Source organism: Fundulus heteroclitus, chromosome 14, assembly GCF_011125445.2.
Source record: "Fundulus heteroclitus isolate FHET01 chromosome 14, MU-UCD_Fhet_4.1, whole genome shotgun sequence".
Classification (NCBI taxonomy): domain Eukaryota; kingdom Metazoa; phylum Chordata; class Actinopteri; order Cyprinodontiformes; family Fundulidae; genus Fundulus; species Fundulus heteroclitus.
Window position 1 is genome coordinate 21,617,466 of NC_046374.1, and position 144,179 is coordinate 21,761,644.

General features: G+C 41.4%; 1 protein-coding gene across 6 annotated transcripts; it reads right to left on the reverse strand.

Annotated features, from left to right (window-relative positions):
* Positions 1-14,978: 14,978 nt before the first annotated feature.
* ppargc1a (peroxisome proliferator-activated receptor gamma, coactivator 1 alpha) lies at positions 14,979-71,136 on the reverse strand. 6 transcript variants are annotated; one of them, XM_012864938.3, is made up of 13 exons: positions 70,894-71,136; positions 68,463-68,642; positions 46,876-47,067; positions 45,448-45,573; positions 40,709-42,044; positions 39,748-39,793; positions 39,471-39,544; positions 33,454-34,669; positions 27,823-27,915; positions 26,459-26,579; positions 23,471-23,592; positions 22,965-23,116; positions 14,979-18,026 (listed from the first exon to the last, which is right to left on the reverse strand). In XM_012864938.3, the coding sequence occupies exons 1-13, from the start codon at positions 70,939-70,941 to the stop codon at positions 17,923-17,925; spliced, it is 3,810 nt and encodes a 1,269-aa protein (XP_012720392.2). In that variant the 5' UTR covers positions 70,942-71,136; the 3' UTR covers positions 14,979-17,922. The 6 variants fall into 6 exon arrangements, with proteins under 6 accessions (XP_012720392.2, XP_012720391.2, XP_012720394.2 ...); XM_012864937.3 differs by having other exon boundaries at positions 46,876-47,070; XM_012864940.3 differs by having other exon boundaries at positions 41,687-42,044; positions 70,894-71,135.
* Positions 71,137-144,179: the final 73,043 nt, after the last annotated feature.

Consider the following 144,179-nt stretch of genomic DNA (forward strand, 5'->3'; position numbering starts at 1 on the left):
AACTGCTGAAACTAGAATGCTGAATGGGGAGATTGTGATTTTAATAGCATTGTCATTATCTTTCTCCATAAGGTGGCATATGATAGAGGGCTTGTGGAATAGCAAGAAAGAATGCTGCTTACAAAGAAAGCAGATTCAGTCATTCAGAGCCAAGAAAACATCATATGGTCAGATCCATCGAAGACCAGTTTTAGGAACAATAAGGACAATACTGTGCAGTTTTATTCAAGACGGTTGGTCCAGAAAGTACGGCAGGAAATGTGTATTTTCCCTGAAGATCAAATTAAAGCAGGAATTTCACAAGACTACAAAAGGAAAGGAAGCACCACAGGCTGTGTGACTTAACCAATCGTCCCTAACAGGTACATGCAGCGTGCCTGCGGCTATTGCTGTAGCGTCTTCATCCAGTCTCTAAAAAACCTCGGCGATGCTGCTCTCTTGATAATTTATATCTGCCTGGCAACAGATAAATAGAACTCTGTAAATTTTCATAAAACAACAACACAAATAGTACGAGAGAGAGTTACAGAAAGAAAGAGATCATTGAAGGGAAACTAGGGGTGAGAAATTCCCGCCATCAGTTCGTTGGTGTCTTTTTTCTTTTATCATTACTAAAAGCACTATTATCCAATGTCTTTGCCACTATTTAATCTCATGATTACGCGCTCTCTCAACCTTTTAGTCAGACATATGCTGTGTCAGCTAGCTTTAATTATTGTCATGGGAACACTGATTAATTTTGATTCAGTGTCAGCTTCTGTCTTTTTCCATACACACAGAATATTAGAATTAGGTTAGTATGTTTTATAGTAAGCTGAGGTTTAAAGGTGATCGCCTGCGTAATTTAATCATTTTTGCCAGAACATAAATAAATAATGCACTAAAGGCATATTTGGCTAATTTTATGGTTAGGGTAGGTTTGTGTGAGGGTTAGACTCAGAAGGGTTCCCCTTTTCCCTGAAAGAGCACTGTGAGATCTTCAGACACTAAGCAGCAACTCCTCCTGATTTAGCAATATCACTTAGTGGGTGACAGTGGGAGATATACTCCCCTCAAGTACTCAAAAGCCAGGATTTTCACCATTAAAACTATAACAAATTATCCCCTAGTCACTACATTGTCTAACTTATGCAAGTTCAAGTTTAAGTTGAAGTTTATTAGTATAGCACAATTCAGCAGCAAAGTTCTTTACATCATGAAATCATAAAATCATCAAATACATCAAAACGGTCATAGGTTGTGAGACCAGTTACAAACATTAAATAGTATCAAGTGAAAACATCATACACATCAAAAATGTTGGTTGATGTTCCTGTTATAATGGGCCGAAAGCAACTTTAAGGCGGGGTTCAATCTTGATTCAAAGGAACTCAGTGTTTCGGCTGTTTTTGCAGTTTTCTGGAAATTTGTTCCAGATTTGTGGCACATAGAAGCTAAATGCTGTTTCTCCATATTTGGTTCTGGTTCTGGGTATGCAGAGAAGACCGAACCAAAAGATCTGAGTGGTCTGGATGGTTGATATAGAAACAACGGGTCTGTAATGTATTTTGGTGCTCAGCCATTCAGTGATTTATAAACTAACATAAGTATTTTAAAGTCTATTCTCTGAGCTACAGGGAGCCAGTGTAAGGACTTTAGAACTTGGCGGATGTGCTCTAACTTATTGGTTTTAGTGAGAACACGAACAGCAGCATTATGGATCAGCTGCAGTTGTCAGATTTTTTTGGGTAGACCTGTGAAGACACCATTGCAGTAATCGATGCGACTAAGGATGAATGCATGGATGAGTTTCTCTAGATCTTTTTGGGACATCAGTTCTTTAATCCTGGAAATGTTCTTCAGGTGACAGAATTCTGACTTTGTAACTGTCTTTATGTGTTCTTGAAGGTTCAAGTCTGAGTCCATCACTATACCCAGATTTCAAGCCTGATCGCTACTTTGTAGTTGTAATAACTGAAGCTGCATGATGACTCTAGTTCGTCTTTCTTTAGGTCCAAATATGATAACTTCAGTTTTATTATCGTTCAGCTGGAGAAAGTTTTGACACATTCATACACTGATTTGTTCTAAGCATCCATTCAGTGCATGGATGGTTCAGAATCACCTGGTGACATTGTAATGTAGAGCTGTGTATCATCTGCATAAGTATGATAACTAATCTTGTTTCTTGTTATAACCTCAGCTTGTGATATAGATATTAAATAGAGGGGGTCCAGGATTGAACCTTGAGGGACCCCACATGTGACTTTTGTCCGCTCTGATGAGAAGTTACCTACTGACACAAAAAAGTCCCTGTTCTTTTGGTAGGATTTGAACCAATTGAGTGCTGCAGCAGAGAGTCCGACCCAGCTCTCCAGTCACTATAATAATAAATCAGGTCAACAGTGTCAAATGCTGCGCTTAGGTCAAGAGAACTAGCACTTTGGCTTTTCTACAGTTTGTATTTATAGCCCCGTTTACACTACCCTTGTTAAACCGATCCGAGCCGAGACCAGTCTGAGCTTGGATCAGTTAACCAAGCCGAGCCTCATTCTGACGACCGATTACACATCACGCTATCCCGGTTCCATGGTTGCTCCTCGCCTCCTAGTGACGATCTGCGGTACTGCTGCTCTCTGGGATCGAAGGCGGGACAAAGCAAATCAAAATGGCGGCACCCGTAACATTCAGGAAGTTATGGTTGGACAGAGTCGGCTTTTGGGACGTGAATAATACCAAAACGTCTAATCAGGATTTACAGACGCAGGAAACAACAACAGACGCTGAGGTTCATCACACTGCTAAGCAGAATAATCACTGGAAGTCGTGCGGCATGTATTATTATGAATGTCTGAAATTTGTCTGAATGGAGTGTGAATCGGGACGTGCAGCCAGACACGCCGGAAAAACCGCGGACAGTCAGCTGACTATAAGCGGATGACGCGGTCTGCTCATGCGCTCTTCGTTATCAGATAACCGGGACAGAAAAAAACCAGGCCGAGACCACATCTGGAACTGGCCTGCATTTAGCGCGGTCTGGTTATGTCCAGCTCGGTTCAGTTCAGTCTGCTTACCGTTTACACTCAAGAGTTATCTCGGTTATCTCTCGGACTGGTCGGTTAAAAAAGGGTAGTGTAAACGGGGTAAATGTGAATGTCATTGAACCGAGTTGTCTTGTCTAGTTTGTATGCAAAACAAACAAAAACAGGAAGATAAAAAGAGAGATAAAATGTAAGCAAAGGAGGACATCCTTGTAATAACTAAAAACAACCCTAAAAACCGTTTTGCTTTGAAGTAACTCTAAACTGCTTAGGCACTAACCCCCAGGCTATGTACAGACAGCATTATTGGTTCCAATTTCTAGTTTTCCACAGAAGCCATCAGGTTAGCCGCAGCTGTGCGCTGAATAAAATAGAGATGCAAAACTCCGTAGTAACATCTCGGTGTTTCTCCCACAGAGAGCCCATCCCCGTCAACCCTTATCATCTCCAAAACTACTGCTCACTTCCAACTGGAGAAGGGATGGCTGCTTATCTGCTTGTTAATAACAACAAAGACACACAACAGATAAAGGGAGCTTCCCTATCATGATGGAAGGAGAGGGGGGAAAAAAGGCCGATGGGGAGCACAGAGATTTCCAGAGACAGTTTCATTCTGTGGAAAGGGCAAGCAGGGAGACCTCCCGCTGTAATGCGGCAGCCGAGCCAAAATGAAAGCCAGCCGCTCTCTTCTCTGGGGCTAAACAGCGCCCTTAATAAAAAACACAATCAGACCCCCAACCTTAAAGTTTAATGCACACTCTTCCCATATTTTGCTTTGCACCTGTAGAGAAAGGACACAGTGGAAGCTCCAGATGCGATCCCAGCTTCCAGGCTGAAATAGGTGTGTGTGGGTGTGTGTGTGTGTGTGTGTGTGTGTGTGTGTGTGTGTGTGTGTGTGTGTGTGTGTGTGTGTGTGTGTGTGTGTACGAGCTGTTAAAGTCATAATGAAGCCCCACTGAATATCAAGCACACCATCAAGTTTCTATAGCTCTCTTCACTGTGGTAATGAAATTGTTCCCCCCAAGTTTTTAATTAACTTGCATAGTCATGATGTTGAGTCGAGTCACAAAGACTTAACTGTAGGGTTCTTACCTGACAAGATGAAAGAATCGTTGGTGAAATTCAAAGAGGTCAAATGTAAGATTCCCCTCTTTAGAAAATAAATTCACCATTCAGTTGAGATTTTGTCATTACTTTTTGTCAGCCAGCCTTCATTTAATTCTTTGAGCCAGAAGGAACCCAGGATGAAGGGAAGATACATTTAGTGTATTTGCAGACAATCCTGTTTCATAGCTTTTACATTTCCAGTTTAATAAATGTTCACTTGGATTTAAAATCTTTCAGTATTTTATAAAAGGAAGGCAGTCATTTACAAATGCATGCAGATTACTTAATTCCTATATAAAACTTTGAACCCAATATATAGTCTTTAGATGCAGAAAAAGTGTTTGATAGAGTTTACAGGAAATTTCTGTTTGCAACTCCACATAAATTTGGTTTTGAATGATGCAGTTTTTTTTAGATTTGTTCAGTCTTACTTTAGATTCTGAACCAGTGATGATTATTTGCAGTCCAGATTTTTTAAAAACTTTACAAAAGCCCTTTTAGTTTAGCTCCAATAGGAAATTAAGTCAGTATCATCTGGCTACTCGTCTGGAAGTCTTCTTCCAGAGATTAAAAAACGTTCATATTTTGCCTTTCACTCTGTCAATATATCTTTTTTTCTGCCAAGATCCTGAAATGCACCAACACACACACAATGTAAAAGTGGCGCAGTGTCCTGCAATACTTTTGTAACCGGATGTTGTTCAGTATACGCTGGGGCTACAACTCAAGAACTACTTTGTCCATTATTTCAAAATAAGAGCTTCAAATATAGATACAAGGTGTCAACCTTAGAGCACTCTCCTGATACAAAAGATAGATTCGAGCAATCCGAAATGACAAATTATTCAAAAAGGTATCCAAGCAAATGGGTGCTAACTTCTCTTGGCACCAAACAATACCAGGAGAAGCTTAAAAAGTTGAAAAGAGATTACCAGACCATCAAGTACCACAACAGCTGGAGCAGTTCAAACGGGAAAATTAGTGGTTTGATGATACTGACCCGATCTGTGGGAACAGACCTGCAGCAATGGGAGTGAGCAATGGGAGTGACAATAGTCTCAACTCAGCCACAGTGGCACTGGAGTGTTTTGTGACTTTAATTTATTTATTAGCTTTATTATATTTTATGCAGGGAATATTTCATGGTAAATGGACACTGTAACAAGAAGAGGGGGAAAAAGGTGAAAGAGAAAGAGGAGAGAAAAGGGAGCGAGCGATACAACATGCTCAGTGTGCTTATTCACCTGCAAAGGGAGATATAAAAAAGAACAGCACAACCAGACGATAAAGTATTATAGGTACAAACAACCAATGCCTTGATATTATCACTGAAGAATATACAGTTTTAATTAATACGATATGTGTAAAGTGACAGCTGAAGATAATAATAGGGGTTTCTGTATAGAAGTGAGTCTGTAAGTACCTGGATCCGAGCACCTGTAGCTGTTTGTGAGAGTGCGCTTATGTATGTAAGGTTTATCCATGAAAAAAATGCTCAATAGTGGTTGTGAGGAGCCAAAGACCCATACCTTAGAGTACCGAGGCAGACACCAGGGGAACCAAAACCCCAGATGTCCAAAGGGACCTTCAGAGCAAAGGTGCCCAAGAGGGGCCAACACAGGGAATCTGCCTCCCCCACCCAAGGGAAGAGAAGAGACGGCCCCTAGGAAACCCCCCCAACAGCCGCAATGCCAAAGTGTTTTGTGACTTTAAACATCTTTTATGCTACTCCTCCCACTGGCGGTGATCTTACTTTATACAAACTAATATAATCAACTGCCGTTGTCTCCACCAAAACCAAACTACATCTTATAAAAATCATGTTAGTCCAAAGGTACTCTTTCAGGAGTGTACAGTTGTCTGCTGGCTATACAGCGCACAGCTCACAGGGATGCTGCTGAGGCTATGCACACACCAAATAGCCGGCCATGGTCCCCACTCAATGGACATTTTACAGGGAATAAGTTAAATTGGAATTATGTCAGAAAGGCCAAAGATGTTGCTGCTCAGGAAGAAAGAGCAGAGTCTTTAAAGGTAGAATGGGTGGCAGATCTTTTAGTCATCAGGCTCCTCGCCTGTGGAGCCAACTCCCAGTTTTGTTCCATGAGGCAGACACCTTGTCTACTTTATAGACTAAGCTTAAAACTTTCCTTTTTTTTTTTTTACAAAGCTTATAGTTAGAGTGGCTAAGTTTTATACTGAGCTATCTCTATAGTTATGCTGCTATAGGCTTAGGCTGCTGGAGGGAATTAAGATCTATTTTTCTCACTCTGCTGAGTTCTCCTGCTGTTCTCTATTTGCATTGTTGTTATTTGAACTTTTACCTTCATGTGCTCTTTGTCTTTTTTCTCTTCATACTAGGTACACCTGGCCTGGCATTCTTTTAGCTGTGACACCATCCAGGGGGTCAGATCATCTGCCATTACCATACAATATAGAAAGGATTCCTAGAAAAATGTGTGCTTCTGTGCTTTTTTTTGTCTCTGCTGTATCTTCTCTAACCCTCAGTCAGTCGAGGCAGACGGCCATTCACACTGAGCCTGGTTCTGCTGGAGGTTTTCCTTCCTGTTAAAGCCGGGCATATACTATATGATATTTTCAATCGTTGTACTCAGATACAGCTCAAACTGAACGACGAAACCGTAGGGTTTAAAAGTTCACAGTTCACTATATCTGTTCTTACACTGTACGGCCTGATACTCTGATGCGACCTGACCACTCACACTGTACGTCCAAAAACCACACATCAGCCTCATCCCCGTAGAGAGATGGCGATTGTTGGAGTCGTCTACCCGGAAGCCAAACGTAACCAGTAGAAGAAGAAAAAGACAGAAGTGTTGATGCTCGCTGTTAATAATGAGACTTACTTGAACTAAAAGCGCTGCCCTGGCAATTCTACGAGTTGCTCCTCCATAGTTTGACACCATGTCACACGTACCGCCGCTATACTTCTATCCACTCGTGTGTTTTCGTCTGAGAAGAATAATAATTTCCTTGAAATGGGCTCGTAGACGCTCACAGCTCTGCTTCAACGACAGTATGCACTCACGATCACTCACGAGGGCCGACTGAATTTCAACAACTGAAGAATGGCCCCAAAAAGGACAAAAACTCGTACAGTGTATGCCCAGCTTAAAGGGAAGTTTTCCTCTCTACTGTTGCTTCATGTGTGCTCAGTATGAGGGATTGTTGCAAAGCCATTGACAATGCAGACGACTGTCCTGTGGCTCTATTTTCTTTCAGGAGGAGTGCATGCTACTTGATGCAATCTGCTTGATTTCCTTAGATAGGAAACTTTTTGACCAATCTGTCTATGTGATTTGATAGAATTTGACTTTGTAAAGTGTCGTGAGATGATGTGTTGTGAATTGGCGCTATATTAATAGAATTGAATTGAATAGAAATACATTTATTGTGCCACAATGGTGAAATTCGGACATGACAGTGGCAAAAGAAAAACCCATATATATGGGCAGAGTTACACACTAGATTAGTACAATGAATAACAAGCCATTTTAAAGTTGTGTACTAAAGAAACAGAGAATGAACTTGTCAGAAAGGGGCAAAAGACAATTTTCTTGCACGCTTATCGCTCATGGGGTCGCAAGGGGTGCTGGTGCCTGGTAAAAGACAATATCTCGCAATTACTAACAATAAGGCATATTCAGATACAAATGCAATCTTCAAGCTACACAGAGAGAGGACAGCAGCCAATTTACAGAATGATGTGAGAAAAACTATACAACATGGATAGTGATTGTACAAGCCATCACCCCAGAGTAGCTAAAGCATGTGTTTTAATTGCTTTGAATTTTATAGTATTTATTGTTGATCGCTATTGCCTTCATAATTTTTGTTGATATATAATTGTGAAATAAAGTGAACTAGGGTTGAAATTGAACTGTGCCACCGTTCATCAATGCGGTTTTTATTGTTTTGGATTTTGATACATGCCTTACCTACCCAGGTGTGCTGCAGAATAATGCTACATGATTTGTAGCACACCCTAATTTTGTCCAGAGAGCCAAAATGGCTAGTGCCGGCTCTGGCATCTCAGCTCTTTTCTTGGATGAACTTATGCAGAAAAAAAAAAAAAAAAACTCTTTAGTGATAGCACTGCTATATTAAGAAATCCTGTACCAACATGTGTTTCCTGATACTGGGCTGGTGTTTAAGAAAATTTCATTTGTTTTAACGGACTACCTCATGGTTTATCCTGAAGTTCTGCAGCTACTGCAATAAAATCCCACCACTGGGAGGCTCGGTTAAACGCCCAGGCTGAAGGTCTGCAATGACAAATTTGAAACAGGACAGCCGACTGAAACACAGCAGACATTTTACAAAAACGAGTGTCTTCAATAGAGAAGTCATTGTACGCTGGGCTTTTTGTGTACATGACCACCATAGAAAGCTAGCTTTAGGGACCGTTAGCTTACCCTCGTATGTCGTCTAGCTTGTACCGTTGGGTTTGGTACCGCTCTACAGCTTCCCACTGTCTCCTGTACTTACTCAGTGTTTCGGCTTGCACTGCCTTTTTGGCTCTCGTCTTTGACTTTGTGTCCGTCAAAAAGTCACAGGCTGAGTAGCAGCTTTTTTTGTCTCTCCTTCATTATTGCGCTATGTTAGTAACACATAAAATCAACTTTATTCACCAAGTATGTGGGCACAAACAAGCAATTCAATCTGAAAAACTCACACAGAAAGAAAAGGCAATTAGAAGAATTTTATTGATACAATATTTTAAGAGTTTGGCGCTCAGACCTCGGCAGGAAAAATTCACGCTGAATTATACTTGAATATGCATTAGCAGGCGTATGAGAATAGGGATATTTCCCCCCGGGTCTGAAACTGGTGGTGGAGTGGAGATAAGCAAAGTTTGTTCAGTCCATATGATGATCTGTTTGAGCTTGATGTCCAACTTGATAAACACAGGTTTGCATGAACTGTCCATGATGAGCAAGCATGAAGCGACTGTGGAGAGAAAAAACTCCCCCTTGGGAAGAAACCTCTGGCAGAACCAGGCTCAGCATGGCGGTCTTCTGCCGGACCGTTTTAATGAGTGGCTGGGAATTCCATGAGAGTCCAGCAGGAATTACACTCTGATAGGAACGAGGTTGAAGGAGCACCGTAGGAAAGCCAGGCGGAGCTTGCTACGATGGTGGAGAAGGGGATGGAGGTGGGTTGAAACCGGTCGACAGAGTCCAAACCGGACACGCGCAGCCACTGCTTGCTCGCTGAGGACAAGGCCGAGATGAGGATGTGGAGTTCTTTTTAAGATGAACCCAGGATGCTGATTGGCTTTGAGGAGGAGCAGTTCAAAGCTGATTGGCTTGCGTCAGAGGCAGATGAGTCCCTGATTGATGGAGGTAGGCAATAGTGTTTCTTCAGTTTGAATTTTCGCTAAAGCTGCATTTCAATCTGAAAAACTCACACAGAAAGAAAAGGCAATTAGAAGAATTTTATTGATACAATATTTTAAGAGTTTGGCGCTCAGACCTCGGCAGGAAAAATTCACGCTGAATTATACTTGAATATGCATTAGCAGGCGTATGAGAATAGGGATATTTCCCCCCAAAAATTGCCGAGGTCGAGGCCGATGCGTCTGCATGGTTGAAAGACAATGAGACTTGGATTAAACTAAAAACAGAGACAAGTAGGATGAGCTATAGAGGAAAAGTGCTGCGAAGGCTTACCAAACAGGGCCGGTTGCCGCGAAGGCCTACCAAAGTTGAGTGAGATGAATGGGAAGATGAGGTGTATGGTAAGGTGCATGAATAGAGATGGTCGGTCACGGGATGATACTTGGAACTGAAAGGCTTGCAAAGGGGAATGTCTGAAGCGAAATACGATATTAGTGCAATGGTTCTTGCGCTTGCCAAAAGCAGGCTGAGAGATGATTTGGAGTTGCTGTTTAAGGTGAACACTGGATGATTGGGCTTCGAGGAGGTGTGGCTTGAAGCAAATGCTCCATCGGAGGCGGACAAGCCTCTGATTGAATGGAAGTAAGCAAGAGTTCTTCGGTTGTATTTCCGCTTTAGCATCATTTCAAACTAAAGACTCACAAAGAGAGAAAAGCGATAGGAATTTATTGATACAATAGTTTAAACTTTGGCGCTCGGACCTCGGCAGGAACATAAACGGTGATTTATACTTTAACGTAGATAAGCAGATGTATGAGAATAGGGAAATTACCCCCCAAAAATGCCGAGGTCCAGGCCAGAGCGTCAGCAAGTTCAGAAGGCAGAGAGAAGGATGAGTAAAGAAGGAGAAAATATGTGAAAGCTTAGCAAAGAGGGCCATTGCTGCAAAGGCTTACCAGGATTAAACAAGATGAATGGAAAGATGAGGTGAGGTTGATGGAGAGGTGGAAAGTGATTTTAATGGTCAGTTTTGGGCTGATGCACGTGATGAATGAATAATCATGGCAGGGAGCAAGGCGGGCAGCATGCAGGGGACATGGCAGGGAACACACAGGAGCATGGCCGGAAATATGGCAGGGAACACACAGGAGCATGGCAGAGAACGCAGGTGGTATGGCAGAGAACGCAGGTGGTATGGCAGAGAACGCAGGTGGTATGTCAGAGAACGCAGGGAACTTGGCAGAGAACGCAGGGAGTATGGCAGAGAACGCATGGCAGAGAACGCAGGGAGTATGGCAGAGAACGCATGGCAGAGAACGCAGGGAGTATGGCAGAGAACGCATGGCAGAGAACGCAGGGAGTATGGCAGAGAACGCATGGCAGAGAACGCAGGGAGTATGGCAGAGAACGCATGGCTGAGAACGCATGGCTGAGAACGCATGGCTGAGAACGCATGGCTGAGAACGCATGGCAGAGAACGCAGGGAGTATGGCAGAGAACGCATGGCAGAGAACGCAGGGAGTATGGCAGAGAACGCATGGCAGAGAACGCAGGGAGTATGGCAGAGAACGCATGGCAGAGAACGCAGGGAGTATGGCAGAGAACGCATGGCAGAGAACGCAGGGAGTATGGCAGAGAACGCATGGCAGAGAACGCAGGGAGTATGGCAGAGAACGCATGGCAGAGAACGCAGGGAGTATGGCAGAGAACGCATGGCAGAGAACGCATGGCTGAGAACGCAGGGAACACGCAAGGAGCATGGCAGAGAACGTAGGGAGCATAGAAGGAAACATGGCAAGGAGCATAGAAGGAAACATGGCAAGGAGCATAGAAGGAAACATGGCAGGGAGCATAGAAGGAAACACGGCAAGAAGCATAGAAGGAAACACATGCAAGGAGCATGGAACGAAACACATGGCAGGGCAGGCCGCATGGAACGAAACACACATGGCAGGGCAGGCCGCATGGCAGGGAGGAGGGCGTTGCAGGGAGCGTAGAAGGAAACATGGCAAGGAGCATAGAAGGAAACACGGCAAGGAGCATGGAAGGAAACACATGGCAGGGCAGGCCGCGTTGCAGGGAGCGTAGAAGGAAACACGGCAAGGAGCATAGAAGGAAACACATGGCTAGGAGCATAGAAGGAAACACATGGCTAGGAGCATAGAAGGAAACACATGGCTAGGAGCATTGAAGGAAACACATGGCTAGGAGCATTGAAGGAAACACATGGCTAGGAGCATTGAAGGAAACACATGGCAAGGAGCATTGAAGGAAACACATGGCTAGGAGCATTGAAGGAAACACATGGCAAGGAGCATTGAAGGAAACACATGGCAAGGAGCATTGAAGGAAACACATGGCAAGGAGCATTGAAGGAAACACATGGCAGGGCAGGCCGCGTTGCAGGGAGCGTAGAAGGAAACACGGCAAGGAGCATAGAAGGAAACACGGCAAGGAGCATAGAAGGAAACACGGCAAGGAGCGTAGAAGGAAACACGGCAGGGAGCGTAGAAGGAAACATGGCAGAGTATGGCAGGGAAGGCCGCATGGCAGGGAGCATGGCAGGGAACACACAGGGAGCACACTGGGAGCATGCAGGAAGCATGCAAGGAGTATGCAAGGAACGTAGTGGGGAACATGGCAGGGAACATGAATAAATGAATGACCATGAAAGAATGAACAGAACAACAGGATGCCTGCATGGCGGGACGCCTGGATGACAGAATCAGAGGAGGCTTAGGGATGATGCACATAAATGAATGAGTGACCAAGAGGGAATGAACAGGACAGGACGCGGGCTTAATGAGACTTGAATGAGATTGAATCCACCACCAGTATTCGTAGTTAGATTACCTTTAAGATGAGCATTAGGCGGCTAAGATGAAAAGTAAGAGCAGATATGTGAGGCATGCTGATGATAGCCATCACCTACGATTGGGCTCCACAAGCGTCTGCTGTTGCGCAGCTCACATCCTGAATGCTGAAATAACTCTAGATGAAAGGTCACAAGATTAACGATTTCTTTGACAATTTCACGAATCTGCAAACCAACTGTTTTTAGAATCCTCCAAAACTTACGGATGCACATCCGTAAAATTTAACGCATCTACAGACAAAATACATTATAGAAAGTGTGTTCCAAATCCGGACGGGAAGCATGCCAGACCAGAAGGAAAGTTCAGAACAGCAACTCTTAACCAGAGTATCCTGTTCTAGGAGGGAAGGAAACGGAATTAGTGAGCTCAAGCTGCCTGGAAATAAAAACGTGACTCTTGAAATGATGCACCTGCGAGATTGAGGTGACCGAGCGAGGAGAGCAGCTGACGCTCAGAAATAACTGATATGAGAATGAAACTGATATCCAGAATTCGAGAGCTTGTCTGCAGGCAAAAGCCATCATGGAACTAGGTTAAGATCAATACGTAGAACTCAATGCAGGCTGACAGGTTTAGTTTGAGAAAATAACTGGGAATAGTGAAAAGAATATCTATAAGAAGAAAACATCCAGAAAATGAAGGACCATTAAACACGGTTAACACTTCTTAAGACATAATCGATAATGTTTGCTTAGCTCATAAATACGTAGAGTGCTAAACGCATACCAAATGCTGTTATGAATCGATTAGCTATTTAGCTTATTCCATGTCATTTGGATGAATTTAATAATTTAATTCAGATTCTGCACTGCATCCTGCTGACTGATGATCTCGTTGCTTAGTAGCTTTAGTTAGCCTCACAACTGCAGAGAGGATCCGTAATTGAAAATAGTATCAACCAGACAACAGCACCTTCAGTGATGCTCTCCGGTTATTCATCTTGAATGAATCCTTGAACCTAAAAGAAGAAATAGACAATCCCTAAATACATGAGCAAGTTGCTGTTAAAGATCGCCCAATACTCAAACCATCCCCCACAGCCATCCGTACGTAGGGTCCCAGCTGACATTCAGATAATACCTACTAACTAAACCTTAAATAACTTTAACATGTATCATTTCACAACACCTGAATAATTGATTGGCAAAACATTGAAATGACAAGAGTGACAGAAGTGGCCTGGTCAGCATAAATGAGAAGTCTGAACCCAATACAGACCAGTCCAAGCGGATGCCAAATTGCACCAGAGTTGCAGCGGTTTAATAACGATTGGTATCAATTGCTGAATTTTAAAATGCACTTCATACTCCAACCAGTAGGTGGCAGCAATGCCACCACAAGCCCGGTGGCTACCGGCAACACCAGAAGAAGAAGAAAACGAAAACAAACATGGGTGAATACATATTACCTGAGCTGGCTCCGAACGCATTAGCGAGTGAATGAGAGAGTAGATCCGGCTGAAAAGATGCGGCCGGGACGAGCGGCAAGGTGGCGCCGCAAAGCCGATGAGAACCAGAGAAGGTCCCGGATGAGTCGGCGGATCCGCGAACCAAGAGCCTGCCCCACGGGATCAGTTTGAGAAAGATCCCGGCGCGCTATGAAGCGAAGCTGACCGGAACTTAGGCAGAGTTGCGACGCGTCTGCGTTGCTTGCGAGTTCTTTGCGCCAGGAACCGGAGCTGACGAAAACAGAGGTTGGAAAGGAAGATGTGCAGCTAGACGGTATTCCTATGGCAGGAGGATTTCAGGATAAGTTATTGTCTCTTGAAACCGGTCGACAGAGTCCAAACCGGACACGCGCAGCCACTGCTTGCTCGCTGAGGACAAGGCCGAGATGAGGATGTGGAGTTCTTTTTAAGATGAACCCAGGATGCTGATTGGCTTTGAGGAGGAGCAGTTCAAAGCTGATTGGCTTGCGTCAGAGGCAGATGAGTCCCTGATTGATGGAGGTAGGCAATAGTGTTTCTTCAGTTTGAATTTTCGCTAAAGCTGCATTTTAACTTTGGATTCCACTCACATTGTGTAAAGAAAGCCAGACAAGCAGCACAGTAAAACCACAATCTATGACAGGAAAAAAATATTTTACAGGAGAAAGGTAAGAACAGGGGTAGTATGTGCATTAGCTGTTTTTTTTATCTGCAGGGTAGCTGGGCACGCTAGCTGTAAGGTGTTCTTTAGAGACTGGGAATAGAAAGTGACTCTGTGTCGATTCATTTTAGCCATCATCGCTCTGTAGCGCCTACCTGATGGTAAATGTCTGAATAACTTTTGCTCCGGGCATGTTGGGTTAACAGCTATCAGTTAGCTGCCTTTTTAATCTAAACTTAATAAAATAATCATTTGAAAACTTATTTTTTGTGTTATTTCGTTATATCTTTCACCTTTTAAATGTGAACAGCAGTATTACAGCGTTATAAATGACATGACCTCCTTGCTTTTTTTGTTTTATTTTCCTTATTGAACTTTACGGCAAGTGTTCTATATAGGAACATTTCAGTATGTAGAAAACTCATCCAGTTCAAAAACAAAACGGGTAAGGACTTGATCGACACGTTTCCAATAAAACCTAACGAACAAAGACATTACAAAATAAACGGAATAAAGCCAACATGAATAGACAGTTTTTCAAACACATTTTTCCCTTTATTGGCATAGTGAGGCTGATGAGAATTGCACATAAAAAATAAAAGTCACAAGAAAGTCATACAATAGGTAGAACCACAAAGGCATTGGTAAGGACTTGGCAGAAGGCAACGTGAATAGGACACAAACAGGTAGCGACAAACCCCTAACCCTTTCCCAAAATACACACACAAACGTACATGCATGCATACCTCCAGTCACCATTTTACACGCGCACACACACTCACACACAGACACACTCCCGCGCACACACACACTTACCAATGAACATTATCGTCCTTCCAAAAGAAAGATGATTACAAAACAAATGTTTAAGCAGTGGCAGCAAACTCAACGGCTCCTATTATTAAAAAGCCCACCAGAGTTGAAATTTGAACCGGGGGGGGGGGGTGTTATAATATATTGCTACTCTAAGCAATTTACAAAGCCTTTTTTTTTTTACTTTTATTCATTACAATGATTAAAACCACATCTATGAAATGGGACACGACACCATTACCCAAACGCTATACATACAGCAAAAAAGAAAAGGAAAAAAAAAAAAAGTTAAACATTATCATAAAAAGGTAAAGGGATTTTTTTATTATTTTTTTACATCCTTCAACCAATTTTGGCCTTCTTGCATCATGAAAATGAGCCGTTTCTTGTCTCCGCAGTCAAACTCCATGAAAGGGAGCCTGTGATCAACTAAGCTTTTATAGTTGGTTCTCTCATTACTTGGCTCGTGCTAAAAACAGGATATTAATTGAACCAGAAACCGCAAGGTTACCTTTCATGTCACGTTGACAGCGCTGTGATATCTGGACTTGGGAGAGGGGGGGGTTGGGTTGAGTAGCAGCATGTTAAAGAGAGTTTCTTTTGGCTTTTAAAACGACATTTAAAAAAAAAAAAAAATCTGCCAGTTCAGACAGCTGACGGGAACGTATTTAAAGACTTTTAGGCTTTAAACCAGCCGCTGTCCTGAAATAGCCATGCAACACACAACAATCAGCTTTGACTGGGCACGTTTTTACACACACACGGGGTGGAGTTAAAGAGTCGGTCACGTTTGCACAGATGTCACAAGGTAATGCGTGTGTCACAATCACAGAGACTCAGCTACGTCTTGAAGAGAAGGGGTGGAGGGGTGGAGGAGTCCTAACTACACCAGCGACTGGGTAATGGGTCAAAGTCCTAAAAATCGCACAACATCAGGAGCTAAAATACAACTCTGAAAAATAATTTATTGCTTTTTTTTATATAGCTTTTTTTTTCTTACATTTTTTTTAATCATAATTGCCACTATCATTTATCATCTTTTAATTAGTGTGAATAATATCAGTGGTATACATGTTTTACATCAAATACAAGATCTTTATAAAATTCAGGAAAAGGAAAGTTGTAAACTTTAGTTTGGCATTCACATAATCAAGCATGAGCGGAGTGGTGATGGCAAAATGGGACGTTTTTGCAACGGAATTCCTGCAAAAATAATTTTATTGCTTTATGATATCTGAAACCGATTGAGGACAAGCAGACAAAAAAAACAAAAAGTTGACGCCGTAGAAGAATGAGGGGGCCTGACTGCCGGACTTGATCAGCTTGATTGTTTCGGAAGGCATAGAAGGTAAAAACATCCCCACCAAAGCGTTATTTATTGTACACCCTGTCTAGTGATTGCAAGTTAAATAACACAAATCAATTCACATGAGACATAAATAGGAAAAAAAAAAAAAAAGAAATTAACGATGTACGCCATTTTAAAATGGAGCCCATAAATATACTTTGATTCAAATATTAAAATAAATACATAAATATATCTGTGCTGATTGACTGTTTTCTCTCTTATCGATGGTAATCACAGAGCCTTTAAAAAACAAACAAAAAAAAATAAATCAAATATATTACGTAAATATGATAAGTGATGATTTAAAATGGGGAACAATCATGAAAAAAAAACACCTTTCAATGCATTTTAAACCGGTTGTTTTAGGCAAAAAAACACTGATTGACAAACGTTATAAACACATAAAACTATACATGGTTCGCAGTTTTTTCTCCCCCCGAAACAAAAGAACTTAAAAAAGGAACATTTGATCAAATGCTCTCGCAAAATGAGCAATTGGACATGTCTTTTTAAATCTTTTTCTTTGTGTTTTTTTTTTTTTTTACAATCATGTCATGTCATCTAAACATCATGTAGGTGTACAATATGTTTTACAGTATTGTAATTACTACAGATCAACATTCTGAATTAAGAAATTTTCTCTTCTTTTTTAAAAAAAGGCTGCGTTTTACAGTGCATAGCTGTAACAAATAAAGAACTCTGATATGTACATAAAATAAAAATAGTCCTTTTTTATAGCATTTGTAAATACACAGCTACATTTCTCCTTTAAAATGTAGACGACAACGTTACTTTCTCAATTTCACCTTCAAGAGATCCATTTTCCCTCACACTCCAGTTTGTAATGTAACACCAGATCCACAACATCAGTTTTAAAAGAGTAAAAACGAAAGAAAAAAAGAAAAAAAATAAGAAAACAAATCTGGCTTAACAAACTGCATGTTTATGCTTCTTTAGAAAAGAAGAATTGTGGGTATTGTAGTGTTTGGAGATAAGGAAATCAAAAAGTGTTTTTTTTTCTTCTTCTTCTTTCAACTGGTTTTACAGCAGTAGAGTGCATCCAAGTGTGAGAGTTCACTGGCATTTCCCAGGATGAAATGTTTCTTCCCAGCTCTTCAGCAGCTATGTTCATGTAAACTTTTATTTTTCATATATTCATTTATATCGATATAGGTCTATAGACTTATTCTCAGGTGCTCTTAGACAGAGCATAAAACTTCTGGTGGTCTCGTCGTCGAACGGGGCGAGAAACAACGTTGAGGTATAAGAAGTTCCTCCTTGTTACACAGACATCGGGCGCCGCTGAGCTGGTTACCTTCGCAGGCTGCACTGGGCCTCTCGCAGCAAGCTGTCAAAATCCATGGAGTCATACTTGCTCTTCGTGGAAGTGGGATCAAAGTCGTCCGAATGGGAGTCTGGAGAGGAAGAAAGGTTGTGGTTAATGTTGAGCAGAACAGTGAAACTAAGAATTCGCCTCTCTGGCTCTAAGTCTTCGCCTGACAAAGTTCTTATAATGTAACGCTAGAATCTCGTTTGTCTCCCCCTTCCCGTCTTTGACATTAAAGGAACGGCAGCGGTGCCAACCTTCCACAAAATCATAAAGAGTTAAAATGAAAACTTTACTAAAGTGCAAGTTAATGAGCAACCTACTATATACTACGTCTGGCCTCAGGGTTCAGACCAGCGGCTGGAAAGAGGTGGAAAAAAAGATTGTCAATGAGTAACTCTTAGTTATAACTTCAGATACTAAAACTTGTTTCCAACACCCTCTAAAGTTTGCAAAATCAACATGTGTTTTTTTTTTTTTTTTTTTAGAAATTATTAGAAATTGCACACTGAGGATAACTTGTAATGGTTTACTTAAAGATTTCCTGTGAAGGGTATGCTTAACCCTAGTATGCCCAAAAAGGTGATTCCCAAAGATCTGTTAGCTGAAAACCTGAAAAACAGATGATTGAAGAAAATAAATATTGTTTAAACTATAAGACACTGTTTATCTGTTGTACGTAGTTTCTTAGCCCTGCAATTTCAGTGTTGCCCCTTCCTAATTACATGTCATACCCACGAACAAACCAGTTTCTACCCATGTGCTTAACCTTTCCACATTAGTTTATTTCTCTTGGTACTTTGGTATTCCAATTATTTATGGAGCCAAATAATCTTAAAAAAAGGTGTTCAAATCGTATGTATAAATAATCTTAGCTGTGTGTGTGATTTTCTGAAGGTTTTATATTAATCCTTTTTTCAACCGACTAGGAATTTGATCCCCATGTTTGCCAGCTAATTTATAAAATGTGGCAGATTTTTTTAACCCCCTCATCCAAATTAAATACCTATGAATGCCCTCCTGCTTTTTGTATATATTAACTGGATTATCGTATCCCAATTCTTAGAGGGGACCATGAGTATAGTATAATATAGGAAATTACTACAAAAATCTCTTGTCAGAGGGTGGACAAACTGAACCATTGCACGGGGTGAAAAGGCGAAACAACCGGCACATTTTTGCCATGTGATGGCTTCATGTTTTGATGATATTTTGAAGTATTCTGAAGAATTATGGGGATAAATAATCGTAAAGGTTTTCTGATCTCATTTATTAAGATTAGATTAGACTAGATAGCTTTTGTGTGCAGAGGGAATTTGTCTTGATCACAAACACCGGCTGCTGCATAAATCCACAAACATCACCTAACATTCACACTTAAATCCCCTTTCTTTTCACCTGTGCATTCTGCAATCACACTTTAGTATTTTTTGTTACTAGCTAAGAGTGGAACGGTTCAATCTGCATGCAGTAACTCTGAGGCACCGACCTGAGGGGAAAAGCTGATACTCTGAATGAAGGATGTGAGTGTGACCACCTGAGATTATTTATTCCTTGCTCTTAAACATATAATTCCAGTATAAGAGACACTGATCACACCAAAAGTCCAGATTAAATCATAAAAAAAACACACACAACTAACAGCAGCAGAGCATGTAACCGGATTGCCACCAAGGCAACTCTTCCCCCTATAAATACCTATTAACTTAATTTATTTTTATATTACTTACTACCAGACCTTGTAGCCCCAACTGTGGTTCTGATTTACATTTAGATCAGTCGATTTATAACATGCTACAGAATACGACCCCTGATCTCTTCAAAATAACTCTGAGCAACCTCCTATCGGTAGGCGAATAACTACTTTTTGTCCCCAGTGTGGGTCGGAATCGACACGTGGCAGACGACGCCTTACTGCTGCAGTCATATACAAAAACTGGTCTAAAAATGGGTAAAAAAAAAGATGAAATACTCAATTTTAAAAAGTTGAAACGGTCCAGGAACAAAACAAACACAAGAAAAGACAATAAAATGAGCGAGTAAATTAAGACAGGTCGGTTAATATGTGCTGAGGTAGCAAAATGCGTCTCTATTTACTGTTTTTTATCTGAAAACTCACTTGTCACAGTTAGTTAACGCGTAAGTATGTGGAACGAAAGCACATCTTTGGAGCTTTGAACAGAGGCAACAGTATTAAACAGCGTCCCTACCTCTGCCGGTCTCTCCTGTATGTCCTGTTTATCTTGATCGACCTGATAATATATAAAGAGTACCTAATCTGACCCAACAGACAGCTTCACAAATGGGGCCCCTACAGGGCCCAGCAGCACACTCGGCGGGCTTTGAGAAATGGGAACGACCGTGGCAGCTACGAGACGCCAGACTTGATCTAATGCGTCGGCCGAGGGCTGAATTGTGTCTCGCCGCACACCTTGAGGGATGAAAAATATCCAGGTGCTCTACTAAAAACTAATGGACACTGTCGCAAAGACAAAAAAAAAAAAAAAAAATGAATGAGAAGAAGTTTGGATACCACGGTATTAGAAAACGCTCCCCTCAATCTTTTTAACATGTGCCATCAATATGGGCAGACGAAAATAGACCAGTCTTGACAATGAGGCAGCTGAATGAAGGCCTTTCCAATTCAGTAGACTGATTAGTCAATTTCAGCATAATGCCTGTCGTCAAGGCTCTGGGATAAGCAGCTGTTTCTGTTTGTCATGTTCTCTTTAAAAAAAGCTTAATAGCTTGAAATGTTTGGGAATTGCACCATTTCATTTAGACAAACGCTCCGTTTTTCTTTAGTGAACCATTGACTCTCTTGAATCGGGGCAATATGGACCTCTGTCCTCGTGTGTTGCTGCTAAAATGTCAATACCCATCTTAGATTTCATCGCCAAATAGAAAAAGATGGTCTTTTGTGGCCGTGTAAACACCAAAAGTAGCAGGTAATGTTTCACACAAGGTTGAAACCAGATCTGTAAGTACGCTGTATGAAAAGACACATAACCATGTGCTCTCTGTCTCACACCAAAACAGACTAAACACTTCCTGTTTGCCTGTAACAATCGCTAAAATGATCTACTACTCTCTTTGAAGTTAAAAGTTTGCATACACTATGATTACCATGTCTTTAAAGTAAATAGGAAAGCCCATATGAAGTAAAACACTGCTTTCTAGCCTCTGATAGATTCATTTAAAACACATTAATCAAATCAGAATCAGAATCAGAATGAAGTTTAATCGCCAAGTAGGTTTGCACTTACAAGGAATTTGACTTGTTGATGGTGCAGACAAAAAATAATAATACAATGATAATACAATATCATTGTATAACCATTGTATTATTACAATGTATTATCATTGTAATAATACAATAATAATACAAAATAATAAATGACGGCACATCTGTGGATGGGTTTTAGGGCAACACCTCAAGCGTAATGCTTCCTTGTGTGACATTGTGAGGAAACTCTAAAGGAATCAGCTAAGACATAAGAAAGAGGTCTATGGACCTCCATGTGTTTGGTTCATCTTTGGGTACAATTTCCAGAGGCCAAACGACGTCAAATTACTCAGTTCACTCAATTTTACAGTATGAACAGCATGGCAACGTGTCAGTCATCATAGCCCAGTGATGAACCTTTTATAGTGTGAAATGTACGTATAAATTCCTGAAAAAAAAAGAAAGAGAACACGTAAAAGACGTTGGTCGAAGTCATAAATCCTGAACCCGCATGCTCTGAAAGGCTACTCAGAGAGGAAGAAGCCGTCAGTCCAAAAGCAAATGCTCTCTGTCGCCCCGACCATATTTGGAGCCATGCCCTGTGCTCTGATAAATCTAAAATGTAATCATTCGGCTGTGTTGACAACCATTACATTGAAAGGACAAAGCTGGAGGCTTTAAAGACCGATAGCACCCTCCCAGCCGTGAGGTACGGGACGGCCGCATCACGTTGTAGCGCCGTTAGCTGCGAGGGCTGGTGCACTTCACAAAACAGATGGTCTCACAATAAAAAAAAAACTTTATGTGGAAATATTATGTGGAAATATAGAAGCAGAGTCTCAGTACATTGGCCAAAGAGTGAAAGCCAGCCTTTGATTTAATGTGAGACCAAAAGGATATGCGTCCCTCCATACAGTGCAAGTAAATATGTGGTTTCAACAGCATCAGGCCCCCTTCAGTCACTACAGAACCATCAGAGAAACAACTTGACTGTTTTCATGTGTAAAAAGTAGGGCAACATGTGAGAGCGGTGGGGGGAAAGAAAAGCCTTGATTTCACTGATTGCTTGCATTATTTATTAAATGCGTCATCAAATGGATCAGCCAACCTTGCGCTATATCCATTCCGGTTACATCCATGTTAGAGTGTTTGTGTATGTTTACCCCAGGGACTTAGACGAATATTGCTGTGCTCTGGTCCGCCACGGGTCCCACGCAGCCAGTAAAGGCGGCGGGGTGCGCGTAGGCAGCAGTAGCTCGCTGCTCGAGTGGTCGCTTAAAACGAACCACCCCTGCGTGCCGTACCAAGGCTCTCACAATCCAGCGGTTGGAAAAACAGATGGACTTGAAAACTGCTGAGACCTCCTCTAACGTCCATCCTTCTTACCTCAGCTCTTTCCTGCTCTTTTACTTTGATACTTTCCGCCTAATTTGCCTCCTAGAAACCCTTAACGGGAGTCCCGCGTTCGCGCATCTATCGGCGCATGAAGCCGCCGACGCTTTTAAGGTGCCGCTCCGTAACGTCTAAAAAGCAAGGAGCATGCATCCCGTGCCTGATTGAGTGATGGAGGATGACTAATTTTCTTTGATACACCCCAGCCACAAGCAGGGAGTACCCCAGGCAGACCTTTGCCCTCGCTTCGCAATCTTATGCCTAGAAACTCCTTGTGGAGAGATTCAAAGCTTCACGAGGCGTTGAATGCCAAGATCTGGAAGCGTCAACTAAATCGTATTTACGTTGTTTCTTTGTTTCACTGACAAACATTCTGCACACATAGCTGGCCGAAATAGCTCCACTCACCCAAGTCTGTGTATTGGGATTTGCAGAGCTGCTTTTGTCCGTCGAAACACAACTCGAACTGAGGCTCGTTCGACCTGCGCAGGGCGTGTCCGTTCTCAAGGGCGGCAAAGGCGTCACAGGTGTAGCGGTACATGATGAAGCCAAAATTGTCCCTGGTCAAAAAAAAAGAGAGAAAAAAAAAGGAGAAAGGCGACGTCAGATGTTGCCGTAGGGTAGGAAAGACTCAACAGACGGCCTTGTTTTAGATGACGATCATGCAATTTATATGCAAAAGAGAATCAATAAAGGTGTTTCTTCGGTACAAAGATGAGTCAGGAGAAACTCCGGTATTGCAGAGCTCTGTCTTTGTCCCTTGCAATTAAGTTTAGCAATGCAAGGCAGCGATTAAGTTTTTTTTTTTTTCAGGACCTCTAAAATTATTGCCACCCATTCAGCCAAACCTAATGCCAGACCACTGTTAAGATGCAAACCCATATTACGGAGAAAAAAAAATCCCGGAGCCTTACCCATCATCCCTCAGGTTCACTGCACATTCTTCAATTTCCCCAAAGACTTCAAAGCGGCGCTTCAGCTCCGATCGGCTGCAGTCGGACCTCAGTCGCCCCACGTACACCACCCGTCTCTCCTCCTGCTCGTTAAAACAGAAAGACAGAGCCGCCGCAAAGAGATTAAAAGATGGTGGTGGTGGTGCTGGAGGGATGCTGGAGGGAGGGGAACTGTTTTTTTTTTCCCATTTCCCCTTCTCTTTCTTCACCGGCCTTAAATGAATTGGTCTTGATCACTCCTGTGGATACTGCCGCTGACTCTGGGCCCCTGTTTTCATTCCCCCCTCTCCGTCTGTCTGTTTGCTTCCTTATCTGATGGGAGTAGCAATTCGGAGGCGCCTTCAATCTACCTTGACACCACAATTCCTCTTTTCTCTCCGCAACTCATCAACCCGAGGCAGAATGATTTTTATCAAATGATGCCACGTCTTAAGTTTTGGGCTTGGTTCCTCTTTTAGTGAGTCTAAAAATAAAGGCCACAGGGTGACTGAGTCATGCGTCAGAAAAGCCAGCTATAGTGGCAACACAGGAATTCTGTTTTTTTTCAAACGGGAAGACTTTTATTATTATAAAAATATTGGCAGGTGAAGAACTGAATCTTCCTTTTTGTGGGCCAATACATATCTGTGTTCCTCTAAAAAGGGACAATTCATGCAAAATCCGTTTTTTTTAGCCCTTAAATACATTTTGTTGTGTACTTGGAGTCTGTAGGAGTGCAGAAAAGTTGAATGTAGTGTTTGCATGAGCTGCATAGCTGTCTTTATGTTCTTTTTTGGGTCATATTTTCCATATTTTCTGTTTTTTATTGCAAATTTTGAACAATTGCGTAACAGTTTTTGCTCCAGAGCTGCTAAAAAAGGCCATGGACTTAAGGGGCTTACCAGTCTCGGGAATCAGACTGTTTTTATTTTTATTTTATTTTTTTGTAGTTCAAGCTGAAGGATGTCAAAGTTATAGGTGGATAAGCCAAAAATGTTTGGTTGTTCTTTACACCGTACTACAAAAATGGCCAACCCGGAAGTGCCTCCTTGAGATTTAAAGAGACAGCACCAAAACGAGCTGCTCTCAGAACAGTGGTAAAAAGGGGGAACGTGGGGGTAAATTAACAAAGTATTCAGACCAAAGTATTGCAGTTAAACTTTATATAGACCACAACTGAATGATTTCATTGTAAAAAGGAAGGATTTAAAAGCATGATGTGTACTCTTCTGACCTTCTCATTAGGATTTTTGGCCAAGTGCAAACAAGGAGTAGTTGTGAATCCATTATAAAAAGAACAAAATTATTACCATTTAAACATCAAAGAATATGACTCTACCATTTATGTATTTTTTTTTTCTAAACTGAACTCAAAAATGCATCAAAGTACTTGCTGTTGGGTTAGAGCTAACAAGAATTGAGCAGGTCAGGTAGTAACTTTACTACGGAAAACATTTTTAAAACAGGAATGTTACTTCATGGGAGTGTTATGGCCGTCACTGATTGTTATACGAGCTCGGAGGTTCTACACTCTTTTTCCAAACTCTGAGACATCGATCTCCATGACACGAGTCCAACATTTAGCACTGAATTACAGAAATAAATGAACTTTTTGATGATATTCTAATGCATGATATGTGGCAGCGGACTGCAAGCAAGGGAGGATTTTAACTCTTGAGGCATTTACTGAAAAGAAAAACCATGATCGATCAGAGCCCATAAATGGAAAAATGGCGACAGACTGGTGCGATCGGGGATTTCCCTGAGCTTCAGAGCTCGCGGACGGACGGGATCATACCAGAATAATTTGGGAACAAAGTACAACAGGCAGCAGTTTTTTTTTTCTTTGATTAGTTTTAATTGTATACTCTAATCGGTTTGTTCCTCAGGCTACAGTCCATCAGTGGTATTATTTATTTATTCCACTGAGGCCTGTTAAAATTTTAAACACACAAACATATATGTAAATCATCACATTAAAGCCAGAGTTGACCTTTGCGTCCGTGTCTTTCAGCTGAGAAAGACACAATTTAACAACAGCTTACTGTTCCGTTTTCTCCGCTCTGTTTTATGCTTAGATTGAGACAAAAGAAAATGAGTATTTGCTGAATTAGGGGGGTTTGTTGCTGACAGCTGATAAATAGGTGGTCTTTCTGTGCCGGCGCCCCGAGGGCTGCTTGTGTTGTATTTACAATATGTATATGAATATATGTATAGATGTGTATACGTGTGTATGTTTCTAAGAGGCGAAAGCGGAATGATTTGGACCGACTCTGAAAGTCTCTGACAGCTTGAGCTTGACGGCTTCGTGACTATTTGTCTCTCCGGCTCCGGAAAAAAAACAACAACAACACAAAACGCGGAGCACGCTGAGCCCGAGCTCACGTTACTGTATCATTTTAATGTGTGCTTTATCAATGGGTGGTAGCTGTGTCAGCCAACAGGAAAGCTGAATAATTCCCCACTGAGACAAGGAGAGAGGGGTAGATAAGGGAGAAACGTGACGCTCGCTGAATCGTGATGAATCGTGAAATAGATATACAGACAAAGGCGAAAGATCTTAAGTAATCAGTGGTTCTATATTTTTCTTGTTTTTTTTTTTTAACAATTTCTCCTCTTTTTCTTGCTGCTATTTTCACATTGTACCCTGCGGTGTGATAAATAGGAGTGGACAGTGTTTCCAGACGACAGAGATGTTAAAAACACGCAAGCCAGAGATAAAGAGGAAGGGCCTGTCGCCTGAATCATTCAGAAACTCTTTTCTGGGGAGAGATGCTCTGGCACATAGCGCAGAGCTGGAGGCTGCCTCATCCTCAGTAATATGTGTCTGTGGGAGGTTTCTGTGGGCTGTGCCACAGTACTGATTACATGTGCTCTTTTATCAGTGTTGTTGCAGGAAGATGAAGTCAAGTCAAGCTTAAAAAAAAAAAAAAACAGGATCTGTGACTTTAAATGTGTCAGCTGACTCACTATTGCTTTTTGCCTTTGCTTCTCCCTCTGCTCGGCCCTTTCAAACTCCCGCTTCTCGTAGTCCAGGCGGTACTCCTCCCTCTTAAGCCTCTCGTGCTGGTACTCCTCGTAGCTGTCGTACCTGCGGCGGGAGAGAAAACGATATGCGTGACATCGATCACTGTCCTCCCCCTCGTCCCCTTCCTCCGCATTAACGGCGACGCTCCCGTCCGCGCTTATGAGCAACAATCGCCCGGCGTATGCCAAGGACACATCTGCACGACGTCGGAGAAGTTTTTCCCAAGGTGATGGAGATGGACGTGTTATTAAGATGTCTTTTTTTTTTTTACCGCCGACGAGAAGCCGGAGCCTCCACAGGATGGGCCCGCAGGAGCGCCGGGCGAGCGGCGCAGTGGGGGACCTGGGCAGCTGCAGCTGTCAGCACAACTTCACATGTCATTACTTTCTGCTTAGTTAGGGCTTCATCAGGAGGGAACGCGCTGCGTTCTCCCAAACAACCCCAGACTAGTACAAGATGGGTCCACTGAGTTTCCCCACTGATAAGCGGCTCTCGGACTTGTCGGGTGTCATTAGGGACGTGGGTGCCAAATCAGCGCAGAGCGCTGAGACGGGGGTCAGTCTTTGCCAGCACTGCTCTGGATAGGAAATCATAACCCTCTGCAGTAGTTCTCGGAAAACTAGAAATGCACTTAGTGTCAGCAAAAACCTGGGAGGATCTACTAATGAGTGGGCACCAATCTGATTTGGAAATATTATGCCACGGTGCATTTGTGTTCAAACCCCCATGAGTCAACGCTTTGTCGGAGGATTGTGGGCTGCAGTTACAGCTTTTGGTCTTTTAGCGTATTTCTCCACCAGCTTTGCATTTCTAAGGCCATTCTTCTTTGCAAAATAGCGTATGTCCATTGAGATAAGATGGAGAGCATTTGTGAAGATAAATGTTCAAGTCCCACCAACAATTTTTAGTTAGATTTAAACCTGGACTTTGACTAGGCCGTTAAAGACTTAAAAGCTCTAATAGGCTTTAAAGTACACTGAGCTCCAGGCATCCTCCCATCATCTTTGACCAGCTTCCCTCTCCCTGCTGAAGAAAAGCATCCCTACAGTATGATGCTTCAATTATCTTGCTTTATTGCAGCGTGTGCACTCTAAATGTACAGAAAAAAAAAATACACGAGTTGCTGGCAGGGAACTAATTATACGCTGTTCTGTTTGAATTTTTCTCATACCATCATAAAACCCAGCAATCTTTCCAGGACAATTGCACACATTTAACATTTGTTCCTACCCGAAGCATGCAACTAAGCTAAGGTTAAAAATGTATATTGAACAAGAGGCCTAAATAATTCATGTTAAACAATTACCTGGGCCTGCGGCTGAGCAGAGATCGAGGCTGAGGGTGGGGGCTCTTATGGATTCTGGAGCGGGCAGCATTCAGATCGGAGCTATGATGAGACCTGAAGGGAAAACCAAGGAAAAACCAGTAAGCGCTGCATTTCTTTCACTAAAATACATTACTCTCTATGAAAATAAAATCTGCTGACGTCTTTAAAGCTTTGACACCTGGGTTGAGTCAATTATGCCAACCTCTGAATCATACATTTGCTTTTAGCTCCGTTTTAAAGCACCGCCTAGTCTTGACGTAACTCAGGACGAGCGTGAATGTCCGTCATTTATTGCTGATTTTGTTGCTTTCACACAGCCGAGCTGGCTCAGACATGTGCCAGCTATCTATGTTGTATGAAGACGTGGTCAATAGTTTAGACCCTGGTGGCCTGACTGTGGAGTTTGTTCGCCTCCACTCCTTGAGCTCCTGGTGCTCAATTATTGAAGTGTTCCTGAAGGAGGAACACCTAAATAATAGAAAGGGAGAAGTTTGGGAAGCAAAGGTAGGCTTCAGAGAGAAGGTTAGTTGAAACGCGCTACAGCACCCTCTATTTTCACCGGCTCCTCTGCTTTCAAGCTGCTTTCAAGTAAATTCATGTTTTATTGTCATTGTGCGACCTGGCACAAAAAAAAAAAAAAAAGAAGATCCAATTTAATTTGAGTGTACATTTATTCTGTGTGGGGGGGTATAAACACAAATTAAGAAAGAACCCAATTACTGGCCCCCTGTATACTTACTATTAAATGAACATAACAAAAGCTCTTTTATAATTCATATTGAGATGATCAGTGTCGAGAAACACATTTTCAGTTTGTATACTAACTGAAAATGTGTTTCTCAACGCATCACGATTTAATGTTTCCCAAAGCTCGCAGAGGCTCATAAAATCCATTTGATTATGGTTTCAAATGTCATATCTTTATATATGTTCTTATCACCCCAAATTCTGTTTTATCCATTTTTATTCTGTTTTTTAGCTAAACACATTCCTTTACCTGAAAGCGTTCTATACTCATGTGGTTAATGAATACAGCTTCAATAGTTCAACAGAAAAATAACCCAAATGTATTACAATTCAATTAAAGCTGTGTTTTTTTAAAGCCAGTTTGGAATACATGTTGTTATTAAATGCCAGAAAACAAATTTTACATTCATTCATATTACAATGCAGCATGATGTTCAATTTTATGTTCTCCCCAGAATTATAGGACAGTCTTCTCTGCTCTGACACCCTTTTAACATGTTTTTAAAAAGACGCAATAATGTTTTACCAAACCTCCAACTCTAACATACATCATTTTCATTTCTATTCTAATGGGCGGTCTGATCGGCACATACAGCCAAAACTTCTTCAGAAAGGGGGCATCTCCCTTTTGCTGAAGATCTTTCCTAAATAATTATTTTGTGGAAAGTTTCAGTGTAAAGCTGCCTCCGGTCTGTTTAGACGAGCCATGTTGATAATTCAGCCGATAACATGTTTTCTCTGTGGTTCCAAAACGTACAGAAAACAGTTTTTCCTCCTGCTCCATAAACTAAGTGCTTTGCATTTAATGGCATTAATTATGATTCCTAGTAGCATAGCAGTGTGCTGGACTGTGCTTAAATCTCCTCTACGCGGCTCTCGGTGCAAAGAGTAGAGATGGGCCCCGTCCGAGTGGGTCACGCCAAACAGTGAAAATGAGACAGGAAGAAACAGTGACGTATGCAGCATCCCTTCTACAGCTATTTTAGTGTTAACCTTAAAGCAAGGGTGCAATGAATGTGGGAAACCCCCGGAATTGTGTGGTCTAGCACAGAAATTGCCAAATACTGTGATATTCCAGGTTTTAGAGTGGCTTTCATTTCCTTTTCCTCTCTGTTTTGCACATTAGATAAGGCGCAATTTACATGGTTTCACAGCAGTATGAACACACGTCATTTAAGTAAGATGTCAATTGACCTTCTAAGGTGAGTAACTGGCATCAAGAAAGCAGCTGCCCATTTAAATCAGCCCATATCAGATTTAGACGGGCAGCTGAAATAATGAAAAAGTTTGAGCCCTGAGATCCAGTCATCGTCCGGCATTGTCCCAAGAGTTGGAGCGCCCAATGCTGGACGATGACTGGTTCTTAAAGCTCTGAGAAATGCAGCTTTTTGCCAATCTGAAGAAAAATAAATAAACAAATCGAATGACTTTTTAGCTTTGATCATCAATAAAGCTGGACTACACGGTAAAGCAATAAACACTGATGCAAGAGCACTGTTTTCCCCCTGCTGTTATCTGCCTTTTTTTTTTTTTTTTTTTTTTAAATAAACTCCAACCCTTTCTGTGTCAGATTTTGATCAAATGCCTCAAGGCTATTACAGTATAATTTACAAGCAAGTTGGTGTAGAATGAAGAGCAAGGGCCCGAGCGAGATAAAGTGATTCTAATGGCTCTGCGGAGTAAACTGACCTTTCGGTAATCATGCAAACAAAGTGAGTCACTGCAGCACAGTACGACACTGTGAGCCACTCAGTGAAGCACTGCTGACAAACTCAATTTATTTATTATTCATATAATTCTCAGTCACAAGTTCTGTTTTTCTACCAACCCGCCCCCCTTAAAAAAAAAAAAACTAAAAAAATCCCTCGGTGCGGATCAAAGAGAAACATGGGTAACGTAGTTCTCACAGAGGGTTATGATGATAGGGCTCTCTTCTGAGACAGAGATTTGAGACTAGATTCCCCCAGACTGGATTTGGCTTTTATTTCCGGGGATGTAAAAGAGGAAGGTTTTGCCATGCAGTAAAAACAACAGCTGCCTCTTAAAACAATAGACCTGGCATCTGACGGAAAAGAGAGAGAGAGAGAGAGAGAAAAAAACGTAGATAAATAAATTCATGAAAAATGGGAGCAGGGGAGTCGGTGTGTAAGGAGGAGCGTGTACAGGAGACAATCAAATAAAACTCCCTGCCTAGAGATGAAAACTCATTCTGCTCAAAAGTCCAGAGCACCTTTCATGTTAAGTTATTTTATTCATTTTTTGTTCATCTTGCATTTGTGACTGTACCTTTGAGACGGTTCTTTTTTTTTAACCCACATTGTCAGATCAGATGTAAGAGGAGCATGAGATAAGGGATTAAGCTGGTTATTGTGACACCAGCAGACAAGACGTTAGGATCAGTTTAAGGATAAAAACAGGAGGGAGCCACTAGTGGCTCATTTCGATGGGATGGGGGAATAAGATCAAGTTTTTTTCCTTCTAAGATGAACAAAAGTTTAAAAAAAAAATAACACGAGGTTAAGGTTTTTCGTGATGCTATACAGATAGACCTTTGTACCCTCCAAAATCCTGTTTCAGTCTTTAAGATCTATCTTCCCTAACATCAGCTTGGACAGCAGACAGGGACTGTGCTACACCGCTAAGCAGGACCACTTGCTCTCAGCAAAGCACTATTTGAATGGCACATCTGACGGGTAGGTAAAATATGTGTGTGTTTGTTTCTCTGTGTTTTTGGAGTTCCCCAATTGACAACATCTGAATACTGGGGGACTCCTAGACTTTCAACAGCTTTCCGGGCACCAATATTTCATCAAATTAAACCACAAGCTGATTGTAAAAAAAATTGTTTTTAAATGGTTTTAAATAATGGCTCAAGAGTTAAAGAATTTATTAAATACAAAAAAGCTTAAGTAAAAACAAAACTGACATGATCAGTATGTCAGTATTGTGGTCCTTTGTTAGTGCATACCATATTTTGGCTAACTTTACTCAGTAGAAATGAACCAGTATGAGATTCTCCATAACCTTAAACAAAAATACAATGGTTTCAGCATATCTGTATTTCTATGAAAACAAAAACAAAGTCTGCAATATACTTAAGAGACAAATTTGTTTCCTAATTTCATAAACAAGTTTAAATAAGCCAGTGTCACAAAAAGCATTTTTTTTTTACCAGTCCAGCTTTAAATTCTTTAGACAGGATTTGTTTACAACCCATGAACTCCAAAAGATGGAAAAAAGTTAAAAATAAAAAAAGTCCTAAATAAGGGTAATTTAAAAAATAATAATAATATGGAAGTATGGATTATTTAATTCCCTTTCAAGATTAGAAGTAATAGCAATGTTGCACTATTTAACGCTTAAGCACCTGCTGATACCCTGGGCTTGTTTAGATTGGCTTATACAACACCAAAACCAGAAACAACATGCCATGTTCGAGTAAAACAACATAAAATGTCAGTGTCAGCAGATTTTTGTATTCAGATATTGGACTGACAACCAGAATATCCTGGATCTTGGCTCTGGAGTAAGAAAGCTGTCAAAAAGATGTGTGCATGATTGTTCATAACTATTCATATTCATATTTGTATGTCATTACACTGTACACAAAATTCTGCTGTGAGTACATAGTCTTGTGAATACAACTCTGGCTTCTGTGACAACAGAGTCTTCAGTGCTGTGGACACAGATTCAAGTTTGTGGGAACGAGTAGACAAGTGTTGAAATGACGTCACAGGAGGGCGTGATCAAATGAGAAAGGGTTCTCTGCAGTGAGTTTCTTGTGGTATGGGAGGAGGTAGTGTAAAACATGATTGGTTGGACTGACAATTTTGTCCTGTGCTCCCCAGGAGCTGCAGCATAGCCGCTAACTAGCGTCAGCTAACATGTTACATAAGGCTGATACTTGATTGGTCTATTATATTGATTTTATTAGGATACGCTACTCAATTCGACTCTGCTGCCATCACACAGTGTGGCGATAAGCGTCTAGATTTAAAACAAATTGTAGTCACAAGCACCAACAGCTCACCAATTTATTCTGTTCACTTGCCTAGCAATTAGTCATCACGCTAAATCCAGTTCCTGTTTATGAATAGTTTGCTCAAAGCTCTGTGAGGCAAGGCAAGGCAAGTTTATTTATATAGCACTTTTCAGTAACAAGGCGATTCAAAGTGCTGATCATACCAATTTATAACCAGTCTGTAAAATTTTATAACATCAGTTTGTCCACAAACGTCAACCAGGCTACCTTAGTTATACAAGTAATGTCAAAGTAAAATCCCAGTGATCCTTCCCAATCCCTTGGCTTCCCAGTCAGTTAGCATCATGGACCGGACTGACGTTCAAGCACTGCAGATAATTCCTTCTTGTTCAATTACACCCATGTGACATTATTTCAATGTTTGTCTAGTCGGAATCACAAACCTGAATTCATGTCCACTGCAGTGAAGTCTTTTTAGTCATAGAAATTAAAGTTGTATTCACAAGACTTTGGAATCACAGCTTTTAGATTCATACCCACGTAAAAAATAAAATCCTCACCCAATCAATTTCTCAAACTCACATATGACAGCAGAATTGTGTGTACAGTATTCTTATTGACATACAAATAGGAATGCATAGAATCACGCACACACTTTTTTGACAGCTGTCTTGCTTCACACTTGCCAGTTCTACTTTGTACTGTTGTATTTTTTCATCAACCCGGTTGGTTAACCTGCAGAGCTATTCCATGGAAACATTCCTGGATGAGTTCACGTTCAAAATGAGCACCCTTCCTTCATCAAATTATATATAAAAGTCTTTCACATATTAGTATTTATTTTACAAATATCACCTACAAGAAAGTGGGAAATTACTTACCAAGACGAGGGACGTCTGTCTGGTGAGCTGGACAGAGAGCGCCTGCGGTGTCGTGATGAAGAGCTGCGGGAGCCGGAGTGGGACCGAGAGCGGGAACGGGACCCGCTGCCTGTCCAACAGAACGGTCGGCCAGGTGACAGGAGAAGGGAAGACGGAGGGGAGACGGAACCTCGTGAAGGGGAGCAAGTGGATGGTGGGGAACAAGAGGGGGAATGGGGAGAGCAGTCAAAGAGTAGGTCCAGGGGGGTGCCTTCCCAAGGAAAGACGAAGCGACTCTCACGGCCCTCGTCCAGCTCCAGCTCGTCATGAAAGGACAGTAACCCTGGGTGCAGGTAGCTGGATCCCAGCCTCTGGGAGTAAAAGTCAATCTCTCCCCCCTCGGGCGACCGGGGGGTTGTAGGCTTGTTTGGTTTACTGCTTTCATCTCTCTCCTGCTCACCCTGAGTATAGAGGGCTTGTAGGGGAGGGCCAAAGTGCTTGTTGAGTTCTGCTCTGATTTCCTGGTCGCACAGGGGCTTCCGGCTGGTGGCAGAAAGTTGCAGTTGGTCCCTAACAGCAGTGGTGCCCTGTGTGAGGATCTGAGTGGTTTGTGGAAGGGTACGCTCCCCTAAGCCTCTGACACGGCAAGGGTCTCCATCCACGGGGGCAAAATTCTGCTCTTTAGTTAAATGACTAAGCGAGGATGATGATGTAGAACAAGATGATGATAAAAACGATGTTGACATGGCTGAGTCCATACATTCAACGTGCCTGTTATCCACCTTGCCAGTGGAAGTGGCACCTGGGGCGAATGTCATTTCCACAGATGCAGCCATGGAAACAGCGGCTGTGCCCCCATTCTTCTTACCAGCAGCCAATGCTTGGCAATAGTCATGGTCGCTGTGGCCATCCCGCCCAGCGGCCCTCTTAGTGTTGCCAGTGCTGAACATCCCCTCAAGGCCGCCCACCAGCGCACGTTGAGCAATGGCGTAAGGGAGGGCGGTGGATGCTTTGCTTAGCTGCGCATAGAGCTCAGTCTGTTCAGGACCCTTCCTGGCGGGGCCCCCGGCTGAGGCACCTGGGGCCGGGGCCAAAGCACCGGCGCCCAACTCACTCAGCCTGGCTCTTTTGCACGTCAAGGCCGAGGAGCAACACGAGGACAACTTGGTTTTCAGAGATGCTTTGAAAGGATTCTCTTGACTGGCTTTGTGTGGAGGCGTGGTAGGTGGTGTCAGACCTGAGGGGGCAAGGAAGATAAACAGAGTGGTTGGGTGGGTGTAATGAAATGCAAATCATATTGTAATCCTCACCAGGCACCAGGAATCCCCCCCACCCCCCCACCTTCCTCCCTTTATCCTTCACTCATCTATAAACTCCCAGGTCAGTTTATGGACAGTGGACACAGATCCATGTCTGATTAAAATATTCACTTTCACTTGGTCTAATCCTATTTTATTGCAATCTTGACAGATTAATGTAATGCTCGGTGTAACTTAATATTGATGTCTTGCCATTCTCCTTGTCTCCGACCTTGAAAAGATCCATTTTCATGAAAGAAACAATCCTGCCCAGAAGACATTTAATGCATCTAATGGAAAATATAAAAAAAGAAAAAAAAACCCCATACAAGATGTCATAGAAGTCAAAAAGATCCCTCAGTAAAATGATGTTACACATGTTTCAAGATTATCCTTCAACATAGTTTGGAGGACAATGAATGTCTCTTTTATGCACATTTTGGCATTCTTGGAGATGTCCAAATGGCAAGATGCTATGCCGTTGCGGCAATAGAAGAAGTGATGGTTGGGTTGACATTCTTTTCTACTGCTCATACCCAACATCCCCCCATTGCTCCCCTTTTCCTCCTACAGATTTACAACCAGACAGATGGCAGTTATACGAGAAGTCCTGAGATGAGCCCACTTTATAGCTTTCTTACTGCGCTCGCACAAACAGACACCGCCATTACTTTCATTCCCCTCATTCCCGCCTCCTTTTTCAGTCTCCTTCGTTCTTTAGTTCAGCCTTTTCTGCTTTCCTTGTGTCTGCCATCTTCCGCTAGATCAATCTCCATTTCCCTCCCTTCTCTGTCATTCTTCATCTTCCCCTGTTTCTGTCTCGCAGAGAACAAATGTGCCCACACACACAGGCGCACTTGTCACTAACAGTCTCTCGCTGGAGTCAAACTCGGGCACTTTGAAACACCTACACTCTCTCCACCCCTCCTTGTTTGCCATTCCTATAATGCACGTCATTCTTCCCCTGCCAGTGAATTCCTATCAAATGACAGCTATTAGTATCAAATCCAGTGTTAGAATATGCACCAGTCAGATGTCTGACTGGTGCATAGGGGATAAGGAAGGGGATAGAGACAAAAAACGAGGGAGTTTCTCGAGTAACATGCTGTGTTTGGGGTACATGAGCCAAGTAACTATTAACATGCTCCGTGTCTATATATGATTTGGGACTGCAAACACCCTTGCCCTCCAATGGCTTTTTCTCCCATCACTCTGCATTTTCCAATTTAGATTGTATTTATACATGACAATCTACAGTACAGACTGAGACTTTTGCCCAGTCTTCATTGCAAAAAGCTCAAGCTCAATCAGACGGCAGCATCTGTAAATCATGGCTTTAAACTTCTCCAATGTTTTATTCATGAGCTGTATGTTTTGCTTCTTGGTCTTTATAATGCCGTGTATTCAATAGTATTATGTAACAAACCTCTGAAGGCCCTTATAGAAAAGCTCATACTGAGAATAAATTACACTCATGAACTGTTTAATTGGGTGACTTCTGAAACTACACTTTATTTAGGCGTATCAGTGTAAAGGGGTAGATTGGTTATGCAATAGTTTAAAATTTATGCATCTGTTTTCTTCTACTTCCCAATTATGCACTACTTTGTATTTTTCATCACTTTAAAATGCTGCAAAGCTTGAGGATTTTATGCTACAAAATATGAAACAGCTTAATGATTCTGAATACTTTTGCAAGGCACCGTGGGGAAACAGAGAGAGGGCGTTGAAGAATGCCTGAAAAACTTCGGGTTCTCCAAAGAAGCCCCATCTGTCCAAACCAATTTCTGCCGGAATCATAAACTAGGAGCCATTAGCAATAAGGTGTCAGAAATAAATCAGAGTTAGACAAATATGTGCCTCTCAGTCAAACCTGCTACTGATGGATGATCTGTGGGACACAAACACCTATCATGCAGAGAGTGGCGAGGAAATTATGGAATAAGTGAGCGAGACTGGCAAGAAAGCTGTAAATCGCGAGAGACTCCAGAGCCAACACAAACCCTGGGCTTAAACGTTTGATCCTGAAGTAAGCTATGCAAATAGCAACACAGTGTTTCATGTGATACAGTAATTATTGGGAACACCACAGTATGGACTAAACTTAACTCACTTGGACGAGATAAAACTGAAAAGCTAAGCTCCAAGGGGGACACACACTGCAAATGCTTTCATTTGACTTACTGACTAAACATAACTATTTTATTCCTTGAAAGTAATGCATAAAGTTCTTTAGTAGTTCTCTAAATACGTCATCACTGCACAGTTGTCCCGCTGTGAAAGTGGAAGCATCCACTCCTCCAACCACCATCTGATTATCTATAACGGCACCATTATCTCCATTGTGGTGGAATGCTACTCTAAATCTGCACAGCACATGTAAGGGCTTACACTTGTGCTTCACTGGGATCTACATCCATCTGTCTCATACACCAGCTAATCTCTAACTGCGAAATGGGTCTCAGTAACCCTGAGCTTTCCGGACTAATGACTTTTCCTGCTAATATTCAATCTCGAAATTTGCACGGGACTTAAAAAGAGTCAGGTGAAGGGCTTTATTTTAATTGTGGCCGTAAAAAAAGTGGATGTGTGGAACACGATGGCCGTACGGATTTGGCCGCGGTTCAACAGACTTGCCCACGTGCTATAAAACGAGGAAATATTAACTGGGCTTGATTGCTGCCAGAGCTTAAGGACCGCTGCCCTTTCCCTCCCTTTAGGTCTCCATGGGTATCACATTTGACCCTGAGAGCTTATCTACACAAAAGGGTTAAACAACTCTTTGACCAAAGCCAGAGACACAAACCTCTTGGGGGGTTTGAATTACTGCCCCCCACAAGTGAAAGGTCCAATGGACACACATGAAGTAAATACAAGGATCACTTCCCCTGCTGGTAAATGAATACCCAAGAGAGCCAGTTTTAGAGGTTAAAGGGCAATCCTTTTTATGTTTACTGACCTTGGTTAATTAATCTCAAATAATTGTGTGGTGGGTACTTAAATACTTTTAATAACCAGATAAAGAAATGAATGACTCTCAGTTTGGCAGCGCTACTTTGATTTCATCACAGCTGAACGATGCCAAAGAACGCTGCCAGCAATGAAACATAAATGTCCTCTAAAAGTACAACGAAACCCCTAGACGCTGGAAATGACTCCAAAATCAGCCCTTTTAACAGGCTTGCTTGTTGAAAAACACTGTGATTATGAGGCTTAATATATACCACATCCATTTTAATTTACAGCTCGGTATAAAGTATTGCAAACGTATTTACACCTCTTGAACGTTTTTGCCATGTTAAAGCCACAAACCTCAATGTATTTACTGGGCTCTCATGTTACATACAAACACAACACAGTAGCACATAATTGGGAGGTGAAAGGAAACTGATTTTTGCTCTTTTCTACTAATAAAACATGTTTAAACCTTCGCATGGACCCTTCTGAAACACACTTTGTTTCAATTACTTTTGCAAGTTCTTTGAGGTATAACTCTGCCAGCTTTGCAACACTAGAGACTGAAAATGTTGCTTTTCTTTTTGTCTTTTAAAAATAATTCAAGTTTTAGACACATTGGATGAATAGTATCTGCGAACATATGCCACAAGTTTTCAATTTGTGGCTAGATTTTGATTTTGATTGGGCCACTCTAACACACAAAACACACACATAAAAAATACAATGTGTGTGTCATCTGATCAGATTCTTCTAAGCTTAATGCATCCCCTGCTTATGTTTGTGTCAAACTGCAAACAGGACTTTGTTCGGCTATCTTTCAGCTATTGTTTTCTTCCTTAAATCAGCACTATGAATAGTCTTGTTGCTGAAAAGTGCCTTCTCTCCACTTTTCCCCAACTAATATTTGTCCTGTTGACAGATTCTCCCACCTGTACTGTGGATCTCTCCATCTTATCCCGAGTTATCACGGTCCTTCTCAGGTGAGTGCTCTTCTTGCCTGGCCTATCATGTCTCGGTAGGTTTGCAGTTGCAGTATTCTCCCCGTTCTGAGGAGAGAGGTTGAACAGTGCTCTTTGACACTGCTTCAAACCTCCTCGCAACTTTCTCCCTCACCTGTCTGCTGTGTTTCCTGGTTTCCATGATGTTTTTGTCCACCAATGTTCTCTAATTCTCGAGATTGACTTAAACATTAGATAAATCTGCATTGGATATTATTTTGGTTTGCCAGAGTAAAGTCGGCTGAACACAAATTTATGTCATAGAGTCCATATTTAGTCCATATCTACAAAAAATAAAAGAAAATCATTTATCATTCTCTTCCCAATTATACTCTACTTTGTGTTGTTCTTTCACATGAAATCCAAATAAAATAGATTAAAGTTTATGGGTGTAATTTTACAGCATCTGAAACTTTTATGGGCTTGGAATGCTTTCGCATGGCATTTTAGACAAGGACTGCTGTGTTTATAAAGTAATGTTCGAATCTGATAATGAAACAGCTTATAAACCCATGACATGGAGAAAAAAAAAATGGGAACAGGAGATTTTAGCTAATAAATCATGCTGAGATTTGACAGCCAATCAATACTTGTACCTATAAAAAGACCTGCTTTGTCTTTCACCTTGAACTTTAAACTGTTTCGGAGCTATCAAAGACACAGAGGAAAAAAAAAGCTGCCATTAACCCTTACCTATCTACAAGATACACATGAAGAATTAGTGGTATGAGTGGTTTTATTGAACAGTTATGTTTATTTTAGGTAGGCAGAAACGCATGCTCACCTGGGGTTCCAGCAATCTCCACGCTTAATGTGCGTTCAATGGTTTTGTTCTCAAAGGGTGATCCTTTGTGGTCACTGGAAGACAAAACAAATACAATAACTTAACACGACAAATAAAAGACGTTAAAGCTTTTTGTGGTCTAAGAAAATGGAAATGAGTCACAAAAATGCCTCAGCTTGATTTCTAATATCTATAATTTCTTTTGGCTCTGTCTTTGTGCTTTAGTTGGTTGCTGCTTTTTAGCCTAGAATAATGTGGAAGAACTTCACACACTTACTTTGGAGACTCTGGGGTCAAAGGAAGTGGCAAGGTGGTTGGTTTGGCTGCAGAACACAAAGGAGCATGGGTAATTATTGATCTAGGTATGACAATCATGGCAGAAGAGACAAGGTCCATATTCTGCAACATTTAATCTCAAATTGGTGCAACAATGACAATTATCACTAAAAAGAACACCCATCTCTGCTTCTATTGGCATTATACTTTTTTTTTTAAATTGACCCCATTTTAACAATTTACTCTCTTTGGTTGTATGTCTACATATTTTAATTATTTATTTATTTATTTTTTTTACTCTTTGAGGCAGGATGGAGTGATGGCATATACATACAAATAGACCGTGTTCAACGACAAACAGATCATAATGGAGTAACAAAAACAAACAAAGACAATGCTACAAACAAAAACACATGACAGTGGGTGAGCCCCTCCCTGGACATGAAAAATAAAACTCATGATTGCATGCACCAACAGCAGAAGAGGGGTGAAAAAAAAGGAAAGAAAGGAGAGTCAAGGAAGCTTGTGCAGTTGCCCGAGGCTTTGGCCGAGTTGTGCTCCCGCTAAGAGAATGTGGCTTTGGCGGCACAATGCTAAACAGCTGCGCCTGGGTATTTGAGTCAAAATGGATATATTCAGCACGCTCCGCTCAATCAGCCAAAGGTAGTTCAACAAAGGACTTTGTAAAAATAGGATGTACAGCAGCATGGCAAGGCTCACCCCTTCTCCCATTTTTTTCTCCCTAAAGGGTCTCGGGGACTAGCAAAAAGCATTGGCGAGCAGGCTGTTTTGTGGTCATTGGTGTGTATGTCCTCTGTTAGATTCAAGTTAGACAACAGGTTAGTTGTGAAATCAAACTTGGAAGTGGTTAGAGCAGCAGAAGGAGAAGAAAGAGCAAGAGATCATAAGGCCAGCGGTGGGGTAAGGAGAGGAGGAGGGGGGGGGGATGCAGTCATGATTACCTAACAACAGGCTGATCTGGTCATCGGGGTGCTCGCTGAGTGCCTGCCTGTGTGGGGGCCCTTGCCCTTGTATGATGCAGGGAGGGGAGAGCTCTGCAATGCTAGTATCTGGGAGGAGAGGGCTTGTTGGGCCCTGAGAAAGCACCACAGCAGGGGTGCCTATGACATGGTTATCATCATGGTTATCATCATCATCAACAACACCATCATCATCGTGGTCGGCATCCTCCCCAAAGCCTTCCTGATTCGGCCACTCCAGCTCTTGTCCAAAGCCCAGATCTAGCCCTGGATCTGGCTGACTAACCCAGCTCTGTAGGTCTAAGGTGATGGGTGACAGCGGGCGTCTTGAAACAGACTCTTTAGCCTGGTTTATATCAGCGGAGATACCTCGGACATCCTTCTGTTGTGCGTCAAACAATTTTTTTGGTGGGCTCTTAGACCTCTTAGCTGCTGATTGGCTTCTACAACTACCTGAAGGGGTGATCGAGAGTTGTTGCAGTTGGGACAAAAATTGAGTGGGTCTACGTTTGGAGGTAAGCAGCTGGCTAAGTAAAGGGTGTCCCGGCTTCACGTCTCTTTTCTTAATTGTTACCGTGATGCGGCTATGAGGCGCACTGCTGGCAGTGCCACTGCTACTACGGCCTTGTCTGCCAAAGCGTTGCCTCGCCAGAGTGGCGCCTGCAGCCTCTCGGCAATGCTCACAGCTGTGACTCACCTCTCGGGGAGGGAGGGAATAAGAATGCATATACCTAATGAACTTAGCGGCGGCCAGGCGGCCAACATCGCCTGGCGGCCTTCCTTCTTCATTGGGCGGCCCGTGCTCCTGTTTGGGGCGGGCGTGGCCGCAGGTGTAGGTTCTGCGACCAACGGGGACAGAGGCACCCTTCGAATCCTCAACCCCGTCATCGTGCGAGCAACGCTGCCATTTCCCAGCCCCATGACCAGCCACAATACACTCGCCTGCAGCCCGGCTCTCACCTCGCTGGTGATGCTGCTGCGGCGACTGCTGCTGCTGCTGCTGCTGTTGAGATGGCACAGCTGACTTCTTCTTGGAGGTGGTCGACGAAGAGGTGGAAGAAGTGGAAGACAGGGAGGAAAACGAGGAGGTGGATGAAGCGGATGGCGACGAGGACGAGGATGAGGCACCGAGACCCAGGCTACTCTTTTCCCTGCTACTGGGACCCCCCCAGGCGCTCTTGGCATCGCTGGCTTTGGTGTGGAGCAGGATGTCATCAGTGGCTGTTAGGTATTTGAGCAGCTCAGTGCAAGGCCGCCTCACCGGGCGATTTTGTTGGCCGGAGCCCCCTCTTGCTTTGCCATTCCAGGGGCTCTCCGTCTGAGCAAAACAGGAAGAGAGAAATACAGTTACTAAGTTTGTCAATTTTTTGTTCTTTCACAGATTGCTGACTAACTTTTTACAGTGCCTTGCAAAAGTATTCACATCCCTTGAACTTGTGGACGATTTTTTCTGGAAATGTAGGTAAGAAACGCCCAGATCCCTTGTTTAATAGCTGCACGCATGAGCAAGACCATCTTACCTTGAGGATTGCGTGAAAAAAAAAAAAATCTCCCAAATACAACCTGGTTTTAATTCTTTCTTCTGAGACCTTTCTCTTCTCCTCATATACTTTTAAGACAGTATGCTTCTTTTGACTCTCATTCATTTTTAAAGTATCCAGCGAGAACAGTGTCTCTACAATGAATGGCTAACACCAAAGCTGACTGGATACATAAAACCCACAAGTGCGAATGCGCATCCAGCCAGCGGAAACTAAGGAGTGTGCACGAACACTGCCGTTGCGTGAACGCGTCACAATGATTGGCATGTAGGACAACAAATAGATATGGAGATCCCCAGGAACTCAAAGCCCAAAAAGATGGTCCACTATAACTTTATGAACATCTCAAAACTCAAACTACTGTTGTCAAAAGCTGAACTTGAGATGATTATCCAGGCTTTTATCTCTTCTTGTTTAGATTATTGCTACAGTCTTTTAAGTGGTTTAAGTAAATTAGGTTTAAATGATCTTCAGACCGCGCAAAATGCTGCAGCCAAAGATTTAACTGGCACCAATAGAAGATCTCACAAAACACCACTCTTGGCTTCTCTTCATTGTTTACCCATAAAAGCTTTAGAATTAACTTTAAGATTTCAGTCTCAACCTTTATGGCCCTGCATGGTCAAGCTAATCAGTATATAGCACTGATCTGCTGAAACCCTATTCTTCTTCCCGCGTGCAAAGGTCAACGTTTGCCCGTAGTCTCACGGGGGTCAGGCCTTTCAGGCAGTGCCACTAAAACTGAGGAATTCTCTCCTGCTGTCCTTGCACTGTACTGACACCACTGGCTCTTTTTAAAAAGCAACTGAAGCCTTGTCTGTACAGAAAGGCTTTTAACTAATTAACTTGGTGTTTTAAAGTCTTTTATTGCATTTTATCTAAGTACCTCTGTGTTTTATTGTGTTTTATCTGTGAAGCACTTTGTGATGTTTTTATCTGTGAAAAGTGCTAAATGAATAAGATTTACTGACTTACATTTGACAGACCGGAACAAAGAAGCACATAGCTGTGCAATGGAAAAAAACATGCTATGAATTTGCACCTGAGTCATTGCTCTATTGAACCTACTTTTGCTGCAGTTACAAGTACAAGTCATGGTGGCGAAAAAAAATCCTGCCCCATATTCATTGCAAAATAGCTCCTGCTTGGTCTAATCCAGTCCTTTAGTGTTTCTATTTCAACACACCTGATTCAAATATTAGCTCCTTAGCAGAGCTCTGAAGAGCTTGACTGTATGCTAGTGAGGCACTTAAGCCATTTGATTCAGTAGGGGAAGGAACACATCTAAATGTTGCAGGACACTGGCCCTCGAGGATTTGACTTTGAGACCCCTGGTCTAACTGGATGAATAGCTTCTGTGAAAATCCCCTTTCAAATTGCGCCACAGAGTCTGAATCAGGTGCAGGTCTGGACTTTGAGTAGAACATTCTAATACATGCGTATGCATTGATGAAAAACAAGAAGCGTCCTAGTCCAGTACTGTAGGGCTACTATCCGGCAACTTTTAGATGCATGCCTCAATCAACACGTCCGAATCAAACGAAGGGCTCGGCACCAGGCTTCTGCAGAGATGATTGACATGCTTAGGAGGGAAGTCAGTCATTTCATTCAGGTGTGTTGGAGCAGGGCTACATCTCAAAGTTGCAGGACATTACTTCTCAAGGACTGGAATTAGGCACCCTGCATTGTACCTCTGGTTGTATTTTGGGTTTGTTAATTTAGCCTCTAACTTGATTGCCTGTATTGAGCTCTATCGGTTTTATACAAGCTTTGACAAGCTTCCCTAAACCTGAACATGAATAACATCCCCTGAGCATGATCCTTGCTACCCAATGACAGAGATGGTGCATTGAGGGTAATGTAACATACTAGTTTTACACCACTCAAAGCATTTTACTTGTAGGCTAACAAATTCGGTTTTGGTCTAATCTGATCAGAAACACCTTCTTCAGTATGCTTGCTGTGTCCCCTACATTGTGTGTGGAAAACTGTAAATTGGACTTCTTATAAATTTCTTCAAAAAATTGCTTTCTTTTTTTCTTTGTCTTGGTCTATCATACAATTGCAATAATAGAAAACTTGAAGTCTGAGGGAGTAACATGTCAAAATGTGAAAACTTCAACAGTGTATGAACACTTCTGGAAGGTACCATATCATTAGCACTGTATTTGGCTAAATAAATAAATAAATAAAATCAAAACAGAGATGGGGAAGCCCAAGGCTGACAAGGGACTCAAACAACCATAGGGCAACAGTAGCCCAGAAGTCTCTGAGGTGATGGGGGGGGGGCTTTCTGCCCATCATCCTAATTGGTGGACCCCCCCAAAGCATCACCAACGCCACTCTACATGCACACCATGTCCTCCGGGAGTCCTCATCCACTCTGCCCCAGAAACAGATGACTGAAAGGCAAGGTATGAAAATAGACTCAAATAATGAACGTTGACTCACTCGACGTGCAAATACAGCCCACAGATCACACTCAAATCACTTTGCAATTTGTTTACCGCACATTATAAACCAGTGCACATGTTTGTTTTTGCTCTTTTGCACATTTTAGGCATAAAAAAAATGAGATTTTATAAATTCTTTAACAATTGAGAGCAAACAGATGCTAACCGTTTTTGATTTGTTGGACATTTTTTGTGTCATTCTCATCCAGAACCCTGTAATAATCTGGCTAATTAAAATAATGTCAAAATGAGCTCCAACGTCATAGACAACAAATAATAATAAAGTCCTTTAAGACCGTCTAATGAGTTCAAGACATCAGTCTTACAAAAGTGCCTGTAGTTTTTTTTTTGTGTGTGTGTTTTTTTTTTTTTAAAACAGGCACTATACCAAGGCGCATAAGTGTTTGGAGCTAATGAGTCAACAGTGCTGACGCCTCGCTTGGAAAGCCCAACAGCAATCAGCCTGTTTTCATTACGCGCCCGACCTCCTGGGATAGCAGGCTGCTAAACCGGTAGCCTAACATCTTCTAAAGCGGCCAAGGAAACAGAAAATACAGCATGTGAAAGGGTCAGAGAGGGGGCTGAATCGGAGACAGAAACAAATATGTTGTGTGCAAGTCTGAAAGTGAAAAACAGCAGCAAGCCAATACATGAATTTGATGTGTTAGTGTGTGCATAAATGTGTGTGTTTGGGTGTGTGTGTGTGTGTGTGTATGTGTGTCCCCACCTTGACGACGGCAGGTGGTGGTCTGATCCGGTGGTTGCTGCTGGCTGCATGGTTCTTTGCCTTGCCACCTGTGTATTGATTATAGCTGAGCTGGGAGTTTGCGGGCGCCAGAAGGAGCTTCTTCAGCTGCAAATGGACCCAAACGGAACCGGAAAGGAGGGAGAAGAAGGAGCGAGAGAGAGAGAGAGAGAGAGAGGCAGAAAGAGCAGGTTAAGCAAATGACCATTTTCCTTTCAATTACACACCCTGGGTCCAATAAATGTGCAATCACTGGATTGATGTTACGTTGAAGAAATAAAAAAGATAATGTTTATGACACATTTAAAAGCCCAGATAGTTGTAAGGAGTTTATAGTATGTGACATAACAAGAACAGAGTACTTCTCCCCCCCCCCCCCCTCTCGTGCAGGTGTTTTGGTGTACGCATAACCAGCTTGCTCTAATGTGATTGAATAAACACACCCAGGCATTTAGCTAAAGGTCATCTGGAAGGGGACCAGCATGGAATAAGATGAACTACAACATAAAATAACATAACGATTTAGGTCAAATGCAAAAAAAATAAATAAATAAATAAATACACAGCTTAGATGTGTGCAAATAACAGACAGATGTCCTTTCTTCATATTGAGAAGATGGGTTTGTTTTCCCCAGACAGATGCATGTAACAATATGCAACTAAGTTCTGCTTTCACTTACTTTCCCCATCTTACTGCTTCCCCTCTGGGCCTGGAGCAGCGTCTCAGCCGCAGAGTTCATATTGAACAGCCCACACAATAACATTATTATGTAATTAGCACTAATTATCAAACATTTTTACAGATATTTTTATCACTAATGAAACTGTGAACAGTGAATACAATCAGTGCCTCTTGAACGGCTTGCTAAGAGACAAATTACCATGACACCTTCAACATGTTCTCCAGACACGTTGAAGGCTCATACCTGGCGTCGGCAGTGCACTAACAAAAGGGAAATAATTTGCTATTTATGTTCCAATACATTTTCCAAGTCAGAAGACCCCACGATTCCAGGCTCAAATAACAAAAAAAAAATATTCAATTTTTTATCCCTGAGTCATAAATCCAAAGGTCTACTGAATTTTTGACACAGAGCAGAACCTGCAGGCTGTGAGTAAGGAAGGATGGAGCGATAGATGGACGGATGGATGGGCGAATGGATGGATTGTTGGATGGAGTGGAACAGGGAGTTAAGTCTGGAAATACAAAAATGTGTCCTTAGTCTATTTCATAATATTATATTTCAGATACTCATCTTGACCTGAAAACCGATTCAATCAAAACTCAAACATTCCCGGACCATTTCAAGGCTGTGTAGGAAACCTGGAATTCCAAATAAATATATAAGGAGAAATATGCTCTCCGGGATGAAAAAAAAAGGAAAAAAAAAAAGCTGGAGATGGTTTTACCAAAGAAGGTTCCTCAGGCTCTGGGGTGTCAGGTGAGGCGTCTGGGGAGGAGGGACAGCTCCGGTCACTGGCATTGGTCACGTCCCCATCTGCCAGGGCCTCAAACGAAGGCAGTCCGTCCTCATCCACCGGGATGCTGTCCAGGGTCTCTGTAAGCACTGCCAGTAAGTTGGCCTCATTTTCTTCATCTATCTTCTTAGAAAAGGGGAAAAGGGAGAAGGCAGGGACAAAACACAGAAAGACAAGAAATATAGGGCACATTAGTCAAGAGAAGTTGCATCTATTTTTTTTTTCTTCTTTAGACTGGGGTAAAGGCAGCGGTAGCATGCACTTAGGCTTTCACTGTTAATATCTTTTGCAACAGCTGCTTTATTCTGGCAGGATTCAGAGCAACTAAATCTCCCTGCCTGCATGTGATTCAAGTGTGTCCTCATATTTTAAGCATACGGCTTACTGGACCAAAATAATATGTCCAAGAGAAAAACCTTTACTGGGACTGACAGAAAGAAGGCAGGGTGTTGGTTCTGCTATAGCAAGTTTTAATGCAGCAAAGGAAACAATGAGCAAAACTTCTCTGTACTCTTCCAAGAAAAAAACAGAATTGGATTACCACCAAGACGTTTGGGAGCAATCCCCCAATGCCAAACAGACAAGAGATGTTTTAAAGATTTTGACAGGTGATAATGGAGGAATTACTGTCAATGATTTTTGAAAAATAAATCTTGTTTTTCACACTCTGATCTACTTCAACCAGGGGTGCTTCCAGAATTGTCTTAATAGGTTTGGCCAGTTAGGTAACACTTATAGGGACACCAAAACTGAAAACCAATAGAATTTTAGGCGTTTAATCATGCTAAATTTATGAATGGGGGGTCTAGAAGATATCGTTTGATAAGCGCTGCCTTATAAAAAAAAAAGAAGCAAGTCTGAGACTGCTGGTCATTTTGCTCCTTTGCCAGTTTCTTTCTCTGAAGTTTTGGTTGTTTTACCAGGCTCTTTCTGGCATGAAAAGGAGCAGTGTGCCAAAGTACACCAATTTGTATCCACATTAGGGTGTTTGGTTGAATTAACACCAAACACACTTTAGTAACACATCAATGTGAACTGCTACCTGTCTTTGAGTTAAGGTTAACGGGCAAAGCCAAGGTTCTCAAACCTTCTCAAGTACCACTGTTAGTATTTGGATACTAGCCTTTAGTAGTACCCAGAAGATTTTAAAAGCTAAGCAAAAACCTAAAGATAAACTACTTAAGCACATTGATGTTAACATGTAACAGAAAGTCTGAAAAGGAGGCACTTAGTGGAGAATACTTGAGAAATTATTGTGCATATTGAAGCAGACAACATGTACCAAGCAGAAGTGACGGTGGCTATTTGGTAATGCAGAGATGGATCTGTAAATGAAACCAAATCCCAACTAATGCTCCACCTTGAAGTTGGGAAAACCAGTAGAATTTCTAATATTTTGTGCTCTTTTGTGCTCAGTGATGAGTTAACTACGATTAGCAAGATTAGCCAATAGCAGTGTGTTATTTTGCATTTTGCCTATTTAAACACCTAAAAAAGGTGTTCCTCTGCAGATGCACAGTCGAATGTGTGTGAATGATTTCATAAGCTACAAACCATCAGAAGTGCAAACACGCTGTTCATGACTGCTGTTATTTCTACATTTTACACATCAAGCGCTCTCAAAATAGCCAGAACAGATTTTGAAATTGGTGTTGGAGAGAAACACAAACTGAAAAAAAGTCCTGTTGTATTACTCCTTTACAATGCCTATCAGTTTGGTGGAAGACCTTTTTATAAAAGGTTTGAAAACCTCCGGGAATGTACCCAAAGACTGATATCTTCAGTAACTAGTGCTAATACCTAATACAATATCAACTCCAAATCTTTTAAATCAGTTAATCTGAGGTCCTGTGCACACGACGACGATGGATTTTTCCACTTCTGTAAACACACCTACATGATAACCCTTTAACTGTGATCTTTCTGCACAAAATGTTAGAAGAAACACTGGAAATGGTGATGTTTTCCTGCGATGCCACTAGTAAGGGGGCGTGTTCAGGCACATGTGGGCAAACAGTCCCTGCTTTAAAGGTACCAACCACTAAATAAACTTTCAGAAGGGCCGGGAATCAAATGTTTATATAAAAACACGGCGAGGTTCAACTGTTGCTTCAGGTGTCTTAAAACTGCAAAACCACCGCTGTGTTTTTTTCAGTTGGTCACCATTCATTATTCTGCACATTCATTTCTACTAATGGCGGTCACACTGCACATGTGCCAAGGCTTCTTCATACAGACAGGTTATGTTTTTACAATCAACAGACACAGGTATGTTTTTATACACACACACACACACACACACACACACACACACACACACACACACACACACCTGACTTTAACATGTAGCATCAGTTTCATTCTTACAGGATGATGATTAGGTAACTGAATGAGAAACTGACTCTTGTCCAGGTGGATGGAGAGTTTAAAGAGAAGAGAAAGTGCAGTTTCCTACGCTGTGCATACATTGCCCAGTTCTGTTTACAACCAGTGCAAGTTCCAGGGCCACAAAAGCCCAGGAGGGGGGGGGGGACTTCAAGAGGGTGGAAAGATAAACAGCATTTTTGCCCTGGGACATTCTGTTGTCAGCCGTACAGGAACAAATCCCTTTATGCAGGATTATCGTCACTCGTGACGGTGTGTGGCCATCGTTACGCCAAGGGGAAAGGTGGGGCAGCACCTTCATAGGAACAAAATATCAATACGACAAAGCTGCAATAACACAAAGTTAGTTAGTTTCACCAAAAAAAGAAGGCAGTCCAAATTAGACACACGTCTTCACTTCTCTGCACTACTTAAGGTTGTTATTCGGAAGGTCATGAGCAAATCTTCTCCTAACATAAATAGTCAGTTATTATTAAAAAATGATAGAGAGGACATATTTCACAGAGATAACACGGTGTACCGGGGCCATGCTGCATTGGCAGGCTAATGCCTTGCAGGAAATTGCTCTGTATGAGGTGGCATGCTGTTTAATTACTTGCAAGAAGCTTTAAAATCCACTGTGCTGGAACAGAGTGCTACCGAAGCCCTCGCCGTTTCTCCCGCTTCCCAAATCATTACCTGAGCACTAAGCGAGCTGCTATTACCTGCTGATAAGGCTCAGGCCTCAGCTTAGTCCAAACAGACATCCTAGCGCGAGAAATAAAAAAAAAAAAATTAGGATCATTTTAGATGATCACAAATGGGTCTTTGATGAGCCAGCCATCTGTTTAGCCCATGCTCATCAACCATCCAATCAACTGCGTATTTAGGTGCAGCTTTATCCACCTCTTTCATCCTTCTTAAACCTATAAATCCGCGTCCTACAAAAAAAAAAAAAAAAAAAAAAAAAAGACCCGATAGTTCCATTAAAAGCTGAGCTGCGTATGCTTCAGTATGTCACGCCTTACGAAGGAGCTGGGCAATTTCTTGAGGCTGCGGCTGGCTCAAATGTTTTTTTTTTTTTTTTTTAGCTCAATCCTGTTTGAAAAACCTCCACCAAATTCGCAGGCTCCCACAGGTGCCATGTATCCCCGAAAGATAAGTCAGAAAGGACTCTCATATAATGAGAGAGACACTTGTAAAAAACCCTGAGTTGTGATGATCGGGCGGCAACCCACTCGCTGCCTCCGTCGCGGAGGCACTCGCGTTGCCGACTGGGGATTTGAGAAACTGGGGTAAGAAGCAAGCCACAGTGATAGTTTCCACCCAAGAGAGGAAATGATCTAATAAATACGTCCAGGAGGGCACGCTTTTCCAAACCAGCTTAGGTACCCACAACATACCGCTTCAAAAAAAAAAAAAAAAAAAAAAAAAAAAGCTCCGTCTGCTACCAGTGACTAATCTGCCTCTTTTGCATTAGTTAAAACGTCTTTTCCAAAGCTTTATGTGGGTGACCCTCTGTAAAATTACAGAATGAGCTGCCAACCGGCGGAGATCATTCACATTGATCACTACAGCGAGGAAAGGACAAACAAAGACCGTCTCTGCGGAAGCATTTTCTTGGCCATCTCGGCTTAATGGACCTCACAGAATTAAAGAGATCTTAACAATCCCGGGCTAATTGTGGGATCACTATATATTAACCCCGATCCAATTCTAAAGGGTGCCATTTTGAGGTAGTTTTACTTCAAATGCCTCAATTAGCCATAAAACACATTGGCAAGAGCTGGCAAAAAAAAAAAAAAAAACTCATCCCCTCCACCACCATCATCCAATCTTCCCCCACATCAGAGAGAAGAGAAAGCCAACCCCAGTTTGTTCATTATTAGGTGAGGCCCTTTTGTTATCTGGCAGGCTGTCTTTGAGATTGTCCTTGTCTTTTACTCTTTTATTGGGTCCTCCAGCGCAGCATTGTGTTCTAGGAGATACTATTCATAGGGCTGATAACGGAAGGTGAAGGTGGTGTTTTTTTTAACGCATAATCACTTTCTGAACACTGAGATAAATAGCAAAATTAGATTACGTTTCATTTTTGGGTTATCTATCTATCTATCTATCTATCTATCTATCTATCTATCTATCTATCTATCTATCTATCTATCTATCTATCTATCTATCTATCTATCTATCTATCTATCTATCTATCATTTATGCATTTGAATCTCCCTGATGGTTATTTACCATCATTTCTCTAGTTGTATATTGCCTTGGCCAAATTTTCATACCTCCATTCCACATTTTGTCATGTTACAGTTACAAACCTCAGTGTATTTTATTGGGAATTTTTATTTGAAATTTTGTGTAACAGATTCAAACAAAGTAACCACGTGGTCGCCGTGGAAGAGCTGTAGAGATCCACAGCTAATGTGGGAGAATCTGTTCACACGACAACCATAAGCCATGCGTTTCACAAACTTTAGCCTTCATGGAAGAGGGGAAAGAAGAAGTGTTGTTGAAAGACAACCACAAGTAATCTTGTAATGTATTTAGATGCTAAGCCAGTGATGTATAAACTAACAAAAATATTAAAAAATATATTCTCTAAGATACAGGGAACCGGTGTAAGGACTTTAGAACTGGGGTGATGTGCTCTACTTTCTGAGTTTTAGTGAGGACGCTAGTAGCAGCGTTCTGGATCAGCTGCAGATGTCTGATCGACTTTTTAGGCAGACCTGTGAAGACACTTCAGGGACAGGAAAGCTAGTCAGAGTTGAAGGTATATGGATGTAACTGAAATGGGGCAATACTAAAAGAAAACAATCCAATCCGACTGAGCTTGAGCAATTTTGCAATGAAGAATGGCCAAATAGTTGAGCCTCTACATGCAAACTTTTTACAGTTGCTCTACCACAAAAAACTGATTAATCCATTAATTTATTTAATAAAAAAAGAAAAGAAATCAACGTTTGTGATTTCAAAATTACATTATTACATAAGTTCATTTTCCAGGACGCTGCACATTTGCTTCATTGGCCACAAAGCTTTGCACCGGGCATAAATCCGTGCCCTGCAAACGACTTTGCTTTGCATCCTTCAAAATTACCATTTCTGGTGTTCCTTGCTACTTCCGACTTCCAAGAATAAAAGGTTAAACAACAAGCCAGACCTTCTAATGAGGCTACAATCATAAGTCATACGTGTATATGTGGCAAGTGGGGTACAAGTATCAAGTCATCACATCTTTACTCCGCCAAGAAAAGCAGCCTTGGATTTGATAAACAAATAATGTCATTCTGTGTTATTACCCTCGGCCCCCTGATTTCAGAGGAAATAAATCAACGTCAGCCGTGCTGTTAAGGCGTTAGTCAGGCCTGACACGTCGGCCGGTCACACAGGCACAACATATGGTAGCAAGGAAGGAGGGAGGAGATGGAAGGGCGGAGGGAGGGGGTGAGGTATGGCAGGTTGCGTGGCGGAGAGAAAAATCATGGCAGTCACCAGAGACGTCTGGTCATTTAGCGTGAGCTCACGGAGATAGAGAGAGGGTGATCATGGCCTGTACAGAGCGATGAAACCATAGATAACCGTATTAATTCTTCTCTGAGTGTTTTTGTGTGTGTAGAGGGATGGGAAGGGGAGGGGGGGTCTCACAAGGTGTTGTCGTGAGTACTGTAAAGCCAATACCGCATCTCAATATTTTCAATTTATTCTCTAAGTAAATGATCCTGTGAATGGGTTGAGCATGTTCTCAGCACACCAATCACAGCATCGGTGAGCAAAAAGGTAAATTTGCATTGACAGAATAGACAGCCTTCGTAAAAAAGTAATCACTGGCTTTCAAACGACTGTGTTTAGCTCGATATCTTTCCAAGATGAAGCCATTGATACAACTATTGCTGCCTTGCTGGAGTCTATTTGTTTTGTTTTTTCACATAAAAGGTACTGCTAGCTCAGCACTTCTGTGTTTAACCGTGTCTCTTTTCTGGCCATTTGACATCTATTGAAATTTAACTATCTTTCCCATTAACATTGGGTTGCAGAAGGTTTCTTCCCACTGAAAGAAAGGAGTTTATTTTAGCTGTTGAGACACTGCTGATGATAGACTGATTCAAAGTCAACAATTCAATGTGATCAACTGGGCTTCCTGTCATTAATGTTCTACCTCTCAATTTGAATAGGACTGGATTGTATTTGAATGAATTAGACGAATCTGAATCTACTTTGCACTCAGTTGGATTCTATATAACTAGATATGAAGGAAGTACTTTGATATTACACTTGTGGCGAAACAGCACTCAATAAATCTAAATACATCACATTTAATTTCGAGTTTTGACAGTTTCGTGTCGGTTTTGTGCATTTTCAAAAGTCACCGCTGTTTAGAAGTCGACGCAGGTGATAAATCAACGGTTTGATGACTAGAACCGTCAACGAGGACTGGGACATGTGGGTGCAGAGATCTCCTGTGGGAACCTTTTGGGATTGTTACAGCATGGTGAGATGAGCTGACGGGGGTGGGGGTGGGGGGGAAAGAGGGAGGAAAATGATGCGAAAGTGAGCCAAGGGGAGAAGGAGAACTGTTGTTGCGCTTGCTGACACAAGCGAGATCCAATTGAGACGCCTACTCAAGGGATGTTGGCAATGCTGTTCGCTCTAGTCTTCATTTAACCAGTGACAAACCCCCTGAACTCAACCACCAAACTGCTGAGATCTGGAGAGACTATCAAGTAAGCCTTTTCTGTCTGACAAAATTGCTCAATTTTTTTTTTTTTTTGTGGCTTTTCACAGACAGAACCAAAGAGATTAGAATCTATGGAAGTAGATTAAGGGTGCATGTATAGATCTATAAAACAACGATCTAACTTCTGCCCAAACTCAGAATACAGGGCCTGCAGTTGTCTCCGTAGGAACACATGTTATCAGACAGCTTATCCAAATAACTGATAAGCTCGCAGGTTGTTGTTGTGTGTGCGTCCCGGTAAAACCTCCCTATCTACGCTCCCTACCCAAGATGCTGTTGTTTTCTTCCTCCAGCCGTTTAACAGATGGTCCAAGCAACCGTTTGCTAACACCGACCAAATCACACAGCATCATAATGACTGGACACGTACTCCTTTGTTTTGGCAGCCACTTCCCCAATCGGCTTGGCATGAGGAAACCCTGATTGCTGTGATTGCTCCGACTGTGCCTTGCTCTGACGGCCACAGCGGGAGGAGGGAGAAAAAAACAGAGATTTGGAAGCTCGAATAAAGAATATTCAGCTAGATGCAGAGTTGGGATGAGAAATGGTGCTTCCCTCTGCACCCCCCCCCCCTTCTAATAGCATGCAAATAGCTATTTGCTTAAGTCGGCAGCTATGAATGTGCACTTCTAAGCAAGGGGCCTTTGAACCGACTGTTACACTGCTGATAATGTGTCGGAAGAACACAGGGAGGGAGATAGATTAAACTAAGAGAGGAACAGAGGAAAAAAAAAAAAGGAAAGAGCACAGAGACCGCTCCTGCTGTCCATCTTTTTGCCACATTTTCTGGCCGGAATGCCAGTCTGTCATTAGCAGCTAAGTGTAGCTATCCATAAAACAATTACACACGGACACACACCGAGAAAGGCTGGTCATTTTGATCCTGACATTTACATAGATCTCCTACAGGAATAAAATGGACCAGAATTCCTTGTGATTATCTGCTGCTGACACCACTTCCACACACACACACGCACACACGCACACACGTGTACAGATACCTGCACAATGCGGCTCCTGACCTTTCAGGCCCTGCCAAGCTCATTGAGGGTTTGCTGTGTTTCATTTGTCAAAGTAATGTCTTTCTCGGAGCAATGCCAAGGCGAGGAAAACCCGGATGAAGTGGACAAGATATAGCGGTCGATAGTGATTCAGACAACAGACACATAACGGACTCTTCCTGCACTAATATTTCCATAAACACTTTCGGCAGCTCTTTCCATTTGACCCTGGAACAGACCACACAAATTCAAGCTAATTTGATTCCTTTATATTCAATTTGTTCGCATAGAATTTTTATTTTTTATTTTTCCCTTTTTCGCTTCTGGATTCAGACGGGAGACAGACATGGCGCCTTTTCTCGCACATCTTCAAATGCCATCTGTTTCCTGGATGTTCTTGGCTGAACAAAGGGAGGACTTCACAAGAACTTTGTGCGAAAGGGAAGGCACACATTGTTACGAGCAGGATAAAAAAACATCAAAGGAACTGTAGACATAAGTCAATGCAATCCCCGCTCAACTACATGAGGCAGAGGTACTATGAGAACAGATGGAGGAGTCTTTCTCTGTACCAGCAATTCTGAACGGTGGGAGCTGAATTCTGTCATAATCTGGGATCTATTTGGATATTTTTTTTCCTTTAGGAGGAAAAGGTTTGCATTTTTTTTTTACAGCTCCCAGCTTGCAGAGCATACAAACCACACCTGCACACCCTACAGGACTCTGCAATGTCAGGAAATGTAGAGTGATCAGTGACTGTCGACCACTTGATGACAAGCATCAAACACTCTAAATCCCTTCCACTCTGAGCACTGAGTTATTATTGAACAAAGCCCGCTGGACTGAAAGTGGTCTTCTGGAAGGAGATAATCAACAAGAGATTTCCTGAGTTGAACGGCACTGACGGGGGTTTTATGGACGCAGCTGTTTTATTCGATGGCAACTAGGAACCAAAAAGCACAGGGGTTTATAAAAGACATAGTTTCACAATAATTCAATATTTTGATGCTAGAGGAACTGCCGGTGTCTTCTTTGGCTGTAGAGGGAAGGACCCCCCCCACCCCCACCCGTTGCTGTGTATCAGCTGTTTGATTCCTTTATCCTCAATTTGCTCTTCTTCTCATTATAAGTACTCGAACCTAAAGACGCACCATCTGCTGGTTTTTGTAGGGTAACTCTGTTTAAAAAGAAGAGTTGCTAAGCTAAAATCAGCTTTGCGAGCTGTTTCTAAATAAATGCAATTAGATCCTGTAAGCCCAGTTTTCTTTTAAATCCTTGTGTTAATGTGAAACCAGGGTATATTTATGTCACGTCGAGAGAATCTGATGACTAGTTTAAGATATTTTATGACCTTACAAAAACCATTTATCTACAGCCTCCTGGGGGCTACTGCACCAAAGCTGCTCCGTCCGTTTACACGGACCAGAAGTGAGTTTCCTTGGGTAGCCCGCTTTGTTTAGGCAGGAGTAAAATTTCACCTGAACTCTAGAAAAGACCACACAACTGAATGCTGGTTCACTTTAGAAAAAAAAAAAAAAGAAGCAAGTCTTGGTTAACTTGCAAGTGAACACTAGCGTGGTTTGCTTTCAGTGAGGAATGCAAATGGTCAGTCCAGTGAACCAAAGAGAAGAAGAGAACTTCTTGTGTTTGTGTCGTTGACAGAGCAACACTGAGTTCACATGAAAATGAGGTCGGGACCCTAAAGTAAAATACAAATCCCAGGTCAGAATTCATTTCTTGTAGTGTGGGGCCATTGTTTTCATTGTGAACACTTTACTGTTGCACTGAATCTACTTTGCACTCAGTTGGATTCTATATAACTAGACATGAAGGAAGTACTTTGATATTACATTTGTGGCGAAACAGCACTAAATAAATCTAAATACATCACATTTAATTTTGAGTTTTGACAGTTCCATGTCGGTTTTGTGCATTTTCAAAAGTCACCGCTGTTTAGAAGTCGATGCAGGTGATAAATCAACGGTTTTAAAAATGATTTAAAAACGATGCTGTTACACTTCTCGCTTTAGTAGTATTGAGATAAGATTGCAGTTTTTGTCTGCTAGACCCTGCAGTTCCAGAGCAACAAGTGGCTCACTTAATATATTAAACAATGAAATATTGCCTTTTTTTTTCTTTTCATTCATTTTGTTCTGTAGCCCCATGAAAAAAAAAAAAAAAAACACTGGCACCACTCTGACTCTGTTAAATTAGGTTTAGAAACACCCCTGGGTTCACTCTATAGTCACATTGGAGAAACATTTTGATAAGCCAGTTTATCTGACATGTAAGACGTAACTTCCCCCTAGTGCATTCTTCCAGAATCTAAAACAGTATAGTAAAAATCATAAACAAATATCTATATTTTTAAGAGCAAACTTGTTTCCTCGTCTTTAGGGCTCGTATTACATCGACAACCCTTCCCCTACTGTTATATTATGTATAACAATGTGTTCATTAATTAATACTTTCTGTTTCAAAGTAAAAGTGCTGTTTTCTCTCGCCGGTGTGAGAAAATGTCCATGAAAGCTTTCACTTTAGACTTCAGGAGCTACTGATTAGGGGCGAGTGAGTCATCCAGGCATCAACTCACTCATGCAGCAGCAGAGCCTAAGAGAGCCTCTTGAACTATTTGAGGCCGGTGCAGACTTAAATGCTTCAGGAGAGGGGAGTGAGGGGATAAGCCGGAGATAGAGGCATACAGTGCAAATCATGAAGCTTAGCTTGAATAAGACGTTTTTTTTTTTTTTGTTTGTTTGGGGTTTTTTTTAACAGGGAAAATTTGTCCTATGTGTCCACAGACCTGTAAATCAATGAGCATAAACCAAATAAGTGCATCCTGCCGTGATTGCCAAATTTCTTTCATTAAGGTAGCGCATCTTTTTTATTCTACTCTTACATATAACTTTAGTGTGATAATGACATCTGATATTTATAATGCTGTTATGGTTGATCACTGGTATTTACTGCCATTGTATACATTTCCCTACCCTTTCATGAGAGTGAAAAAAGTCACCGCTGCCATCGCTTGTCTCGTTGTGTTAAACACCCCATAATCCCGTGCTGCCTCACTATCACTGTCACATGCCCAAACAAATACCACATGGCCAACACCCTCTTCTCCTCTCTCTCCCACGCAACAAGATGGAAATAACCACCGGTTATTAATATCCGCCCGGCTTCACTGAGGAGGCCGATACCGACACGTGAGACGATTACCAACATCGTCCGATGCCGTAACTCAGGGATCCATAATCAGAATAATTCTTGTCAAATTGTCAGTTTCTTAAAGGGCTGTCCAGTTGCTGTTGACGTGGGACTTCATCTGATGAAGTGTGAGATGTTATTGTGGGCCTGACATACATCTGAAGATTAGTGCTTGACACCCTGTACCTATTTGAGACTTTTATTTTGAAGGAAGAACAGAACATTTCTTTAGTAGCCCTGCTTGGATGACAGAGTAGCTAACGTTTTTTTTTTCTTGTCCAGCAGGGTGGCAACGCTCAGTTACAAAGCATGGAAGAAGCCTCCTGATCTTTGTTTAAATGTTGCATACAATTTAATTTAATAGAATATAGTTTTACTAAGACTTCATATTTGACCCTTTTTTCCATTGATTGAGTGATAAAAAATTTAGTTTTGAAAATTATTTTAAATTGCCGATTGTTAAAGCAGGTAGAAATTGCACCCAAGTGTGTCCACATATAGTTACAAGACAGATTGTCAATATGAAACCTTTATCATACAACACATAAAAAAAAAAAAGTTATTACAGTACAGCTTCTTCAGGAAAGTTGTGCTCCATAACCAAAAGTCTGTTTAATAGTTTCAAAGTAGCCGCCTTATCACCCGAAAAAGCCTGAAAAACACCAAAATTGCAAAATTACTAATTCCAAGTACATTTGGTATTCAGCGACTGGCTAACCACTAGCCGCTTACGATGCTAAAGTTAGCCTCTGCTTCAAAATGTCGTATTGAAGCTAAACTAAAGGGATATATCACTCCTTTTTAAGAATCTGGTCATTATATTACTACTTATGGTTGAATATCTAAAATGATTAGACTGATCTAATCTGAACTTGGTTAGGTATAATCAGAGATTATTTAAAACACAAGTTCTATTTGTGAAAACACAAAATTGGAACACCATCTATTAAGGTAAGCACAAAAATAAATAAATAGTGAAACCTTGACTGGTATATTTAACGTTGATTACTGATTGTTTAAAATACATTCTGTAAATGGCAAATTTTGTGTATTTGTAACAACAAGAAAAGGAAGATTTATAATTCCCCCCCCCAAAAAAAAAATTGCTATAATCGGTTCTGGATTTATGATCGAAAATATAATTAATCATCTCGCCTCTACACTATTATAATAAAAGGTTTCTAGAAAACGTGTTTAAAATTCTGGCAAAGTACTAGAAAAGAAACCCCAGACACTGTTGCTTAATTGCTTGCACTGAGTACACACACGAGTGGGATTGATTTGTGTTTTACTGAAAAAAAAAAGAAAAAAAAAAGAGTGTGTATCACCATGAAAAACTGAACTCTAAAACCTCCACTTAACCCTCTCCCTGCCTCGCTGCACTTCACTGTGACTGTTTTCAAAAAGACCAATTAGCGCTTTCCCTTTTTACATCTCTCTGCAACTTTTCTCTTTATCTGCGCATTTCATCTTTCCGCTGACTCCGCCCATCTTTTCATCGCGCAGAGCACCCTACACGACAGCGTTCTAGGAATTGTGTTTTTAACCGTCCTCCTACTCTGAAGTATAAACTATTAAATAATTCATGGGAGGTTGGTGTTACCGCACGGCGTGGTGGCAACGTGCGTGTGTGTGTGTTTGTGTGTGTGTGCTGAGCATTAGTTGTGCTGCGGTGGTGGTAGTGGCGAGGAAGGGGGGATTATTGGCTTAGTGTTTTGGCCAGGTTAAATTGAAACAGGCCTGAAAGGCTCTTAGTGGAGATTACCCTAGGTACTAAAAATAATAATTTTGGCCTAACACCCGCCCACACACACACATAGAAGCAAATGCGTCTAGCCAGAGAAGCATCTGATCTTTGTATCAGTTACGTAAAGACACACGCGATAACGCAGAAGTTGGCGGCTCCGGCGCGATGACAGGGAATGGTATTCACCGACGGGGGGCATGGGATCAGCTGGGGGCAGCAACACCAAACATGCATCAATCAGCAGCCGAGGCCCGCTGGGATCAAGTGTGTGAGGGAACAAGACAGGCAGCCAAACAGAAACCATCAGACCCAGAGATGTTTCCCTGCTCTTTTTTCCAAACATTCCCCAGGGGGGGGGGCTTTTTTTTTTTTTTTTTGGCCACATCCAACTCTCTGTTTACTATCTTCTTGTTTTTTTTCTCCCCCCGATGCTTCCTTCTTCCTTCCAGCCGTTCTTTCCAGAAGCGACATTTGTGGGCCAGAATATATTTGTTTAGCCACTGCTGCTCCAAACTTCCCATCAGCCAAGAACAAATGCTTTGCCTCGGGAGTGGGAAGACAGAGAGAACGCAGGGAGAAGGAAGCCCACAGCGGGTTGGGAGCCCTTGTTGTGAAGTGGATCTGACAGACGCTCCGAGATGACACGGGCTTGGACAGCCCACGTCTTGCATCCCTCTCTACTATACATCTGCGCCCATTTGTCTACACTTCCCTCTCATTTGTGCATCCCAAAGCAGCATGGCTGCTCGTCTGAAAGCCGGGCCTGACAGTGATGGAAGATTTCTTCCATCAGACAGTGCAAACAATGCATCAGTGCAGTAAAAAACTGCAGGGAACCTGAGATCAGGAAAGCATGGTGTATTCTAATAAGGCTCACTTGAGAAAATCATATTATACAGTAGAATATGATAATTCATACACCCTTTTTCTGGAGCGGTGAACTGGTGCGGGTGGCGCACTCTCAAATGTCAGCATAAATTTGCAAAATGAACGCGAGCGGCGTGCAGCAGGGGAGTAGAAGCGGGGACAGAAAGGGGTTTCTGCCAGTTGCATGTGTGTTTTTTTTAGGAGTGTGTGTGTATTTCAGCTCACGGGAGTATATCGGCAAAAGAGTGTTGGAGCTAATCTACGTCTGCAAGAGAGGCCGGGATGCTTGAGGAAAAAAAAAAAAAAAAACGTTCATTCCAGCATGTTCTAACAACGCCGGCAAACTCAGCTAATCAATCCGTCCTGTTTTTACTCACTGGAAGAGTTTGATTGAAAGTACCGGGACCTGCAGTCAAAAACGTTCATTTTGGATAGATCCAGAGTAGTCAGGCCCAGAAGGGAAAGCTAATGCTCAGTATTTATATATACTTGATTTTATTTACCTTTAAATTGTCGTTTTTTTTCTGCGTTGGACAGTTATTTACATGACTGATGATCATTGATCTGGGTATTGGCGGTCGGGTCGGAGGCGGTGTGCCATCTATGATCTCCTTGAGTAAAACATGTCAAGCATTTCCAGTCGGAGTAACTGCTTTGCCGCAGATTTCTCGACTGGATTTATGTCCGGTCTTTCACTCAGTTAGTCCATCGTGTAATTTTGCTTTGATTTATGCCATTCTGTGTTAATTCTGGCAGTGTGTTTAGGACCATATTCCTCCTGAAACAGTACACTTCCTCAGTAACAAGTCTCTGCAACCTGTAACAGTTTCTTTTTTCCCCCCCGTGTCGCCCCTATTTAGCTTCATAGAGATGGTGTTCAGTAATGGTTTAGATATGCAGTGCTAGGTTTCTGACGCACAGTGTTTACCAAGCAAACTTCAGAGTTTGGTCTCATGTGACTGGAGCTCATTCTTCCACATGCTCCCTATGTCCTCTAGATGTCTTGTGGCAAACCAAAACTGAAAGTTCTTGTGCCTTTTGTCTCACCACTCCTCCATACGGCCCAGGTTGTTGCACGATTAATAATTGTTCTATCAAGAGATTCTCCCACCTGAGCTGTGGATATCTGCAGCTCCTCAAGAGTTACCATGGGCCTTTTGGCTGCTTCCCTAAATACATTCTCCTCCCATGCCACATGTGACTTTCTGTACATCTTGGTGGATCTGCAGTTGTACGGTCAACAGGACATGCCCTGTGAGACTGTTAATGGTTGGGGCGTTCTTTACTAAACTAAAGTTGTTTTACACTTCTTTCACACAACTCTATGCCTCAACTGTTTGCATCTCTACCATCGTTGACCATTAAGAGACTGTATTTTTTTACTTTTCTTAATTGCATGATAGCTCAGGCTCAGTCTGCTTAGATGGAGCGCATCTCTGCACATCAGTTTTAGAGTCTTGTGGCAGATTCTCTATTGGATTTAGGTCTGAGCAATTCTACCATGAGAACCCAGTTTAATCTAAACCGTGACACTATAGCTTTGGTTAGGACCATTAATCTGCTATGAGGTGAATCTCTCTCTTGAAGTCTTTTGAAGTCCCTACAAGGTTTTCTTCCAGGGCCATCTTGTGTTTAGCTCCATCCATCTACCCATGAACTATGATTGTCTTCTCCTGTCCCAGCTGGATAAACACATCCACTGCATGATGCTCCCACCGCCATGTCTTAATGGAACTGTTTTTTCTTACTGTCTTTTAAAAAAATGGTCCTTCTTCTTCAATTCTTTCAACAGAGGACATATTGGCGACATGCACGACTAACGGTTGTCCAGCTGTCGATCTCATTAGCTCCTGCAGAGTTGACGGCATCCTCCTGGCTACTTTTCTTATTAATTCCCCTCGGAATGCCCATTGCAGTTCATGCAAAAAGCTATTTTATGAACCAGATCATATATTTACACAGAAACACATAATAACTGTCCATAAAAGAGCAGGTGGCGGTGTTTTTAGTTCTTGCTCCTGATGGACTAGGTATTAGCTTTAACTTCCGGGTGCAACTAACCTGGAGTTGTACAAAAGGACGACGCCCTGAGAGCTGTCCAATGCAAGTAAGATGTAAACTGCTTATAACCTGTGAACAGAACCGCACTTTGAAAATGCCGTACTATCCCTTTAAGCACTTGAGCATCTGGGCAATAAGGCACAACTAAACCGAGACAAAGCTTCATAATGCTGTTTGAAGGCTGATTCCATCCCACCTCATCCTGAGACCGATATAAAAACACACACGCGCTGACATATGTTTACACTCACAGCATGTCTAATATCAGAGTAATGCTTTAAGCTTTGGCATCTTATTTTACAACTTCCTAAGCTTACAACCTTTTACTTCCAATCCACAGGCTTAGGGTTTGGTTGGCTTACGTCCAAGCATCTCCTTGTCCATGTGACAACTTCCCTACCCATCTGTCTTTGTGCGTCTTTGCGTTTCCCCTTCTTTCGTTTCTCCCTTTCTTCCAGCTCTGGTCCCTGTGCTCCACCTGTCCATCTATCATCGAGGTACCTCACAAAAGGAACCCATGCAGAGGCACAAAGCATGTCAAAAGATAAGCCCTGAGCCAATTTTCCCTTCCAAATCAGACACGCCAACTCGGAGCCAACAACAGCTGTAAATGCTGTCCTCTGCATTACGCAGGATGTGGCCGCCGCTGGGAGGCGTCCGTCGCCGGCATCCGAAGAACCCCCGAACCACTTTGAAAGCACATTTCCATCAATCAAAGAGTTGAGGCTGGAAACCAAACCCAAGTGGCGACCTGCAGTTCAAAAAGACGTCGGGTCACACTTCTGGTGCTGTTATCTTTGGCAGTTCACGGGGAACTTGTTGGACCGGCTAGCCCCTTAACAACTGCAGTCAGAAATAGACCATGGACTTCAGCGGTCGGCTCATTTTGAAGAGGTGTCAAATACGCCGGGGCCGGGAGCGATAGCTGCTGTGTGCGTGTGTGTGTGTGTGTGTGTATTTGTGTGTTAAAAGGCAGGGGTGTGGCATATCGTTCCCCACATTTTGTGCGAGGGACAGTTGGGACGATGGCAGGGAATAAAGCAAAAGGCCAGCCAGAGGACAGCTTGTGATCCGAGGACACACGCTGCTTTCGGAACACAACCGCACACGAACACAGACAGAAACACGGACGAAGAGACGCGTTTCAGCTGCTTTAATAACAAAACAAAAAAAAAGGCTGCAGAAAATTTCCACAGCTCCCGTTCACGTGTATTTATTTATTTACTTATTTGTTTTCCGGGTCTAAATTTTCAAACTTTCTTTATTCATTTACAACAATGCCACATCAAAACCGTGAGCTGAATAAAAGACCCATGTGCAATAGAAAACAGCAGGTGTTTGTCTTTCCCTCAAAGCTGCAAATCATTTCAACAGCTGACTGACTGAACCGGCGAATGCAGGTTCACACATCCAAGGAGCAGATTGTTTTGATGGGGATATTTAAAAAGAGGGGGCCTCAGTGTGACAGCTGCACCCAGCTGTTACACATGTCGCTTCAAAACAGCCTTGATAATCTGCTACCTGCTGGAACGCCGCAGCGCATTATGCACGCGAGAGACGTGGAGGTGAAACGCGGGCACAATAAAGAACCCCCGTTGCAGTTCTTTTTGTAATCTGGACATTTATTAAACGCCTTCTCTAAATCTTCAACCTCTCCGTGGATTTTTGCTCTCCTCCGTGCGGAGGCCCGTGTGGAGGAGGCGCAGGAAGTGCAGCTGCTGCCCCCGCCTTCTGATTCCTGCCAAACAGCAAACTTTCCTCTGTCAGATTAAATGGGATTAGCCGGCCCTGCTGTATGATGAACTCAAAGCTTCATATGGTGACTAGTAACTAAATATGTGAGACAAAAAAGGGGGAAAAAAAGAAAAAGAAAGGTCAGGGAAATGCTTTGCTTGGCTTGTAACCTTAAGTTTTCAAAGCTCAGTTGCAGTGTCTGGCAAAAGTATACCTTCAACTTTGTCCTATTTAGTCATGCTAAAACCAGCCCCCTGAGTCAATACTTAACAGAACTGCCTTTCTTTATATTTATAAAACGTCTTTTGGGGGTAATTTTTTACACTTTCCTTTTGGCAAAATAGCTTAGTCAGCATGAATGGGGAGCGTATGTGAATTATTATTATTTTTGTTTTTATCTTTCCACAAATATTCAGTTGAAGTTAGCTCCGAACTTTATTCGGTGCATTTTACACAAAGAGTTGCTCTGATCTAAACCATCCCATTGTACCTTAGGGATTTTGTTTAGGGTTGTTGTCCTACACGCCTCTAACAGCTTTTCTTCCAAGATCACTCATTTAGCATTTAGCCCCAACCATCTTCCCGTCAACTCAGACCAGCTTCACCTTTGAAGAAAATCATCCTCACTCCATGGTGCTGCCACCACCATGTTTCACTGTTGGGATTATGTGTTCAGGGTGTTGTACAGTGTTCATTTTCGGTCACCCATTTTATTTTGCATGTCAGCCAAATAAAATGGGCATCATCTAACCAGAGCAACCTTTGTACACATATTCCTTCTACGTAAACCGTAAACAGGACTTCCTTTAGCTTTCTTTCAACAATGGCTTTCTCCACAAACATTGCATTTGTACAGTGCACAATTGATTGTTGACCTGTTGAATGATTCTCCCACCAGAGCTGCTATGGGGCTCTGGGTTGCGTATTTTAATAATGCTCCACATGTGCAGCCTGGCACTTTACATAGACAGCAATGTCTTTGGTTTGCAGTTGAAGATATCGTTCCAGAAGCTGACCCTGGTATGTCTTAAACCTCCCACAAGATGACGTCTGAAGGCAATGAGTTACGCTGGATTTCAATTAGGGGGAATTGGACTAAAAATAATATCTAAATCATGTATCGTTTTTCCCTTATCTTCATAATTATTCTATAGGTACTCTGTGACGGTTCATCTCGTACAATTCCAACCAAATAATGTGTATGCGACTGAACTTGAGAAGCTGAAGGTGTATTGAAGCCTTTCTGTGGGCTCTGGATTGCACCCTTTTTTGGACTGCTGAGGGTGTGAAAAACCTCGTCAGCTCACTGCACAGCACCCGCTTTACATGAAGCCAAAAACGCGTGTGCTGGGGCGCGGCAGCATGTGCATTCGCAGGTACGTGGATACAGGCTCCCATTCCAACCGCAAGCTCAGAGCAAGTTTCTCTCATCAGGGGATGCAAAGTTCCACTGTGTGTTAAAAGGACACATACTCGCACGGGCGCATGCATACTCTCTCGTTGGTATTTTTATCCATCCCCAGAGTCCCTCCGTGGCTGCTGGCCATTATTACTCTACTGACTACAGCCGAGCCACGGTCACACCAGCTAGTACTTAAGACCCCCTCCCGTTTGTGTAAGTGTTAGTATGTTTGGGGTAGTCTGCAGCAGGAGGATGCAAGGTGATATATAGAGCCAAACATGGAAAGAATTTAGTCTGTTATCAACTGCTGCCTGCAAGACCACCGAGGACATGTGCACACATTCACACAGAGACAAAACACACAACAGAGACCCTGGAAACGTGACCACATGACAGGGCCAGAGGCGAGCACATGCACTGGCTCCTCACGCAGGGTTTTTTCCTCCTGAGGCGAGGCTAAAGCATCCAATCTCAGTCTTTCTTGTCTATCTCTGGCACTGATAAAGGTTTATAATGAACTGGGGAGTAGAACTCAGTCCCCAAGACTGATGGCTTTATGGCCCCGGCCAGATCATCACCCTCTGTGGACTTTTGTTTGCCACCGGGCGAGACCAGCAAGAGAGCCAGAAGGAGAGAAAGGGGGGGGCAAAGATTAAAGTTTTACACCCCAACCTTTGAGAAGTATTTCACAATACCCTTCATTCCTATGGCCACGGTTTACTACGGACACGTCCTCTGTGATCTTTGCCGAATTACTGAGTTCAGGCTGAAATAAATGCAGAGAGTTATGATAAGGCAGCCTACCGTCGCGGCCAAGAGCCAAACTAAGGGACAAAGGTCCTCCTGAGCTTTATCGTCCTTTCCCTTATCTTTTGTACTCCAATGTAAAATTGTGTTTGTAAACTGGTAACAGTTGAACAATTTGTTTGGGTTGCATTCAAGAATGTGATAAGATGATAACGGGGCGGGGTGGGTTATTCCAGCTTACTGCAAGTGCAAATATGCTTTATACTGCTATAATGCAAACTGCCGCCGCAGCAACTTCTTGCAAGTAAAATAATGCACCGGGAGCGATACTAAAACGCCCCAATATTTCTCATTAAAGTGATGTCAGTCTCACTAAGTGTTATCCAGTTGCTGGTGGAATGTGACTAGGTCTGGTGAAGTTAGTGTTAGCTGTTATTTTGAGGCTTAGATATTAAGCTGAGGTTTTTACAATTTACATCACGTTGCATCTATGTTGGAGACTCTAGTACAGAAAGTAGCTAAAAAATACTTCTTGTCAGGTTGGCCGACGACAATCAGTCACAAGAGCATCAAAGAAACTTTTACCATTTTCAAACATTTGTCTGGCAGAATTTTTAGATATTCTGTAGATGAATATTTTGTAAGCACCCACAGCTGTGAAAGTACCACAACTCATTAACCATTAATGGCTTATGAAGCCAACGTTAGCATCTCCTTCAAGAGTAGTAGTCCTTGGGTTGCCCTGCACACCTTGACAGTATCGACTAATAGAAACGTGTCATCGGGTTAATCAACAATACTCGGCAGGAAAAGCATAAACAAAGCCTCCAATGCTTACAACGTTTCGTGTGACACTATTTGTGGTACTCAGAGAAAAAGGCAAACTTGACACACAGGATATGGACAGTATGCAAGCAAAGTGAGGATACCACAGCGGGGTAACAGTTAGCTAATGATGGGAAAGTTAGCATCTTCTTTAACTGTATTAGCCCTAGAGTTGCTCTGTTGTATTGACACAGTCCATTAACGACTGCTGATGACAACGTTAAATTTCAAAAGCATCCACGAAGCCGCCAACATCCGAAAATCTTTCCAAAAGAAGCATCTCGGGGTCTATGAGAATACCACTTTTGTTAACCACGAGCCACTAACAATGCCACAGTTAGCATCTGCTTTGTGGCTTCCTGTTGGTTCAGATCTAAAGAAACCGTTTACAAGATTTAAGGACTCTGGACTGCATTTCATCATTTGTAGTTCAAAATCTAAAATGCTTCATATGATCAAACCTGAACAAGATTACGCTGCATTGAAATGAGAGCCTTTAAAACAATTGTTATGTTGTAAACAAACAAAAGAGTATTTTCATTACTTTTTTTTTGCCAAGAATGAGGCAAGCATGGAAAATCCAGTACATATAAATACAAGTCAGATTGGCAATGCTTACAAATTCTTTACAACATTATGGGATTTGTGAAAACCTTTTTCCATTTGTGACAAATGGGAATTATTTTTTCCCCCCAAATTGTATAAAAATCATACGATCATAGAAAGAAAATCATGTTCCGGCTCTGGGTGTATCATTACACCCCCCTCTATAGCATAGCAAACTGAAAGTTGACCAGAACCAGGTCTATAACATCAACTTACCTCAAAAAGATTGGATGCTTCATTCCCATACTGGGCGGAAATGATCTCTGATTGGTCACTGTACCATTTAAGGCCACCCAGAAAGCTGTCGGCATCCAAGTCACTGACATCCAGCTCTGAGAGGTCAAGTTCAGGGAGGTCTGGGCAGAGGGGCTGGTCTTCGCCAACCAAGGCAGCACACTAGAGAAAGACAGAAACAAAAAAGATATTTAGACAATAGGAAAAACCCGCAGTAATTGAGACAACTTGGAAAGCAACTTGACAATATGGACAGAAGAGAAAAAGTCTTCTAAAACCTGGAGTCTTATAATTTTTGACTTAATGCATAGCATATAAGTGGTTGCTTTATTTACTACTCACCTCATATCTACCTCTTTTGGGGTCTCTTAATAGTTAGGATTAATCAATACCTCTTTTATTTTTAAATCATAACCCTTTTGTTATTAACAGACCTGCTATGACAGTGCTACAGTTTCTTTTTCAGGAACCTGCAACCTGTTTCTATTTAGCTTCTCTCAACCTCCAGTACACTACGTACACTGTTATTGGAGGGGCCATGGCCTCCTGGCTACTAAACGCTGCCTGTTGACATTTTGTTATTCACCAGCCTCTTTTATGTAATCTAGTCAAAGTGTATACTGTTTGTAGCAGCTGCTCCTGGTTCCTGGGTGCACAAATCATCAAGTCTGGCCCTACGCTGCAGACTAGAGCAGGACAGGTGCCTCGGAGAGTGGAAAAATAAGGCTGGCTCTTTTTGAATAAATATAAACCTTAAAGTGAGCCAACATCTGTAAGATTTTGAAGAACTTAATGCCACATAGCTCTAGAATCTGTTTTAGCACCCTCAAGTGCAAATCCAAAAGCCTGGAAAAACATGCAATCTTGCTGCTTTCTTGGATGTAACCCATTTATTATTTAGCTAAAGACCTATTAGGCGTTTATGAAAGCCACAGGGAGGCGTTAAGAAACAAACACAAGATAGACATCCTCAGGCGAAGCCGTAATGGCTGTTTGCCCCCTGCAGAGAGGGAGTCGGGTTCGGATCAGGGGCAAAAGCTGAGACAGGAGGATGCTGTGCCAAGCTGGAAAACCCGTCCAGATCTTGATGTCACAGTTCGTATTTCCACTGGAATTTGCCAACACTCCGAGCTGAGATCAGACGACCGTCATGGCGCAAAATGCAATAGAGAAGTGCGACAAATTCACTGCGCCATCACCACCCACCACCTCGACGTGATCCAGTAACACAAAGCACAAAATCGCAACCAAACTGTTCAGATATTCAGAGAGTGGACGTCCTGTACTTGAATTATCTCATGCACGTCTTGGTAAACTAATGAAATAGCGCCGCCAGCCAGGCGATCAGGATGCACCACGGCGCTCCAACGATTTTTACGCACGCACCGCGCATGAAAACACCTGCTCGGGTGATTATCAGAGGTGGTAGTCAGCCCCCTTGCTTGGAGACGAGCTTTTAACGTGGAAACATTGCACAGAATAGATGGAAATTAAGTTTTTAGAGAAGCCTGTACACTGTCGCAGTCCAAACCAGAAACTCTCCCGAAGCGTTTATGTATTCGAGTGCAGTCACGCACTTCTTCATAATCTCACAGCCCATACAAATGCAAACAATTACAAGCCAGGGTGCAGTTGTGATCGAAAAATATGAATAATTACAACGGTGCCAGATGCCGGCTCAAGTAAAGACAATTTGGGGAATCAGGGGGATTTTGATAAATAAGTATCCTTTTATCAGCTGCTTTTACTTAAACCAGGCGACACGAGAATATGCGAATCTCAAATAAACAGGAGAAAGAGAGACTGGGATTAAATATGAAATCATCGACTCTGGCTCTGGATGTTGTCGTTAAAAACAACGATGCTCCAGCCAGATCGCGTTGCTTCCCTGGGTCGGGGAAAAAAAACCTTACAGAAATGAAAGAAAACTATCCCAGCAGCAAGGCACATCAAGATAGATTATCACCCGGCAGTGGATTCCATCTATCAAACGAGAAATACCTGACTCTGAGACATTTCGGTCATTTCGGCATGAATAAGCTTTGCACCCGGAGCGCGTTCCGTCCGCGGCTGGAAAAAGATTCTCCCTCAGCTTTGCAAGCGCAGATCCTGTAAAGAGGTAAAAGCGATGATCCTGGGGGAAAAAACAGACCCTTCGTGCGCGCCTGACAGCAACTACATGTTTAACTGAGGTGGAAAACAAGACTCCGCATGTCATATATTCCCTTGCTGTAAATCCCTCGCATCCTCAACAGCCGCGTCCAGACGCGCGCTATACCGGCACCACTGGAAGAGGAAGAGTAGGAGGAGAGACTTGTCCATCGTTCCAGGTGGGAGAAAAAAAAATCATCCAAGGGGGCTATAGAGGGATGAAAAAAGGAGATTTTTTTTTTTTTTTAAAAGATGCGCTCACCTCTAATTCTGTCCACACCGAGTCCTGGTTACACCTGTCCCACGCCATCCAGAATCACTGAATGACGCTCCGAGAAACAAAAACCAAAAAGGAAAAAAAAAAGGGGGGGAAATAAAACCAAGTAAAAAAGAAATCCACACACGCTTCCCACTCGCTCTCACACAGGCAACTGCTGCCCCTCGCCGAGAATGAACCGAGGGCACCTGTCTTACAACTGCTTTCCATCACATGACAAAGCTATTAAAAGTAGGCAGGGGAGTGACTCCGCGTCCACTCCACTCGCCGGTGACGCGCGGCGAGCGGGCGGAGTCTGGCAGCGCAACATAGTAAAATCCCGCTTGTGCGTTGTAAAAAAAAAAATGCCCACCTGAAAACCACTTCATGGTCGATTCGAGACAAAATTTTAAATCAGTGCGTAACACACAAGAAATGTCATGACAAGTAGAAAAAATATATGTGATACACGGCTTAGTTGTGATTATTATTATCTGGTAAAATGGTTGTATTTAGGCTATAAAACACTGCCAGCATCGTGATTTTTTTTTTTTTTTTGGTTGCTTTTTGTTTCAATCTGGCACAGCAATACCTACAAAAGTAACAAAAATAACTACAATATTACCCCAAAAAAAGTTTCTTGGTTGCAAGTTATTTAAAGTTAATAACCACAAAGTATTGTCAATTCATATAGAGGAAATATGAAAACAAATGACCTAAAACATTACCTATTGACAAATACACCTGTTTTGCTTTGTTTTGATAATATTAAAGGGGTCATATTGTGCTTTACAATTCTTGCTTTACACACTGAAATTCTTTAGTTGTGGTCTATATAAAGTGAAACTGCGACGCTTTGATCTGAAATCCTTGTAAATTTACCCCCAAGTTCCCCCGTTTTACTCCTCTTCTGAGAGCAATTTGTTTTGGTGCTGTCTCTTTAAATCTAAAGGAGGCATTCAACCCCTGCCCCCTCCAGGTTCCATTTCATCCTGTTGAGCCATTTCTGGAGGATGCTGGGGATGGTGCAATGACCAACGACGACTTACCTACTTGTAGCTTCGGCATCCTTCAGCTTCAACTCCAAAATTACTCAGAGAAATAAAAATGGTGGATTCGAGAGACAGTTGAGTTGGAAGTCCTTAACCTTGCTTAGCAGATCAGCAGCAAATACTGTAATGTAATTGTTAAAAAAACAACGTAATGCAAAACAGAACCGCTTGAAAAATATGACCCAAAAAGAATATAAACATATCTACGCAGCTCCTGGACAGACTATATTCAACTTTTCTGCACTTCTAGAGACTCCACGTACACTACAAAATGTATTTAAGGGCTAAAAAGTTTTTTTTTTTAATGACCTGACCCCTTCAGGATAACAAATATTCCTTTTAAAAAATTGCCTCCCGTTTTCAGAAAGATTTGTTTGTGTAGATCTAACAAGACATCAGAGACTTCAGCCTTGTTGTGATCTTTTCTACCACCAAAGGAATAGATCCACAATCTGACCTTTTGATGAAAAAGGTCAATGTTTTTATCTTACATAAATAAGACAAAGAAATTAGGGGCAGTTTCAGACATGACCTTTTAGTTGGTGATTTTGGGCTTTTAATCGCACAACCATCTCCTACAATAAGTAGTTTGTTTTTAAAACTAGTCATCATGCAGTAAGTTAGTGCAAAGGTAGCAATAGTATATCAGTAGCACTGTGATAAGGCGGACCAAATAATTAAAAAAGCAAAACAAAAAAACTAGTAGCATGGGCTCCATACAACAACCTTTCCTTTAACCAAAATCCAAAAAATCGAATCTGGTATCTTAAGTAACCTATAGAGATATCCATATTTATTGTTTATGGATTGTGATTGGGAAGTAAAGATTGTAAATGCAAAATGCTTTTTGTCATACTCTCTCTTTTTTATTTGAATAGTCATCTAGACGTGTAAGACTCTTAAAGCAAATGACAGACGTTTAAACTACGGGGCAGGAGTATTGGCTAAAATCTCCCTGCTGGCAAAGTTGTCAAATAACACTGATAACTTATAACTACTTCGCCGAACCCAATTAAAACATAAAATCTATTAATTTAACCCTTCCTCACTTTTTACATAAATGCCATACGTGTTTAATAACTAAAAGGTAGATTGGATGATTTTTCTGGAAATGTAGGTAAGAAACGGCAAAGTCCCTTTTTGAATAACTGCACATGTGCAAGACCATCTTACCTGAAAAACTTGTAAGAAAGTTTACTTGCTGTGACTCTCGCCCATTTTAAAAGTATACGGTGAGAGCAGTGGAGCTATAATGAACTGAAGCTAACTAGATACATAAACACTAGAAGTGCACATTCGCAGCCAGCAAGAAGAAACTAGCAAGGAACGTTCCCGCAGACTGGCGTTACGTGACTGGTCACAATGGTTGCCGTATTGGTCAACCAATAAATAAGATGATCCCCCCGGCCCTTGAAGATAAAAGAAGATACTATACCTTTGAGTATTTTTGGATATTTTAGCTAATTTCTTATATCCACAAACAAAGATCTTCCAGAAATAATCAAATATGTTTTAAAGGGTGAAATATTTTAATAGTAAGCTTGAACACCTTGAAAACACCCAACATTTAAACTTACCAACTTCAGTGTTGTTACGACCTGTTTTACCACCTGAGTAAAATACGTGCCTGAAATGGAATCATAAATCAGATTTTTTTTTTTGTCTTAAACTGTAAAACCCTGGGGTTTTAATATTAGTGTTCTTAATTATGCGTTTAACCTTTCGTTCCATTCTTTATTGAAGCCCAACATAAAGCTTGTACAAAGCTAACCATAGAACCGAATTTCAAAACTAAAAAGCAAACATTCAAACTAACCGTCTTACCATTTATGCCAACTTACATAAGTTCAGTTCTTTAAAAGATTTAGTGAATTCATAAGTCCACTTTCAAATTTGACCGACAAACGATTCCAGACTTTTAACTTTCTGGAAATTAAATAATGGCAAGTAAAGTTTGTTTTTATTCTCCATTTTCTTTTCCCCCTACTTAACTGAGTAATGAAAAGCACAGGGATCTAATTCCACAATTATCCAACATGTTCAAGTATGCATAGCAACCCAGTGTGTATTTGCTCAAATCTAAATACTGCAGGTAAGATAATGACAACCTATAGTGACTTCTATATTCTATAGAAGTATTAAAAATACATAAACTATCATTCTTTTCTTTTTTAATTTTCTTTTAAATTACAAATACGTTGATCTGGAAGATTCATTTTCTTCTCCCTGTGCTATTTCCAAACTACCTCCAGCCATCTCTTGAAATACGAATGCCAATGTTTGGGGTGCGAAGGATCCAATCAGATAATTCAGTTGTTTTAAGGCAAGATTTCATTGTCTACAGAGAGACTCTGAAAAAAAAAGGACAGGTGGGTAGTATGGATCTTGTATATAGTGTCAACAGGATGTGTATAGACAACACCACCACCGGAGTGAATAAAAACAGAAGCTTTGTGGATATTTTAAACAGAGGTGGTTTTCTGTTGGGGAGTGGAACCGGCAGATATACAGCTGGAATAATAGTCTCGGTCTTGCTTTCATTGGTGCGCCATTTAGGGCTTACCCGAGCAATTCAATAATCGTGCGATGAGTTTTTAAGCCAGCAGGGCTCGTTGGAAATAAGGGCTGTCATTGTTTCTGTTTGGACGGAGCCTTTCAAATAAATACCCAGGCTATATTCAAACAACACATTCCTGTAATAAGAGACTCACTCCGAGGAATATGCAAACCCCAATCCAATTTTTACTCTTGTAAGCCTATTAAGTCCACCTGAGCATGCAAAAGAGCAATTGTCTCCCTAAATTGGTGAACCACATACAGTAAGTCTCATTAAACACTAAATTGCACAGAAGCCCATAAAAAAGGCTTGTGCGACTGGAAATGTGAATTGTTCGGCTTGTGCGAGAGCCAGCCAGTGTGCTGTAAGGGTGTTATGGTTTATGGACACCTCGGGGCATTTTGTAGCATTAAATCTATACATCTGCCGAGTGCCCAGAGAAATGCCACCCAGAAGCCGAGGCAAAGAAGAAAAAAAAAAAAGAAATACTCTGATCGGAGCAGGTGGCGTGTGCAGTGACCTCACAGAGACCAGATGGACCAGGGCTGCAAAGATAGCAATATAAGGGCGGCTTGGGCATCACACGGAGCGCCATGGTAGGTGGCTTTGTGACTGCAGCAGAGATAAAACACTAAATAACGCTATGTTGAGGTTAATCTTTGATGAAAAACAACAATCTCGCTCTGCAAGTGGAGTATGCATGCAGGTAAAGCGGCTACAAACTGGAAAGAGGGACTTCACGGCAGCATTGTGAAAGGCATGCCTACGGGGGGGGGGGACCTTGGCAGCAAATATATAGTCATAAATGATACATCTCTGTCTCCTGAAGCTGAATGTAAGTCACAGTTTTTACAGTTTATCTGGTAGTCCTCTTCATACCAATTAAGACAACAGAAGCTAAAGATAGACGTTGTGTTATGATTCCCCCTATTGAATTGACGTTTTCTGCAGGGGGTGGGGGATGAAACACGTTCCTGCTGTATACGTTTCATGCACTCAGAGGCAGAAATTTGGAGAATATGTTTCTTTCTTATTTTAATGAGGACATCCGGTCCCGATCTACAGCCTGAATGAAGTGCAGGTAATAATTGAAATGATAGAGCTTTTTGTTTCCATTGCAAAGGGCTCATAATGAGTGGCATTCTAACACATTAATATCCTATCATAGCTCAGACTTCATTTTGCGGGTTGGGGTCCCCAGGGCTTCGGCAGCTTGTGATCGTCCCGTCGCCTCTGACCAGCTTCAATGTTGTTTCTTGAAGAAAAGCCTCCCCAGCTCATGATTATGCCACCACCATGTTTCATAATGGGGAATGGTGTTTTTTTTAGGATGTCGTCAATGTTGGTTTTCTGCAGTACCGTGTTGGGCTGATGGTCGGTGTCCCCAGTATGGCTTGTGAGAAACTGCGACTGCGAATCGCTGTCCGGTTAATGGATTCTCCCACCTGAGATTCTCCAGAGTTATAATGGGACTCCTGGCTGCTTCTCTTAGTGATGCTGTCCCAGGCAGGCCCGGTTGGTTGATTGCACCGAATCTTATTTAGATTATTAGCCTAAAAGGGGTGGGATACAAAGGCACGGCACAACTATACCGATTTTTATTTGTGTACTTGAAAACTGTATATATATATATATATATATATATATATATATATATATATATATATATATATATATATATATATATATATATATATACACACACACACACACATCAATATCCTAATATTGATGTATATTAGGATATTGATCAATATCCTCAATATATAAAGATATAAGATATATATATATATATATATATATATATATATATATATATATATATATATATCCAGACAGACAGACAGACAGACAGACAGACAGACAGATAGACAGATAGACAGATAGATAGATAGATAGATAGATAGATAGATAGATAGATAGATAGATAGAACAAAATGCACATATGCACAACTTTGTGTTAGTCTGTTTCCTAAAATCCCAATAAAATACATAACAGATTGTGGTTGTAATGTGTAAAAATGCTTTAAACTTCGAGGAGCGTAACTACGTTTGCAGCACAGTTGATGTTTGTTGGAAATGGCCTGAATGGGGGACAACATCAAGAGGATAGGGTGTCCAAAGCACCGCGAGTGTCAGAAATGTAATTGATCAAGTATGATCGTTTCACTCTGAGAAAGAAAGAAAAAAACAAATCAGCTTTAGGTCTTGATTTCACACAAGCGTTGCATTTAACCACCGGTATAGATATCACCTCTCCCCGAGAATCAATCTACGGGACAAAGTGTGAGAACGTGTTCGCACTCGTTGCTTGCATCACGTGTTGTCATCCTGTGGGGTGGGCCAAACTCTTCCATCAACCCCTCCAGAACTCTGAATTGTGCAAACCGTCAAACGTAACCTTGAAAACGCAGTTCAAACGGAAGCGTTGGAAGAGTTTAATAAATTAAAAGCGACAGTGACAAATTTCAAGGCGCCCCCTCCCCAAAACTCGAAAACAAAGCGTCGTGGCAACTGTCACGCCGCACGTGCCGACAGTTACGGGGTCTTGCAAAGCTTACAATGATTAAGCCTTTTCTAAAGAGAGTCAGTTGACAAGTGGAGTTCTCTCTGCCAAAATGGGGCTAATCCACAGATAATTATCTCTGTTTGAATATTCAGTGTGACCGGACTTGTGGCACAGAGCCGCCCATTTGCATTCCTGCTCTTACTGACCCTGATATTAACATATCTATTTAAAAAAAAAAAGAAAAAAAAAGCCAAACTTGCATCAATCTTGATGTCAGTTTCGAAGCCAAACAGAGGGTCTGTTTTGACACTTCATCCGTTCTTAGGAGACGGTGTCTTGTTTTTGCCTTTTTTTCCTGTTAAGTGTGTCGCCGGCCCCTCGGAGAGCGAGCTGCTTCTGCACGCCGCGTGTGGGGCGGTGATTCATATCACTTTGTTGCATGTCACCGCTCCCAACAGAATCCATCCTAGCATCTGGCCATTTTAATACAACGGTGGCTGGATTCATGAGAATTAATTGAGGGCAGAGGTAAAGCAGAGTGCCGCATCTATCCACGTATCCTTCAGGACTATAATAGGACAGCTTATGCTTCGTTGTCTGGGCTGCCGTTTGATGTGCTTTCAGATCTTTGGCGCGTGGGTCATTTTTCCACTTGATATGTCATATTGTCCCCCCCCCCCCCCCTGTTAGGGGACAGTGGAGGAAGTGCTTGCATTTCACAGTGGTCTCGCGCTCTGCAGTGGCACAGGATGTAATGCCATACAGGGCTAGCTCCAGGAAGCAGAAATGGACACACAGTGCAAGTAAGCGGTTTTAGAGCCGTGTCAGATGGTGGCACACGTTCGTGTAGTTATTTTCAACACTAAAACTCTAATGTGTATGTATGCATATTAGAAACCCCCCACCCCACCCCTACCCCCAATCTGGTAGCAACATCTGTCACAGCTGTTATACAGACCTTCGCAAAAGTATTTATACCCTTTGGATTTTCTCACATATCGTCGCCAAGTAGAGCATCAACGTGTTTTGTTACCGATAAAAATATGAGAATTTTTTTGTATTTGTATTTTTTCTTTTAATTCAGGCTCCTTTAATGTGCAACTCGTTGCTTTCAGAAAGAGTCCACCTACGAGCGATCCTGCTGCACTGCGAGGACCTCAGAGTCAGGCCCGTATTAAGACAATGTGGTGCCCCTGGGCACTATACCTCAAAGCCCCCCCCCCCCCCTTACCCGTGCTGTCCTCCGATCAAAAACATCAGACATAGTCAAGGGGATTTCTGTAATGTAATTTACTATTTACTAACTTACACAACTACATGTAGGCATATGAGCAGTGAGCAATATTCAAATATCTCATTTTAAAATGTTGAAATCAAAAAAATCTTGATTAATTTATCATTTATTATTATTGTGACACCAGTGTTCGCAAAACGAATAATGCATGGTCTTTCAACAATTTCAAGTAAATAATATAACAATTTGTGAAAAATATATTTTTAAAGCATGTGTCATGTGGTGCCCCCCCCAATGGTTGGTGCCCCTGGACACTGGCCCTCTGGCCCTTATGGATAATCCGGCCCTGCTCAGAGGCATGTTAGAGAAAATGAGCAAACAAAGACAGGGGAACATAGCAGGTCAGCGATTAGGTTGTGGAGAAGTATGAAGCAGGGTTAGGGTATAAAACTACGTCCACAAATGCAGCCTGCAGACACATGGCCGTCCACCTAAACTGGCACACTGGGCATAGAGAGCGTTCGTTTACGTTAGAAACACACATTACAGATTGTGGCTGTGATGTGAGGAAAATCAGGAAAAAAATATTTAGGTGTGTGAATAGTTGAATAGAGCAGGTGCTTGGCTCCGGACCCATTAGAGACGCACAGCGCGGCTTTGCAATCCATGCGAGAGCTCATGCTTCACATACAGTGAGCCGGTGAGCTCTCCCTCTTTAAGGATTTCACATCTTCTCTCTTTGTTGTGCCCTTCAGAGAACACATCACTTTGCCACCCTGCGTGCCAAAGCGTGTAATCCTTTCCATCAATGAACTCCGCTGTGTCATTTAGCCGCTCCCAGGATGGCGGCTGCTTTTCCCCGCAGAGAGTCCGGCCCACATTATTAAGGCAAATGGCATGAAGAGGCTAGGGCCAGTTAGCCATGGTGGAGGCTTGCAATTTAAAATAGCATCAGCCTCATGCGGTGACTGGTAAACACAAGAGGAAGAAAAAAAAAAAACGGAGCCTGGGGGCGAAACACAGGAACACCCTCTCCTCTCCTGAGCTGCGGCTCTGTTTTCGTAGAGCTGGGGTAAAAGTGTTTCGGCCCTCCCCTGATAGAGTCAAAAAATATCACCTGGTGAAGCGAGCAGTACTTTCCCCCTCTGGGCTCGGCGTTGGAAGGACTGTTATTAGGGCTTGTTTAAGATCCCCGGCAAGTCATGGAAAATGCATGCAAGAAGTGGTGCTGGAAAGAAGGGGGGGGGGGGGGAGCGTGAGTGCATGTACGGTACGTCTTTGGGAACCGGGCAGAGCTAAACATGAGATCTGTGTAGAGGCTTGTGAGAGACTTTTTGTTTTGCCTGGGTATAGCACTCACAAGGAATATTAAAATTTATGGACCATGAGGGTTTAGGTTGCAAACACGCGTGCTTTCACGCTCTTGAGGCTTTGAAAAGCTGCAAGCCTCAACTTTAAAACTGCTGTAAAACATCGAACTGGAGTCACGTGACGATGTCACTGGAGGAAATGTAGAGCAATTGAGTAGTGGGGGGGGGGGGGGCTGCACATAAAGGAATTGTTTAAATTTTTGAGATTGGGATTCTGTTGTGTGGTTATAAGTTGTCAATATCTTACCTGCAGTAGGGGCATTAGTCAGGTTTATGCATGGGGAGACTGACGCCTTCCCAGAGAAGATTTCAGTAATCTGTAACAACCCAAACCTACAGGTTTAAGGCAAAAGCAACATGTTTTTTACTCTTTTTTTTAACGTTGTCATTTTACAAAGAGGTTCATGGTTATTTATGCTGAACCTGTCCGTTTTAGTGCCGAAGGCGGTCCACTGCAACGTGCTCTGAATGAAACATCCCAAAGTGCACAGAGTTGAAGACCAAAATCTTCACATTTTGGACAGAGAAGACCGATGGTTTGAGAGAGCGGAGAAGGAAGCCATTGACGTAAAGCGAGAAAAAACAACTTTAAACAGAGTAGGGCTCAGATTTCAACTTTTAAAAAACTTGCAACACAGCGATAGGTTTGATTAATGCCAAATTTTTTCCCCAATTCACACCTCCACGCATGTGACCACAACATTCCTCCTGGGAGAAGTTCAGTAGTTTTATTTTTTTAAACCTTTTTTGGACACAGTGTTAAACACACCCATTAGTGTGATTATGTGTTATGTAGTGTAAAAATCAATAAAATAAGTTGATTTTTTAAAATTTTAACTGAAACTACTATTACAGCAACTACATCACAGAAGCCAAAAAACAAAAGAAAGAAAGAAATGCATGTTATTCCCAATTATTTTTATCTTAAATGGCACACTTTCAACAATAATGTTTGTCCGTATGCCTTTTTTCCAGTATAGTATTTTTGCTGTATAATGATATAAATTTTGAATTTATCGAGTAAATAACCTTTAAAGCTAGAGAAATTATTCTGATGTGCAGTATTAGCTTGCTGCAAATTAATTGAATTAAATGAGGTCTGGAGAAGAAAAGAGAGTATGTTGCATCCATCCTTCCATCACTATATAAGTTCAGTCCATTTACCATTTATCCATCCCTCCATCCCTCCATCCATCCATCCATCATGAGCAGACAGGAACTCAGAAACCTATCAAGGGTCGCTGAAGTTTGCATCTGGAAAAGTCTGGAATCCTGATTTGGAAAATGCGTAGGAACCCCGTTGACAGACACATCTTGATTTCTTCTCTTTAAAACCTAAATAGCATGTGAAGTGAAATGCGCATTTAAACACCTCAAACACCTCTGCTGCTTTCTCATCAACAGAATGGAAACGAAATCAGACGTGAAAAAAAAAAAAAAAAAAAAAAAAAAACTTTCATTACTGAGATCCCGCCGCTAACCACGGGCAAAATAAGGTACATTTCATTTGCAAACTGCACAAACCTCCTGCGAGTCACAAGAAGGGCCCAAAGCACAACAGATGTTGCTGGAGCTCTAAAATAATAGAGAGGCAGGCCTGAATACCTTGACAGTGCAGTCTCTTCTCACTGGAAGAGCGCCAGGAAAGAATTAGGTCAGCTAAAGTGCATTGTGCCTGGTGGAAGTCCATGTTAAAACAGCATCACAGGAAAGGTTGGGGGGGGGGGGGGTAGTGTTGGGTGTCACACAGGTAGAGATTCTGGAGCAGTGAAACTCGTTTTTTGTCTTGTATCATGAAAACAGGAGCAGAAACGTTTACACCCATGAGTCCAAATTGCCGGCTAATTATTTTAAGCAATGAAATGGAAAAGAGGAATAAGCGAGTGAGAGAGAGAGAGAGAGAGAGAGAGATAGAGAGAGAGAAGGAGGTGTAGATGGGGGGAAAAATGCATGTCAATTGCAATTCTTTCATACAGCCTGCATACAGGGTGTATAACCACAAGCCTGAAAAAAAAAAATCCTTACAGCACAATAAAACTGATTGTATCATCACCTTTTTTTTCCCCTTACAGGCGGCATTTCTACTACTCTTCACATCACTTCTAAAAGGAACATGTACAGCTGAAGTACACTGTGATGGAAGGTGGAAAAAAAAGGGGGGGGGAAAAAAGCAGGACAGGGATGAGAGGGAAAGAGAAGGAGCAGTCAATACCCATTTTTGCCAAGACATGGCAGTAAAAAAAGAAAAAAAAGAGCAAAGAGACAAAAGGAGCAGATGGATGGAGATGGAGCTAATGCTGAAAGAGAGTGTGACAGTCGGTAACAAAAGGCAGAGTGAGCTGCCGGGAGTGATGGAAAGAGTCGGACAAAGATGAGGCATGAATTAGGCCCGGATATGGAGGCAAGGGGGGGAAGAGGGACGGGAGCCCGAGCGCGTGAAGGAGTTATCAGGGACGGGAAGTGTCGCCTTTAACAAAAAGAGGGTCGGGGAAGAGCTGGAGGCTGCGGCGACCACCTCGCAAAGCCGTCATGCCCAGATAAACCAACCTCTTTCTGACACGGGCCCACAGTCCCACTCCCGGTGCCAGTCCAACCACATCTTCTATCTCGGAGCTGATCTCATTGTTGCCACCTTCCCAGTCCCCAACAGAGCCCGGTCATGGTTGGAGATATTTCTGCTTACGACGGCTATCCGCCTCGCATGTGATGTGTAGTATTTGCTTACAGGAAAGTCTGCATTTTTGCGCCCAGGTGAAACTGTCGGACTCCATGAACTCATTGCCCTCTCTCTATCAAACTAAAAAAAAAAAAAAAACTGGGTTGCTCTGTCTAAGGATGACAACATTAGCCAATATCCGCCTTTCACATAAAACGAACTACCTATGATATATAAATAACAAATTTTCTGGCTGCCACCATACAATCTCCATAGGCTGGTGCAAAAAAAAGACTTAAATTGACAGTTTTCTCAGGTGGTGGTGTTTTTCTCAGGCTTTATGGAGAATAGAGGAACAGAGATGTACCCCCTTCCCAACCTGTTGCTGCGCACTGCCAGTCAACTGGCTCAAAGTGACCAACTGAACTTTTCCCTTTTTAATAATGGCTTTTAATACGATGCCAGAGAAGACGTGTGGAGTGTTTTTCAGCTGTTCACCACCTCTTTCGGTGTGGGGCTCTGTAGCTGGATGAAAGGAAACTGCTAGTTCATACTGGGTTGTCAAGACACTCCAACATTTTAAAGGGGGACTATCATACCTTTTAGTTCTTCTTTTTCCACGTGTGAACAATTCAGTTTTGCTCTATACAAAGTGGAACTCAACTGGTTTGGTCTGAATATCTCGTTAATTCCCCCCCCCCCCCCCCCCCCGAATTCTTCCCTTTTAACCCTGTTCTGAGGTTCATCTAAGAGCAACTTGTTTTGGTGCCGTCTCTTTAAATCTAAAGAAGACACATCACACACCTCCCCCTCCAGGTTGCAGAGAATCCCACTCCACCCCTTTCACCTTCTTTTTTTTTTTTGTAGCATGTTGGAGGACGGTGTAATGAACAATCGAACATTTTGACTTATTCACTCGCAGCTTTGGCATCCTTCAGCTTGGATGACAAAATCGCTAAGAGAAAAAAAAATGGCTGATTTTTCAGACTGGCAAGCCGGAAGGCTGTAGCCTTGTTTAGCAGCTCTGCATCTAATGGTTAAACATTTTTCCATCATGCATTTCCTACAGTTTCAAATCCTTTTTATTGAGAAAAGCCAGAGATTGTCCCTAGGAACTAAGGTTTTCTCGTTTTTGCAAAACATTAAGAAGTGAAGTGCAGCTCCTCCTCTTCCTGTTGCTGCTCACTGCCCATAACCAGCCTGAAAGACGACTGCAACACCTCTTTCTGCTGGACCAGGTAGTCAAATTCACCATTTAGAAAAGAAAATTCAGTTTGCAAAAGTCTCGGCAGTCATGGTGTGAAGACAAAATGAGGACCACACACTACTCTAATTAGTGTTTTAAAACTACAGTTCAGCTTGTTAGACTCCCACGCTTAATCTAAAAACCAAAAGCTAAAGTACTCAGCTCCATGAAGTTACTTAAAACCCCAAAGGTTGTGGGGGTTTTACTTTAATATCAATGTTGTTGTTTTTTAAATTAAGTCTAGGATAATAATAATAATAATAATAATAATAATAATAATAATAATAATAATAATAATAATAATAATAATGATAATAATAATAATAATAATAAGATAATAATGACAATAATAATAATAATAATAATAATAATAATAATAATAATAATAATAATAATAATAATAAACAAGTCACTGTGAAAGATAACATTACAACAACTACAATAAACAACACAGTATATCATTTAAGCTGCAGTATATATACTTGTTTTCAATAAAAAAAAACAATCAAGTAATTAAACTTTATAAAGCACTTTTCCTGCAGACAGGTACAACATACATTGCTTTATATAGTTTTAACCCAGATTCACAGACATAAACACACACAAGAAATAATAGTATTTTAGAAAATTCAAATATAAAGTAAAAAAATAAAGCTCACAAAGAGGCCTGGGAACAAAGGAAACACAGCTGTATAGTTTTGTGAGGAAACACTGGAAATGAATGCAAAAATTATAAATAAATAAAACAAATAATAAACATAGAGCAATCAAACGTATCCATAGTAAAATTGACAGATATGACTGATAAACATATAGTCAAATAGACAGTACTTGGCAAACTTGTTCATAACTACATATAATTGTTAACTTCAACTGAATGCCAGGGTGTTTACTTAAAAAAAAAAAAAAAAAACAGGACGCTCTACATTTATGTATGTTACCTTTTTGTCCCATTACCATCAAAGCGTGGTATTGCTACTCCAGGATATTATACAGTAAAAATCTCCGACCACAGGTAAATGCCAACCTAACAGCGTGAAAGTGTAGGTAAGCATATTTCCAATTGTGCTGAGCCCTAATGCTGGCTTTTCCTAGTGAGCATGCAACCTTATTGTTTTTGGCAGACCACTTTTTTTTTTTTTTCCCCAGTCAAAGTTGTTATGCCTCAAGCAATTTCCACTATCTGAAGTCCTAAATAAATTCCCAAACTTATTTTACTATCTGATGATCTCTAGCTGAAATCTACTGAGGAGTGAACGGTGAGGAAGTCGTTGAATTCAATCAGCTCTCCCGGTTCCCGCAGCGTTCTCCGGGATCTTTTTCTCTGGGTCCCCTCGTCGTTGTGCGTTTTAAAGGTGCTGTGTGTCGGCTGGGACTGCCATCACTGCTGCAATAAACAGGATTAATCAGCGCTGGCGTTGGGCACTTTGGTCCAGATGACGCGTGTAATTAAGAAGTAATTGGCATGTCATCTGTACATGAGGAAATATGACACGCGCCAGCCAGATGCAGCCCCCTACAACGAGTGCTGCTCCAACGACTGCATCCTCAAAGGCCTTTTTTTTTCTTTTTTTTTTTGCAGATAGATAACTCCCATCCCACTGCTGACACTCTTCCTTCCTTAACATCTTTATTCACCCTGCAAACTCGCTCGCATTGTAATTCACTTGCCTCTTCATTTATTTACATGCTAACGCACTTAAACGATAATTTGCTAACTTATTCATTTATTTACATGCTAACCCACTTACTGCCGCTTGCATTCCGTGACTTATTCATTTATCCACATTTAGGATGACACAGTTACTTTCCCCGAGTATTCATTTATGCACGTGGGCAAGTCACTTAAATTCTCACTAGCTTAATTAAGAGCCGCCTCTCGTCTCACCTTATTCAAAAGAATGAATTTATGGTGCATACGGTGTAGGTGCGCAGAAAAGCAGAGAGCTTGAAGGCCTATTTTACGTTTGGGTCAGGCTGGCTGCAACAAGGAGTGTAAACTGTCTCTGCTTGTAAACTGGAAGCTCAGCCTTCATGGCTTGTGTGAAAGACACGTGGTCGGACAAAGGTGTGTTTACTAAGTACTTAAGTCTGCTCTGGTTTGGGTAGACGTTTGTGATAAAAAAAGAAACCTCAAATGATGGTCTAGGTTCTTCTTAAAAGGCAGATCTCTTAATATTCTAGTCGCTCCTATCTCAAACCATTCCTTAAAGCAAATGCGGATTTTTGTTAACATAGGAAGCATCGTTGATCCAAACCTGAAGTGTATAATTTTGGGAAACCAAATGGACTACATAAATCCTGCTGTTTGGGTTTGTGACCATAGTTTCAATGTGCCTGCATTTTTAAAGCTATGTTTTTGAAGCAGTGGACTGAGTATCGAGCTTGTGATCCCAAATGGCATTTGGCTAACCTTCAGTTGGGCCTTTATGGCCAGAATGGTGGAAAGTGGAGTGTCCATAACAGCAAAAGCGAATGGCTCCCAGTGATCCGCTCAATGTTTTCCATCACAGCAATTTCACACCTTTAATGCCAGTTTCTCAGAGATTCAGCAAGATAGAGTTACCAAAGAGAAATTGGGAACAGGAAAGGGGAAGGAAAACAGGGCCTTGGAAAAGTTAACTCGCATTAAAACTACTAATGCAAAATGGCACATCATTTTCGAAAAAAATAATCTGAAAAGTGTGCCATGGACCACCAGAGTCAATACTTTGTAGAACCGCTGTTTGTTTCAGTCAGAGATAAAGTTATAGGAAAAGGCTAAGCAAGAATTTTCAACATTTCATAGTGCACGGTTAAGTCTATCGTTGGAAAGGGCATGGAGCAACTGGAAACCAAGTGTGACATGGCAGTCAATCAGGAATGATAGGACAGGCAAAGGGCATTAATCAGAGACAAGGTAAAAAGTCCCAATGGTAGCTCTGGAGGAGCACAGATCCACAGCTCAGGATGGAGAATCTGGGAAACTGCTTTGGTCGTCACCGTCATTTTGGGCTTTATAGAAGAGTGGCAAGTAGAAAGCCACTGTTGAAAGAAAGCCCCATTACGACATAGCCAAAGGCCATAGAGAGGACACAAATGGAAGGTCCAGTAACATGTGCCTAAAATCAACATATTTGGTCTACTTGCAAACTACTATGTGTAATGTACAACTAACACCACACATCACCTTGAACAAATCCTCCCCAACGTGACATTACCACACATGATGGTGGTAGTACCATGGTGTGGGGGATGCTTTTCTTCAGGAGGGTCACTGGAGCTGCTCATATAGAAAAATGGTTGAAGCAACAGATAGGGCAATCCTGGAAGAAAACCTGCTGCAAAATCGTGAGATGGCAAAGGTTCTCCTTCCAGCAAGAAAACAGCCCAAAATATGAAGTCAAAGCTACAGTGGATTGGCTTAATAAAAGCATATTCATTTATTAGAATGGTCCAATCAAAGACTGTGTTTTCTTATTTAATTACACACAGGCGCACTCTATTGATTATTTAGGTGATTTTCAATTGTGTTGCACCGGATGTTATTTAGGGACATTAGCGGAAATGGGTTGGACAGTTTTTTTCAGAATTTCCTTTTACACCAGATCTCAAAAAAAATATGTTAAAGTTTGTGGATCTAATGTGATAAAATATGAAAGAGTTCAATTAATAGGAATATTTTTACAAAACACTGCACAGGGAGCATTGCTGCTTTCTTTCAGTTGCACAAAAAATTTTTAGTTTACCTTTTTATTGCACTTTAGTATCTGTTTGAGTTAGTCAAGAAATATGTGCACATTTCTAATAACTTCTGCCCTTTTAGTTTTTTTCTGAGGTTCTGCACCTCAGGGGTCTTAAAGGAAAAATACCCAGTCCAAAAATAAAAAGTAAAATTCTTCCACTGGATACACCGGAAACTTTTTATGCATGGTGGAAGCAGGTCTGTTTATACAAGCCGGGAGAGCTGATATTTAACCTGGGAATTGCTTTAGGGTTGCCAGACAAAACACATTTTATAGCAGTTTGCATAACTGCTGTCTTTCATCTGTCGTGGCAGAGCCGAGCCGTGTTCTACGCAGCTCTGTGACTCAACACTCAACTGATATCAAAGCAGATTTAGAACCTCTGAAAGAAAAGATTGCATCAACATAAATGTGTGACTTTCCACTAATTAAAAAATGTCAAAACCGGAAGAAAAAAAGGTACAATGGAAACTTTTTATCTGCATTAAACTTTCTGTAATAAGCAACAGCGCCTGATGGGGCTTGGTAGGGGAACAGTCAACAGAGCTCCAACTCATTGGGCAATCCAGCATCCAATATAATTAATGGCAGCACATTTTTAATTACCCCTACGCGGCAGTATGCACTACGGCTTTGTTTATCGAGCCTCACTGATACCCATATTAACAAAGTTAGGTTAATGATAGAGGTATTTTGCTTAATAGCATTTTTATTACTCCCACCAAGCATGAAGCAATTAATTAACAATGGACGAATTAAGTTCCCCTTCTGTAATGGCCTACCAACACAGGACATCATTACCAATTGTCAAAATAATTCATAAAGTGATGACTCAGGTGGCAGGACGGTTATAGGGGGAAAAATGAATATTCCCCAGCACACGTCTGGTTTTTCATTTTAGAAAGGAATAAATTATGGATACGGTCTGTCAGTGGACACGCTGGTGGTGCTGCATGCAGAGCGAGCCGCGGGATCAGAGATGCAGGGCGTTAAGTCACAGATGTGGACATGCGTTTTATCCAAAAAAAGAAAAAAGAAAAAGGAAAAGAAGGTGTTCATATGTACAGCTGACTTTTTTGACCAAATAAACTGGGTCCCTAAACATTTTTTTTCTTTTAAGACTTCTTTTTAGGTTATTATCAAAGGTTCATCATGAAATTAAGGCAGGTATTTCTACAGTGGCCACGTTTTAAATATATAGCCAGGAAAATCCACAAACAAACAGGAAGAGAGGACAAAGACAAAGGGAAAGAAGGAAGGAGAGAAGGCTACAGAGAAGGAAAGACACAAGACAGGAAATTCAATTAAAAAAAGATGGATGGAGGAAAAACAGGAGGATGGACAAGGAGGGAGGAAGAACTGAAAGAAAGAATGAAAAAAGAAAGTGACAGAAGAAGGGAGGAGGGAACTTAAAAAGAAAGGAATGGTGGGAGGAGTAACCAAAGAACAAAAGGATGGAGGAAGGGTGCAAGATTTAAAGGAAAGAGGAGCATTGAGGAAAGAAGGAAACAAGGGAGGAAGAACCCAATGAAGATAGAACATAATAAAGAAATGGTAGAAAAAAGGGAGGAATCAAAGTGGTACCGTTTACGTTTTAGCCACTAAGGGCGCTAGACTTGTAACTTTCAGGTTTAGCGTCCCTGAAGGCCACTGGCAACACTGCACTGTTGCAAAATTAAACAGTCTCCCTCTGTGTTTTGGAATCTGATAGCAGACCACTGTGGACCAGCAGATTGAGACATGTGCCATTATACATGTTTTAAGTTATTAATCATTAATAAATAACTCTCAGTCTGTTACGTAATATCTGGTGAATATCAGCTCAAACAGCTGATATTAGGACAATAGTTGAAAGGAATTACTTGAGCACTGGTGTTCTTTTAACAGCAAACTCTGCACACATATAGAATAAATGAGTGACAACTTCTCTTCAAGTTCAAGAATTTATTAACAGAAATAAATTAACATCCAGAGAACAGCACCATAAAATGCTGTTTATCTGAATTAACACTATTTTTCAATCCACAAATCTTCTCTACTAGGCTAGTGAAACCTAACTAAATTACTAAGCAAAATTAAGATAAAAAGAAGCTAAGGAACCATGCACACACAGAATAACAAAAGGACTAAAGAAAAAAAATCCAATCCAATCCACTTTATTTATATAGCACAATTTTAACAAACACAAGGTTTCCAAAGTACTTTACAACAAAATAAAACCCGCTAAATATATAACACAATAAAAACAGAGTTAAAGATGAAGTAGACAATAGAAAGATAAAAGCAGTAAAATAAAATAAAAAATAAAAGCCACTGCAATATGTGTATACATGCAATAGAAATATGCATGTATACACATAAAATCAACACTCCACATGGTATCAAAAGCTAAGGAGAAGAGGCCTGTCTAATGTGCAGCCACAATTTGTTCCAACGTTTTGGAGCTGCAATGGCAAATGCTCGATCTCCTCTGAGCTTAAGCCTAGCTCTAGGCACTGTCAGGAGCAGCTGGACAATTGACCTGAGACATTGACCAGGAGTGTAGGTGTACAGCAGCTCAAAAAAGGTAGGGTGGGGCAAGGCCATTCAAGGCTTTAAAAGCAAATACAATTATTTTAAAATGAATCCTAAAATGGACGGGCAGCCACTGGAGTAAAGTAAAATAGGTAAAATATGCTCATCCTTCCTCGTGCCAGTTAAAAGACGTGCAGCAGCATTTTGTACAAGTAAAAATAGTAAAAACTAAAATAGATGAAAACCATCACGGGAATGAATATGGAATGAGGTTATATTAGTTTAACTCATTTGGAAGATTTGGAATGTGTTCAACCCATCTTGAAGCAGTCGACAGCTCTTCTCAGTGAAATGTGTTTAGCAGAACCAGTGACCGTAATTTATCCGCTGCAACAGTCAATCAGAATCAGAAATACTTTAATAATCCCAGAGGGAAATTGCTGAACTGCGGAGTCTACTCTTTATATATGTCTATGTATCAGATAACCACAAATATGTCTGATAAGTCGAGTGTCATATCTGTTTTGCTTTGTTGTTACCAGGCTGCCGTAACCTAGAATGGGTCATATGATCACATGACCCATTCAGCGAAGGATCCAACCCTCTGAAGTTACATAGGTGGGTTTTTGAGAAGAGTGACCCGCACGGAGCATCATTACGCACTAAGTGCTGTATATTGACCTGAAAAAGCATTTAATATATCTTACATTACCGTATTTTTCGGGCCATGAGGTACACCGCATTATAAGGCATATTAAATATTCTTCCCAAGTGTGTAATATCACTCTGCCCCTCCGCGTACACAGGTCTCTCCTGAGAGGGAGAGCTATCTGTCTCTGTTGGGAGGAGTAGGTGGACTACACTGTCCTGTTTCTAACATAAGGCAAAATATACAACTTTTATATTGAATTAACTTACTTGGTTTATTGTTGCTAGCGCGTACTACTGGCGCGGGCTGCCCTACTCGAATGCACGTCTAGTTTAGACATTACAGTCAGTCTTGTAGTGGGGCAAATCAGGTAGTGATTATTTGTCACCTCTGTTATCCTTCTGCTAAAGGCAGCAAAAGGATAACAGTGTACCGTAATGCTCTGGATATTCATTGAGCGGAGCTGCTTTGTTGCTAACCAAAGTCGTACTTACACATTTTGACTGATTTGTAAGTACATTGTACCATGTAACATTGGTCAATAAGCACAAGAAGTACGGCAATCACATATAAGGCGCACAGGGTTATAAGGCGCACCATCAATTATTGAGAAAATTTTAAAAGTGCGCCTTATAGTCCGAAAAATACGGTACGCTAATACTTGGGTCATAACTTACACAGTGCTGATTTAAAGAAACAATGGAAGAAAAAGGGAAAGACACAAGGAATGGCCAAAGTTAGTATGGAAGAATGGTACTTTTAGAATGTAGATAATAAGGAAAATTATTTTAAAGTCAACTTTGTGTACAGTTTTCCAAGTCTGGAAAGCTCAAAGTCCATATTATTTCAGACTGCGTCGCATCCACAAATCAAGGTGTACATTAAAGATCCATGCTGTAACAACAAAAGTATCAGCGATGGCCTGAGTGAGGAAGGAGCGTGGGGTGCCAGGAAAATGACTTTGAATAATGGACCTCAAAGACATATATGAAAGCACATAATCTCTTAAACTTGCATTTGGAGGTAATCTCAAATTAAAGAACACTAGCTTTTGTGGGGGAAAAAAATGCAAAGGCAGCAGAACTGACGGAGACGAACGGGTGTGACTTTGAATGAAAGTTAAGACTGAAATGGGGGGGGAAAGGTGCGTTTTACTCGACGCCGGACTCGAGCAGTAAATTCTTTCCAGAAAAAAAAAAAACAGCTAAAACAGTGGCAGCTGAGAAATTTAATCCGCTGCCCTAACCCTCCCAAGCACACACACACACACACACACACACATTCACGCACACACACACTGAGCTCGAGTACACATGCAACAAAGAGGCAGAGATTAAAGCATTAATTCAGTGAGAGGGAATAGGATACCGGCATAAATTTAGAATGAATGTTTTGGGGTTATCTTCTCTGCTGACTGCCTTTTCTACTCTCTGTACTCCGTTGCACTCCACATACAAATGTAGATCAGGGTCACACCCTGAATCCGGCAACATATAAAGAGCCAAACACTTGTTTTTCTTTGATAAGCTACATGAGAGTGTGTGTGTCTGTGTATGTGTGTGTGTTTACAGTAACAACAGGTGTGTGTGAATATGGAAAAATACCAAACTATTCATGCGCACATGTGTACATTTGCGCGTGAGGGCATGTCTGTTCAATGGTTGGCTATTTCCATTTGGGGTGTTTCAAGCTGCAACGCCTGCCTTAAAAAAAAAAAAAAAAAAAGCGTCCTGGTTGGGATATATTTCACCAGACGCACCAGCTTCTCTCCTGGCTTCACGCTGGAAGCCAGCTGGCGGGCACTGGGGCGCCACAGACGAACAGGGAAAACGTGCCTCGTCGTATAGAAAACTGTTTTGGCAGCCTCCAGTCGTCATTAAAAATGCACCAACGCTGAACGCTCCCATTAATTTAGGCACGCCGTATTCAGCGAGTGTAGCCCCCGTGTACAGTCTATAAAACACAGCAATTAAAACAGGTACTCTTGGCTTCATCAAGGCCTAGCCAAGTGTAATGGCCTGGAAATGTGAAAAATACCTCCAGCAGCCGACGTGCAGCAGGCTGCTGCATGCCGCACAGAGTTAGATATGGAAACGGAAGATGACATGGTTTAATCTTTCCCCTTCCTGATAATGGTTGGTAGGGGAGGATCCGTTAATATTCCAGCTATGGTGTTTTAGATAATCATCGCCATGGTATCAATTTTCACTTGAAGTCAGTCTGTTAGCCTAACGCAGAATGGGAAATTGAGCAGAAGGGTATTATGGTGGGAAAAGACTTTAACATGAGAACAGGTGGGACTTGTAACCATATATCAACATGCAATGCATGACACCAGCTGTGCTATATGGACAACATGCTTAGCTGTGTTGTACAAGGTTGAGGGCATCGGCGAACGGCATCTGTCATGACATAATTATGACGGTTGCACGAATGTCTTGCGGAGGGCCGTTCAAGGAGAAGTGCTAAGATGTAGGCCATCAAAGTATGCTTTCAACTGAAACCTGAGTAGGTTACATTGCGGAGGGATCACATGAGTGGAAGAGCCTCTAAGACTTTGATGAAGACTCAAAGGGATGGAGAGAAGTGCTTGCATCATCCCGTCCCACAGCAACAACTTTCTTTTTTCCTCCGATGTCTAAAATCAGGCCCAGGCACATAGAGGGCTGTACAATAGTTTTGAGTTGTCCCTCGTTTCTTTTTTACCGCTGCTTGGACAAACCCAGACGTCCCTGTAATCTCCTAAAGGGATTTTTGATGAAACGTTCTCCGGATTCTCTGATGGTTTGAGCGTTAAACTCTGTGCAGCGCTTTAAATCTGCTCCAATTTAAATAATAGATACAGTATTAGTAATTTATAGCGATGTAGTTGTAGGTTGAAAAAGTGGTGCTTGTTTTGAAAAGCATGAAAGAATCGGAAGGAGGAAATGAAAATAAGGCAGAGATTTGAGGAATTTAAGGATTTTTTTTCCACCCCTCAAGTTCGAGTCAAGCCTCATGTCTATGAAGTTCAAGTCTTTTAGTTGCAAGTCCAGGTTTCAAGTCTTTAAGGGTTGAATCCACATCAAGTCTCAAGTCAGATTTCAAGGCTTTGAGTAGAAAGCTCAATGCAGGTCATAGTTTGTGAGGGGCATGTCAAAGTAAAATGTCAAGACATTGAGAGGTAATCTAAATCACATTTAGATGCATACCAAGTTTCATGTAAAGTGGCAAGTCCAAGTCATGTCTCAAATCTCTAACAACCAAAACATGTATTGAATGCTCTTCCTCTAGGCTGTCTATAGTGCCAAACTGATATAGGTTATTTATTTAGATTATGTACTGGTTTGTACTTAATTTAAAACATGCACTTATATTCGTTCCTTTGCAATAAAACACTTGTCTTGAATATGGATAGGGTGTTCTCGTGTTTATTCCATGAGAAGTTTAAAAATCGTTTTTAAATCTATTGAAATAGGTTGAGACGCTGAATTTGAGTTGAATTTCTGAATTAATTAAGAGGAAGTGCAAATGGTTTTAAAAAATACACCTTATGCTGTTTTGGAGGATTAGCAAAATTTTTCTGGAAAATGTAATGAAACTGTATTTGAATGTCTAAACAGCAAACCTGTTGCAAGGTCAAGGTGTGGTGTAGGGAGCATGTGAAGAAATATAAATTTCGAACCACGTCTCATTACTTGGGATAAGGATTACTCATGAGACCTGACTGCTAGACCTCAAGTCCGAGTCCAAGTTCAGTTCTCACACTTTTCATCTCTACCATCAGAGATGCAGCAGTGGCAAATGCACATCAGTACTAAAGTAGCAAGCAAAGGGGTGGAGATCAATCATATAAAAAAATACAATTATTTATTCAGATAAATAATAAAACTAGGACGTGACTCTGTTTTACAGTAAAACTGTAATGTCTAACTACTGCGTAATGACTAATGGCAGCGTGATTTTATTAATGACTGCTCCCGCTGCTACCATGCACTAATTCAAAAATGATTAGTTGCTTTCATTTCTTTACCATTTAAAACTGTGAGGGTGATAGTAATGAGTGTGTGCGTGTGTGTGTGTGTGTGTGTGTGTGTGTGTGTGTGTGTGTGTGCGCGTGCACACGGTGGAGTAACCGGGGTGGCTAATTATCAAATGACCAGGCTTAAGCTGTTTGGCAATCTTTGGTGAGTGCTGTGGTTATTCTATCAAGTGGAAATTGGACTTTTTCAGGAAAGCAAAGTGAAAACATATTTTTTTAAAGTGCTTTAAACCGGTCCAACAAGTGGGAAAATTGGAAACCAGAAAGAGGGGAATAAAATGAAAGCTTTCACCGTCTCCTTGATCTTCTTCAGACACATGCTGTTGCAGCAGAACTAACCCTAATGGAAGGGGAGGCCATTTCCAGATGAGGGTTGAATTTTGGGGAAGTCATAATGTTTTTCAAATCCAAATGCTAGATTGTGCAAAAACCAGAACAAAGACCAGAAGGCAGAGTTGCTGTTTGCTGCGCACATATACATATGATAGTCTAAGGCAGACCTTAGACTATCAACCTTTACAACCCAGAGAGCCCTTTTTGATCTCAGGCAGCCAAATAAACATAAGAACCGCAAATATTACATATATATATATATATATATATATATATATATATATATATATATATATATATATATATATATATATATATATATATATATATATATATTCAATTCAATTTTATTTATATAGCGCCAAATCATGAAACATGTCATCTCAAGGCACTTTACAAAGTCAAGTTCAATCATATTATACAGATTGGGTCAGATTATACAGATTGGTCAAAAATGTCCTATATAAGGAAACCAGTTGATTGCATCAAAGTCCCGACAAGCAGCATTCACTCCTGGGGAACCATAGAGCCACAGGAAGAGTCATCTGCATTGTACATGGCTTTGCTGCAATCCCTCATACTGAGCAAGCATGAAGCGACAGTGGGAAGAAAAACCACCCATTAACGGGAAGGAAAAACCTCCGGCAGAACCGGGCTCAGTATGAACGGTCATCTGCCTCGACCGACTGGGGTTACAGAAGACAGAACAGAGACACAACAAGAGAGACAAAAAAGCACAGAAGCACACATTGATCTAGTAATCTGTTCTACATTAGATGGTAGTAGCGGGTGAGCCGTCTTCTCTGGATGATGTCACAGTTAACAGAACGCCAGACCAGGTGTACCTACTATGAAGAGAAAAGAGAGAGAACAGAAAGTTAAAGCAGAAATGACAACACATAATGCATAATTGAAGAACAGTAGAACTCAATAGAATGAGAAAATTAGATCCTGATATACTCCAGTAGCCTAAGCCTATAGCAGTAAAACTATAAAGGTAGCTGAGAGTAACATGAGCCACTAGTTATAATTTTTGTCAAAAAGAAAAGTTTTAAGCCTAGTCTTAAAAGTAGACAGGGTGTCTGCCTCACGGACCAAAACTGGGAGTTGGTTCCACAGGAGAGGAGCCTGATAGCTAAAGGATCTGCCTCCCATTCTACTTTTAGAGACTCTAGGAACCACCAGCAGACCTGCAGTCTGAGAGCGAAGTGCTCTGTTAGGAACATACGGGGTAATCAGAGCTCTGATATATGATGGAGCTTGATTATTAAGGGCTTTATACGTTAGAAGGAGAATTTTAAATTCTATTCTTGATTTAACAGGAAGCCAATGAAGGGAAGCTAAAATTGGAGAAATATGATCCCTCTTGTTGATTTTCAATATATATATATATATATATATATATATTGATAAATATCTACCATAGTAGAATTTTTTTTTTTTTTTAAAGAAATACGATTTTATTCCGTTTTTTGGTTCTAAAATAAAGAAAAAATTAAAAACTTTCTCAGGAACAAGTTGTTTGACACAAGATACATTTTCCTCTATGAGACACTGACATTTCTGAAAATAAAAATAAAAGTAGACAATTCCCAACCTAATGAGAAGGAAAATAATATTAAAAATGCATTACTTGTGCTTTTAACGTCACTCTGTTGTAGAAATTTAATGCAATCATTCTATGACAAAAAACTGAAAAGAATCGAAAATCGGCATGTTATTGTATCTAGATTTAAAGACATTAGTTGGTTCTCAATCATTTTTAACCAAAGGTATTCAGAGCCACTGTGGAAGGTCCAAAGAGCCACTTGTGGCTCCATAGCCACAGGTTGCAGACCCCTGGTCTGAGGTAACCAATTAGCTATCACTGTTGTTTTTACATAATTGCATATGACTCAAAAGCCAGTTATGAATATATCAGTAAATTTAAAATATTCCCTGTATAAGCACTACAAGAGCTGCGTCTGCACTCTCTGCAAAAAGTCAAGCTTGTTCTCCGCGCCTTTTGGACGGTGTGCTGCCGCTTGCCATCAATCTTGCTCGTGGCATGGACAGGATCTAACGAAGTAGCCGTGGAGAACAGGGTGTCTGGTTTCGGCTTCCTCAGAGTCTCATCTTTACTTTGTCCAAGTATTGTAGGTATGCAGATTTCTTAAAGCCGTGACCCTCGGGCGTGTAGAGAAGCGGTCTTGGGATCCCCTAGAATGACCCGGAGAATGTCGCCAAGCGGAGGGATGCCTAGGTTTCCCTCCTGGACCTGTTACCCCCTGACATGATCTTGAATATATAAAAAAAAAACACACACACAAACGCTTACGACTTCAATTTTAAAACTGGTTAACAATATAGAGTTTACAAAGTAATTTGAAACGTTTGTGAGCCAGCTACATACTCGAGACCCTGCTGCTCTGCTGTAATGAGACATCTTTGTTTACGCCTCCGCTGTGTAACAGGTTCAATGTTTGGTAATTGAGGTCTGGAAGCGTTTAAGACATACATATAAAAAACAAACAATGCATATGCCTTATGCATTTTTTTGTTGTTGATTTTACAAATACCGCATCTCCTTTAGGATGGCCAAGCTCAAACCGCGACTGTTACTCAACCACTGTCACATATAGACCAAAGACGGGAAAAGCAATTTGGCTCTCGGGCTAACTACACAGTGCCTTGTCTGGGAATGGATTTAGTGATTCTGATCTTTTTTTTGTGCCTGTGCTCTTTGTCTCTATTGTGAGGACTCAGAAAATGGAGTGAGAAAGAGAAGGGAGGTGGGGGCGAAGGGAAAAAAAGAAAAAAAAAAAAAACAAGTTTGACCGAAGCCCAGTCAATTATCTCCCAGGTGTTTGACTGAAGTGATTGTAAGCGATCACGGCAGTTCCCACGAGTCTTGGACTGAGAAGGGCTGGAATTAGCCACGAACAAAACCCAATTCAGCAGAAGTGAAGAAACAGCAGTTTTTGAATAAAACCAGGCAGTGAATGCAAAATAAAAGGTTTCCTGGAGAAGATAAAGTCGAATCCTGGCTCCTTTTTATTTCCCCCTCCCGTCTCTTCCGCTCTTCCTCTCTTACACACAGCCTATCATATAGCAGGTCTTATAAGCAAACCGTGGGTCTGGAATTGTGTCTGTGATGCTTCCCATACTTTTTTGTGCAGAGGTTAATTACTGGCAAGGCATGAGAAAATTACATTCTCAAAAAAAAAAAAAGAAAAAAAAAAGTATTATGCCTGGTCTGCTTCCGCCGACTATTTTATGTCATGTGCAGTCTTCATACAAGATAGCTGGGAAACTAGATTTATTTTTTTTTTTTTACTTGTTCAGTATCAAGTAACCTCGTTTTAAAGTGCTCTATAAAGTGACAATTCTGAATTGCAAATTACCTTTCTTTCCCATACTATTTCCTCACGAAGATTAAGTTATAGCCTGTACATGAGAGCACACAGCATTGTCATAACATCGCACAAGTTTTCTTTTGATGGCAGATTTTCTTGTGTCCTCTCACATTCCTGCCTGCGAGAACTCTGAGAGATACTGAAGGAAAGCATTTCTGTACATGAGATAGTGCCTTGCAAAAAGCATGTATAACCCTTGAAAATATTCTCAACTTGCCTACAGAATTTACTTTATTTTGTTTTGATTTTATGAGATTGACTAACGCAAACTAAAACTTGAACTGAAAGAAAAAGGATCGTTTTTTTTCTTCAAAAATGAGAAAAGTAGTCAAGAAGCCCACTTTGCGTCGGCAGGAGCCATGGAGATTCAGAAAATACTGTAAGTTGACATGACAAGTATTGGTCAAGCACTCCATAAAAAGAAAGCTATTATTAGAAGAAAGTCATAACAGGTCCTATTTGCAGTTTTCCTTGCCCCTTGAGGAAAGAAACTCATCAAATTAACAACAGTTTATGCTGTTGAGACGCGTTTATTCTGCAGGGACAGGAACAGGGACAGGTGAGACTAGATGGGAAGATGAATGGAGCTAAATGCAGGACAATCCTGGAAGAAAACCTGTTAGAGGCTGCAAAAGACTTGAGACCGGGCTTCTTCTTCCAGCTGGACAACAAAACCAGTCAGAGCTCCGGTGGAACATATTCATGTGTTTGAACGGCCCGGTCCAAGACAAATTTCTAAATCCAACTGAGAATCTTTGGCAAGACTTTACAATTGATGTTGGCAGATGCTCTCCAATCAGTGTGTGCTATTTCGGGAGGAACAATGGGCAAAAATCTCGGTCTCTAAATGTGTAAACCTGTTAGAGACATACCCCAAAAAATGCTTGCAGCAGTAACTATAGCAATATATGCATACCACACTTCCAATTTTATATATAAAAAAAGAAGAAAACCGTGTACCTGTTTTCTTAGACTGCTCAACTTCTAATCAATTACATAAAATCCCAATGAAATACAATGAATTATATGGTTGCAACATTATGTTTAACAGCTCATGAGGCATGAATAGTTTTGCAAGACAATTTAAATGTTGGAAACTTGACATTTAGAACTAATAGGAGAAGAAGTTGGTGAATGTTTGGTGCTCCCGTCCCATAATTTAAAATAAAACTCTACCAACAAAGAAATGGTTGACTGTTTGAAGATTACACAATGATAACTGATTGTTCGAAGATTCTAAAACAAAAGCCTGCTTAGGTTTGTATGGTCACAGAGCGTACCCAGGCAGTGAATGCGCATTTCCCTCCCTGCCAGAATCGCATTTATTCTCACCTTCCACATGAGATGGCCACGTCAAGCACGCTTTGCGTTCACTGTGCTTTTGCTCAGTTTGCTCACGGTTCATGCCAGCTCACGCACGTCAGGGCAAATAAATATGAAGCGCAAGGAAAACTAGCTTTCCCTGCTGCAGCGAGACCTGGAGGGATCTGCTAAACCGGCAACCCGAGGAGTCAGGGATCACATCACGTGTGAGCTAAAGCTTCTTTTGGACTGTGATATGTGTGTAATCACAAACTACAGAAACCCTTTGACAACGCATAGCATACTCATCCACCCATGACCGGAAAAAAAAATATATATATGCCATTCAGATTATTCCACTGAATAACAGATGAGAAAGCATTAGCGTTGCAGCGCTGCTTGGTTACCACCTCGTTGTAGCTTTTAGCTCTTTTTAAGTTATCTCTACACCTCAAAGTTAAGTGATCAAACAGCTCGGCGTGTATCTCCGTTTAATTCAACTAATAGCCAAGCCCGCCCCCATATCAGGGTTTCAAGCTCTGACTTCCACCCAGAGATGAAATCCTTTGGAAAAAGATGACAAAAGCTCTATTTGTCCAAGGCAAATACTTTCATGCAAGGAAATGTTGTTTGGGAAGCTCCCCTGAAAGGTGATTGCCACAGAGAGGAGACACCTCAAGCTGCTGATGGAGTGTGACAACCTGGGAGAGATTGAGTTCCTTTTTTTTTTTTTTTTCTTCCTCCCACTGACATACAACCTCATATTCAGACTAGTGCATTTCATCAAGTTTATGTGCGGTGTCACCCCCCTACCGTGGGTAATTTCATCCCCTCGACTTGGGGTTTTACACATTAGGTACCCATAATACAATGGCATCACAAGTGCGTGGGCATTTAAGATGTGTGTGGCAAACATTTTATGATTTTTACAGAGCTCATCACACCCAAAAGGCTCTCATCCTACCATATCCTCCCTTCAACTGTCAAAAGATCGGTGTCAGGATGCTGTGCGGCTTCAGTAGTTTTATGCGGTACCTTCATGCAAACTAGCTCGACAAGGACATAAAAAAAAAAAACTTAATATCAATGTTTAATCAGAGTTGGACGATATGCACTTACAATGGTATCCTGATATTTTGTGGATTCTTTTTTAGATAACGATAAGTACATCATACATTAATGTCTAATAACTACAATCTCCATTAAATAGTCAGCCTATCTGTTTATCATTACAAAGATAAATGAAAAAAAAAGAGATGAACATTTCTCATCCCTATTTTAAAGAATTACAAAATAAATTATAGGTTCAGGTGTTGAAACATTTTCAGAAAGAACAGGACAAAAGGTCTGGTTGCCTCCGATTTAAGCCTGGTTGCTGTTGATCCTTCAGCATCGTTAGTGAGTCTCAAACTTATGTGGGATGTCAATCTGAAAAACTGCTACTATAATCTTAGACACCTCTTTCCAAAAAGGGATTATTAAAGGACAACACCAAAATAAATAACTATGGTTTGCTTCCAATCCTCCTCATTGGCTCCAGCAGGAGGATGACTTGGTGTGATAATTCATTTGGACTGGAGTCTAGAAGTGAATAAGGTTCTTCCAGCCTTATTTCGTTTCCCATTGTACTTCACAACAATTATCCCAACCATGTTCTGAAATGTTTATTGCTGCATTCAATCTCCCATTTCTGTTTCATATGTAGAAAGTTACCTTTGGTTTGTTGGAAACCTCTCTCGCCAATTTCTTGATATCATTTCTGACTAGAAGGAATCTGTAAAAATCCGTGTTGTAAAATTCATATTCATTGTTCAATGTTTTTTGCATAGTTCCTCTTTGTGGGAGCAGGCAATATGCAGTCGAGCCAAAGGATGTCCACTCCCTAAGCTTAATAATGTGCAAGCTCTCAGCTTCCGTGCAAGGATTTAGGAGTTTCAGCTCTAATGTGTGCTTCCCTGTTTTTAAAAGGGACCAAAAGTAATTGGACAATTGATTCGAAGGCTATTTCATGGGCAGCTTTGGGCAATTATTCGGTTATGTCCGTATCAATTAAGCAGATCAAAGGCCTGAAGTTGATCTGAGGTTTGGCGCTTGCATTCTGAAGATTTTGCTGTTAACAGAAGACATGCAGACAAAGGAGCTCTACGTGCAGGTGAAACAGACCATGCTTCAGGTGTGAAAACAGAAAAAAGAAAAAAACCTCATCAGACAGACTGCTACAAATCTACAGGTTGGTCTATTCTAAGAAAGAAAGCAAGCCTTGGTGAGCGCCAGAAATCATAAGAATGAATGTCCAGGCTAAAGCGGAGTGAGACCCTGCAGGAGAGCGAAACTTTGGCACGAGGCCTGCGTTTTTTAAGACAGCTTCCACTGTCGATTAAAGTATGCTACAGCAACACATTAATGCCTGATTTTTAGGCGTTTTTATTCAGAAAGAACTCAGTTATCATTGTGTGATTCAGTTATTCAAAACAACCCATTCAGGGCTGTAATGATAATACCATCACACAGCGAAAACCGTGATATTTTTGCCTAAGGTTATCATATTGTCAAAATCTAATACCCACCCATGCCTACTTTGGACAGATGAAAACAAGGTCAACCTCCACCAGAATGGCGGCAAGGAAGAAGTATGGAGGAGGCGTGGAAGAGCTCGTCCCACGCCATCTGTAAAACACGGCGTAGGCGGTGTGATGGCTTGGGCGTGCGTGGCTGCCAGTGGCACTGGGGCACTTGTGTTCATGGATGATGTGTTCAGAGACCTACTGCCGGCTCAAATCCAGCTAAATGCAGTCAAACAGATCGGCCGGCGTTTCATAACACAGATGGACAATGACCTCAAAACTGACAGCCAAAGTAGCCCAGGAGCTTGTTAAAGCAATTTCTGATAGATTTCACTTTTTAGAGACTAAAACTTCAGGAAGAAAGGCCCTCAAATAAACAGCAAAAAAAGTAAGTATCATGACCGCTGCATTACTAAACAACTGATTTAAATTTTTTTAGTTATTTAGTTTGCCTGGTTACCTCAAACCCCTGAAATGAAGGGATTGGGTCAAAAAATATCTAGTTCCTCACATCGTTTGCAATCTTTTTGTTCAAGCAACCGAATTAAAGCCGAAAGCCTGCACTTCAATTGCACCTGAGTTGTCTCATTTAAAACTCACTGTGGTAATGTGCAGAACCAAAACTAGAAAAAAAGAAAAAAGTTGTGGCTGTCCAGTTATTGATGGACCTGACTAATTATCTGATTTGTATGTTCTCTTTGCTCCTGTGTTTAATTGTGTCTAACACCACAGTTGATGGAGATATAACTTACATTAAGGTCTGGTTTTTGACAGAGCTGTTACAGAAAAAGGAACAGCATTAATTTTGTCTTTTATCTTTGTTTTGTCTCCTTTAAAACTCAAAGTACATCTGGCTCAGTGGTTCTCTCTTTTTCTATGTATCCCTCCAGTCCTCTTGACCCCCAGCCAGTTGAGGCAGATGTCTACTTATATTAACTCTGGTTCTGTTGAAAGTTTCTTCTTGTTGAAATGGATTTCCGCAAAGGTCAATGACCATATGAGTGCCATGGGGCGTCCCTTGATAGATTTTATATTTTATTTTTTACTTACCAGATGGCACCCAAAATTGACTGTATTGTGTTTTAGCTTGGATTGAATTGGATTGTATAATTTCAAACAAAAATCTGACTGTATGATTGAATTCCACTAGAATGGATTAAATGTGTTTGGACAGAATTGTATTTTATGTAATAAAGAACACACAATGGAGCTGTTTGTCATTACAGTGTCTTAAAGGGGACATATTGTGCTTTTTCACGCCTTCCTGTTCATATTGAAACCATTCAGTTGTGGTCTATATAAAGTGGAACTGCAATAATTTGGTTTGAATTCCTCATTATTTTTAGCTCCAGTGTCCCTCTTTTGCCCCTGTTCTCAAGTGCGTCTGAGAGCAGCTCGTTTTGGTGCTGTCTCTTTAAATCTAAAGGAGCCACTTCACTTTCCGCCCCCCTCCAGGTCACAGAGCGTTCCACTCCACTCCGTTCAGCTATTTTTCTAGCATGCTGGGATACGGTGTAATGAATTATTTGGTTAATACACCCAACAGCCGAACATTTTGAATTGTCCACTTGCAGCTTCAGCATCCTTCAGCTTGGACTACAAAATCGCGACAGAGCCAAAAAGGCGGATTCTCAAAATGAGTAAGCCGGAAGTCCGTGACCTTGTTTAGCAACTCTGCAGCAAACACCGGGATGTAATTGTTCATCAAACATTATAGAGAACAGAGAAAACCTGAAGAATATGACCCAAATGAAATATAAAGATATCTATGCAGCACCTGGAAATACAAAATTTTACTTTTCTGCACTCTTAGAGACTCCAAGTGCACTACAAAATGAATTTAAGGGCTAAAAATGTGGATTTTGCACCACTTGTCCCCTTTGAGGTGGTCTTTGTTATAAAATGGAGCTATAAGAATAAGAATAAGTAGAACTTAATTGAAACTGAATTCAAATTTATAATGCCCTGCTTCTTATTGCATCAGTCTTGCCTCCATGTTAGATGAACCTAGTGACTGGCCCACCAGAGTTGAGACAGAGAAGAAATTTAACATTCCAGAGATATCTTGCAAATTAAACATGAGCTTTCAGGCTAACTACTATAAAATTAAACTGATAGAGAGTGTTATTTTAGACCATCCCAAGGCTGAGAGAGCAATAGAAAATTACTTGTAATGGGCATTGAACATAAGAGAAGACTTGTATTTCTCACTTGTAGTAAATTAAAACAAACAGTTTGACAGTTTATATATAACAGAATGACTATAATGTTTTTAATAAAATGGCTTTTTATTAAAACGGTCTCCTTCTGCTGAACACCTTCTGGTGATAAATATCTGATTGTACATTATTGCTAATTTTCCGACAAGAATGAACTGACAACTGCGACTTTATCCCACCGACAATCAGACAATGAAGCTCATCATCAATGGAAAAATGCTAATTCACTCAATCCCTTTGAGCTTCACTGCAGCACACTTACAATATCCTGTATAAACTCATCTGACCTTTTTTCCTTACGGTGATGTTACATATATCTGGCCAATTTGATTGTTTATGCAAATTCTGCACATCTTCGGCAAATACTCAAGGTATTTCCAAGGTAAGACTGCTTCCTGTGACCACAGCAGGAACAGACCAGCGCTACATACAAATTAGCTGTCTTAACATTTGCTTGTGTGAAACTCTTTGAACTGATGCACAAAGAATAATTGATAAGGCATGAAAACAGAGTATATTAATAAAACTTGTGGTCTTAAAATGAAGAGCCTGGTCTGCATTCTTAAATTCCCGTGTCACACAGTCTGGCTGCAGAGTGAAATTAGTAATGCACGGGAAAAAAAAAAAAAGCACAAACATTTATTTTACGAGACCACGTTATCCGCAATCCAGTTAAAATTCCTGCTATAATTCTGAAACAAGGCACGTGGCAATTTGTTTTCTCCATGACATGCAATTTTTCTATTAAGTTAAATTGGGAAGGAGCGAAATTAATGTATAGGTAGCAGTGGAAGGATTCATGTAAATAGCATAATGTATTAAAATTGCTAATCCAACACAGGTAAGGACTCAAAGACAAAAGTGACAAGGAAGCATGCACAAACACACACACACACACACACACACACCCACACACACACACACACACACACACAAAGACACCAAAAGGCCATTAAAAGTTGCCAATTAACCGTGGAGGACGGATCTTTGGTCCATGTGAGGAAGCCATAGGATAAAAGAAAGCCACATTTTTTTAATGTATGTGTTTTATCTTGTAGCAATGTACAGCACTTTGTTTCAGCTGTTGGCTGTTTTTAAGCACTTTATAAATAAAGATGGTATGGTACAGTAAAAAATCCTGTTTGCAGTTTAAAACACATCACAGCAAGCATGTCAAAGAAGATGCTCTGGTCAAATGATCAAATGGGAAACGTAACTTTTTGGCATACGTGAGATAAAACGAACTTTGCACACCACCCTAATCCTACCATTTAAACAGTAAAGCATGTTGGAAGCAGAATCATGCTGTGGGGATGCTTTCATTCAGTAGGAACAGGGAAGTCGTTCAAAGTTAATGTGAAGATAGATGGAGCTAAATACAAAAAAACATGTTACAAGCTGCAACATGGTCACTTAGAAATGGCCTGTACATGCATGGCGCGTTATCAAGGCCAGAGGATTCCAAAGCGCTTCACACTAGATTCAGTCATTCACACGCTATATTTGTAGCCACAACGGCCCTGGGACAGACTGACAGAAGCAAGGCTGCCATGCATCAGCCCTCTGTCCACTGCCAACAGGCAAAGAAGTGTCCTGCCTATGAAGCGCGGCGGTCAGAGCGCGGGGTCGAACCGGCAAACCCGCCAGTTACGGGATGCTTAGTTTCTCCTTCCAGCCAGACAACAGCCCAAAAACATGCAGCCAGAGTTTCGACGGGATGGTTTGGGGCAACGCAGATACATGTTAGCACGGTCAAGTCAGAATTGAGGCTTAAATCAAATTGACAATCTGTGGCCAGATTTGAAAACCAATTTTCACTTCCTATTCAATCTGACTAAGCCCAAGGTTTCGAAAACAATACTTCCCTTCAGTGACAATAGTGCAAACATCCTTCATCAGACTAGTAGACCGATTACATAAAATCACAGTAAAATACACATGTTCATAATAGAACAAACTGTAAAAACGTTAATGGGTCATCTATATTTTCATGGCGCACCTGTCAAGCAGAACTGCTGCCCTTCGGAAAGGCCGCAAACCAACACCGGTACTAAAAAGGCGCATTGGGGTTGAGAGGGAAACTCTTACTTCTGTCATTGAGCACAACAGGTGGAAGGGTAAGGATGCAATTCTTTGCTTCTCACAGTAAACACATAAGGTGCCCTAAACATGTTTAAGTGTCTCATCATGACAGACTAACAGAGTCGTTACTTGCTAAAACTGGACATTGTCGCAGACTTACCCCTAAACCTGTTTGGAACATCTTATTTCCAGCCTGCTCTCAGGGGCCGTTCGGGTGCGCCTTAGAAAGATGTGTTTTGAGGTCATGCTAGCGTGAATTCCCCCCCCAATGGCTGGCAGAGCCCTCTGATCTAGCCGCTCACACTCCGGTCCGCACTCTGGGGATCAGGGATAAAAAAAAGGAACACCCCCTCTCCCTCTCTAAACCCTGTTGTGTCTTCCATGTCTCCCTGCTTCTCCCTGTTCAAACTCCCCCAGACATCGCCTGGTTGTACTGCTTGAACTCCTTCTCGCCTTCATTCATCTTCCCCCTTTCCCCCCCCTTGTTACTCACCGCCGGACACAGCCCGGGCTTTCTTAGTGTGCAGCACAGCTCTTTCTGGAGTGTCAAGACGGGGCGATAATCTCTGTTTAGCAGTTATCGGCCGTCCACACCAGGCCTGTTAATTAGGATTAACAGCCAAAGAAGCAACTTTTAAGGATGCACTTGTGCAGCATTTGCAGCGTGCTTATGAGCTGCCACTTGTTTGCATGCGGCCTCTCGGTGTGCTTTCATTACGACACCCTTAGTTTGTGGCCTCGTCTGCCGATCGGGCTAATCACGGGGCGGCCGGTTGCGAGCGACACGTCTGCGGTTTATCTAGTCGGCGATGTGGCAGGTGAACAATGGTGCCAGAAGCAATAGATGGGAGATGGAGTGTCAGCCAAGATTGCAAACATCTCAGGCAGCAGCGAGAGCCCTTGGGGATGTCAGATCACCGCATTGTAGGGATAATGAGATGGAGACGCGCAGTATACAAAAGGTGTTGTAGAGGTATTTTTTTTTTTCTGTTCTGTGACATTTTTAGATTGGGTCACGTGGAGGTCACACACGATAACAAAATCTTTATTTCTATTCGGCACAATCTTGATGTAAACGTCTGTAAATCTAATGCATTCCTTCAAATTCCCAAACAAAAGTCACAGGCATTAAATCCCCGCCTCCCCCCAATGAGAATCCCAACTGAAAGAAACTCTCCACATATCTGTGCACGGCATCCAAGCGGGCTTACATCGCGGAACAGCACATCCTCAAACAAATATTGGGTAAAATGTTGGGAAGGGATTTGGTTAATTGATGCTGCCCTCTTCCCCTTTTAATCACATAAGCCCCGGATGAATCTTAGCTTGATTCACTGATAGGATGCCTCCCTTTTCCAGGCTTCCTCCTAGCTTGTGGCTGAGAGCTAAAGGGATCAGATCTAATCCAACAACCACATGAAATTCCGGTCCTCCCATCCCTCCCTGGTCCTTCAAGCAATCTGACCATGGCTGGCTAGAGTGCACTGCTAGGGAGAACAGGGAGAGGAGAGGAAAAACTGGCTGGCAGAGGTGAGGGACAGTTTGTCGGAGCTGGTTATTCCGCTCGGCGGATTCCATCAGGCGAGCGGTGACATGTCTCGTCCGAGGCCACGTCCCACCTGAGCGCTGTGAAGGGGGTTGGACCCATCGAAGGGGAAGGGCTGATATAGCTGTCGCATCTGGTCACATTCAGTTTGTATCACTACAGTCCTGCTGTGCCAGAGCCTCTTTTGGAAGCAGTCGGCCCACTTCGACAATAGTTGTTGTTGTTTTTTTTTCCCCCAAATCTGCTCTTAGTTTTATTTCATATTGAACTGAAATGGTTCAAACAAAAAAAAGAGACTGCAAAGAGGTCACAGGTTTACCTGAATCCCTTCAATGCTCAAAAATATCGACTTATGTCCTAAAAATCAGCTTAATCAGTTATAGCGCCATTCCCCTTTAAAGTAGTTTCTAAGTACCCATGAAAAAAAGTGCATCTACAGCATCCTTAAAAGTAATCCAGGATTTCACAGAGAACTACAGAGACTCACTTTTCCACCATGGATCACATGCTATAAAAAGAAAACGTGTCAATATCAGAGTGTCAAGACAGGTTGTTTGGTGATTTATGAATTATCTCTCCAGGAGTCCCCCTTTAAAACTGTTCACGTGCCACTCCTACTTATTTTAAACATGAACAAACTTGATTAAATAGTATCAAACACTTATGTTGTCTGCCAATTATAAATCAAGCTCTTTGAGCAATCCACGCATCACCACGTTATTTGATTTTGTGAATAAGTTAATTTTTTTTCTCCCATCCGTCTGTTCGTCTGTCCAACCAACCACGTTGTCTCCAAATTCGTTTTCAAGTTCGTATTTATAGCCTGCCTTCTCACTAATATCTACCGTACATTATTTTGCTTTTTGTTTAAGTTGTTTTTATTCATACTTTGAAAAAAATTATTAATAAAAGACACAGAACTCTGTAAACAGAGGCCGGCAAAGTATGACATTTTGAAATGTCGAAAGCCTGACGCCAAATGGGAAAGGAAATTTTGCCTGATTAAAAAGCGCTATGTGTTTTGCGACTTTAATTTGTTAACTGTCACTCAGTGCATTTTGTTTGCTGTGAGTGAAACAGACTCCGGTAGAGGGAGAGGTCATGCAGCAGCACATTAAAGAGACAAAGGCAGGGGAAGATAACGCTGCTGTGTGACAATTCATGCATGTGAATGTGACATCAATTAAGCTGATTTGTATTGTTTTTTGTTGTCAACTCAAACAAACACGAAGAAGGGGTTTACCTGATAGCATGGATGTGGCAGTCCCTGTCAGACATTTGCATTTGTGCATGCGTGTGCATATAAGAACACACATACACACATGCACAAACGAATATACATGTCTGTTTGTGTCTATATTTACATGTCTGTGAAATCCACACTATAGCTGATTACAGCCATTGTTAAACCCTTACCCTGCCTTGGCTGCCAACACAGCCCGTTGCCTCTTTTTGTATGACATTCTCCGGACCTCTTTGTTTGACCTTAGTACAGCTGTCTGCCTTGTAAACTATATGTCAGCAATGCTGTTGCGCTTCCAAAGGAGCTGGCTTGTTGTGTTGTATTTTTATGGTGACACTACATTTCACCATGTAAGCAGCAGAACAGGCTGGGACTGAAAATGGGACAAGAGTCTGACTACCCTTTAAGAGTAATTACTATTAGTAATAATTACAAAATAAGAAATGAGAAAAGAAGTTATTCATATTAAGAATTGTGTCAGTAAAACTGAGCTGCCGTCACAGTCGTTAGGGTATCCAAAAATGTTTTAAACATAGGATATCACAATGAAATGAAACAGGTTTTGTGAAGCATTAAAGGAACAGTGTGTAACTAATTTGGCTTTTAAAAAGCAAAAATCCACTGCTGCTTTCATAAATACATATTGTGTTAGTCTAATAGCTTCACAACAAAAAGTAAAAAGTAATTAACTAAAATCCTTTTGCATGCGGAAAATGCATGCATGCATTTCACATGCTGAGATCATAGTCTATGGTAACATCGAAAACTCGTATTACGGCCCAGTCCATCCTCAAGTTCTGAGTGTGTAGTGTGTGACGGTGGATGGTGGTGTAACATGAGAATGTGTGGGTCCCAGCTGACAGACAGACAGACATATGTTTATTATATCTGGGTTAAACAGTTGCCAGCAAGCTGCACATATTTTGTCCTGCCAATGAAGAAAAAAGCTCAAAACTGTTCCTCACTGGGTGTTCTTTATCTGGATAGTTAGGGACAGACACGCAGTTAATACCAGCAAGATGAACAAGAAAGGAATTCGCTGCAGGTTTCTTCACTATGGTTAAGGCAAACAAATTTTGGTAGATGGAAATTGTATAGCTTAAAGTTTGGCAAAATTAAGATATAGTGCCTTGTAAAAATATGAATCCCTCTTGGATTTTTACCAGTTTTGTTAGATTCCAACCTGTGATTTAAATCTGTACAAAATAGACTAAGTTGGTGAAATGAGGAAAAATGTATACAAAGAAATCATACAATTAAAACCTGAAAATTGGCATGTGGATATGTATCCACCCTCTTTGTTGACATCCATCCATCAATTTTCTAACATGCTTGTCCCTTGTGGGGTCACAAGGGTTGCTGGTGTCTATCTCCAGCAGTCAATGGACGAGAGGCAGGGTCCAGTCTATCGCAGCCCTCTTTGTTTGAAGCCCCTAAAAAGTTCTGGTGGAATCCATTATCTCCAATTTGTGAAACAGAGATGATCTTCAAGTCTAAAGACAGGTTCTCAACTGGATTAATATCTGTTGGACTTCTTCCCTGGTTTGATCGTTTCTTTGTGTCTTGGTTCAGCTCCTTCCATGTTAATTAGTCTCCGTTCCACACACCCCGTCCACAAGGACACAAGATAAACTGCATCCGCAAAGGTATTTTGTCGTTTTGGCTCCTCATCCACACGGATGCAGCATTTTGGAAGACCATAAACAATCATTTTTGAAATTGGGTTCCAGAGTGGATCAATTTCAAAACGGCAGTTTCATTTTTCCATGCGTACACGCGAGCCGCATCTTTTTTTAAACAATGCCTCCTCACTCTCACAAATAGCAACAAAGATGGCGCCGTCCAGTACTGCGGCTTTTCTTAGGGCTGCTAGTAGCATCATCGGACCTTTCCTTTGCAACTAGCCTGCTCTACACTGCGTGCTCGCTGTGTCTTATCATCTTATCTGGAAGCACATTTTTTCCTAATCGTTTATGAAAATGTACCGCGTTCATCTCCGTGTGGACGGGGCCTCGGTCTCCTTCTGCCTCAGCTGCTCCACGTTATGTCCTGATTAACGTACCTGCATTCAGTGCTGTCCTCCACTCTTCCCTCAGCATACAAGATCACTGTTTGTCATTGTTCATTGCTGGATTCTTACGTTCACTGCTATATATCCCATTGCCTTGTTTCTTTACCAATATTCCTGCCTTATTCCCAGACCAATACCTCCTGCACTTTACTCTCCTCATTTTATAATTATCAAGTTGTGCAGTCTTCCATCTGCACTTGATTGATCACAAATCTACAAAAATGGCACTAAATAATTAAAGGCTTGGTAATTAATGAATTATGATAAGATACGTCTTGTTCACAAATACTAATATTTGACAAGTACAGCCTTTTCAAATCCAATAAATGTTGGGTAATGAGAGAATTAATAAATAGCCTTAAATTATGATTACTACCTCAATTTATTGGAAACTGGAAATTATCTGGCTCTGCTTTCATGCAGTGGTTCATTCAAACATACATAGCCAGATTCAAGATGTCTTATGGCAAGAACTCCAGCAGTTTTGTACTTCACACTAAATAAAGTAACTATGTTAGAGCAAAAAGTTAAATACTTCTACTTGTACTCAGTTGCACTAGGACACTTGATATTCACTCATTTCAACACTATTTCAGATGGAGTATGGGTTTACATTTCACAGTGTGATTGAATGTGTTACTTTTTTGATTTACAGGATTTTTCGGTAATTAATTAATTAAATTTAATATGTTAAAATCCGAGCCCTAGATAAGACAAGCAGAAAACCCGTAGGGAAAAACATTTCATTTATGGAAGTTATATTGTGTACTAACTTTAAATGTGAGGGAAGACATTAAACATGTATGATATTTCCTCACGTTTTACGGGTGAAATTATATTATGCACCAGCATCTACCAAACTCTGTAAAAGTTTGCCTACATAACTCAACAGGCAAATCTAAGTAGCCGTGTGACAGTATTTTAGGCATATTTAAAAAAGAAGTCTTCCCATGTGAGTGTGTGTTAATGTGTTAAAATTTAAAGGGTTCAAGTTGACAAACTGCAGACGCCAACACTACAAGAGTGAGAAAGCAAGAGTGGGAGCGTGAGATGGAGGGAGAAAGAGCAGAAAGGGTGTAGGAGAGGTGGAAGAGGGGGTGAAGTGGAGGGGAGGTGTCTAAATCTGTGAGAAAACGTCTAATCCCTGGATTGCTGAAGCCTCAGAAATCCTGGAAATAGATTAGGAGCTTCACTGGCCAAGCCGCCTTTAATAAAAAGGCCCGTTTGGCTCCAAAGTCATGGCACAGCACTTGCATAATGTGCAGAGCCGCCACTTCTTGTAATTATCGTTTCCCCTATTTGCAAAATGATTCAATAAACACTGATCCGCTGTGTTGCCCGCATACTGACAAGCTGAGGATGGGACACGCAGAAGCCCTGGATCATGTGCGACACCGGCTCTGGTCCGGCCGTTAATCCAAATACAGGGGAACGATGACAGGCAGACTAATCAAATGAGAACTGACCGTATCGACGGGACTATTTTTGTGCCGTTTCTTTCGGGTCAGAGAGCTATTCAGCACAGGATGCGTCTGATATATTTAAAAAGATCTTCTTCCGATAGGAGAGATTAGTTACACAACTCCTGACATTATCTGCTTACACACATCAGCAAACTTTGGTCCTCTTTTCTCTTTATTTTTTGCATTATTTGTCAACAACATTCCCTCCGATGTCTTTTTTAGAGAGATTGTATGGGGGAAGGGTGGGTTTTTTGGTCACAGTGGAAAGAATATTGCATATGGGTGGGCATTGTTTGGCCGTGTTTCCCTTCAGCGGGAATAATTGCTTGCTCTCCTTAATATTCTCTACTGTGAAGGCAATTAACTAAATAAAAAAATTCAACAAGAGGCCATCAGCGACAAGATGGACAATCTGAGGTTAATCTGAGGTTCAGTCCAGTATAAATAATTGTGTTCCTCCTGTTTTAGCTCTCCTGGGCATGCGCTGCCTTTCTCTTCTTTGCCAAAATGAGGGTAATGTGCTATGAAAGGTATCCCAGATTTCACACCTTCTGGGGCCCTTGGAGATAGAGCGACCAGATGTCCATATCACAGCACCCGTGTTTCTGGCTACCCCCAGCCAGAGAGAGCCACAGGCGGCCATGGAGGAAGCTACATTATGATGGGAGGAAAAACGATCCAGAATCATAAAAGCTTTTCTTTTAAAAATCCAGGATGAAAATGAAATTCCCTCTATCGCGTTATGTGTCTTTGAATATGGAGATTTAATGATACGTTATTCAAAATGTTTTAAATCTGTTAACTTTATGCGCTTATCTTCCTGTCACCTATATTGCAAGCTGTGTTAAATTTTGGAAGAGAATAATTGAACTCGGGCCCAAATTCCAAGTAATTTCTGGCATTATTCTGACCCAGAAATGATCATTGTGATATCTTCCCAGTTATGATCATGAAAATGCCCATGAAGTGCCCCACCCATCCAATCATGCACGGTGGTGTCTTACTACTGTTACATTGCACTTACTGCTTTAGGGCAGAGTTTTGCCCTCCAACCAAAAGGAATTGGATTAGAATGACATGGTTTGAGCTGGGAAGCTGAAATATTTGTAACCATAAGGATGTTCGCAAAGCCTTTGGTTGGTCAGCTTATACATTGTACACATTACATCCAGGCATGCATCCATATAGTTGTCTACCCATTTATCCATCAACCAATTCTTCCTTCCTTCCTTGCTTCCTTCCTTGCTTCCTTCCTTGCTTCCTTCCTTGCTTCCTTCCTTGCTTCCTTCCTTCCTTCCTTCCTTCCTTCCTTCCTTCCTTCCTTCCTTCCTTCCATCCATCCATCCATCGGCATATATTAAATACAGATTATAAACCTGCCCCCTGCCAGGCTAATCGTTGTTTATTTATTTAAAAAAAAGTTTATGTATACATCAGTAACAGTACACTCAAAGAATTTATATAGTAGGGTTGTCAAAATAATCAATATCTCGATATATTCAGTACTAAACAATTAATTATACCCTGCTGTGTAACCCTAACCCTACAATTAGTAATGTAACTGAGCTTTCCGGGTTCATTACCTGTACTGCATGAGGTGGAAGGTGACTGAATTCAGAGCTGGGCTTTTGTGTTGTCACGTTCAGCGTTTTTTGTACAGAACACTTCTGTACAAAACACCGGCCGTCACTTATTTGCCGTCAACCCTACAGCAATCCTCGAGGGACATTTAACCAGCATGTTATGGATAGGAAAACATGCTCCTACAAAGCAATGATGAACCCAACTTTTACTTATGCTTTTCATTTATATATAATAGTGCATATGAAATATAACAATATTGATATTCCTGATGCTGCAACAATAAGTAGCCCAAAAAGTCATGATTTATGGCATGTTTGTTAGAGTTTGATGAGTGTCTGTGTGTGCAGCATCTTTTGTCTGAAGACCTGAGACAGAGACTGGCAGGCGTTGTTAGCTGTTACCGCCTAGCGTTAGCATCCAGTTTAACGGTAGCGAAGCAAATACTTTAATTTTCGGAATGTAAGTTTATGAAGCTAACTTTTTGGTTAACTGTGCCCACTATTGCATTTCATGCATAATTGTTTCAGCGTTATCATCTCAACGTAGCTAGAACTGCAATTTTGTACACACGTTTACCAGATGTGACTATACTAAAACCGAAAAGAGAGCGGTGGGTATTTGGTTAACAAATCTACCTGTGCCAATTTAAGAACACCAAAACCCTATTTAAATATCAATTAATAAACGTTTTGGCTAAAATTACACCCAAGGTGTATTTTTAGAAACATGTGCCCTCTTTTAGTGATATGACATAAGCCCGAATAAAATGTTCAGAGAAGGCGAGTCGTCTTTTGAGCAGAAATAATCACTCATTGCTTTTTAAAGCGTCAGGTTTTGGGCGAGGGCTTTCTTGTCATTTAACTGGGTGATGAGGTCACTGGCGTTTTCACCTGAGATGAGCGGCACCATTTATTGATCGAGGATTACTCATTGGACTATATATCAGTGAATGATTGACTGCATGCTAATCCCGCCCATGAGTGTGGTTCAGCGGCTTCATTTTACCCCTCACTGCGTTCTGGCAGTGATCATTTATGCTTCATTTCTGATGATGCTTTTTCTGTGCGGGGAGGGAGGGGGGGCTATGAAGAAAACCCTATTTGCTGCACTTAAATTGTGGGGATTAAGTAACTGAGCGAGGCAGCCGGAGAAAGTCAGAAAGATAGAAAGACTGAACACATTATGATTCCAATCGCAAGTGCCAGAAATATTGAGGAATTAAGTGCAATAATTTCTCCAAGAAGAACGTAAATGCAGTTGGAAAGCTAGAATGCAACGCTAACGTCCCTAATTATGTATGCTATTCATCTTCTCTCTCGTCAATTTGCAACAAAAACAAGAGCCGATGAAGCTGTTTTGTGGACTAACTAATTGCGTGAGCAACGGTCTGTGCTGCAAGATACTCCAAGTCTCAGAAGGTAGTGCCCTGTGCTGAAAAATATACTCAGAAAGAAGGATTGCAACGACTGAAAAACATGTTGCATTGTTGTAGCCCAGGCTTTATAGCTTATTAATGTTGATACGGGTATAAAGGGACTGTTTGCTTCACCTGGGGTGCTTCCTTTTTAATGGCCAGCGGCGGCAGTGGCTTGCCTTTTGCATTTGCACTGATTGAGCTGGCTATATTTTGATTCTGCGGTTGCTCAGGCCAGACTGTTCATTCTAGTCACGCTGCTCACCCACAGCCAGATAAAGGAGGAAGCCATATTAAAGGAGTGGTCACTTTCAGTGTCTGAAAAAAAAAAAAAAAAAAACCGTCTGGTGACTGGAGAAGAAGAAAAGCCAGTTCCCAGAACTGTCTGTTTCCGTTCTTATTGATACGTCTCATTAAAGTTTTACACGACAGGCCAAGTTGGTTGTTTTCACACAACTACATCGCTAAAGTCAATGCGATCATCAGATTGCCTATCTACTCCTGCAGTGTGACAGGGCACCAGGTCCAGGGTCCTAACCCGAGACTGCCAAAGTCTTTAAGTGGCTTTGAGATGGGAGAAGTGATAGAAGCTAAGCCCTTAATAGCCATTTCTCTGTAATCTTTCCTATGAAAGGCTAAACTATGGGGGTATTGATTTGTTTGAAGAGGTGGGGGTAAAAATGGAGGAGCGGGTGAGAAAAGTACTCCATCAGGATGGGACATCTTGAAATGTGACAAAGCTGTTCGCCGGCTGAAGAGATAAGCTCAGATTGAGCCCATTTTATCCGCAGTTTGCTCTGAGAAAGCAAAACAAAGGCAAACTCATCAAACGCTGGTTGACAAGATACTAACAGTGGTGCTATTCTGTTTCCTCCTGCTTTTTTTCCCCCCTCAGCCATTCAGAAATTTCGTGCAGGGTGGTGGTCACATCAAAAGCTTTGTTTTTATTTTTATTGTCTCCTCCGCTTTGGATCAAAGTTTTAGTGAGCCATCCCTGTTAACAGCAGATTCACTGTGGGGGAATCAATTTGAGGAATATTATTTCCACTGGAGAATTAGCTACAGACAGAAAAGGACTTTTGATGTTTCGGATCAGAATGATGATTAATAGGTATTTTTCTGTGCAACACACTTCAATGTTTCTTCATATGCACACCGGCAAACATTTCCAGCAGTTATTAGATACATCTGGCCACATTTTCACAAATTTTAATGCATCCTGACCACAAACGTCATGCCCCACAGCATTATGCTGCCACTCTCATATTATGAAATAAGAAAGGAAGTGATTTTATATTAGCTGTGCTGTGTTAACAGATACAATAATTAAAGATTTTTTTTGTGCAGCTGGCCACAAGCTTTCACCACTTTTAAATCATTTCTCTAGCAGGATTTTTGACACAAGGTAGAAAAAAAGAAGCCTTAACTAAGTGACAGAGAAGGTATGAATTATTTGTGAGAATGACTAACCGTTAGTTACTAACAATACTGAAATCTGCTTCAGCCCAGAGCTTCCAGTGATAAACTACCTTTTTTGTTTTTTATTTTTTTTTGCAAGACTATAATGTATTTCAACAGCTGTTGCTTGAAATCTGAAAAAACACACTGAACAGAAATTATACACAACATAGTTTGTGATTTCTCAACCATTGATTCTATTTTTTTATTTTCTTTTTTATATATATATAAAATGCTTCCTTTGATTGAATTTGCTATTTGCTTTTTCCATTAATTATGCATGATATATTTAATGAAATACAAAATGCCTGGAGTACTGATAACTGTTTTCTGCCAACAACTTTAACTGCACCTTGTTCAGGTTGCAGCCATATTGGACAGGAAACCCCAGAGGTCCAAATTTCTGAATTTGAATTCTGACTTCCTGCGGTGTTCTTATTTTTTTTTCTGAAAACCACATTTCTGAGTGCAAGAGATTGCACAATCATGAAAAACTCAGATGTGGAAAAGCAAAAAAACTGCCACATATGGACTATACATTTTACACCGATAAGAGATTCTTTAAATCAATCATTCCTAACATCAATAGATTTAGGTTAAAGAGAACTGTTTAATGTTACCAACAGGTTTCTTCTGACTGAAAATAATATATATATATATATATATATATACATTTAGAAGTTGCCCTGACTTCTGACTTGAATTTTACAGAATGTCTATGGAGGGAGCTAAAAATTAGGGTGATTGCAAGCAGGCCTTCCAATCACAAAAACCTTGAGCTCATCGCCAAAGTTAATGCTCAAAATATAAGGTTGGATTTCAGTAAAACAAAAGTATATTTGCACTCGTTGACAAGGGTAAACATTTTTGGCACGCCTTAAATAATAATAATAAAAAAAAAAACTCTTAAAATTGATATTTCATTTACATTGTTGTATAACCTTTGGAGAAATGCCTGTCTAATTTCTAATCAGAAAAAAAAAAATGTCCGGGTTGAATTAAACTAAATCTTAAGTCTGAAAAGGGAATCATATTTGAATTAAGTGTGGTGGATAAATGTGATTTTTTTCCCCTAAAGCACAGATAGAAATCTCATCTTGATATTATGACCCAATATCATGCACCATCTCGCCTTGCTGACCCAAGTCTAACCGCAACTTTAGGTGTAGACTCATTGCAATTGGTCTTCGTCAGAACTAATGGCCCCAACAAGTGGAAATGATTCAGGCTGATATAAAATAAATACATTCCTAAGGGAAAATGAAAAAAAAAAATATTCATCATTTGTTTTCCTTAGATAGGAAACTTTTTGACCAATCTGTATAATCTCATTGAATTTGACTTTGGAAAGTGTCTCGAGATGACACGTATCATGAATTGGCTCTATATAAATAAAATTTTATTGAATTGAATAATTTTCCTATGCTTTGGTCAAAAAGTGTTAAATACACTATGTTTCCTCCCCTGTGTTCTTCCAACCCAACACTCATTAACCATCATGTTGAGTTTATCTTCCACAAACAAGGTTCTTGACCTCTTGACCAACAGTTTACACATTACCGCACGCAGTTACGTGTGTGAGGGACAAACTCCGTCAGGAAGCGATTGTCTTTAAAACATCGGCCCGGACGGAGACCGGTTCAGTCAGCGGGCTTCAGCGAACACCGATGAGTTGAGCGAGAAGGGAATTAGCAGTTAGTTGTTTATCTTTTACAGCTCATTTAACCACTGAAGTCTGAAGCCCTGTGGGCTATAAAAATAGGTTTTAAAGGAATATTCATAAGTGAAGCTTATTTAAAGAAGTTTGTAGCAGTTTGTTGCACTGAGAGACATGAAAAGAGCTTGAATATTCATAAATTAAAAGTAGGTATTCACATTTCTTCTTTTTTTTATATATATAAATCCCAAGACGTAAAGAGAAAATTGCATGAAAAGAACACCCAAAGCAGAACATGCACAGGAGGTTTGGGAGCTGTTCCCCTCATTTATTCACAGTCATGTGTTTGAGCTAGCGGGTGGTCAGGGGTTGAGTGTCCCTGTGGTAAAAGTCCACAGTGGCCTCGGTCTGTCTGAGTTATTGGCTAACAGACTGTTTGGCCTCAGAGAACTAACCTCTCGCAGACGTCACTGGTGCTGCGCTTGTGCAAATATTGTAGTGGAGTGATGAACCCGCTAGCATACAGTGAGCTGGAGGAGCATCAGCCAATTACACAATCACACAGCACTGGACGTGAGAGGGAAGAAAAATCACCCACGCTTCCCACCGACTTGAAGAATTTCCCCGCGCCTGAACCCGCGACTCAAAAACGCACGCACGGCGTTGGAAAAATAGCCAAATCGATACTGATCACAGTAGCCCCATTGCGATACAGAATGGGAGGAGATTCATGATAGATCAGGGTTTCCCTCTCCCCCGTCTCACAAGACCACTGATAACCCCCCGCCCCCCTTCCTCTTTTTATTCTGTCTCTCCCTCCCATCCCGCCACTCCTCCCGCAACTTCTCTCAGTCACTCGGAGGGTTCTAGGTGAGAAGTCTGAAACCTTGTAGAAGGTGCCTTCATGTAAATTAGATCAGCAATACCACAGCACGCCTCTGTAAGACCATATCGCCCACTCATTTGCAAATCCACACTTAACTTGAAAGGGGGGAGTGATTTCCGAACCTGATCAGAACTGGTGGCATAGTAGGTGGTTCCTACTTCAGCTGAGAAACAATACGAGGAAATAACTGTTACCTCCTTCCTCATATCTGCCTTTTCTTTTTTTTTATATAATTTATATTACAGCCAAATAATTCATAAAAAAAAATCAAATATTGATTAACTGTAGCCGGTAGTTTCTAATTGCCAGCATGTCAGACAATGATCTGTTTGTCAACACTTATTGGACAGACCAATACTAACTCAAACTAACCGAATGAAGACCTAAGGAGGTTTTTGCCAATGTTGGAGGAAGGAGCAAGTTCTCCCCCTAATATGGGAGAAACTTGGTTAGGATCAATCCAGGAAGCAAGCCAGCCATGAAAGCAGGACGCTGCTGGAACACCAGCATCCCTTTCCACAGTCAAGTGAGTTTTGCATCACCATAGACTGAGTGTTCCCATTAAAAACAGAACACCCTACCAGCCGCCATTTTCTCTATTTTAGACGCATGTCTGAGCAAACTCCTCTAAGAAGTTTTTATTTCCAAATTTCAAAATGATCGTGTAGTCTTCAGGAATCGAAGATCAGAAGTTATTGAAAGATTTTTGCTTCATCAGCGCCCCAGACGTCTATACCTCCCTGATACATCATTAGGCACACCACATTTTGTTTAGATTATCATTAATCATTGTCTAAAACATTGGTACGATAGATAACATCACTTTAGATCCACCCATTAAGAATAAAGTCACCGGTATCTGAGGTGAATGAACCTCCATAAAAGTCTGTTGCAGTTCCAAACGTCAATTATAGATGATTTCAAATGACATTTTCAAAATACTACAGAAAATCTTTAATAATCCTTCCCCACCGAACATGATGTGACCACAGCTTCCAACAGAAAGTTTGTATTTTGGCCAAATGTTTGAAGACTTTTCAACGGAGCAAAACTCAGTTTGACTGAACGCAGAATTGAGCCTTGCTGTTGGCAATATGCAGAATTGAGAAATAGACTGGTTGGAGATACTGAGGTGAGAATCCAGACTGCCCACGGTTGTCTCACAAGCCGGAGCCATGCTGAGGTGAGAGGGCCGCCCAGTGCTGCTAGTAGCTTTAATTAAAATGAGATCAAAAATTATTTTCTTTTAGCAATAGAATTCTAATAACTGCTGACAAGATTTTTTGCATGACAACACTGATATTTTTATTAATTATTTGTAGGGAATGAGCTCCAAGTTTTGAGATCTGAAGGTCTTAATCCTCAGCTCGGTCCAGAGATTTTGGACCAGACGTAAATGAGGCTTCTGGCTCGGTCGCTCCAAAATATTAAAATAACATCCAGTCAGAAGAAACATGTTGGTAAAGATAAAAGACTACTTTAAATCTTACATACATACATACATACATACACACACACACACATATATATATATATAAAAAAAATAAATAAATAAATAAAAAAAATAATATATATATATATATATATATATATATATATATATATATATATATATATATATATATATATATATATATAAATAAGACAAAAAAAAAATGCTCTCTCACCCACCCCTCATACCCCTGAGCAGGGTGGGTGGCTTGTCGTCTCCAGCTCGGGTCCTCTACCAGAAGCCTGGGAACTTGAGGATTCTTCGTAGGATCTTAGCTGTTCCTAACTTTCCAGTCTTCTGGACTGAGATGTCTGATTTTTCTCCAGGTATCTGTTGGAGCCACTTCTCCAGAGTGGGGGTTACTGCCCCAAGTGCCCCGATGACCACAGGCACTACTGTCTTCACCTTACAGCCTCTTTCTAGTTCCTTCCTGAGTTCTTGGTATTTTTCCAGTTTCTCGTGCTCTTTTTTCCTCACAACGGTTGTCCTCTGCTGCTTATCAATGATCACAATGTCTGGTTGGTTGGCCATCAACATTTTGTATCTGGAAGTCCTACATAATCTTAGCTCTGTCATTCTCCACCGCCTTGGGAGGTGACTCCCATTTTGACCTGGGGGTCTCCAGTTGGTATTATGATCAGATGTTTCTGTACATTATACCAGCCACTTGGTTATGCCGTCCCTTGTATTTCTTCCCTGCTAGTATCTTACACCCTGCTCTGAGATGCTGGATGGTTTCTGAGGCCTCTTTCCATAGTCTCCACCTGGGACCTTGCCTGGTATGGTAGATCTGGGCCTCTATCTATGACCAGTGCTTCAGTGCTGTCCTTCAGTCCAGCACTCTCTACCCATTGGTAGGATTTGGTCATATCAGCCACTTGAGCTATCTGTCAGTGGTACATCCCATGCTTGGCATTTTCTTCCCACGATGGTTCCTTCAATTCCTTCTCTTCCAGCTTCCATTGTCTGAGACATTCACTGAGCGTTCCATCCCTTGGGGCTATCTTCCTGATATATTCCTGATATACTCACTAGGCCTCTACTTCCTTCTTTGTGCTTAGTGTAAAGCCTGTGGACACTGGATTTGGGGTGAAATCCACCATGCATGGTGAGTAGCTTTTGTGTCTTAACATCAGTGGTCTGGATTTCCTCCTTCGGACAACTTATTACCCCAGCATGGTATTTGATTACTGGCAAGGCATAGCTGTTGATTGCCTGGACATTGTTTTTGCCATTGAGCTGACTTCTCAGAACTTGCCTTACTCGTTGCAGGTATTTGGCTGTTGCTGCTTTCCTTGTGGCCACTTCATGGTTGCCAATTGCTTGTGGTATTCCAAAATACTTATAGCTCTTTTCAACATCCGCTATGCTCCCTTGTAAGAGTGCAATTCCCTCTGTGTGGATTACCTTCCTTTCTCTTTTTTCACCATCCAGCCACATTTCTCCAGCCCGAATATATATATATATATATATATATATATATATATATATATATATATATATATATATATATATATATATATATATATCATCTGAAAATACATAGTATGCAAACAAAATAAATAATCAAGCCTGTTTTAGGCTCTCCATGTGTTAATCTTTGCTACCTAATAAAAAATGGAAATGTGCTTCACTTTGCCTTCCCGAGACTGATATTTTCTGGGTTTAGTGTTTTGTTATTGTGTACTAGAACGTCAATGAGCCTATCTGTTTTTACCACTACATAGCAAAGGCTCCGTAACACAAATACGGGGCCTTGAGGTGCGCTCGTGAAAATGTCACGATGTGGTGAAAACATCACTTATGGGGCGGGGAGAGGGAAAACAATAATTCAGCCTGCCTCTCCAAAAACACACGCGTGTGTGGATGCACGTGCACGCACATGCAAACGCATCAAATAGCCTGAACATGGCACAGTTTTCATAGCACCGCAGCTTGAAACGCAAACACTTGGTCAGTGGTGGGGGCTTTTAGATTTCCTTCATGCACTTGTGACACACACACACACACACACACATATGCAGGCACAAACTGGGTGATTTGACATTTTGCTGATTGTCCGTATTGATGCACCTTAGGCGGCAGCTCCACCTGTGGCGATGACTCTGTTTTGGGTCCTGACTTGTCACACCTCGCAAGAGGCGTCAGGTGAAGCGCTCCGGGCAAAAACTGGCCCTGTTTAGCCCTGCAGTGTGCCTGTTTGTAATTGGCCAAAACACCAGGCGGCCCGTGGCCATTTGTCAGTTTGAATAATTGATACAGGGAAAAGGGCCACACAAGCAAACAGGCCGGCTCTGGGCTGCGGCTCGTGTTTTCAAGGCAGGGGGAAATTCCCTGTTTTTTCGCTCAGATTTGACTGCGTGGAAATATCTCCCGTTTCATTTAGATTAACATCTAAGAAAAAACAGACTCGCAAGCCATTAGTCAGACTAATCAATTATGAGATGTTAAAAATGAGTGAAGATACAAGCAGACGGAGATTAAACCGGGGAGATAACCAATCAAATTAACTGCTTCATGTTAGGGAGGAGAAGATGAGATTATTTTCTGCTGCTTTCTTGATAATGCAGCCTTCCTTTATGAGGCGCTCACTTTTCATGTTGTCACTCTTTAAAAAAAAAAGAATTGTGAGGATGATTAAAAAAAAAAGTCAAACCTGTGCTACGGGTTGGAATATAATCAGCGAGAGCAAACTGCTTAAATTCTGATTTCAGTCAAAACTTAGTTCGGGAGATGCTTTTTGTTCTATGCAGCACAGTGAAGAAAAGTGATAGTTTTGATGAGTGCCTTTTGTTTGGTTCACTTTCCTTCCATTCCTTTTTCTTTTTTCACTCCAATGTCCTAATTAACTCCCCTTTGTTTTAGCATGTTTTCCAAATGAGCACTGTGATTCCCTATCTCCTGCTGTTATTTTTGTCCCTAATAAATGAAGGTTGAGCATGCATCGTCTTGTAATTAGTTGAAGAAACAATGCAGGAAATCAGCATTTCTTTTTGTATTCTTCTGCTTTTCTCTTTTTCTTTTTTTTTTCTTTTACTTTTTGGGCTTGTTTTGGTAAGACTCAAAGACTGGGGAGAAACACGGGCAGGCTCATATAGAGAAAGAGAGAGGAAGCACAGCCAGAACCCCATGTTGAGAGAACATAAGCTGCGTTGCAGGACTGCAGAATCTGCTGGCTGACTTCTAATGCCAGATTAGTGATTGCAAGCCATGGCATCAGGACATCATACAGCTTTATAAATTTGTAAATAAATAAGTAAGGAGATAAACTACACTGTGAGACAATCTGTTAAAATTGATACAAATGGGGGTATTTTTACATTTTTATTACAATTTAAAAATACAATTTTGATTTGTACTAGAATCTTAAACTGTTAAGGATCGCTGTTTCTTTTTCATAAGCTACTGTTGACAGGATGAAAAGATGCACATGTGCGTCTTTAAGTTTAATCCAATCAAATCAGATCAAATGTTTTCATACACAGTTCTGTATACTAAGGTTTAAGAATATTGCACATTAACTATCAGGAATGTTCATTGCACAGTCTCATATTTAAATAGGACTGATTTTCAGATCTCTAGCAGAGACCCTAAAGACTTTTTCATTTTGCATGCTTTAATCTCTTAAAGAAAAAAATGCACACATTGTGTGCTGTGTTGTTACCTGTACCCATTGTTCATTTATCGCGTGTTGTTCATCGCGTGCAACTTAAGTCAGAGTATGTCCCAGAAAACAAATTCACCACGGTAACACACGGTGACAATAACAAACTCTGGATTCTTGAATGTGCCAGCTTGTTTAATTTCTTCTTTTTTTTCATAATAATGATCACGGGATCATCTTGGGTTGAAAGTTCATCGCTTTATACCTGTGTGTGTGCCCACAAGTGGTTAAATAATAATGAGTTGTAGTGTTCAGAAAATAGTTAATGCGCTACTAGCAAGGAAGCTACTATAAGACATTCAGAATTCATCAGCATAGCATGAGATCAATCAATGTTAATATTCATTCACTACTGCATTCTACACTCAAGATCACTGCACATTGATGTTACTGATGTGTTGCACTCTGAATGTATTTTTAACTACCATATAGGATTTATTTCTTGCAACAAGTGAAACTGAATTAAAAAAAATCAGAATCTTAATATGGCTGATATCACTTAATTTTGTTTTGTCATGTTCAATAAAATTGGTGACAGCTGGAGATCCGACCTTTATGCAACAGTGTCAAAAACACAATGTTTTTACTCAAAACTGTGTACATTTGTAAAGGGTAAATATGCAATAGTGTGAAGGGACGAAGCCCTACCACCATGAATGACACAAATACTCACTACATCTAGTGCTGTGAATTTTAAATGCTAACACAAAGGGAGTATGAACAGCCGTTTTGCTCCTCGGATATCCACGAAAAATATCCTTTAGTTTAGGTCTTCATCTTCATAAGCCTTCAACAACAATAAAACAGCAGTTTAGGACTTCCTGTCATCTATGTTTCTTGGACCGTCAGGTTGTAAGACGTCTTCAGGTTTTTGAAAAAGGTTTGGTTTGCAGGTTGTGGTTACCCTTTTAAGAGAAAACCAACAGACACAACCAAAGAGACGGACTTGAAGATGATAAAAAATGACTAAAAAATTATTAAAAAAAATTCTGGGACTTCATTTAAAGGACTTTTTCAATTATGCTACCGCAAACCTTTATTCCCATTTACTAAATTACACTGAATTACCAATCTCCTCTGGGCAGTTTGTTTTGGGTGCCTTAATTGCTGTGCTGTTTAAGTCAACCATATCAATAAAACCCCAGAATATCTCTTATTTTTCCTGTCTTAATCTATTGGTTAGAGGAGTAGTGCAGTGTGTCAAATTATTTCCTTTAATTACTAAATAAATACTGGACTGACTGTTGCTACTAGTAATGGTCTCCATTACTAGTCCAAACTCCAAACTGCTGGGAGGTCATTAGCTGAGAAGCTGCTTTTCTAGCTTCTTGTCGTAGCTTCTTTCTGCTGCCCTGAGCTTCTTGGTCAGTTTGTTTCTTGCCTGCTGAGCGGCGCAGTCCTCACTGCAATAAGCCTTTTCGTTGGGACGCAGCTTCCTTAGATGTGGAGAAAACCCTGGTTTATTGTGGTTGTATGTTCAAGATATTAGTCTATACAGATGTGTGCTTCAAAAAAAAAAACAATATATGTTTTCCCAGTGTCAGTAAAACTGTTTGGGTCTGTGGCTGCAGCTTTAAAATCACTCCAACCTGTAGAGTCAAAAGCAGGTCTGTAAACATCCGCTCTGACTCGTCAGTCCACTTCCTAACAGTCCTAACCACACGGACTGTGTCTTCTGGTGTGTGAGTGTGCTTGTGTACAAGTATGAGGTTTTTCCTGAGCAGAAGATCTTTGCAGGAGGGCGTGGTCGGCAGTCGCGGAACGCACAGCTGACTTCAATCTTCTCGTCAACCTGCAGGGGATTTGATCTCTGAGACGACTCATATATGCTTAATGATCAACCTACCTGGGTAAAGAAGCTATACCTGAGTTTATTTTTGTCTGGTTAAGAAAAATTATTTTACGCAATGTATTATGAGTTAATAAATAATACATAATAAATAATTATAAATACGATAATAAAAATTGACTGATTCCGCATCTGAGTGAGTCTAAGCTTCTTATAGTAGGATTAAGCAGCAAAGTAGGGACAACCCATAACGACTTTTCTCTGCCAAAGACACAATGAGGGGCGTTGACCATACACACAAATAAATATGATTTATCCAAGACATAGCCATTTATGTCAAAGAAAATGAAGTCTCTTGATGAAGCCTCGTTTTCCCCGGAGGATTGTGCAAGAACTTGTAGCGTGTGTATAGTCTGACTGCTGTGCTCTTCACTGTTCTCCTCACTCACTGATCTCCTTCGAATTTGTGCAGGATCAGGGATAGCTCCTTTAAAGTCAAGCTGAGAGAACCATCCTGAATCCACTTTCTAGAAAGTTTAGTTCATTACTTTCATGCCTTAACCCCGGAGCTCATGGTTGTCTTTGTGCCTCCCAGGTTGCAGTCCCTTACTTGGCTCCACGCCTACTGTGGATCACATTAACGAGCAATATCCATGACAGTGACCTTCTGGGAAGCCACCCAGAGTCAGTTCCTGCAGCTCCTCTGTCTTCAGTGGTTTCCTGCCTTCCTGCTCCTCCAACTCTTTCTGCTGAGTTCCAACTTTGATCTCAAACCTTGTTTTTCGTCGTCAACGCCTGCACTGTAAGTCATATCCTCCGGCTAATCCTTCAGAAAACGCTTAATTGTTTTCCCTGCTGCTTCAGCTAACTAGTCTTCTTCCTTCTAGAGGCTGAAGAACCATTTTCCGAAGCCTTTCTAAACGCATTCATCTTAAGCTAAAATTTCCAAATAAATTATAGATTTTTCCTATTATTCTTAGTCCTGATTCATTTCTGCATGTGGGTTAAACTTTTCCTGGAAGCATTACAGTCATTTGGAATACGATGAAGCAGACAACAATCCGAGTTCTAAAACTGCACGGGGAACGTTAAACAAGATATAAAGAGAATTGTATCAGTTGATCTGAAGAAAACCTTCAATTCCATATAATACTGACTTGGAAATAAACCTCTTGTAAAGATGCTTTAAATATATATATATATATATATATATATATATATATATATATATATATATATATATATATATATATATATATATATATATAAACATTCTGTAAGCTTAAAGAGCCGGAGCAGAAGATAGGAAAGGCAAAAGACCAGTTATAAGACTTCTTGAGTAACCTCTGAAGGCTACAATCATTAGTTATTAGGAATAGTTCTAAATAAAGAAGAAAGTATTTCTTAGAAAAACATATTCAGGTTTCTTTAAAGGTTTTTGTGTAATGTTCCACATGAGAATAAGTGTTTTAATTTTTTCACTACAACGCTTGTTTTCGGTGTCGTTTTGGCTTTGATTCACAATTGTTTTTAACATCAACACAATGATTGTTGTTAAGCTGATCCAGTTCTCCAAAGGTATCAGACTCTGTTTTTGTGAGAGAAAAAAAATGACAAGAATACATTTTTCACTATCTTTTTCCACAGTTAATGTGAGAAATACAGTTGAACTGAAAACGGTGGGGCTCCTTAAGGTTTTCTCCTCCAGCTAATGTTTAAATCATTTTTGATTCAATCCCTGCATTCAAGTCTCTAAATATTCAGCTACTAAATACTGAGCTGACAATATTAGTGCAGTTTAGCCGTTCTCCAAATGTTCTCCAAAGACGTTTGGTCCACAGTACTCTTCAGGTACTCTTTTGGACTCTCACTGAGCTATCTAAAAAAAAAAAAAACACATTTTCTTCTAGTTAAACCATTGCTTTGCGGACAAATAGTAGGTCTCCCTGTGAAAACTCAAAACTAAAGGCCTTCTTCGGCTTTCTAACGGAAACCTAAACCTTTTGAGTTGTATTGAGACCTGCTCAAAGTGTTGTTAATCTCGCAAAAGTACAAGTTAACGGAAAATGCCAGTGTTGTGTTCTGTTAATTGTCTTGGCCTCCTTCATGCGATTTAACTGCTTAGTTTAGACGTACGAAGAATGCGTAAGAGTCTTGTCAAATGTAAAAACACAACAAGTACTTGGTAGAAATTGGTGCAGTTCTGAATATTTCTAATCACAATTGTAGTCTTCCCTCTTGATCAGGTTTTTAGAGAAGTCCAGATTTTGTCCCAGGTATCCCATATTTTCCCATAGTGTTGATGCCTGTCTATATATAATGTAGTGAAATTTCTCACTTTTATCTAGTGTCAAATAATTAATAGAAATCAGACATCAGTAGCAGCAGCAGTCATGCTGACCAGTTCTCCCTGAAAACTTTAGACAGTGATGAATGTGAATTTACCCCCAGCAAACTCAGCATCAACACACTTTCCCGAGAATAGTTAGGACATTTGCTCGCATTTACCCAACCACCCAACCCCCTCAAGAAGTTTTTTTTTTGGGTATCCATAATCCGCAACGAAAATTGTTTGGAATTATTTTTTTTTTCACCATCACCAGCAAGGTGTTGGTGGAAGAAGTGCGAGGATCTTTTCCGTCTCTTTGTTCACGCAGCGGTTGACAGGAAGCACCACATGTCCCCGAGCACGCTGATCGAGCCGCAGCTCAGCTACGGCGCGCCGAGGAGCTCCCTCCTGTCGCTGTTTTGTTTGTGTGCGCGTCTCAGTTTCTTTGATGCACGTGCGCATTAGCATCCAAGCCGCATTTGCAATTCACAGCAGCCTCCCTCGCACATTGTCCCAATCTCTGCCTACTTATACTGCTATGTTTTTTTTTTCTTCTTTTTCTTTTTGTTTTCCTCTGTGTATTGTTTTGGCCTGCAGCTATTGTATCTGTTTAGATTGACTGGTGGTTTGGCTTTACCTCTTGGCTCCAGGACAGGGAATCGGCTGGCAGAGGAGGGAGAAGATAACAGAGACAGACAAGGTCTTGATCACAAACACATATATACCTCCTCCGCTAACAGCCTCCTAAATATTTCTTGAGAGCCGACGACTCTCATAGAAACAAACAGGTTAATTTCTCCTCTCTTTCTTATCCCTCGTTCCTCTTACAAATTCTTGTTTCTGCTCTCGCAAGCATTCCCTGCTCCTCCCAACTTTACTTTCCCCACCCCACCCCACCTCCCATTTTTCTCCCTTCCTTCTCTCTGTCTCTTTTCATTTCTCCCCTCTCATGTCTAGCGAAGAGGAGTGCCAGTGATTAGAAGGCGTTAGGAAGAATGGACGTGCTGTTCCCTTTAAACCGCTTTGTGCTGTCAACACCAGCTTTGGAGGAATGGAATCAGATAAAAAAAGAAAAGAAAAATCAGCGCGTGGGTGCGCATGTGTGCGCAATGAGAGGGGTCAATTAGAACGGCGGCGGGGCCGGCTCCGAGTGAGACACGTGACTCTCTTTGCCCACTACTGTAAAGTCAGGTTTGCCCTTCGGTTGAACTTTGGCTCACTTGAGAACGGCAAAAAGAAACACCAGACAGAGACGAGAGGTGCGGAAAGAGAGAAAAAGAAGAAGAAGAAGAAAAAAAAAGCCGGCAACAAAACTGACTTGCAGTGATGGTATTAAGACCCTGACCCCCCCACTACCCCCCACCCCCCACCCCTCCCCGCCGGCACACCGCGCCTACAAATATTTGGCCACATTGCAGCGAGTGATGTGACACTTTGGTGGAAGAGGGGGAGCAAAATTTAGTCTGGCAGCGTCTACCAGGGAGAAGGCGAACAAGTTCCAGAGGCTTCATCAGCTGCCTGTTTCTTTCCAACTCCATATACATATCCGTTTTATGTTTTTCCTTTTCTAAACAGCACCAGAGAGGGTGCCGATTTAGAAAAAAAGAAAAAACAACTAAGAACTGTCAACTGGGATAACTGCTCCTCAGCTTGGAGGACGTTAAAACAAGCGCTTTATGCAGAAAACGGTTGCGTATTAAATCGGCGGTACAGTAGCTGAGCCCCCCCCCCCCCTTTTTGAAGCTGCGATCATTCATCATTTTCCCAGTGCAGCCCGCGCGGTCACAACTCCATTCACGAGACGCAGATTCATGGAAGTGCTCAAGGCAAAACAGCGCAACAAAGCATGGATTTGTCATTGTTTGTACCTTGCACACTAGAGGGAGGAAGAACAAATGGAGTTTCAAATTGTTTGGGACGTCCCACAAAGTTCTTTGTACTGTAAAGCAATAACATGTCTGGGACGAAACCCACCAGAGCTTTCAGATAAGTTCAAAAGCATGTCACAAAAAAATAAAAATAAAACAGAATGGCTTGAAAATTATTAATGAAGAATGTTTTTTATTAAGGAAAACTGTAAGGCAGACCAACGAAAGTAGTGCCTATTTATATAGAGAAATAAAAGGCAATAAAATGCCTTTGATAACGCTAAACCTCTCATTAGCAGAGTACGCCACGATCAAGGGAGATTTTGCAAAGAGGAATGGTCAAAGGTCATTCTCTCTGTAGCTCTAACCTTTAGAAATGTTATTGACCTAGTTACCACCCCCCCCCCACCCCCGGAATAATGCGCTCTAAATTTTCCCCTGTGACATTACGCCGCTACATTACCATGAATTTATATTTAGCCTATTTTTCTCACATCTTCCCCACCGGCGCCAGGCCGTGGATAGTGTAAATGACTTCCTTTTCGACTCGGTGCGGGGCCCCCCCCCGTGCGTCCGTCTGCTAAGTGGCCCGGCTCGTCCGTCCGTCCCTCCTTCAGCCGAATTAGCGGGACAAAGAGAGAACGCAGCTCCTGTTAGCTACATATTCTCATTTGCAGTGGCCATGCATCATCTACTCAGAGAAATCAGGGCAAGCCATCAGAATATTAAGGAGGCTGACATTTACTTGGATGGTGGTTGTGTGTGCGTGCGTGTTTGTGTCTTTAGTGTCTACTTGATCACGGTGTTCACCACTTTTTACTTTGCAACCCCCCCCCCCCTGCTTTCCCTCTAACGCACAAACAGTACCGACACGCCTATTAGCGGTGCATTTTAAGCTGCCAGTGTTTGCAAGCGTTAGATTTGCAGTGACAGCGAGAGATGGAGGGAAGGAGGAAAAAGAGGGGAAAAACTTAGAGAAGCTGACAGTAAAAGCGAGTGGCTATTCTCTCATGCTGACTGAGCGGAGTGTCAAAACAGGAGTGAAGTGTAGCAATGGCATGAAAGATTGAACGCTCGTGTTCCACATAGCGTGTACCGACAGACGGGAGCAGAAGGAAAGAGAGGGGAGTCACAGAGATAATGTAGTTTGAGAAAACACAGAGGGACTGGAGGAAAAGCTTCATGCTACGATGAACACTAAAGGTAATATAGTGAAGTTATGGGTCTTACTTCTGGCATCTTCTGTTAAAGCCTCGCTATCACACTCTGCAGCGAGCCCATTACCAGACCCTTCGCCCCGCTCGCCGCTGCTTTACACCGCTGCCCAATAAAACGGAAATTCTATGAAAATAATCTTAAAAAAATGGATCATCGTGGTTATGGGATATCAAAAGCTGAGGATTTAATGAAAAGCTGAAAATGGGAATTGCAAATCTAATGTCCAATAGTACTCCAGCCCCCCCCCTCGTGCTGAAAAGTGCCTTGCAAAAGGCAAGGCAAAGCAAGCTTATTTATGTAGCACATTTCAGCAACAAGACGATTTGCATGATGAAAAACAAACAGAAGCATAATAAAGGAAAGTGAAGAAAAGTTAGACTACATACTCAAATATTGGTTCAGTTAATTGTTTAATTACACCAGTCAAAGGTGACTCTAAACAAATTGGTTTTTAACTCAGGATTTCATCATTTTTTGTCGTTTTCTGGGAGTTTGTTCCAAATTAGTGGAGCATAAAAGCTGAATGCTGCTTCTCCGTGTTTGGTTCTGAATCTGGTGATGCACGGTTTTCATATCCATTTCACTTGAGCTGACATCAACCTTGTTACGTTACAGCAAAAAAAATTCCAATGTATTTTATTGGGATTTTATGTGTTAGAGCAAAACACAACCAAAATGAAATTGAGTGCAATCAATTGCCTCCAAAGAGAATAAAAGCCCCGTGAACAGCATCATATAGACCAGACAGGTCCCTGGAGCAGCTGCAAGAGGGTCCCTTCTCAGATCAGGAAAAAAAAACATTGGGAAATGAGACAAAATCCAAACTTTATGACATACATGCACAATCTGTGTGGCAGAAAACAACATCATGCTGTGGAGATGTTTTTTTTTATTCAGCAAAAATAAATGGGAAACCCTTTCTTAAACAATCACTCTCCACTCAAACACAGACGCACGGCAAAGAAACTAGAATGACCTCATTCGCAGGGTTTAAGGGGGGGCTGGCGGGGGGGGGGGGGGGGGGGGCTACACTAAAGGGTCTCTCACTCTATCTGGCAGATTGTCAAAAAAAAAGTGGGTGGCCGGTTTAAGTGAGAATCATGCCCTAGTTTGGCTTGACCTGTTGGGAATCAAGTGGTCTTTTGACAAGACTTTTAATGGATAAGAGTGCTCTGTGTGGATCGGGACCTTTGCCCCTCGCAGAAGCAGCTTTCTGAACCTTTAGCATGGTGCACATTGAAGAAAATTCCTGTTATTATTCTGAAATTGGATTCTTGAGGTTGGCGATAAGACCTGCGGCTGAACCTTGGGGAACTTTTTATATTCCTTATCTCTTTTTATTCGCCAAACACTCCAAAAGAACTCTGGACCTCTCATTCTTGTGATATCAAAAACCTTAACAAGCCTTTATTGTGTTGCCTTTGCCTCAAATCTGTCCGTCCTGCTGTCCTTTCGTTCCGTCCGTCCGTCCGTCCTTCCTTCCTTCCCACCAAACCAAGCAACCGACTTGGTATGTGTGTGTGTTTTCACTGCAAACAAACACACACATATACAACACGGCTGCTCGCAGCTCCTCCCGGACACACGAGTGCACTGAAAGAGCAGGCGGCCTTCTCGAGAAATGCTTCGGATAAAAACAGCCCATCTGAGTCCGGCAGCACATAGATCAATCATGTATCACAAGGCAGCCGAGAGAAGAGCGGGATAACACAAAGGGAAGAAAGAAGCCGCCCGTGCGCACAATGCATTATGCATCGGACGTACAATCTAGTGTACAATTAGCAGTGCTTACACGTAAACAGTGCACGTACTGAGCCATGCCCATAGTGTCGAGGCCCGAGAGTCTTGTTTCCCTCCCCCTACTACAATGTCTTTTTTTTTTCTTCCTGCATCTTGTCAGAGTGAAGAAGGGTGGGAGGATAAGATATGGCCGGGCTATCTGCTAGCTTGCCCTCCATTTGAATGGAGCAATGTGGCAGTGTGTGTATATATGTAGTATGTAGAGCATGTTCTAGCCCTCCATGCTGAGGGTCAGAAGGATAATATAGAAAGCTGATTGGGTAACCGGATCATTTCCGATACAGTTACTTTGGTGCATTCTCACATATTTAACACAACCTTTCGTTTTTTTACAAAGCTTATACGTAGTTAGAGAAGCTTAGGTTACCCTGAGCTATCTCTGTAGCTATGCTGCTATATACTTAGGGTGCTGGAGGACATCAAGATCTATTTATCTCATTCTGCTGACTGTTCTCCAATTTTGCATTATTTGTTGTTATTTCAACTATTAACTTTACGTTCTCTCTGTCTTTTTCTTTCTTCGTAGTAGGTACACCTGGTCTGGCGTTCTGTTAGCTGTGACATCATCCAGGGGAGGCAGATCATCTGCCATTACCATATAACATAGAAAGGATTCCTGGATCAATGTGTGCTTCTGTGCTTGTTTGTCTGTCTTGCTGTGTCTCTGCTCTGTCTCCTGTAACCCCCAGTCGGTCGAGGCAGATGACCGTTCACACTGAGCCTGGTTCTGCTGGAGGTTCCTCCCTGTTAAAAGGGAGTTTTCCTCTCCACTGTCGCTTCATGCATGCTCAGTATGAGGGATTGCTGCAAAGCCATCAACAATGCAGACGACTGTCCACTGTGGCTCTACGTTCAGTCAGGAGGAACGAATACTGCTTGTCGATGCAATCTGTTGGGTTTCCTTAGATAGGAAACTTTTTGTCCAATCTGTGTGGATGATTTGATTGAATTTGACTTTGATTACCCAATCTAGAGACTGGAGTGCATGACTAATAGTTGTCATCTCCAAAGAATTACACCGACTAGAATGTACTCATTTGGCGACTTCTGAAGGAAATCAGTGGCATTGTATATAATGTAGGGGTATCAGAGTAAAGAGGGCTATTTAAAAAAAATTGTTACACTTCTTGAATTTTGATTTGCAAAAAACAAACAAAAATGTTTTGAACTTTGCATCATTTATGGTGATCTAACATATCAAATCCGAAAAACATTGAGCTGTGTGGCCTACGGACAGAACTAGAGTCTCTTCTCCCGTATGTAGCAGTGCTGTATGTAGCCTTACCTCTGATGGATGTATAGAGGGTCCGCTTTAATCCTAGGCTAACAGGCTCTTCTCTGGTCCTTGATTGCTGCACACCGAAGAGAAACAGCCCGAGGGCCAACAAATCCACAGCCTTTGAAGCTAAAGGACCCAGAGAAGAATTTATACTGGGGTGTATGACTACATCTGTGTATACGTGAGGCAAGGTTAAGCAAAAGGAGAAGAGAGCATGTAAAAAAAGTTTGATTTCATTGTTCATGTGTCTGGGGGTATGGTCACGCTTGAATTCTAGCGGTTAATATCTATCTTGCTGTGTAACAGTTAATTCAGAAATTGTACACATATATCCATGTATTATTCTTTTAAAATTGATTCAAAATCTGCATGTAGACTGTATAGACATTTTTTGATACATTTTATGGAGTTCAAAATGCCCACCTGCTAAGCCGTAGACATGATATGAACAGAGTTTGGCTCTTTTTAGAACTAAGCTCATTTAGCTCAAGCTGTTTCGTCTTTATCAGGTTTTTTTTACAATCGCCTGACCACTGAAAGGAAACGTCCAAATGTTCCCCCACTTTTTTAATGCATGCATTGAAGTCATGAAGTCAGTCAGTGAAGAAAACCATTTTTTTTCAAGTAGTGATATAAAGAGAAACAACAGAAATCTGGAATTGTTTGCCACGAATCACAATCAGTAACACAGAGTCCAGCGAAGACATAGAGGCCAAAACACACCGGATGCTTCCGACTGTTCATGGTTGGATCCCATTTGTTCAAAACACACAGAATGCCACAAGAAGTTCCCTCTGTGGACACCAGAGTCACCATATTAAGTATTCACGCGAGAGTATATCGTGGCAGCATGAACACAAGCTGGTGTGGCAGTAATCAAAAAGCTGCACTTGTTGCCTGAACTAACTCAAAGAAGATTGCCATTTCACTTTTTACTTTTCTCAGTACTTTTCTGCTCCTACCATGGAACGTGCATACAGTTTCCATTGCAAGTAGTACTTTGTCATCTTCTCTCACTAGTCATGTTTACATCAATGTTTTGTTTTTGTTTTTTTATGTGAATTTTGAAGTATTGCATTAGAAAAGGTTGATGGAAACAGCAAAATTCTAAATAATTTACAAAATGTCTCAAAAAAGCTTTTACACTCATTTGGGGTGGTTTTGCAAATGAATGTGCAAAAGAGGAGATGGAAACGTTTGTTGAACGCTCAAAAACAGGGCAGAAAGCAACATGTATGTGTGGACCGCCAAAGAGACTCTTAGTCTTAGTCTCATATGTGAAAAAAAATTATGGCAACACATTTAACAAAACCTTGCTTCATTACTGATCTGTGGTCCGTGCTAGTTAGAAACGTATACATCCTGTTATTATAGCCAACGTCAACCTATGACGAGATCACACTATGCCTCGCCTGGTTAATTCCCTACAAACCAGTAGATGGAAACACGTCTGATTTGCAATTTCCTTTTTTCAACTGTTGGATCAGATGCCAAATTGGATCTGGTGTGTTTTGGCCCTTACACTGGGAGTTGCCATAGAGCACATATCTGGTTTTAATATGAACTCCTAATTTTAGAATTAATTTAGACTATGTTTAGAACAGAAGTTTTCAACAATTTTAGATCTTTGCTCAGGGTATTTTAAAGATTTTGCTAATACTTGTACAAATAAACTATAAAAACTCAACTGCATCTAGATTCCCCCTGCCTACTGAAAAACAGCCTTCCCACAGCATGGTATCGACAATACCGTGTCTCACTGTGATGCGTTTAGTGGGTCAGTTTTCTGCCACACAATCAAGGTACGTCATACATATTTTTATTCCAGTAAAAGTCATAAAACTACGTATCAGTATTCCTCATTTATACACTTCTTTGTATTGTGCTACCACAGCAACAACAAAGAAATCTCAATAAAATGCATACAAGTTTTTGGTTGTAATGTGATGAAGATCAAGCAATGTGAACGCTGTCTTGAGGCGCTGCATTTGAGACATAACTTAAAACGATTCCTACATTTTTGAGTGTTAAAATGTTTAATTAACCTTTAATCTTTTCAGTAATATAGTATAGCGGACTATATAACAGGGTCACATCAGCCTTTGCTCTCATCTGCCATCGAGTCCCAAGCTTCCTGGTCGACTTTGTAACTCAGTTCAGGCCTGACCAGAGGCGTGTGCGTAACTATGTACAAGTACTTGTGCTAAAAAAGCATCTCGAGCACAGTTGCTTCTGTCTCCTAGAGAGAAACCGTCAGACATGCAGCCGGGTTGTGGGGAGACCCTGCAGCTTTAGCGGAAATATTTATGACCACCCTCGGTTGCTTGAAGTGTGTCCCTCCTGACACTTAGAATGTCAAGCTCCTTTCTGTTTATGAAGACCTGGGGAGCAAATGGTCATTAACATGCTGGACAGACAGCAACAGGTTAGGGCTGTGGACCAGCACGAAGCCGTAGCTCATGTAAACATTTAGACAGGGAAGAGATGTTTTCACCAAAGGCTTCATTTAGAGGTGCTGCTTGCCTCCGGCTACGATTTCATGTCATTATTCAAGGTGTGTGCAATGCAGTCATTGTTTCGAGGTGTGTAAGAGAAATTACAAGGCTGCTTTACAGAATGCGTGATTTGCCTACACTGCCTCATCTAGATGGGTTAATTAAAATATGATTAAGGTGAGTGAGAAAATGTATATCCTAAATCTTAATGAGTGAAAATAAATCACCCAACGCCTAATTATATAAATGTGCCAATCTCCTGGGAGCAAATAAGTCATTTTAATAAGGGGCCTCATTTGGTGACAGAGATGCTCATGTCATTAAAGGTGACAGTGCCAGCTTGTGCTGGCATCTTGCTTTCGTGTCTCTGGGGAACCACATGTGGTCTACACCAGTGGTGTGCATCTGTGCCAGCGTGCAAACCAGTCTCTACCCAAAAATATGCTCACCTCAATGCACGCCCAAGCAAACAGCCGATGCAACCATTGCAAAACTCGACGGCCGACCATCGCCAGCACAGCCAGGAAAATGGAGGGCAAACACTTTTTTCACCATCCTGTGAAAAACTCTTTCAGTTTTTCGTTGTTTTTTTTTTTAAACACACTTAAATGTTTTAAATCTTAAAAAAATATAACCAGATATATTAAATACGAAAAAAAAAAGGGGGTGGGGGTGTTAGTGTTTTAACATAGGGACAAATTGCTTTGGATGGTTTCTGTTTTCCTATGCAGTGAGTTCGTCATTTTGAATATTACTTTCTGTAGGCACTCCAATTATTTTTTGTCCGATGCTCCGAAGCGATTCAGTGTGACCGAAAAAAGTAAAAACAGAACATACGTATCTGTAAGGTGGGAAAAGACAATTTCATGGTATGTTTGTGTGCGTTTCAACCAAGCTACTTGGACTCCACGGTGCCCTTGTGAAGGCAAAGCGACTGTAACTTCTTCGTGCACACTGTGTACAGTGTTCCAGATCATCCATCTCGGCTGCCTACGAAGCTACCTTGCCCGGGGGTGGAGCTATGCACATTGCCTTCCTATAGGGAACAGGGCCCCTGACACTTGAAGTCACCTCTTCCAGTCCGGATTCCAGTTCTACCCCCTTCTTCTTCTCCTCTAACAGCTTCCTTTGCTCCTTCATGCTGCTGCAAAAAAATAAACAGCAAAAAAAAAAAAAAGGCTTAAGGGTGGCAAGAGTGGCTGATTTCTTTTTCTTCTCCACGCTCTCCTTCCATTTCCTCTAAAGTTACGGTCCCCAAAAAAATGGGCTTTAATGGGAAACTGAGGACAAGCTAAATGGGGACTTTATCTGGCCATCAGTTTGGCAGTTAGAACTGCTGCCAAGAGGGCTTTGAAATCTCCTTAAGGTAACTCCGAGGTGGGCAGACGAAGAGAGGCAGAGAGGTGGGGGTCAAAAGTAGAAGGGGAAAAAAAAAAAAAAAGGAGAGGAAGATAAGAGCGGGATGGAGAGAGTGGATGGCGAGAAAGAGATTGGTGGTGATGGGAGACAAGGGCGGCTGAAAATGAGTGCACGAGGTAAGCATATGGGGGGGGGAGGGAGGGAGAGAGAGAGACAGGAGGAGGCGGTGGAGATATGATCGGTCAGTGAGGACTAGAGCGGGTCAGAGTTGGATTAACCTGCATAAGGATTAGACAGCACTGTGTGGGGAGCCTCCCGCCTACAGCAGCTGTTGCCCAGGGTGCTGGTCACTTTTCACTGCTGGAGGTTTGTGTATTCACTTCAGTCAACAGATGAAATAAACTCCCAGGGAATTTAGTATCCAGAGTGAGGAGTCTGACTTGCATTACAGCTCCAAGTACATCTTTTTAAAGTAACAGCGCAAATGGTGTCAATGAAAGCTAATTGGTGTCAAGTTCTGGAAGCCTCTGTCAATCTGTAGCGCAATCTGTCGACCCCTAAGATGCACAAGCATCTCAGCGGTCGACTTACAGGAAATGTATTGAAAAAAAAAAAATAAAATCTTTCGGAAAGGTAGACGCTAGAGCTGCATTTCGTCAAACAATAAACCTTTATAGCAGAGTGTAGGAATCCCTCAGTCCAGGGTGGAGTAAAAAGACATCGTTTATTAGTGTAGCTTGTGTGTTGGAGTTGTTCAGGGCCGAATTCTTCAGGAGACAAAAAAAAAAAAAAGAGAGACAGCCCTAAAAGCTAGCAAGATGGAAATGAAATGTTTATGAATGTGCCAAGTAAAAAAAAAAACTGTGATAGCCCTTGGCAAACACGTCACTAAACCTTTTTGCTCACACTTCAATCGCTGACCTTCTATGGCACTCCGAGGTCTGCAGCATTGCTTACTGCATTTTATTTTTGGGTGAGGCCCCGATTGATTTCCAAATATTGAATTAGGTTCTTGATCTGAGCATTTTTAAATGATGGACATCAAAGTCCATGAGTAAATGCAATAACCAATCTTTGTTTTGGGTGTGCTGTCTTTGACATGCGATGTTAAGCCGGGCGTACACTGTACGAGTTTTTACCCTTTTCAGGCCGATTCTTCAGTCATGCGAGAAATTTTTGGATCGGGCCGAGTTTCAGCTTGATCGTGCGTTTTCCGTCGTGTCCTATACAGGCGGTAACGAGGGGCGATTCGCCTCTCACGACCACCTCCCGATCAGTAATCGGACGGTCGGATGAAAATCAAATTCAGTCGGCTCTCGCAAGTTATCGTGAGTGATCGTGAGTGATCGTGAGCACGAGCCGATTTCCCGCAACTTCGCAGAGTCAGCAAACGAGGAAATTCTTCTTGGTCTTCTCAAACGAAAACATAGGAATGGAGGGAAGCATGGTGGCAGTAGGTGTGACATGGAGTCAAACTACGGAGGAGCAACTCGTAGAATTGCCAAGGCAACGCGTTTTGTTCGTGGATGGCTTTAGGAACATTAGGAGCTGTGCAGACTACTTTGTTGATCTAATGGATCTGGGATTTTTCCAACAATGTATCTTTTTAACAATAAGCAATGACTTTCACATGGAGAAAGAGAGATAGACTACTGGCTGCTGCAGCTCCCTGTCTGTCTTTGTCACGTGAGCCGCTCCCTGTACCGTGCTCAGAAATCTCCAAACTGCTATGCTATGACGTTCAAAACGTACCATTACATGTAAAAATGCGAAGAACAACTTTTTGTACGAGAATTGTCTGCAAATGATCAACTGGAAGCCCATTTATGTGGGTGCCAAATTATCAATTAGTCATTCAAGACAGAAAGTAAGTGTCACCATCCCAAAGTGTTAAGCTTAGTTATGTTTCTCAAGGATCATGCATCTTCCTGTCTTCCACCTCTTCAGTATCGTTTATTAGTCTCTAAATTCTGCTCTTCCTTCTTGTTTCCTGCCAGTCAGTATTCTGTTCGTTAGGGATTTAGTTAGTTTATTATTGTTTCTGTTGGATCTTTTGTATTCCTGCCTGTCTTCAGTTTCTTCATTTATTGTGGTTTTTGTATTCTTATTAGGGTTCTTTTTTCCTCTTTTTCTAAACTTCTGTGTAAATTACGGGATTCGCAGGTTGCATTTTTTTGGGGTTTTTTTGGGCTTGTTTGTGACCACGAAGTCACTTATTTGTGTTATTAAATCAACAACTATAAAAACAAGTTATAAAGAAACCCCCTCTTGCTGCTGCATTACAGACAGCAAGAGATGGCAGAAATTTCCACCCTCTCTGACAACAATTTAATTGGAGGACTGCTTTAGGAAAAGTCACGGTGGGTAAAAATACAGCACTGTGTTGTGGTTAGTTGTTTCCATAGAACTGGTCACTTGTTTGTCTCCCAGTATCTGGCATCAATGAATACATCTAGTTTAAACCAATAAAATACTAGTGACAGAGGCTTGTAACCTTACCTATCGTTGAGTGAAGAGCACATACATCTCTTAAAACAAATCTTAAAATGCCCATTAAACAAGGACGTTGTGAGACCTCAGAAAAAAAATCTACTACTTTTATGTAATCATAACTACCACTCTTCATGTCTCGCCAAAAATTACTACAAGTGATATTTTGAAATGTAATTTTGTTCCTGAAAGTGAGCTGAACTCACCCAATCTTTCAGAAGCTATAGTGGAGTCCACACCCCAACTTTGGTAACCGCTGGTTTAGAGCATTGCCTGGTTAGCAGATAACACCCAGCGAGAACTGTCTGCGATCAACAAGCAGCATCTTGCACAGCACAAAAAGTGAACTGCATAACAACATCAAAGCATCACCCAAAAGGCAGAGCATATCAAGATGGAGGATCATAATTTAGATGTGAATTTCTGCAATGCCAAGAGGAAAATAAGTTGCTGGAGTATTAGAAGTCTCATAAGGTAATTTGAAGACTTTTTTTTTTTTTTTTTTTTTTTTTTACAAAATATGCATCGAGAACTAAAGTGGGTCTGTAAAGAAGAAATTAGCCTGGTGGTTTCTGAGCCTTACATAAAAAATTATCTATTCCACTGTGTGTTTTCTTGCACATCATGTTGTCTAAACTTGCACACATGGACACAAAATAAAGACTTCATGTTAATTTGCAGCGTCACTAATTTGTACTCCTATTACGTAACCATGTGTTGTCATTTTGTCAAATTCCCTTTTTGACAACCCATGTTTTACCTTTCTAATTAAACTGTTGTGTATCAGTTTATTTCCTATTCAAGGCAATCGCTTTTATGAGTTACTATAACAATGAAAATGCTAAAATCTTAGGTAGAATGTATTTGTATATTTCCTGGAAGACATTTCATTATACTGTGTTTACATTGATTGTGGTTCCAATCTCCGTCTGGGCCAGATTATGAGTCCTTGTCAAACCAAACTAATTCAAAGGGTCCTAATGGTGGTAGAAATTATTCATTGGAGTCATTTAAACTCGCTTCCTTTCTGTTAACTACAAGTACATCAAAGAGAATAGCCTTAAATCCTCAGCTGTCAAAGCAGGTACCAAATATCTTCCTGTTTGTTGTGAGATGAAAACTACTAGGTTCCAAAATCCCAGAACGAATCTCTGTACATGGTTCTTTAATTCTGAAAAAGCTGTAATTAAAGGAAAATTGTTACGCTCTTAGACTGAAAAAAAAGCTGGTGTGGTGGAACTATGCTTTACTTTCAAAAATAAGGTGAGAGCTTAGTTTTAATGTGGACCAGTTTTAAATAGCAATGGGATTTCTCTATGAATAAAATGTGTTTTTTTTTCCCATAGCTATAAAAATCATAAAAATCTTAAAGCTTTAATTGGATAAATAATGCACCTAACTCTTAAAATCACTTGCTCAACTTGCTGTAAAGTCAGCTCAAAGTGACTAGATGCACTATTTTGCATTTGACTTTAAGCCTCTGTCAAGATTCATGTTCTCAAATATGCATAAACATGCAGCTAAGTGTCATCCTTCTCATGTAGAAGTACGCAAACCGTTTAGCTAAAGTCATCCACCATCTGTGGAGCTGCCCATTTAGCTTTCTCTCTTATCTTCTGTACCTGCAGTGGGGCTCTGGGCTGTGTCATCCACCCTCCAAACACACCAGCACAAACACACGCGTCCTCCATCACTGTCGGAGACAGTGGGCTTGCCTTTCACTCTGATCTCTCCATGAAGCCTCCGAGCTTCGGAGATAGGGTCAGGCCGGCGCATCGTGGCCTTCCAATCCGTCTCTGATACAAACAATAGTCGCGTGCACCCCCCGAGCGTGTTCGGTGCCAGAAGCTCGCACACGGCACGGGTCAATAACCAGGGTATACTAACAGCAATCACAGGGACCGCCTGACGCGGGGGCTGTGTGTTTGCGTGACATTCGATCGGATGGATTCGCCTTGTTCTCTGCCAGTCTCCCAGGGGAGGAAGCCTATGGAGGAGGACCGATCTGTGGCATCCTTTTTCAAAGATGATTCTCTCCTCCGTCTCTCTGATGATGGTGGCCTTGGCTCACCGACGGGCACACGGCGGACTCTGCTTTGAAACAATTGCTCCTCCGCGGGCTCCCGATACTTTCTGTCAAAACAGGTGGAGAGGGTGGTTTGTGGAACGATTGAAGGTCTGGTTTTCTTTTTTCACAGGCACATGGGCTATTTTAACTCGGTGTATCATTGCGCCCGTGTCATGCGCTTAGGGAACAGACAGAGCGGGAGAGAAACAGGGAGAGGGACCACTTTTATCTGTATTGTCAGGGGATAATGACACAAAACACCCTTGAATATCCCTGGTGATAACATCGGAAGAGGCACTGTTGGACACCGGGGACGATTGAAATCTCGTCTTGAAGAAATCAAGCAAATCCATTGTTGCTCTGCTTGAGATGGATACCGCATAACAATGTCAAATAACTATGATTAAAGTACGAGGATATAAAAGGACAATGTAGGCCAGCGTGCCCACCTTGCATACACCAGAGACAAATTATTTCAAACAACCCTTTAGCGGATTAAATCTCAAAGACAAATCCTGCTATCTGTCTGCTGTGTGCTGGTGAACAAAGCAAATAAAACACAACAGATATTAAACAAGCTGAAGAGAACCATCTTTAAACAAGGGGCAGACGCGTTCATTTGTGAGCATGTTTGATATCCGTTGAAGGTTTTCCACTGTGTAATTTGGACTTCAAAGGGATTTTTTTCCCC

What these genes read in the sequence shown, in the direction of transcription:
- ppargc1a (XM_012864937.3), bottom strand. Translation starts at nt 70,941, where the DNA reads ATGGCGTGGGACAGGTGTAACCAGGACTCGGTGTGGACAGAATTAGAG. An exon ending in CGGTGTGGACAGAATTAGAG is followed by an intron (nt 68,643 to 70,893) that starts GTGAGCGCATCT and finishes GTCTTTCTCTAG; the next exon opens with TGTGCTGCCTTGGTTGGCGA. An exon ending in CCAGATCAGCCTGTTGTTAG is followed by an intron (nt 39,794 to 40,708) that starts GTAATCATGACT and finishes TGTGTTCTGCAG; the next exon opens with CCAAACCAACCACCTTGCCA.